The 144179-nt window shown below is 35.0% G+C and overlaps 5 protein-coding genes and 1 long non-coding RNA gene across 6 annotated transcripts; 3 read left to right on the forward strand and 3 right to left on the reverse strand.

The window, feature by feature from the left end:
* The first annotated feature begins 1364 nt into the window (after positions 1–1364).
* LOC146735730 (uncharacterized) lies at positions 1365–2297 on the forward strand. Its single transcript, XM_085506231.1, has 2 exons — positions 1365–1654; positions 1984–2297. The coding sequence occupies exons 1-2, from the start codon at positions 1392–1394 to the stop codon at positions 2033–2035; spliced, it is 315 nt and encodes a 104-aa protein (XP_085362357.1). The 5' UTR covers positions 1365–1391; the 3' UTR covers positions 2036–2297.
* A 1986-nt stretch (positions 2298–4283) lies between these two features.
* Positions 4284–5533, forward strand: LOC146735731 (uncharacterized). Its single transcript, XR_014931192.1, has 2 exons — positions 4284–4890; positions 5220–5533. It is a non-coding gene; the product is annotated as an uncharacterized LOC146735731 (long non-coding RNA).
* Positions 5534–9569: 4036 nt separating this feature from the next.
* On the reverse strand, positions 9570–22348 carry LOC100370921 (large ribosomal subunit protein bL21m-like). Its single transcript, XM_002739899.4, has 7 exons — positions 22215–22348; positions 14957–15029; positions 13974–14062; positions 13130–13290; positions 11482–11534; positions 10834–10937; positions 9570–10148 (listed from the first exon to the last, which is right to left on the reverse strand). The coding sequence occupies exons 1-7, from the start codon at positions 22306–22308 to the stop codon at positions 10075–10077; spliced, it is 648 nt and encodes a 215-aa protein (XP_002739945.1). The 5' UTR covers positions 22309–22348; the 3' UTR covers positions 9570–10074.
* Positions 22349–22357: 9 nt separating this feature from the next.
* LOC144356296 (helicase senataxin-like) lies at positions 22358–84658 on the forward strand. Its single transcript, XM_085506032.1, has 26 exons — positions 22358–22471; positions 26857–27082; positions 28332–28482; positions 30423–30532; positions 34491–34698; positions 35504–35635; positions 36139–36304; positions 37774–39689; positions 41416–43785; positions 44109–44342; positions 44610–44725; positions 46098–46209; positions 49898–50130; positions 50877–51023; positions 53242–53394; positions 53850–53988; positions 54627–54734; positions 55744–55868; positions 56747–57007; positions 73586–73693; positions 74494–74663; positions 76923–77018; positions 77988–78128; positions 78714–78830; positions 79555–79642; positions 80966–84658. Exons 2-26 carry the CDS (start codon positions 26867–26869, stop codon positions 82340–82342), a joined length of 8994 nt encoding a protein of 2997 aa, XP_085362158.1. The 5' UTR covers positions 22358–22471; positions 26857–26866; the 3' UTR covers positions 82343–84658.
* A 9073-nt stretch (positions 84659–93731) lies between these two features.
* Positions 93732–97478, reverse strand: LOC100367452 (ankyrin repeat and SOCS box protein 18-like). Its single transcript, XM_006811941.3, has 2 exons — positions 97229–97478; positions 93732–95428 (listed from the first exon to the last, which is right to left on the reverse strand). Exon 2 carries the CDS (start codon positions 95408–95410, stop codon positions 94079–94081), a length of 1332 nt encoding a protein of 443 aa, XP_006812004.1. The 5' UTR covers positions 95411–95428; positions 97229–97478; the 3' UTR covers positions 93732–94078.
* A 1306-nt stretch (positions 97479–98784) lies between these two features.
* Positions 98785–99540, reverse strand: LOC102805100 (galactosylceramide sulfotransferase-like). The gene has a single exon (XM_006811940.1). It carries the CDS (start codon positions 99538–99540, stop codon positions 98785–98787), a length of 756 nt encoding a protein of 251 aa, XP_006812003.1.
* Positions 99541–144179: the final 44639 nt, after the last annotated feature.

Below are 144179 nucleotides of genomic sequence, written 5' to 3' on the forward strand. Positions count from 1 at the left end.
TGTCATTAGTCAACATACATACCATGGTGGTCATCAGTCAACATGCATACTATGGTGTCATCAGTCAACATGCAAACTATGGTGTCATCAGTCAACATGCAAACTATGGTGTCATCAGTCAACATGCATACTATGATGCCATCAGTCAACATGCATACTATGGCATCATCAGTCAACATGCATACTATGGTGTCATTAGTCAACATACATACCATGGTGGTCATCAGTCAACATGCATACTATGGTGTCATCACTCAACATGCAAACTATGTTGTCATCAGTCAACATGCATACTATGATGTCATCAGTCAACATACATACTATGTCATCAGTCAACATGCATACTACGATGTCATCAGTTAACATGCATACTATGGTGTCATGAGTCAACATACATACTATGTCATCAGTCAACATGCATACTATGGTGTCATGAGTCAACATGCATACTACGATGTCATCAGTTAACATGCATACTATGGTGTCATCAGTCAACATGCATACTATGGTGTCATCAGTCAACATGCATACTACGGTGTCATGAGTCAACATGCATACTATGTCATCAGTCAACATGTATTAATATGGTGTCATCAATCAACATAATACTATGTCATCAGTCAACACGCATACTATGGTGTCATCAGTCAACATGCATACTATGGTGTCATCAGTCAACATGCATACTATGGTGTCATCACTCAACATGCAAACTATGGTGTCATCAGTCAACATGCATACTATGATGTCATCAGTCAACGTGCAAACTACGGTGTCATCAGTCAACATGCATACTATGATGTCATCAGTCAATATGCATAGTATGGTATCATCTATTGGGTCAACATACATACTATGATGTCATCAGTCAACATGCATACTATGGTGTCATCAGTCAACATGCATACTATGGTGTCATCAGTCAACATGCATACTATGATGTCATCAGTCAACATACATACTATGATGTCACCAGTCAACGTGCAAACTACGGTGTCATCAGTCAACATGCATACTATGATGTCATCAGTCAACATGCATACTATGATGCCATCAATCAACATGCATACTATGGTGTCATTAGTCAACATACATACCATGGTGGTCATCAGTCAACATGCATACCATGGTGTCATCAGTCAACATACATACTATGGTGTCATCAGTTAACATACATACTATAGTGTCATCAGTCAACATACATACCATGGTGGTCATCAGTCAACATACATACTATGGTGTCATGAGTCAACATCAACATGCATACTATGGTGTCATCAGTGAACATACATACTATGATGTCATCAGTCAACATACATACTATGTCATGAGTCAACATGCATACTATGATGTCATCAGTCAACCTGCATACTATGGTGTCATGAGTCAACATGCATACTACGATTGAAGAAGCAACGATGTCAAACAGCAGAAATATTACGTCGTGGTTCCGCGTAGAACGCCCTGCTGGGCCCCTGGTTGCGAGCGATAAACCCACCAGCAACACGGTCACCGGTACCCCTGTCGGCAGTGGTACTAAACGTGTCCAAGATGATGTTACAGCGAAAGGTGCAAAAAAAAAAAAGATAGTCTGGATTAGATGCACAATGGACAACAAAATATACGTGGCTGAGAGAAACATCCGATGGCAAAGGTAAAAAAAAGTATTTATTTGTAGCGTTTTACTTAGAAGCGTATTCTGACCTAGTTTAGTAAACTTTTGTATGGCTTCATTTTTTGCCGATCGTCGAAACATTTTTTTGGAAACGACTTTCTTTCTGGAAGTTCAAAAATTGTTGGCTACGATTTATCAAAATAACTAATACTAGTATTGTGTTTTGAAATAGTAGGGTAAATTTTATCGTGGCAATTTTTTTAGTTTGGCGACTTTTCAAAATGGCGGCAATTTGTTTATTTTCGTGTTGATCGTGACAATGTTTTTTAAATACAAGTATTGATTCGCTCCTATTTCTTATCTTTTAGGATTGCTGTGTCACATATGTGGAAAATTCAACTTAAAAACATCCAGAAATAGTTCTTTGGTATGGAATTGTATGCCATGTATAAATATTACGAAATATGCTATAGATAAACACGCACACTCGGAGATGCACAAGAAGGCCATGTCATTAGAAGTGGGAAGCAAAGAAAATCACGGCGTTCTCAAAAGCTGCAGACCACTGGGCTTCCATGAAAGTCCGAAGAATCAACATTACATAGAAATCACACAGCAGCAGATTCATTTAATCTTGTACATAATTTTGTTAAAAAATAAAGACACAATTTCATCCATGCAAGCCTGACATTATTGTTTTCTTTATCTCCAGACATATGCTAATGATTATGTAAATTATATGCAAATTAGCCGCCACTCTGAGACATTTTTCTGGGGAGAACACTGAACATGTATTACTATGGTGTCATCAATCAACATAATACTATGTCATCAGCCAACATACATACTATGGTGTCATCAGTCAACCTACATACCATGGTGGTCATCAGTCAACATACATACTATGTCATCAGTCAACATGCATACTATGGTGTCATCAATCAACATACATACTATGGTGTCATGAGTCAACATACATACCATGGTGGTCATCAGTCAACACGCATACTATGGTGTCATTAGTCAACATACATACTACGATGTCATCAGTCAACATGTATTACTATGGTGTCATCAATCAACATAATACTATGTCATCAGCCAACATACATACTATGGTGTCATCAGTCAACCTACATACCATGGTGGTCATCAGTCAACATGCATACTACGATGTCATCAGTCAACATGTATTACTATGGTGTCATCAATCAACATAATACTATGTCATCAGCCAACATACATACTATGGTGTCATCAGTCAACCTACATACCATGGTGGTCATCAGTCAACATGCATACTACGATGTCATCAGTCAACATGTATTACTATGGTGTCATCAATCAACATAATACTATGTCATCAGTCAACATGCATACTATGGTGTCATCAGTCAACCTACATACCATGGTGGTCACAAGTCAACATGCATACTATGGTGTCATCAGTCAACATCAACATGCATACTATGGTGTCATCAGTCAACATACATACTATGATGTCATCAGTCAACATACATACTATGTCATCAGTCAACATGCATACTATGGTGTCATCAGTTAACATGCATACTATGGTGTCATCAGTCAACATGCATACTATGGTGTCATCAGTCAACATACATACTATGTCATCAGTCAACATGCATACTATGGTGTCATCAGTCAACATGTATTACTATGGTGTCATCAATCAACATAATACTATGTCATCAGCCAACATACATACTATGGTCAACCTACATACCATGGTGGTCATCAGTCAACATACATACTATGGTGTCATCAGTCAACATGTATTACTATGGTGTCATCAGTCAACCTACATACCATGTTGGTCATCAGTCAACATGCATACTATGGTGGTCATCAATCAACATACATACTATGTCATCAGTCAACCTACATAGCATGGTGGTCATCAGTCAACATGCATACTATGGTGTCATCAGTCAACATATATACTATGATGTCATCAGTCAACATGCAAACTACGGTGTCATCAGTCAACATGTATTACTATGGTGTCATCAATCAACATAATACTATGTCATCAGTCAACATGCATACTATGGTGTCATCAGTCAACCTACATACCATGGTGGTCATAAGTCAACATGCATACTATGGTGTCATCAGTCAACATCAACATGCATACTATGGTGTCATCAGTCAACATACATACTATGATGTCATCAGTCAACATACATACTATGTCATCAGTCAACATGCATACTATGGTGTCATCAGTCAACATGTATTACTATGGTGTCATCAATCAACATAATACTATGTCATCAGCCAACATACATACTATGGTGTCATCAGTCAACCTACATACCATGGTGGTCATCAGTCAACATGCATACTACGATGTCATCAGTCAACATGTATTACTATGGTGTCATCAATCAACATAATACTATGTCATCAGTCAACATGCATACTATGGTGTCATCAGTCAACCTACATACCATGGTGGTCACAAGTCAACATGCATACTATGGTGTCATCAGTCAACATCAACATGCATACTATGGTGTCATCAGTCAACATACATACTATGATGTCATCAGTCAACATACATACTATGTCATCAGTCAACATGCATACTATGGTGTCATCAGTCAACATACATACTATGGTGTCATCAGTCAACATGCATACTATGGTGTCACGAGTCAACATGCATACTACGATGTCATCAGTCAACATGCAGTGTTCTCCCCAAAGCGTTTTAGCGTAGCGGGGCCGCTACTCTATTATTTATGTCGCTACTCTGAGAGATTGCCCGCTACTCTGTGGCATTTCCTGTTACTCTTTGTTTTAGCTTGTAAATACACGTGCGAATCTGTTAGTCAGCGTCATCAGCGTCCGTTACTGTGAGCTAAATCAGGTGTGAATGGAAACATGTCAGTGATTACACAAAGACAATGGACTAATACAGCTTCGTACTTCGACAATAAACACTTTCGCCCTATTTAATTGGGGTAATAGCGAGCATTTTCTCAGTAGCATATTCGGCTTGAAGAAGCAACGATGTCAAACAGCAGAAATATTACGTCGTGGTTCCGCGTAGAACGCCCTGCTGGGCCCCTGGTTGCGAGCGATAAACCCACCAGCAACACGGTCACCGGTACCCCTGTCGGCAGTGGTACTAAACGTGTCCAAGATGATGTTACAGCGAAAGGTGCAAAAAAAAAAAAGATAGTCTGGATTAGATGCACAATGGACAACAAAATATACGTGGCTGAGAGAAACATCCGATGGCAAAGGTAAAAAAAAGTATTTATTTGTAGCGTTTTACTTAGAAGCGTATTCTGACCTAGTTTAGTAAACTTTTGTATGGCTTCATTTTTTGCCGATCGTCGAAACATTTTTTTGGAAACGACTTTCTTTCTGGAAGTTCAAAAATTGTTGGCTACGATTTATCAAAATAACTAATACTAGTATTGTGTTTTGAAATAGTAGGGTAAATTTTATCGTGGCAATTTTTTTAGTTTGGCGACTTTTCAAAATGGCGGCAATTTGTTTATTTTCGTGTTGATCGTGACAATGTTTTTTAAATACAAGTATTGATTCGCTCCTATTTCTTATCTTTTAGGATTGCTGTGTCACATATGTGGAAAATTCAACTTAAAAACATCCAGAAATAGTTCTTTGGTATGGAATTGTATGCCATGTATAAATATTACGAAATATGCTATAGATAAACACGCACACTCGGAGATGCACAAGAAGGCCATGTCATTAGAAGTGGGAAGCAAAGAAAATCACGGCGTTCTCAAAAGCTGCAGACCACTGGGCTTCCATGAAAGTCCGAAGAATCAACATTACATAGAAATCACACAGCAGCAGATTCATTTAATCTTGTACATAATTTTGTTAAAAAATAAAGACACAATTTCATCCATGCAAGCCTGACATTATTGTTTTCTTTATCTCCAGACATATGCTAATGATTATGTAAATTATATGCAAATTAGCCGCCACTCTGAGACATTTTTCTGGGGAGAACACTGAACATGTATTACTATGGTGTCATCAATCAACATAATACTATGTCATCAGCCAACATACATACTATGGTGTCATCAGTCAACCTACATACCATGGTGGTCATCAGTCAACATACATACTATGTCATCAGTCAACATGCATACTATGGTGTCATCAATCAACATACATACTATGGTGTCATGAGTCAACATACATACCATGGTGGTCATCAGTCAACACGCATACTATGGTGTCATTAGTCAACATACATACTACGATGTCATCAGTCAACATGTATTACTATGGTGTCATCAATCAACATAATACTATGTCATCAGCCAACATACATACTATGGTGTCATCAGTCAACCTACATACCATGGTGGTCATCAGTCAACATGCATACTACGATGTCATCAGTCAACATGTATTACTATGGTGTCATCAATCAACATAATACTATGTCATCAGCCAACATACATACTATGGTGTCATCAGTCAACCTACATACCATGGTGGTCATCAGTCAACATGCATACTACGATGTCATCAGTCAACATGTATTACTATGGTGTCATCAATCAACATAATACTATGTCATCAGTCAACATGCATACTATGGTGTCATCAGTCAACCTACATACCATGGTGGTCACAAGTCAACATGCATACTATGGTGTCATCAGTCAACATCAACATGCATACTATGGTGTCATCAGTCAACATACATACTATGATGTCATCAGTCAACATACATACTATGTCATCAGTCAACATGCATACTATGGTGTCATCAGTTAACATGCATACTATGGTGTCATCAGTCAACATGCATACTATGGTGTCATCAGTCAACATACATACTATGTCATCAGTCAACATGCATACTACGATGTCATCAGTCAACATGTATTACTATGGTGTCATCAATCAACATAATACTATGTCATCAGCCAACATACATACTATGGTGTCATCAGTCAACCTACATACCATGGTGGTCATCAGTCAACATGCATACTACGATGTCATCAGTCAACATACATACTATGTCATCAGTCAACATGCATACTATGGTGTCATCAATCAACATAATACTATGATGTCATGAGTCAACATACATACCATGGTGGTCATCAGTCAACATGCATACTATGGTGTCATTAGTCAACATACATACCATGGTGGTCATCAGTCAACATGCATACTATGGTGTCATCAGTCAACCTACATACCATGGTGGTCATCAGTCAACATACATACTATGGTGTCATCAGTCAACATGTATTACTATGGTGTCATCAGTCAACCTACATACCATGTTGGTCATCAGTCAACATGCATACTATGGTGGTCATCAATCAACATACATACTATGTCATCAGTCAACCTACATAGCATGGTGGTCATCAGTCAACATGCATACTATGGTGTCATCAGTCAACATATATACTATGATGTCATCAGTCAACATGCAAACTACGGTGTCATCAGTCAACATGCATACTATGTCATCAGTCAACATGCATACTATGGTGTCATCAGTCAACATGCATACTATGATGTCATCAGTCAACGTGCAAACTACGGTGTCATCAGTCAACATGCATACTATGATGTCATCAGTCAATATGCATAGTATGGTATCATCTATTGGGTCAACATGCATACTATGGTGTCATCAGTCAACATACATAATATGATGTCATCAGTCAACATGCATACTATGGTGTCATCAGTCAACATACATACTATGATGTCACCAGTCAACGTGCAAACTACGGTGTCATCAGTCAACATGCATACTATGATGTCATCAGTCAACATACATACTATGATGTCACCAGTCAACGTGCAAACTACGGTGTCATCAGTCAACATGCATACTATGATGTCATCAGTCAATATGCATAGTATGGTATCATCTATTGGGTCAACATGCATAATATGGTGTCATCAGTCAACATACATACTATGATGTCATGAGTCAACATACATACTACGATGTCATCAGTCAACATACATACTATGGTGTTATCAGCCAACATGCTAACTATGGTGGCATAAGTCAACATACATACTATGATATCAGCCAACATACATACTATGTCATCAGTCAACATGCATACTATGGTGTCATCAGCCAACATACATACTATGATGTCATGAGTCAACATACATACTATGGTATCATAAGTCAACATGCATACTATGGTGTCATAAGTCAACATGCATACTATGGTGGCATAAGTCAACATACATACTATGTCATCAGTCAACCTACATACCATGGTGGTCATCAGTCAACATGCATACCATGGTGGTCATCAGTCAACATACATACCATGGTGTCATCAGTCAACATGCATACTATGGTGTCATCAATCAACATACATACTATGTCATCAGTCAACCTACATACCATGGTGGTCATCAGTCAACATGCATACCATGGTGTCATCAGTCAACATGCATACCATGGTGGTCATCAGTCAACATGCATACCATGGTGGTCATCAGTCAACATGCATACTATGATGTCATCAGTCAACATACATACTATGTCATCAGTCAACATGCATACTACGATGTCATCAGTTAACATGCATACTATGGTGTCATGAGTCAACATACATATTATGTCATCAGTCAACATGCATACTATGGTGTCATGAGTCAACATGCATACTACGATGTCATCAGTTAACATGCATACTATGGTGTCATCCGTCAACATGCATACTATGGTGGTCATCAGTCAACATACATACTATGGTGTCATCAGTCAACATGCATACTATGGTGTCATCTGTCAACATGCATACTATGATGTCATCAGTCAACATACATACTATGTCATCAGTCAACATGCATACTACGATGTCATCAGTTAACATGCATACTATGGTGTCATCTGTCAACATGCATACTATGGTGGTCATCAGTCAACATACATACTATGTCATCAGTCAACATGCATACTATGATGTCATCAGTCAACATACATACTATGTCATGAGTCAACATGCATACTACGATGTCATCAGTTAACATGCATACTATGGTGTCATCTGTCAACATGCATACTATGGTGGTCATCAGTCAACATACATACTATGTCATCTGTCAACATGCATACTATGATGTCATCAGTCAACATACATACTATGTCATCAGTCAACATGCATACTACGATGTCATCAGTTAACATGCATACTATGGTGTCATGAGTCAACATACATATGTCATCAGTCAACATGCATACTATGGTGTCATGAGTCAACATGCATACTACGATGTCATCAGTTAACATGCATACTATGGTGTCATCTGTCAACATACATACTATGGTGTCATGAGTCAACATGCATACTACGATGTCATCAGTTAACATGCATACTATGGTGTCATCTGTCAACATGCATACTATGGTGGTCATCAGTCAACATACATACTATGTCATCAGTCAACATGCATACTATGATGTCATCAGTCAACATACATACTATGTCATCAGTCAACATGCATACTACGATGTCATCAGTTAACATGCATACTATGGTGTCATGAGTCAACATACATATGTCATCAGTCAACATGCATACTATGGTGTCATGAGTCAACATGCATACTACGATGTCATCAGTTAACATGCATACTATGGTGTCATCTGTCAACATACATACTATGGTGTCATGAGTCAACATGCATACTACGATGTCATCAGTTAACATGCATACCATGGTGGTCATCAGTCAACATACATACTATGGCATCAGTCAACATGCATACTATGGTGTCATCAGTCAACATGCATACTATGGTGTCATGAGTCAACATGCATACTACGATGTCATCAGCCAACATGCATACTATGGTGTCATGAGTCAACATGCATACTATGGTGGTCATCTGTTGGGTCAACTATTGAGTCTACAACGAAATAAAATTTGAATCAGAGTATATTGTATGCTTTTACTTAAATTAAGCAAGTTGCTGTTACAATGTTTGAGCAGTAGTACAACAATTTGAAATCTGTATGTGCTTTCAACAAGACACAAAATATAAAAACAGTATCCATCATTTACTGAAAGTTCTGGACAAAACTTGCCTACACTGCATCTACACAGGTCTCGGGCTCACCAAATTTCACACCAATTCATGGACTATTTTTTTACCAATTTACAGAAATACAACATGCCTTATAAATACGCAATTTAAGTATGTGCTCAAAAGTAAACAATTATTTACTTTTAAGTTGCCAGGTGCACTGATCAGACCTTGTCAAAATCTTACATTTTAAGCCATTAGAAAGTGTAAAATTGGGTTAAGACCTCTTTTTTTTCCAGACATTTCGAGCATTTTGCAGTAACAACATGTTCAGAAGACATTGTTGAATGGCAGATAAAATAAATTGATAACAGGTTAGCTAATAAAATAAGATGAGATGTTTTTAGCCCCTATAATCTTCTATCTTTTAGTGGTGTGATCTCAATACTGTTGATTCTCAAAACCGAGAGGTTATCTTTATATTCTGAAAAGACAAAAAATATAACAGAGGTTAAGATCATTTGTACAAATATAATTTAGTTGAGTAACATGTCGATGTTGATATGGTCATCAAGAATATGCAGTAATGTCATCAGAGGTCTGCAGTGATGTCATCAGAGGTTTGCAGTGATGTCATCAGGAATATGCAGTGACGTCTTCGGGAATATGTACTGATGTCTACATCTATGCAGCGAACAAGTTAAAATGCTTAAATTAAATTGGGTTATTAAGATTTCAACCAAAACCTAATCAGGTATGTGCATTATCCTAAAGCATATATGTACCAAGTTTCATTAAAATCTGATAATTGGTTCTCGAGATATCAGTGGAACAGACATACTATCTTTCACTATTAACCGCTTCCATTGTGTGCTTCGCAAATAAATAAAATTTGGGGTCCTTGGAATGTCATGGTAAATGACACAAATTTGCTAGTTTGCACTTTGTTCAGTGACATGAAATGAAGTCAGTCATTTATTATTATTGATATGAAAATTAATATTAACATTTCAAAATACTGACATTTAATTTACAGAGTTTTCATTACCATTATATACAATAGAAAGTGTTTTCCCATAATGCATTGCATACATGCAGTAGCATGCTCAGTATTAAACACAAAATTTTAATTTGACTTGAACTGTATTAACTTTTACTGTGATACTTACCAACCCATTTTTTATACCCTTTCCTTCTTTTCATTTTGAAGTATATCTGTTTTGGTGTTGTTGTTTTCTCGATCACAGTTGCCCACACTTCCACCATGTCTCTCCTAGTGACATAGAGTATTATAGATTCAAACATAGTAAACTGATATATTACTACATGTATTATACAATTTATTTTATTAAAATGCTGTGAATATTTTATTCATATCAAAAAGAAGTAGAAAATAGCATTTTTTACCCAAAATGACAAGAGGATTCACTAAGATTAGAGAATTTAAGGTATCATCACAAAGTGAACAAATCTGAGAGAGAGCTACCCAATGTACATTTGGAGTATGAAGCCCATACAACAGTTTTTAAGAAGAAATCAAAAATGTAATGTTGATGCCGACAGACGATTGACAATCAGTAATATGATAAGCTCTGCTTGACTTTTGTTGACAGAAGAGCTAAAAATGCCATCATCCTGAAAAAAATATCCAGCTTAAAACTAGAAGCAAAAAAATAAGTTTTTTTATTCACAATTTCTTGTCCTGGAATTTGTAATAGTTAACCTCTTACATCCATTAATAAGTAAACAGTAAAATGTGTGTTACTATGAAATCTACCATAAAAAGTACATGAAAGTATATGTGATGTTTAACTTACGAAAGAAGAGGCCGTCCAATCAGAGAAAAGTCATTACTTCCAACCATCATAATCTGAAAAAGATTAATCAATTTTATAACAAAATCAACTGGTCTTACGTTTCAACCAAGAAAATTAAATATGAGAACCTGTCAACCAGAAATGAGGATCAGTGTAAAACTATACAATTAAACATCGTAAGAAACAAACATGGACCAGGTATGAAAATACATGACACAGTCCCCATTAATTTTTTGAAAGTTCTCTTTGAGTTCGTCATATTAAAGCAGAGGGGTTGTCGCGAGCGTGTCCATGAAACTTGAGTTCCAAGTGGCGTATACAAAAGATTGTTTATTTACATCAAAACATGCGTTCCGTGTAGTAGTAATATGGCCAAAAATAAAAACAGCCCTTATTCGGTCATCTTTGATCTGATTATGAAACACACTGATATGTATGATGTATGTGCCAAATACGAATGAAAATGGTACATAAATTGTGAAAGTAGTAAGGCCAAAAAGTCAGACGACTGTCAATTGGCTATCCTTGACCAGATTTTGAAACAAATTGTCATGGACATGCATCCTAACATGTATAAAGTACATGTATGTGCCAAATTTGAATGAAAACTGACAGAGCACGTCCAAGATACCGCATAAAAAAACAAAAACAAGATGCCTACAAGTAGACCATCTTTGAGCCAATTGTGAAATAAATCGTCATGGACATGTATCCTAACATGTATAATCTATGTACCAAGTTTGAATGAAAACTGACAAAGCATGTCCAAAATACAACATTTTCAAAAAACAAGATGGCTGCTAGTCAGCCATTTTGAATCGAATCGCTGAACCACTGCATGTGCATATGTCCCACATAAAGTACTAGGAACATGCAAAGAATGAACGGAATCGGTCCAAGGGATTCTGAGATATGACTCTGGACGGACACACGGACGGAGACCGAATTATAAGTCCCCGTTTTCGGACTTCGTCCGAACAGGGACTAAAAACTTGTCACCACTGAGTTGCATTTTCCAGTGTACTGTAAAATGACTAATTTTCACTGGATTTAAATTTCACTGATTTAGCATTTCAGGCACATTCAGTGGGTTTTAAATTCACGGTTTTATCATTTAGATAATGTGTTTTATGCTAAATTTTACATATTCACTGGGTTTTAATTTAGCGCATTTTCCAGTCAGCGAAATAAGCAAAATTAAAACCCAGTGAATAATTAACCCCTTTACAGTATTGTATCAGCAAGTAACTACCTAACACCAAATAAACAGCATGGTAAATACTATGTCAAATCAAAGAATCAAAGTGAACATATACTGGTGCAATTGACTCAAACCAACGTCCCAACGTCTGTGTATAGCACCTAATCACCTAGCTTCACGTCAAGTCTTCCCCTTGGCCAGTGGGTATCCCCCGCAAAAAGTATGCTCAATAACCAAGCCAGACACTGGGACAAAGGCCCTCCAAACTTCTATTGTTTTTCCTGAATCTAATATGGGACTGACATCTTATAGTTCATTATTAATTCTTGGTCAAGTTTGAATCAAGTTTCAAACCAGGAAGTGTTGTTAGTGTCAGAAAGTCAACATGATTCATTTGTAATCACAAACAAACATGTAAATAAATATAATTCATATACTGGTATTTACCTTTTCTAACCTAATCTTTTCACCAATATCGGCTTCTATATGCTCAATTGACAGTATTAAATCTTCTACAGTCACTTTATACTGTTTTCTATTGAAGTAAACAACTGCAAATAACCTTCCAGGGTTGGTCAAAATATCCGTGTTTACTTTTTCGATGACGGCTGAAAACAGATGTGGCAAGAATCAGGGGAGTCTTTCTAAACTTAGATAATTCATAATTAAACTAATTCATATTCAGAATATTAATTGAAAACAAGACTTTACGATTTTATACTGATGCATAAAATTTCAATGTTCGAAAACAGATAAAAACTTTCTGTTATTGCAGCCACAAGAAATGTTAATAATAAAGATACAGCACAGAATTTTTCAACATTCCCGTCCATTTCATTACAGACATTGCAAGAAATTTATTCCTGCAGTCAGCACTAATGCTAATGATGTGTTTAAGGTGGTTGTGCCACATCCATGTATGCGCAAGAATTACGTTGATATATTAAAAATGCTCTCAGAGTGACAAGCATGAATGTGTCCTTTATTCTGGTTATGACGTACACTAAATACTAACTTTGACTTCTGACAGTCTTTTGATGTGTTACAATTATCTCAAGAATTACCTACCAGTAGTTAAAACTTGGTAGTTTCTTTTTTTGTATGCATTGATCTACGCAATAAAGTTGCCATCTTTGCATGAGTGACGTGGCAACCACCACCCTTTAAAAAAGCTAATGTCACAACAAGCATTGAAAAGTTCATAAATAGAATATTTTTTGAATTGAACAATGTATGCTTGGTGTGAGTTTATTTAACCTGGACGCTTAGTCGCACAAGTATGATATCTTACCATTAGTCTTTTCTTGAGGTATTGATAATCTTCTCTCAATATCTTCAACATCTATACTGGGATTCCCAGAATAGCTCCGAGAGGAAAATCTGAAATTATTTAATATGTAAGGCTCTACTATGTTTCCAGCTATACCTTATAATACACCTGAACCCAACGCGCTTTCATATTGGCCACATCCCTTCGTACTATTAGGTTATCATGAGAATACCATACAATAAGTATGCATAAAGGCAGTACAGGATTGCATCATTTTCTGCATCAGTCGTTACATTTGTTATACTTTGTAGTATCTAGTGATAACTCTAATTATGCGTCTTTTTTCTGTTTGTAGAAAAATGTAATACTAGTAAGAGATATAACAGCCAATTAATGTCAACCAAAAATGGTTTGTACTGTTTGAATGTTTTAGCTTGGGTGGTGTGATTTATTTCCACTATGCATTATAGAACTTCCACATCTATTGTAAACAAAAGAAAGTTGGTGATGTAGTTTAACCCAATTATAAACTAATTTAAATGTTCAAACAAATGCAGATGTACGTTTCAGAATAAATGAAGAACCTGCTTTTGATGAAAAAATAAATTCTAGATGTACAAGACTATTTCACTATTATGTACAAGGCAATAATGTTCGCAAAACCGTGGTAAGCCCTAAATACCCAGGCAAGCCACTAGTTTTTTGATGTCCACCAGAAATGTCTGTCACTATGTGCTGTGTCCCTTCCCTTGATACTTAATTATGGAGTGTGGGTCTACAAGGCAGAGTGCTCTATAAAAGTTTCTAAATTACAATAAAAAAATGTATTGTCAATATTATGTACTTATTACATGAATCTGTAAAATACTGTGATCTTTCCAAATGTTATTTTCTCCGTTTATCAAGTGGTTAAACTACTTGGTAATTGGTAAGGAAAACAATGTAGTATTCACCACCATGGATGGGAATATTTTAACTTTCAAGTGAAAACCCATACACTATACCTGTTATGAATTAAACAACTTGTATTGATATATCTTGCTGATCGGACAGACCATGACTGATGTATACTGCAAGCTATAATAGAAAAAATTAAAATACTGGAGTTGATACAAAAACAATTTTTTTTTTCTTTGTGCATTCAGAACACCTAATTCTATAATATATCAGGTTTTTTTTCTAGGAAAAATGAACAAGAGGGAGCACACACAGGCGATCAACCTGAAAACGCCATATCGAAGATTTCTGTGCCGTTTGAAAGGTGTATCTATCGCCATTGAAATATTTTTGGAGTAATTTTAGTGTATTTGGTGTCCAGACACATTTGTCAGCTGGTGTTGCTGGGAAGTTTTCTAGGAGAAAAATATATTTGAGAAAGATTTCATGTTGTACGGCAGCACGGAAGTGCGCAGCTCAAGAAATATATTTATGAAAGGGAAATTTTCACTTTTTTCTTGATTTTTCAAAAATTGATAAAACGGTTACTTTAGACCTTGATACATCATCCCAGGTTTACAAAAGATCGAATTGCGAAATAACATTGCTTAAATTAGTGTTTTAAAAGCAGAAAAGACTACAACTGCCGTTTCATGGATATTTGCATAATGTTTATCTTTGGAAGGGATTAAATGATAACATCTTATCTGTATACTCTGTTGTTGACGATTCTGATATAACGGGTGATAAGCTTCCCGTCGCAAACAGTGCGTGTTTATCTAACGTCCATTATCAGCATTATTTACTACGTTCACGTTACGAAATCTCGCCACGTGCCGAAATTTTTAATCCGTTGTGTTTACAGAGGGATTACAGCAGTTGTGTTCACGTTATTCAGGACCCACTTAGGACCAACTCGGCTCGTGCCGAAATCACGCCTTCAATCGTTGATCTGTTGGCCCAAACATGGAAAATGATACGCATATGATGATAATAATAATTGTTATAGTGAAATTATATTCATTTATTGCAATGGTGTTTATTACTAGTCCTCGTACACATGAACGGCAAAGAAGATTCGAAACACAATTATTATTTTCATGTCAATGTAAAATGTGCAAGAAAATAGCGGTTGCAGCAGCACATAAATATGCGTTGCTGACAACGGTTTGCATTCGTTTCATTCATTACTACAGCATTTGACCATATACTAGTATCTCTGAATTTCCTGTCATCGTCATTTCATGCTAGTATCAATCAACTTATGTTTTTCTTAAATTTACCACTGAGGGCGTGATTTCGGCACGTGCCGAGTTTCGGTCCCAAGCATCTATGCGGACCGAGATCAAGTTCTTTTCGGCACGTGCCGAGATCTCTAACGTGAACGCCACTATTGTCAGTCAAGACTTCGTCAGGGAAACATGGTCATACAGTCTAGGCATACAGTACTCATTTCGCCCAACCTTCCGCTTTTACATTGACCGCTTATCCCTTAATTTCCGACCATTGGAGACCGACCGCATTTTAATTGCGTTTTTTTTTTTCGCCCGCTCGCTCATTGAAACACCGACCACTCGCTCAAACACTGATCACTGGCACATGAGTGGTCAAAATGGTGGTTTTGATAGTAAAGTGTGAACATACAACTAGTATTAACTATTATTAAATTCTGAATGACACTTCAAATCTAATAGTTGTATGACACTTGTATCGTGAAAGCAACTGAACTGGAACCTCTTGTTACGTGTTTTGGGTGCTTGTTCTAGATGTAATATTTTTATTATTTTAATGAGACAGTTACGTGAAAAAAGCGTAGGTAACTCATTTTGACAGAGCAGAGAAACAAGGAAATGTTAATGAAATGGAAATGATTAATTCCAAAAATAACGATACCAAATCCACGTCGGCCGGTCTGGTAAAATTTTTCATTAAATTTTCAAAAATAAGTCCCGATCATTGAATGAGTTCAGTCTAATTTAGTTATAGCCATAAATATTTGGTGGCCAGTCAATGAAAAATTCAAAATTCAGGATTCACACGGAAGTCCTTCAGGGCTGAAAATCATCGACCCTACTCTGGTTTACTTTATTTCCCAACTTGCAGAGAAAACTGATTCGCGTGAACTCTAATGTATCTTAGCCTAGTATTTTCTTTTTGAACTGAGGTCAAATTCCACCCGTTTGTCAAAATATATTGATGTTTTTCAGAGAATAATTTTGAAGCCTCCCACAGCACAAAAACACTATGTGAATCGACGCCGGAAATTGGATGATGGTACGGCAACCCTTCAATTAGCGTCAAATATGCTTTGTTACAACATCATTGATTGGCTGAAAGTCACATGATCGGAGCACGACCTGGGTCACAGAACCATATTTGTCCGTATTAACAACAGGACCTCGCAAAAGAACCACACCCACATTTTCAATCTTTTTTAGCACGGAAGTTGCCAACAAATGTTAAAAAACTTGTGAATTTCACGGATTCAAATAAAATAAAGCAATTAATTGATAAGAATTATTATTAATATTTTCCCCGATGCTCTTCGTCGAATTTTTATTTATTTTTTATTTCAAGGTAAGAAATGGCTAGTTGAAGTTGCATCGTCTTCAATGCAGTTGTTTCACCGCAAACAATTCTAGCTCTGTTGTAATTTTGCGATGTAAAATAAAATATATATCATAGTAATAATAATACTTGTTTAATTATTTGGGGTTTCAGCCCACACATTACGGACATGGTTCCCATGAATGATTAGGGTCAATGTTTGTCTTGTCTCGGCTGATTTTGTTGATCGACGCCCTTTCTAAACTCAGTATGGAGAAACCAACTGGGATCGACATTCCAAACAAATTATTGGGAGACGGCCGACAGACATTCCAAACAATCGAAATTATCAAAGAAAGACGAGATTTTTTTAGATATTTACAGACATACTGTCATGAAAAACATATGTAAAATTAACAAATACGCAAAGAGGTGTAATATTAGGTTTTATTTTAGGCTTAGAAATATTTCCTTTCACTCAGCCCATGTATGGAACTGCCATTTAGCTTCATGGTCCTTCAGCTTGTATTTGCCTCGGGGGGAAAACAACAATAATTATACAAAACACATCGCGAAGACTCAGAAAACCCAGACAACCATGTGGTACTTGTGTTGAAATACATTTTGTATTTCACGTCAGAATATTGTTTAAAATAAAATATTCAGTCCAAGCCAAATTGAGGTCAAAGGGTCAGATTGTGTGCATAAAATTATAGATAGTTAAAACAAAAAGTATTTGAACTTTTGTCAGCTGTTCAACATTCATAAAAACCAGAAAGACAATTATAAGACAATGTGAACCTCGGAAATTTTTCTATTAGTCTGAATTTTAAATGCATGCGCGCGAGCGCGCGGGCGGGCCTGTGGTGATATTTCGGGCTTTGCGTGGTCGAAAATAAAACAAAAATTGTCCGGTCGAATTCAACAAGCGGTCGCAAATGCGAGAGAGAAAGGTGATTGGAAAGCGGAAGCGGGAGGTTGTGCGAAATAAGTACGGTAACTTTGCGCAACTTTCTTTTAAATCGTTTTATTTTTCAAGTCAATATTCTATTTTACTGATACCATTTTTTCTAACGCAATGGCGAAGGAAAGAAAGCGTTGACAGACGAGGCAAAGAAAAATCTGCCACTCAGTGTCGCACTCTGAAACAGCATTTTTTTTTTCAAACATCTGCCATTTTGTTTCACCATGAAAACCGTTTTATTAGATCTCTTATCAGAGACATTTGAAGAATTAGCTTGTTTGTAAACTGTCAGCGTGTACAGTGGGACAGTAATGTTTGTCAGAGGATTATCCCTCGTTGTTCGTTTGCATAACAATGGAAACCCGAACGTTCCTGGAGTACGGTCCCAAATGCCAGCAGTTTTCTTCATTTTTCACGCTAGAGCTTGAAATTATTCATTATCAGACACTCTGTATGAGTTCTATGATATCAGTGGTTAATACGTTTGGTCATTTTTAGTGTATATTTATAATACAGCAAATCTACAGTGTTTTATTAACCAAAACTGTTTTCCACGTTTTTCTCCAGTTGAAGTTTTGACTGAGTACGACTCATTGGGACCGCCGCCAAATCAAGTGCGTTTGGACTAGGACATTCAAACTCGCAGTTATTGTTCAAAAGATAATGATGGTGCGAAATATGTCTGGGTTTTTAAAGAAAATGCTTTGTCACAGAATAATAGTCTGTTAAAGGTGTCAAGTATGAAATAATTTGGGGACAAAAAAACAAACCTGCATAGAAATCGGAATAATAGGTCTTTTGATTACAGGGGACACATTTCAATGGACTTGATTACGGACAATGCATGACGTAAATTTCACCAGGAAATTCCGCAGTGTGCTCTCGCAATCGCAGACTTAGTCATTTTTACAAGGTTCGCCATTTTTGATATCACGTGATCATTATGTAAACAATGACTGTCCAGTTTGTGCGAACTTGTACCTCTATACATGTACTTAGTCTTTTGAAATATATAAGCTAAATCACTGTTCTGAACGAGACAACAGACAGAGAATGTTTTATTCGAAAACGTTACAAAACCCTTCTCGCTACCTTAAAGTCCAATCGGCAATTCAGTAAGAGGGCACCAGCCGAGAGTATCAGGGCGCTGCGCCTCCTGTTCCCCAGTTTAGAAAAAAACCCGAGTACTTTTATATCCCCACTTGTCTAATGGACAGGCAACTTTAATTTTGTAGACAAATGATCTGATAAAATATTAGTCATAAAACAACCACACATGATATGCATGTAATAAAATGAGGCATAATTCCAGAAGACATACCTACACTTTATGCAATTTTTTTAAAATTATGCTAATTTATTCATGACATGGGAAGTTTCTGTGCTTATGAATATTCATTAGTTTTGGGGTCAATACATTCTAAAAGGGGCGATATATTATTTTTGGGGGCAAGAGTTAGAAAGGAGGAATTTGGAGAGCAGTAATAATCCTGGTGTCTGTTGGTGTACATGTGACTTGCAGCTGTTAATCAGGCCCGTACTTCGACGACCGCTGCACTGTGACTGGCTTCCATGTGAGGTAGTATTCTTGTATTCTGTTATTGAGCTGACTTGAGTTCTTGGTGTACTTTAAGCTCTATATGTCTTTAATATCTTTCATATCTTTTGTAGGAGTGTCCAGATTAAACAAGTCGCGTTTAATTAATTTCCACCATTACAAGTTGTTAAATTGAGAGAACAAATGTGTCAACAAATATTTGAGGCTTATTTTGGTGTAAACAAGTCGCGTTTAATTAATTTCCACCATTACAAGTTGTTAAATTGAGAGAACAAATGTGTCAACAAATATTTGAGGCTTATTTTGGTGTAAACAAGTCACGTTTGATTAATTCCAATCATTACAAGTTGTTAAATTGAGAGAACAAAAGTCTCCACAAATATTTAATAATTATTTTGGTGTGAACAACTCTTGTTTAATTATTTTCCACCATTAAAACTTGTTAAATTGAGAGAACAGATGTGTTGACAAATATTTGATACTTATTTAGATATAAAGAACTTGTGTTTGATCAACTTCCACCATTGCAAGGTGTTAAATTAATGAAATAAATATTCTGGTATCTTTGGATATTTGATTTAATTGTGAAACAAAACGTCAACTGCTGAATTTGAACCTTCAATCAACAATTCCACAGACACCGTATAAATTCCACAACACCACAGAAGATATTCATTTGTTGCCTGAATTGTTTTCGTAATAGGGAACGCTAGAGTGAAACTTTAATACCTAACAAAACTTACTTGACTTTGGTCTTCTGTTTATCTCTTGTCACAACCTGGTAACTGTTGAACAAATTGCGCGTCGTTCAGTTTAAGACACAAAGTATTTTATTATTTATTCATTCAGTTTTGTATGGTGGAGTTTCGTGAGGTGTATTATTTTTTCGCGACGTTCTTTGTTTGTTCCACCTTATGTGTAATGTCTTAAGTATCTTTATTGTAATTTGTATATACCAATTCGTATATACCGAGCAAACGACCCCGATTGAAGGCCATGTATTTTGTGACGTCACCAATTTGTGTGTAGGTTCGGCTTCTGGAATTGTGCCTAAAATGATTCTAGTAAGTTAACCATGGCAATTTTACCAAGATTTAGACTAATGTCAGCCATATACACTCTTTATATATACACTTTCGGGCAAGTTTGTTGTTGTACTTTTGTTTAGTTTTTTTTTTTTTATACTAACATATCTTTTTTTTATTCTGAATGTTTCTAACATGGAATGTCAACCATGCTTTATTGTCCTTAGATCTATCTCCATTTTTAGGATACAACTTCAATAAAGGCTATTAATCAATAGAAAGTGGGAGTGCTGATGCCAAATGAAAGAGCAATAAATGCTCTTTATTGATCCATAATAATATTTTTTGGGGGTTGACACTGTTCGATGTAATCTGAAACAGATAATTACCTAGTCATTTATGATGTACATGTAGCTAAAAACTGATACAAGTATACATGTATGGAGGTAGCCAATATACCTCTAGCTGCAGGTTTGAAGCTTTCTTGGCAAGCAAACGGACAAGAGAATTACAGAACTGCAGCCACTGTACCTATTTTAATGAGATAGGTGGATGGAATCCTATGAGAAAACGAAACAATAATAAACTACTATAGCGCGAGATTTCGTGAAACTAGGCCCCAGGGTCTTATTATTTTGACCATCGGGATATTGCCAACACGGCCAACTGCTCTCTTCCGTGAAGTTGACTGATCGTAGCCCTGAGTACAGTCCTGTATTTTTTTAAATTAAAAATCAGTGTATTAGGCTACATTTTGTGTTCATTCTATATTCTGTATTCACCATTGGCTGCAAATTGTCTTTATTGTTTTTGATTTGTTTTATTTTTTTAGAAAAGGTTTTATTCTTTGTTTTCTTTTTTAGATTGTAGTTTTTTTTTAATTTCTTTCTGTAAGACCCTTTTTATCCTTTCCTAAGGATTTTATGCGTCTAATAAAAAATACAAATATAAATATATACACCCGATGTTTGAAAAAAATCGCCCGACTGTTGCCATTCTAGTTTCTAACCACTCTCGCCACTAACAGGCGCGAATGCGAGAGTGATACCGGTAGGTCCCGGTGGGTGTTTAGTGGGACCGGTCCTGTTACAGGTTGCCTCCAACTTGAACTACCCTTTATCACTCAGCCCCCACAGCGCACATGTCCATGCTTTTGAAATAATCTGAACAATTCATTAGTACAATAACATTCGTGAGAATGATTGTAAATATTTAACAAAAAGATAATTTACCTAAACCTGGTAACTTGAAATGAATGTAATTCTGTAAAAACGACGAGTGTGTTCGAAAAAGTCGCAGCAAACTCTTTCCCGTGGAGGCAGCCATGATAGAACTCGCCAAATCTCGCGATACTTCAAAACGAATCAACTGCCTTTTCGTGATGAACACAATGAGACTTTATCGGGGATCTCCCCGGATTTTTATTGGTATTTTCCCGCGGTCGTTGATTTATTCCAGTTGAATTAAGATCCTGTTGGACGTTTGAAAGGTAAGATTCCCACTAATTGTATATTATTTGGTAATGGACAAGCAACTGTAACTTCGAACGATGAAACTTGGAACTCCAATCTGTTCAGAACATGCCTACTAGTGCTACTTATTAGCAAACTATGTTTTGCTGTTGTGATAGCTTGTACTGTGGGTTTTTAATAACACATTCTTCCTATTTGTGGACGATGGTTTGTTTATAATTCATGGAATTTTACGAAACCTTGAATATTGACAGGCTGTTCCATTTATTGCTCTTACACGTGCACTACCTAGAACTGAAAGGAGGTGGGCGTGTGTAACAAACAGTACGGTAAGTACAATAAACTACATTAATTTCCGCTGAAGGAACGATTCAGTGAAAATATAGTCTAGTGAAAATATCTTTTTGCTGTATTTCACATTCAACTTATCAAAAATCAATGAAAATAAATTCTATACAAACAGCCAAAATGTTGATTCAGCGAAAATTAAATTCAGCTAAAATAAAGTATTTAACAATACTTGAAAAATATAAATGGTGGGGAGCGGGTCTGCACAGTGAAATTGAAAATAAATATTGTATAACAAATATAATTACCAAAAAAGAGATTTTTTTAAGAAACACACATTTTATACTATTTATTTCACAAAGGCATGGTTTTTTTTATGGTAATCTATAAAATATTTATAAAACATTTTATTGATGTAAAATGGTATAACAATAACAATATTTTCATTGATATGCTTAATAAATATAAAGAAAAAAAACAATCACAATTACCCCCCCCCCCCAAAAAACAAAAACAAACATGCTACAGGTGAAACATGCATGTACATGTATAACATAAAACACTATAAAACACCCACTTTAAATGCATGTACACACTGTATGTCATTATTAATTAAAATAAAATTGCAATACAATATATAACATAATGCAGGTATTTGAAAACATACTGTTCAGGAACACCAACTGTCCAAAAAAAATACAGTCACAATTTCTGTGAGAGTTCAGACATTTTTCAAGTGTTGATTGAGAGATCATGTTATCTTGAGTTCATCATCGCATGTCGCCTTACATAAATAGATTACATAAATGAGACTGGAGGTGAATTATACTTCTTACTACTGGAAGTTTTGTGCTTGACAACACGAAATGAAATGAAATTGTCATTTTTTTCTTATGTTACTTGTACATGTACCACTTTTTAGTTTTGCTAATAACTGATAGAAAATATTCTTCTGAAAATGCAATAAAATATCCTTTTATCTTATTCCTCAGCTCCTGAGAGTGAGGATAATTGTACATATGTTGGTGATCACCGCTGTGTCTGCAGAAGTACTATGGGAGATTGCATGATGGGAGTGAAAAGTCTTTTGATCAGTAAAATAATTTTAGAAAAGTAAAAACTAGAGTGACTGCGAAATGAAGGTTGGGATTAAATTTAAAATATTGTCAAATCTGGATGAAATAATGAAAGGAAATTAAACGGGTATGAAAGGGCAGTAAATGTGGCAAGAATGCAAGGTCAGAATCCGGGGGGGGGGGGGGGTCAAAATACGTCACAATACATCCATCATCATCCATCGGCTGGACGCGCGGTAAATGTCTTGATTTGTAGTTTGCGTGAATGGCCGGGGAAAAAATTCATGCCAATTCTGTGCTTCAGTAACAGTATTTGCTGCTTTTTTGTGCAATGGAAATTAATTCAAGAAATGCTGCCAAAGGACATTTCATTCTAGTAAACAAAACAACCCTGGGACGTTTATCTTGAGAAATTGAGAAGACGAAAATCTCTTGGGACAGTCGTTGTTGTGAAACAATGGACATACTTCTTCAGGGTATCAAGGGTAGTTTTGATTATTAGAAGAGGGAAACTGCAATCGATGTTGGTTTTAATTGGTGTTACCTGGCGTAGAAGTAATAACATTACGATGTTTTCGAGTTTAATAGTAAATTATTAATATTAAGAAATTAATGGTAAATGGTAGACTCCCTTTTGAATAACATCAACCAGTCTAACCTGGTTGACAACAATGAAATTCTAACAGCAAGACAATTAGGACAAATTAATAACAATATACAAACATCATTTATATCAACTTGAAAAAGTGAATTACGTAACGACAATCAATCAAAACAAAATGAAATATAAATAATTAAGAGCATACAGATAATTAAAAAAAAAACAATTTTGCTTTTGAAACCTACCTTGTTACCCTGCAAAATATTGAGATGCGCGAAAATTTAAATAATTCCGCCTCAGTGACCATAACTTGAAAACTGAGACCTGACAGATACAACGGAATACCCCTTGCTAATAGATTATCTTTTTATTGTATGATAATTTAGTCTTAATATTTGTTTTCTCTGTTACAGTAATGTATGAGCTTAGTTTTTTGTATGTTTTTATTTTATTTTATTTTATTTATTTAATTTGTTTAACCTTTTATTAGTCCCCGTTCGGACGCAGTCCGAAAACGGGGACTTATGTTTTGCCCTGTGTCCGTGCGTCCGTGCGTCCGTGATCACCTGTATCTCGAACATGCATGGACCGATTAAGTTCAAACTTCACTCATACATCACACATTATATGGGACATATGCACATGCATTTTTTCATGATCCGATTAACGATAGCCGAATAGCGGCCATTTTAAGGCCGAAAATGCATCAAAATCGCACATTTTCACCATTCCGGACCCGGATCTCAGTTATGCATGGACGGATTTTGTTCAAATTTGGTACATACATTAAACATAATAGGACCTTGATGCACGTCATTTTTTTTTTTTGGATCGGGTTCGAAATGGCCGACTGGCGGCCATTTTGTTTTAAAGAATTCAGTTCTGGATCCGTATCTGAGACATGCTTGGATTGATCGAGTTCAAACTTCACACACACAAGGTACATCATGTCACAAATATGTATGTGCATTTGTTTCATGATCTCATTAACGATAGCCAAATGGCGGCCACTTTAAGGCCGAAAATGCATTGAAATCGCACATTTTCACCATTCCAGACCCGGATCTCAGTTATGCATGGACGGATTTCATTCAAATTTGGTACATACATTAAACATAATAGGACCTTGATGCACGTCATTTTTTTTTTTCGAATCAAGTTCGAAATAGCCGACTGGCGGCCATTTTGTTTTAAAGAATTCAGTTCTGGATCCGTATCCGAGACATGTCTGGATTGATCAAGTTCAAACTTCACACACACATGGTACATCATGTCACAAATAGATATGTGCATTTGTTTCATGATCTGCTTAACAATAGCAGAATGATGGCCATTTTAAGGCCGAAAATGCATCAAAATCACATATTTTCACAATTCCAGAACCGGATCTCAGTCATGCATGGATGGATTTTGTTCAGATTTAGCACAATGTGTTGTACATATGCAGGTGCATTTTGGTCACGATCTGCTTTGAATGTATATGTCACTCAAATATGAACGGAACGGGGACGTGTCATTGACAATGACTTGTTCTTTCTTAGCCATTTGCCCCACACAATAAGACATGTATGGATATGTGCGAGTATGTTTCATGGGTTAATAGGCCACTTCTTTATATCCCACAATGTCTGGTAACTAACTAACTACTATTTTGCAAAATTTGCGTAGCCTTGCTTCTACTCCCATATTGTCCTTAATAGTGAAGGTTAATGCAGATATATTGTAAATTATACAGAGGTAACACTACAATACATTTCCCTTTACATTCCCTGGTATTACACAACAGCCTTTGTGCTGAGGCAGTTATGGTTCACAACCATCACCAGTTCTCTTGTAAATACTTGATATTATTATGTATACATGTCATCTGTCACTGTAACGCCATAGGTTACAGAGTGCCATAATTTTGTGGTATTGCACTGGGTATTTTCATCCCACCATATTAGGAAATGTGAATTCCAAATATGGAAAGATGACACGTGTGAGCGTCTTTTAATAGTAAAAACAAACATGGCTGCCCCCAGAGTTTGACCGTACCCAACACAAAGAAGTTTGCTAAATTTGTTCTAAACAATTTGGATTGCGGCATTCCCATGATGTATTCCTAGTAGGAAAAGATGTAAAATATTAAGGTTATTACAATGATACTGCAAAGTACATGTATGCACTCAGACAGTACGTGGTCTCAGCTGCGCGTGAGTCGATACGCCTTCTATACTGTCTTTGTTCACACTATCGTCGCAGTATCGTCGTAATCCTCATAGTAATTAATAATTCCATTTTAGTACAAATTCAGCATTTAATAATGAAATATGTTTCTTCTTAATAATTCAATTTCAGCATAAATTGTATTGATCAATTAAATTACAGGTTCATTGAAACTTTTATTGTGATTTTTATTGCTTCCACAATAATACATTTTTGTCTTTCATTATAGTAAAACTGCCATGGATGAGCTGGAGTTTAATATGAGCCAGTTTGGTTCATGTCTGTGGTGTACAGACCCAGATCGGATGAGTTCTTTACTATCTGAATATTGTCAGAGTCCACCTCCAGAATGGGCAGATGGTGTGGAACATGATATGACGTATTGCCTTGACTGTGTAGTAGAATACCATGAGGCTAAACAGGAATTTATTATTGCTAACCCTGAAAAGGCAGAGGTAAATTTATGTCTCCTACTATTGTGGAATACTTTATTTTCGCTTGGAATTAATTTTCGCTATTTTTGCTGAAGGAATGATCCAGTGAAAATAAAATCAAGCGAATATACCTTTTTTCCTATATTTAACATTCAACTCATCGAATTCGGTGAAAATAAATTCCATACAAAACAGTCAAAAAGTCTTTTCAACGAAAATTAATTCCAGCTAGAATAAAGTATTTTACAGTATTAGTACGTCATTTGGTGGTGTATCAATTGAGTCACACTTTTCTAATCAAGCTTGAAATATTTATTTTTGTCTTATTGAATTGGGAGCTTGTTGCATGCATCAGTCTTTTACTGTTTTAAAGGCATTGATTACCCATATCGCACAGCGCTTATTTCTTGTTCGGATGCTAACCATCGAACAGTAACATGTGTAACATCACAGTAGTGTTGAAAATCACATTCTCACTCTTGGAAGTAAGTCTTTATGAAATAGCAAAATTAGTAAATGTAGTAGTGGCAATGCAGAATTATAGTATTTAAAGTGGCATGTCAATATCTATGTACTAAAAATAAACTAGAAATCTGTGACGTCTCTGATTTGGTTTTTGCTCTCAGTTGCTTGCCCTTTCGTGAAGTTTGTCTGTTTGAAGGTGATCTGCTGATCATTAAGCCACTCAATCATGATTGTGTTTGTATCTTGTCTGCTTATGTCTTAATTTTTGTTTTTTGATATTGTTTCTGACAAAATCGCTAGAAATTAGAGTGTAAATATGGAATGTTTTAATAACGGCCGTTGTTGTTTTCGATTTGTCATGGCATGGGAGCTGCTCCAAATTTTATAGAAAATACGCTAGTGATTTTGATTAAAATGACATTGTCCCAGGTAAATGAAATAAATATGTGTTCAATTAACGGGTTACAGATCTTTATTGTGTTATTTACAAGTATTGTGACAGTGGATTAATATTCACCTCTTATTAATATTCACAGACTTGTGTAACTTGTGTTAAACAAATTTGACCCTAACAGATGTTGTAATCTCTTAACTATCCATTGATCCCCCTAACTTATTAGTAGTTAAGCAGTTGGTGTCACCCAATAACTTTATTAGTCATGCAAAAGTTGTGACCCCTTATGTATTAGTACATGTACAAGCAAGTTTATCATGCCTAAAAATTACCTTTATTCATTAGCAACAGAAGAATTTTAATAAAGTTCATTGTATATTTCAGCTATTAAATTATCATGTCCGCTTTCAGAAACTCACAAAGTTAGAACTCTCTAGATTAACCAGAGACTTTAAAACTGCTCTCAATGACTCCAAAGAACTGGATGAATTGGAAGATGTTGTTCGTGTACCAATTATGGAAATATTAAAATATCCATATCTTTTACATGATCATAACATGGGTAAGTAATTATTTTTAATTACTTTTTTATTATTTTATTTATAAAATTTGAGTTGCGTATGCCGCGTGTGTAAAATGCATTATTTGTTTACGCAAAATTTGAGTTGCGTATACCGCGTGTGTAAAATGCATTATTTGTTTACGCAAAATTTGAGTGCCGTATACCGTGTGTGTAAAATGCATTATTTGTTTACGCAAAATTTGAGTGCCGTATACCGTGTGTGTAAAATGCATTATTTTTTTATGCAAAATTTTAGCGGTGTATACCACGTGTGTAAAATGCATTATTTTTTATGCAAAATTCGAGTAATGTATACTGCGTGTGTAAAATGCATTATTTTTTATGCAAAATTTGAGTGCCGTATACCGTGTGTGTAAAATGCATTATTTTTTTATGCAAAATTTTAGCGGTGTATACCACGTGTGTAAAATGCATTATTTTTTATGCATAATTTGAGTGAAGTATACTGTTTGTGTAAAATGCATTATTTTTTATGCAAAATTCGAGTAATGTATACTGCGTGTGTAAAATGCATTATTTTTTATGCAAAATTTGAGTGGCGTATACCGTGTGTGTAAAATGCATTATTTTTTTATGCAAAATTTTAGCGGTGTATACCACGTGTGTAAAATGCATTATTTTTTATGCATAATTTGAGTGAAGTATACTGTGTGTGTAAAATGCATTATTTTTTTATGCAAAATTTTAGCGGTGTATACCACGTGTGTAAAATGCATTATTTTTTATGCATAATTTGATTGTAGTATACTGTTTGTGTAAAATGCATTATTTTTTATGCAAAATTCGAGTAACGTATACTGCGTGTGTAAAATGCATTATTTTTTATGCAAAATTTGAGTGGTGTATACCATGTGTGTAAAATGCATTATTTTTTATGCAATATTTGAGTAACGTACATGTATACCACGTGTGTAAAATGCATTATTTTTTTATGCAAAATTTAAGTGGCGTAAACCGCGTGTGTAAAATGCATTATTTTTTATGCAAAATTCGAGTAACGTATACCACGTGTGTAAAATGCATTATTTTTTATGCAAAATTTGAGTGGTGTATACCATGTGTGTAAAATGCATTATTTTTTATGCAAAATTTGAGTAACGTACATGTATACCACGTGTGTAAAATGCATTATTTTTTTATGCAAAATTTAAGTGGCGTAAACCGCGTGTGTAAAATGCATTATTTTTTATGCAAAATTCGAGTAACGTATACCACGTGTGTAAAATGCATTATTTTTTATGCAAAATTTGAGTGGTGTATACCATGTGTGTAAAATGCATTATTTTTTATGCAAAATTCGAGTAACGTATACTGCGTGTGTAAAATGCATTATTTTTTATGCAAAATTTGAGTAACGTACATGTATACCACGTGTGTAAAATGCATTATTTTTTTATGCAAAATTTAAGTGGCGTAAACCGCGTGTGTAAAATGCATTATTTTTTATGCAAAATTCGAGTAACGTATACCACGTGTGTAAAATGCATTATTTTTTATGCAAAATTTGAGTGGTGTATACCATGTGTGTAAAATGCATTATTTTTTATGCAAAATTTGAGTAACGTACATGTATACCACGTGTGTAAAATGCATTATTTTTTTATGCAAAATTTAAGTGGCGTAAACCGCGTGTGTAAAATGCATTATTTTTTATGCAAAATTCGAGTAACGTATACCACGTGTGTAAAATGCATTATTTTTTATGCAAAATTTGAGTGGTGTATACCACGTGTGTAAAATGCATTATTTTTTATGCAAAATTTGAGTGGTGTATACCACGTGTGTAAAATGCATTATTTGTTTACACAAAATTTGAACATGTGCTGCATGAGAACTGCATTGCTTTAACTAGCAGTGGAATAGACAAAAATATATGGATAATTATGATTAAGTTATTAATGAACTATGATGTTTTACAGACGATCTGTTTTGTGATGCAATCTGTACATTAGAGCGAAATGGAAATGGTCCAGAAATTACTGATATACTACCTGGTGTTTATCTGTTATTAGTTCATCCTAATTATGAGGTTAGTTGATTCCATTTTTACATAGCATTGATTCCAACTGACGTAACTAAGCATTAAATCATTAATTATTCATGACGTTGTTTGATTCCGCCTAACAACAGACATATTCATAACTGTTAACTCGTAAATTAATTTCTCAAGGACTTTGTTTAAACAATAAATGTCTTTTGGACTTTAGAACAAACTATAGAAAAGTCACAGCAAAGTAACTAAGTTGGGGTTGAAAATGTCTTATCATCTGCAATCTGTTGTCATCTGTTGTCAATCAAACTGTTTTATGTGATTACTGTAAAATACTTTATTTTAACTGGAATTAATTTTCCCTGAAAAGACTTTTTGAGTGTTTCGTATGGAATTTATTTTCAGTGATTTTTGACGAGTTGAATGTAAAATATAGAAAAAAGGTACAATGTACATTTGCTGGATTTTATTTTAACTGAATAATTCCTTTAGTGAAAATAGTGGTTGATATGGGTGTTGTACAATGGTTAGGGTGTCCGCTTCACTAACATACACTCGAGCCAAATAAGTAAATTGATCAGATATGGATGGTATTCTTTTCCTCTTTCTGTGTTGTGCTGAACCATTTCTTTAAAACCAATATAGCAACCATTATAACAAAAATATTGTAAAAGTTATTACGTAACCTATTCTTGTTTTCAGTGTTAGCAGTAAACACTATTTTATTTTGCTACAGCAATATAATCTAGACTACATTCCGTCCCAACCACCAAAACATGTTGTATTAGTTTGGAAAACTGGCATCTTATTGAATTTGACAATAACTGTTATATGTGATATTACTGGCCTCTGCTTATATTCACATATTTTCTTTTTCATGCAATGAGATACTCTTATTCTCATATCCATGGCTGCTTGGAGTGTGTGATCACTAATGTGGGATCAAATCAACACCAAACTCTGTATACATGCACATACATGAAACATTTTCCAATTTGATAATATTAGTAAGATGGGCATAGACACCCAGAATACTGGCCAATGGCTGGATCTGTAACATACGAGCTGGAACTACTGTACATAGTTAGCAGACAATGCAACTTTAATACAAATGCACACAAGGGTTGGTGACCTACCTAAAATTCTAATCAGTGATTGGTTAACCTGGTATTTTATTGACATGCACTTGCTCACAGTGTTGTAAACTGAGCAATAACACTTAACACTTGTTCTGTTTTGAACTGGGCAATAATACTTATGATCCAATTGTTCTGTTTTGAACTAGGCAATAAAACTTATGATGCAATTGTTCTGTTTTGAACTGGGCAATAACATGTATGATCCAATTGTTCTGTTTTGAACTGGGCAATAACACTTATGATCCAATTGTTTTGTTTTGAACAGGGCAATAAAACTTATGATCCAATTGTTTTGTTTTGAACAGGGCAATAAAACTGTTGATCCAATTGTTTTGTTTTGAACTGGGCAATAAAACTTATGATCCAATTGTTCTGTTTTCAACTGGGCAATAACGTGTATGATCCAATTGTTCTGTTTTGAACTGGGCAATAACACTTATGATCCAATTGTTCTGTTTTGAACTGGGCAATAAAACTTATGATCCAATTGTTTTGTTTTGAACAGGGCAATAAAACTTATGATCCAATTGTTTTGTTTTGAACTGGGCAATAAAACTTATGATCCAATTGTTTTGTTTTGAACAGGGCAATAAAACTTATGATCCAATTGTTCTGTTTTGAACTGGGCAATAAAACTTATGATCCAATTGTTCTGTTTTGAACTGGGCAATAAAACTTATGATCCAATTGTTCTGTTTTGAACTGGGCAATAACACTTATGATCCAATTGTTCTGTTTTGAACTGGGCAATAAAACTTATGATCCAATTGTTCTGTTTTGAACTGAGCAATAACACTTATGATCCAATTGTTTTGTTTTGAACTGGGCAATAAAACTCATGATCCAATTGTTCTGTTTTGAACTGGGCAATAAAACTTATGATCCAATTGTTCTGTTTTGAACTGAGCAATATCACTTATGATCCAATTGTTTTGTTTTGAACTGGGCAATAAAACTTATGATCCAATTGTTCTGTTTTGAACTGGGCAATAACGTGTATGATCCAATTGTTTTGTTTTGAACTGGGCAATAACACTTATGATCCAATTGTTCTGTTTTGAACTGGGCAATAAAACTTATGATCCAATTGTTCTGTTTTGAACTGAGCAATAACACTTATGATCCAATTGTTTTGTTTTGAACTGGGCAATAAAACTCATGATCCAATTGTTCTGTTTTGAACTAGGCAATAAAACTTATGATCCAATTGTTCTGTTTTGAACTGAGCAATATCACTTATGATCCAATTGTTTTGTTTTGAACTGGACAATAACATGTATGATCCAATTGTTTTGTTTTGAACTGGGCAATAACACTTATGATCCAATTGTTTTGTTTTGAACTGAGCAATAACACTTATGATCCAATTGTTTTGTTTTGAACTGAGCAATAACACTTATGATCCAATTGTTTTGTTTTGAACTGGGCAATAAAACTTATGATCCAATTGTTCTGTTTTGAACTGAGCAATAACACTTATGATCCAATTGTTTTGTTTTGAACTGGGCAATAAAATTCATGATCCAATTGTTCTGTTTTGAACTAGGCAATAAAACTTATGATCCAATTGTTCTGTTTTGAACTGGGCAATAACATGTATGATCCAATTGTTCTGTGTTTTGAACGGAGCAATAACACTTATGATCCAATTGTTATGTTTTGAACTAGGCAATAAAACTTATGATCCAATTGTTCTGTTTTGAACTGGGCAATAACATGTATGATCCAATTGTTTTGCACTGAGTAATAACACTTGTGATCCAATTGTTTTGTTTTGAACTGGAAAATAACATGTATGATCCAATTGTTTTGTTTTGAACTGAGCAATAACACTTATGATCCAATTGTTTTGTTTTGAACTGGGCAATAACACTTATAATCAGATTGTTTTGTTTTGAACTGAGCAATAACACTTATGATCCAATTGTTTTGTTTTGAACTGGGCAATAAAACTCATGATCCAATTGTTCTGTTTTGAACTGAGCAATAACACTTATGATCCAATTGTTTTGTTTTGAACTGGGCAATAAAACTCATGATCCAATTGTTCTGTTTTGAACTGGGCAATAGCACTTATGATCCAATTGTTCTGTTTTGAACTGGGCAATAACATGTATGATGCAATTGTTCTGTTTTGAACTGGGCAATAACACGTATGATGCAATTGTTCTGTTTTGAACTGGGCAATAACATGTATGATCCAATTGTTTTGTTTTGAACTGGGCAATAACATGTATGATGCAATTGTTCTGTTTTGAACTGGGCAATAACACTTATGATCCAATTGTTCTGTTTTGAACTGAGCAATAACACTTATGATCCAATTGTTTTGTTTTGAACTGGGCAATAAAACTCATGATCCAATTGTTCTGTTTTGAACTGAGCAATAACACTTATGATCCAATTGTTTTGTTTTGAACTGGGCAATAACATGTATGATGCAATTGTTCTGTTTTGAACTGAGCAATAACACTTATGATCCAATTGTTTTGTTTTGAACTGGGCAATAAAACTTATGATCCAATTGTTCTGTTTTGAACTGGGCAATAAAACTTATGATCCAATTGTTCTGTTTTGAACTGGGCAATAACACTTATGATGCAATTGTTTTGTTTTGAACTGGGCAATAAAACTCATGATCCAATTGTTCTGTTTTGAACTGGGCAATAAAACTCATGATCCAATTGTTCTGTTTTGAACTGGGCAATAACATGTATGATGCAATTGTTCTGTTTTGAACTGAGTAATAACACTTATGATCCAATTGTTTTGTTTTGAACTGGGCAATAAAACTTATGATCCAATTGTTCTGTTTTGAACTGAGTAATAACACTTATGATCCAATTGTTTTGTTATAGCTTAGAAACTGGGCAATAAAGAAAGCCAGAGATTTACCACCAGTGATGCCAAGTGATTATGAAGATATACAACAAGTTATATCCTGGATGATTAGTGTTATTGACTTTGGTTTATTTGAATATCCAGATATGGGTGACATGGCAGAAAAATACACAATCCTACCATCACACCTTTTTTGTACAAAGTCTGTGACAGATTATTGGATAGGTATATGCATCATTATCTACATTTTCAATAGATGAGTTTGTGTTATAATAGTACAGTTTTCCTGTAAGAATGGGGGCTCATTTCCAGCTTGCGCAATGTTTTTCGCTGGTTTCTCTTGTATCCTGTGTTCTGGTGAGCTATCAAATGTTTACGCGGAAAAATCAATCTCCCCACGCAGACGAAATTGGAACATTTTTACACCAGAGTACACATGTTTTTAAGGTAACGGCATGACCCAGAAGTTGTCTATTATGTGACACTGATTATCTTGCATATGCACAACTTATATAGCCATAAATTATATAGTACAATTCAGGCTGGCTATCAGCTGGCTTCACTTTTTTATGAAAACTTGTAATTTTTAAATCATCAATGTGAGCATCAATGTTCATTTTAGTATTTACCAGTGTTAATAATATGAGATGTATTGAGACACATTACACTGCACAATTTACATATACAGCAGCTTTGAAAACAATCTACCGGGTAATCTAGCTTTAAGCCTGATAAGTGTGAGTTTATAGGGTTGTACTATACTAATTGTTCTTGTTAAAGGGCAGTGGTCGTCACGCCGCATCCTGTTGAATATGCTACTCATAGTGACATACACAATGCATGTAAATTACGCTGCAGGACAACCACTGCCCTTTAATATTAATTGTCATAGCATCTGTTGTCATTTATTTGTCTTCCGGTGCCTCGAGTACCACGGCGATGAGTGAGGGGCCCGACAGTGGAGGTCTCAAATTTTCTTGGTAATAACACTTAATATTTTATCAAGGGCTATATTTGTTTATACTTATAGGCATTAGTGTTCTCCTGTCATCCCTTGATTCTGTAGCAGTTTGTTCCAAATTGATGCGAAAGCCAGGAGGTCATCGAACTTTGGTAGATGCACTAATCATCACCATAGAGGAATGCAAAATGTGTAGGAAAGGTATGTGAAATATTACACTCCTCATCTGCTGGTTTCCACTGAATCTCAAGTGAATCAAACATATTTCTAATCAGTGGACACAATTTGAAAGGTTTGATTGCATAAAAGTAAATGAAGAAGATTATTGCTGTACCCAAGAACCTAAAACGCACGTAATACAGGCTTTGCAAATCAGCATGGACACTAACAAAACAGCCTGAGATGAAACTTCTAAAATACCCATTGGTTAATTCAAAAATTCTAAAATACCCATTGGCCTATTCAATAATTTTTAAATACCCATTGGCAAATTCAAAATTACTAAAATACTCATTGGCTAATTCAAAAATCCTAAAATACCCAATGGCTAATTCAAAACATCAAAAATACCCATTGGCTAATTCAAAACATCTAAAATACCCATTGGCTAATTCACGACGGTACAAACCTTGTAAGACCAGACTATCAGTGGCATAAATTTTCATGTTAGTTTTACCAATCTTCAATTTTGTTTTATCTTTCAGATGCAAATAAATTTTGGCCTGCTTTGCAGTGTTTCATAGTCTTACTAGAGAAACTAGGATTCCGGATGTGGCAGTACTTATCAAAGGATCCAAACTCTGTGCTACAAATAATTACAAATCATCCAGTCTACTTGCAGGAACTCGACTCTTTGGATCATTGTCCTGGGTATGTTCACTTTAAAAATTAGTGGTTGTCATGACTGTGGTTGCTCAATATGGGTTCTGCAATTTATCTGCCTGTGAGTCCAATGCGTTCATTGTATTTGCTCTGTAAAAAATTTATCTCAAAATTTGAATTGCATTTCTTGTAAACATTAAAATATAACTTACTTCGACCATGGACATACCTCTGTCATTTACACAAGGGCATGCATGCATGCCTAATAGAGCAAATAAAGTACAAAATTTACCTTCTGATGCGCACACTCGTGACTACCACTCTGTAATGTTAAGAATACAAACATCTAATCCTCGGGGGCGGACATCCGGGCATTTTCACCGCCTGGCAACCCTCGCGGTGAAAACAAAGGCCCAAAACCCGCAGAAAACGGTACTTTGGGATGATTGTTGAGACTCCCCTGAACAGTGTAACAAGATTAGCCCTACGTGTGTAACATATATAGATTTGGTTGTTCAGGATTACTTCAAAGTTAAGTTTGTGTTTTCTCTAATTTTCACCGGCTCGACCGGTGTTCCACAGCAGCGCGCACAGAGCCCATAGAAATGCATGTACAGTGGTGCGCGTCGTAGCAACGTGGAACGTCTTGTGACGTAGCTCCGCCCCCGAGGATACCTTACAGTGCTATATCCCAAAAATTATCGAACCTTTTTGCATGTCAAGTAATAGACGAATTCCAATGAGTTCTATAAACTCTGTTGTGATTTGGTTGTGATTGAGTTTTTAGTATTAGATATGGTGGCATTGTGTTGGAGAATTGGGATTTTTTCTTTGATGGTGGAAGATAGACTATATTACACCAAAATTTGTTGTGAAGTATTTTTTTGTACGCTCCTAACTCTAACCCCCAATTCAATTGTACATGTATATGCCCCCGAGATAACTATTTGTAACGAGTGCACATTAATATGTTAGATGAACCTTATATATATTTGCTGACTGGCATTGTATTTACCACCAGGCATGAGTTCCATGTGCATGTCAATCAACATTTAGTTATGGCTAATGACATCAAAGAATGTAATAGAAGATTTGAAAAATGTGTCAGATTATCAACCAAAAAATAAAAAAAACAAGATGTATAAATGAAATGAACACCAAACATTCTTTTCAAAGACTCGCTCATAATCATTAGTATTTCTAGAAATGTTAATTTGTCGTGCGATTTTGTGACCATTTTTCAAATCATGTGACTTCAAAATAGATCTTCATCTTTTATCCTTCCAGTTGCATGCATGCCTATATTAATCATTGTAAGTGTATACAGTATCTGGTCTGTGGTGGTACTTGAGCTTATGTGTAACTGCGGCGCCAGATGTGTCAAATATGTTATTTTCTAATGATCCAGCCTACAGTAAATACTATTTTAGGTTGGCGTGTTCTTATAATTGCCTTATATTGCTCATTCTTCTATCATTTTGTTCTCATGGTTGTTTCTTTTCTTTTTTTAACTATAGGAGTTGCCTGTTTGATACATCACTGAACAAAAGAACTTCACCTAGGAATAAATCAAAGAAAAAAAGTGGAACTCGGAAAAATGATTGCCCTTCAATTCAACAGTACTTGCCCTCTTCTGGATGCTGCGTAGAAGAATACAAAGCTCCTTTCTCTTTCTTCCTGCCGTTTGTGAAATCACTGTTGGACTTCGGCAGCCTAGCTACAAAACTTATATCAAGTGCCGTTCAGTTCCTCGCAAAGAAAGCTGAGCATATTTTCTTCAATGTGTTAGATGAAGAAATGGACATGTCACCAACTCCTAACAACAATCCAAGACTACCATCAAAGTGCCCACTGGTTGAGCAATGTATTTCAAGACTTCTGGAACTCTTAGAATTGTTTATTAAGCATAAACAGTTCAGTCTTGCTCTTCCCGATGCTACTCTTTGGATTCAACTTTTTCTTGATTATATCCATTTTGTGCCAAAGAATGTTTCCGATGGTTCAGTGAAGTTGTTAACAAACATTCAACGAAAGTGTGAAGAATTTATTCTTCATCTTTTAAAAGTTGGAGTTCGGTTGAAATATGATGATGATTGTAAAAAACTGTTTTCTATTATTAATAGAAACAAACGTAATCCTAGAAAGTCACAGGAGACGCAGATGTGGGGTCTGACATACACAGATATCAGTAAACTTACCAATAGTATTAGAACTATTATCACTAAACTGGCTGCAAACCCACCTATGAAAGATGATCTTTTTAACTTTACAAAAAAACAACTTCCTGCACCAAGTGAATTACAGGCATCAGAAGATGATGGTGATGACGTCATGTTTGTTTCCATTACCGCGGATACCAAAACAACTCCATGCTCCAAACTTCCTCCAATCTCTGAACCTCGTACAATGACCCCTCCCCCTCCAATACCTAGAACTGAAGAGGAAAAACCAAAGCCTGATGATGCTGCGACACCTATGGACACTCACTCAGATGGTACTGATGATGACTATGCTAAATACAAGTTAAATCATGTTTCTGATGATGAAATACATCAAAAAGTGTTTTTAAAGACAGAAATGATAGAGGATAAAGTAGAGGACAGTAATTGCAGTAATAACCACATGCCTTTCGTTGATGAGCCGCAAATTGTTGATGATTGTTTAATTAAAGAAGACAGTAGAGCTCATCTGGTCACAATGGATAATAGTTTGCATCAAACAGATAACACAAAGTACATGTCGGAGGAATTGAAGCAGTTTGGCAGAATTATAGATAGCGACTGTGATGCAGATGATGAGGATGAAGATGATGTGTCTGTTCAGCCTTGTCAACAAGAGGATGATGGTGCAGCGGATAGTGATGAGACTTTTGTATCAGAAGATGATGAAAATACTGAACCAATACAGAAATTAGAACTTGTGAATACATCAAATTGTGACAGTGGAGAACCTCAGACGGATAATTCAGAAATTGTGTTTCTGGATAATTGTGTATCATCAAATGAGGTTACTGATATCAATTTAAAGTCTGTTCGTCCCTCCTTGTTTGAAAATGTTGGTTTTCCAAAGCATTGTCTTCAACCTGACTGGAGAACTGATTCATTTTTACCATTTGGAAAGACAAACGTTGAAATTTTCAAAAAGGTCAAGATTGAAAATTTTGATGATGAGGATGACGACATTATTTTTATTTCAGATGTTGATCCATCTGAAATGCAACTGAATTCAAACAGTGTTGATGCTGGAAACAGCGTACCAATTCCAATCTCTGATGAAGTGCTGGTAAAGTCTGCTTCAAATTCTAATCGTGTTTCAATGGACACAAACAAAGAAATACAAAGCGTAGATTTCAATGACCTTCAGAGTTTGAAACAACATGGAATACAGTATAAAAAGCCTTTGGTAGTGTTGAAAAAGCTAACCGAAAGTGAAAGTGAGTAATCTTTGTTTTTTGCATAATTTAATAAATTTTGACAGCAAGAAAGAATGGAACAGCAATATTGCATTGTTTTAATGAATATAGCTATATGCATCATGTATATTGCTCACAAAGTAGCCATTGATTTCTGTACCAAGACTTTGAGAAATGCAGCTTAGTGTCTATTACTGCAATATTGCCGTTCCATTCTTTCTTTCCATTTCATTCATTCTTTATCTGGCTGACTTCCTAATTTTGCTACATTTTAGGTAATGTGTGGCAACATACATATACATTGTATGTATCAAAATTCCATCAGTATCTCAAAAGTCATGCTTGATTGAGTTGTATTGTTTATTTATAAATCAAAATTTATAGAAAAGAGGAGGTTTTGGATTAAACCCTTCAAATGATGTATTTATAACATGCATACATTAAAATGACTAACCAATCATGGGGCAGCACGATAATGGAAATGTGTTAAACTACAAATTCATACTAGTTGGTGCAAGGGGACCTAAAGTGGATTCATTACTATGACAACAAGCCATGCATGGCACAGTCCCTGTTAGTTATCAAATCAAAGTTATATACTAGTAGTTTTGTTTATAGTAATATTGTTTGAACGAAATCCATCTATAAACAACAGAGATCTGGTTCTGGAATTCCAGAAATGCTTGATTTTTGATATTTTAGCACAAAAATGGCCACCATTCGGCCATTTTGAATCGTATTGTCAAAGCAATACATCTGTATATCTATGAGATGATGAATATTGAATATGTGACAATTGAACATAATCAGTCAAAGCATGTCAGAGATATGGCTCTAGAACCACATTCATTAAAACAAAATGACCACCAGTCAACCATTTTGAATCTTATCTGAAAAACAAAATGTGCATCAATGTCCAATAATTTCCTATGCATATACCAATTTTGAACAAAATCCAATAGTAAACATTACAAAAATGGCCGCCATTCGACCATCTTAAATCAGATTGTGAAACGATGTTCATATGTATAATACTATGTATGTGTGAAGTTTGACTGTAATCGGTCTTGGCTTGTCTAAGATACAGGTTCTCATGCACATGTACTTGTTTTATAATCCTATTCAAGATGGCGGAAACATGAAACAGCTGTTTCATGGCCAAAAATGCATCAAAATGTTGACCATTCCAGTAACGAGTCTCAGTTGTGTTTGTACAGATTTGGTTTAAACTTGGTACATGTATATGTGCATACATTGGGACCTTGATGCACATTATTTTATTTATCGGATCAGATCAGATCCATATATCCATGCATATTTGTTTCTTTCATGATCCAATTTGAGATGGCTGTATGACAACAATCTTGATGACGATTACAGTTTCGCAGAGCCATATCTCATATGTTTCAGTTGATATTATGAATTATTATGACACTCCCTTTAAAAATTATATAGCTGTTAGCCAGTAAGTTAAGTTACAGCCGAACTGTATTGTATACCTTGACAATGAACTCCAGGCATGTATTGGAGGGACAATCTCTGCTAGTTTGCATATAATAAACAACAGAGAGTAAGACGTTTCTTGTCTTTCGCAGTTGTTTTGTTAAAATGCACTTGGTGAATATTAAGAGTTTCTTATTGATACCCCCCCCCCAAATGATTAATCTGTAAATGTTAATTAGCTAATTTGCATACATATTTGGATAAAAAATTAATATTCTGTCATTCATTGTTTGTTTATTCGCAGTTAAAGAATCGTTTAAAGCTAAGAAAGTTGTTTCAAATGAGTCATCAGATTCGGATTGTGTTCCACTCTGGAGTCTTGCTTCTAAGAACTTGGAATCAATCCCAGAACATTGTGATTCACCAGGAAATAAAGCCATTGCAAGCAACACACATACCAAAGCTTACCAGGCAATCACATCTGACAGTGACACTGATGAGGAAGTGATGGAGCATCACAAATTTACACGAACTCGTAAAAGCAAATTTTCATTGTGGAAGTCTTCAAATCTTGAATCTGAATCTACAAGTGATAATGACACATCTCCTCTGAAACATCAAGGTCTAGTTCAACAACATTTAAATGACAGCTCTTCTTTTCAACGATCACAGGAAAACATTAAACGTCCTGTCAACCGTGTTTCTCCACTGACAAGACCAAACCTCAAAATATCATCCCTTTATGAAGCTGGATTTCAAAGCACCATCCCACCAAATTCCACCTCTGATGAAGACAAAGAACAACAGCAAGTATCAACTTGTAATCATGATAGGAGTGCTAATACAGACAGTGGATTACCTATAACGTCACAGCCAAATCGTGCTAATAATACTAACAATTCTAATGGACTTGAAATCAAAATGGAAGAAACAAATGATAGCAGTATTACCCAAGCATCTGCAAAAGTGAAAACAGAGCCTTCTGATAGCATGTCGATGATCACAGAAAATTGTATGAAATATGAAGAAGACGTAGCTGCAAGGAGTATTAAATTAGAACAGTGTACATGTCCAGCAGATACAGAGGAGGAAGACATTCCATCACCTTTCCCTGTAACTGTTCAAACAAACAGCAATCAAGAATCAACAGAAAAAATTAGTTCTCAAAGAAAAATCAAGATGGAGTGTACTTGTTTGGATACAGAACATAATGTGGAAAGATCAACCATGTATGGAAGGCAAGGTATAGAAGCATGTGATGACTGGCAGAACCTTGGTGAAACTAAAACCCCACAGGTTAAAGAGGAAGGCAGGAAAAGAAAACAACTGATGATGGAAACAGTTTCTCTGCTGAGTGATGCTGAATCTGAGGATGAAGGTGATACTGTTTTTGAGAAAAATAGTTCTCCAAGAAAAATCAAAATGGAGTATAATTCATCGAATGAACATAATTTAGAAAAGTCAACTTTGTACCAAAGACGAGGTAAGGAGGAATGTAAGAACTGGCAGTATCTTGATGAAACTAAAACACTGCAGGTTGAAGATGAAGTCAGTGAAAGAGACACTATTATTGATTTGATGTCACCTGAGAAGCAACTAGACAAAGAAGTAAAGACGCAGAAAGAGGTATCAGGTCACACTAGAAAACAACACCATGAGAAAAGATATGCATCATTTGAAACAAGAATAGATCATAGACCTGTTAAAAGATCAAAAATGTTGCCTTGTCACACACGTAATGATGATGATGATGATGAAACAAAGGCATTATCACTTAATAGCAGAAGTAGAGAAGACTTCATATCAGAAACTGTGAATGACAATTTGATGGTTGTTGACAATGATTGCAATGAAGTTTTAGATGATCCTACTTTAGTAAGTACAGTACCCAAGGATTTTGGATCATCTAAGTATAATAAGGAAGAGAACACCACAGTTAGTGATGATTTTGATGAATTTGTCACTCTGTCTACTGGAATATTTAAAAAGAAAACAGCAAAGCACAGTATGCCATCTATGGGTCATCAGTCTTTTTATTGTTCCAAGAAGTCCCAAAAAACTATCATGCATTCCAAATCTAAATTAATAAAGAAGCATAAATCTTTGGCAATTTCTCCTCTGTGTGCAAATAAAGTTGCCAAGAATATTCTGGAGTTAAAAGCTCAGCTACGAGCACGAGAGAAAGCTATTGATAAATTAAAATCAAATCCGCTGGAATCCACTTTTTCTTTGAAAAATGGACGTTCCACTGAGTCTACAATCGATGAAAATAAATGTTTGGATTTTGATGAGCGTCAAGAGTTACCTGTAGAATCAAGAGATACTGGTGACCATCTTGACCAGCCCGTGAATGCTGCCGACAATCTTCATGTATCTGTGGACCCAAAAGATAAGGAGTATGACTTAGATCAGTATGCTCCACTTGAGGAATTTCAGGAATTTCAAGATGACTTTAGTACTTCTGCTGGTAGTGGAGTTGCTAAAGTATTTGGACAACAAAGATTTGCATCACGTACTGCAGGTTTTGCACAGAGTTTAACAGAGACTGCAACTCGTGCTGCCAAGAAAGTGGTAGCTGATACTAGTTTAAAAAAAGCAAGAGATATGTCTGGATCTGTGGTCCAAAAGACGAGTCTATCTACTGATGGTGCAGTGGCCATTCAAGCACAAATAGGTAGGAATGAACAGATTTAGTAGCTAAATATGATTTTTACCCTCATTGGACATACATGTATTTTGCAATTTGTGTTTTTATTTCCACCCATCCATCCGTCTGTCCATCCAACATCATTTCTCAGATGTGCCTGAACCAGTTGGTGTAAAAACAATGCATATTAATATACATACATGAGCATTTCCAAATGAAGCACAAAACACATTTCAACATGTTATCGACTATTTTATAACATCACATATTGTGGATTACTTGATGCACATCATTTTGATTCAAAATTACGCCAAAAGGATAATGATCTATTGGTGATGGTCACATTTCAGATAATTCTACCACTAGACTAATGCCCTATGTTGCAAGACCCAGTGGAGATGTGACAAACAGAACCAGTACTCAATCATTTGCTTCATCAAATCACTCAAGAAAAGAAGTTGGCAAAGTAAAAGCTCTCTCAAATCAGCTACCAGCCCCAAATATGGATCTAAAGAAAAAAGTGACTCTTGATGATTTTCATCAAATAATTCTGCAGTGGGACACGAATTGGCTAACTCAGAAAGGTGAGTAAATTACCAGGGAGTTTAGTGCACCAACAGTGGTGTTTATTACCAGTGAGTTGGGTGCACCAACAATGGTGTTTATTACCAGTGAGTTGGGGGAACCAACAATGGTGCATATTGCAAGTAAGTTAAGGGGATTAACATGGTGTTTATTACAAGTGAATTAGGTGGGCCAATGTTGGTTCTTTCTTTACAATTTGCATATATGCGCTTCTGAATAGTTATTCCGTTATATTATTGTTTTCATGTTATTTATCTTACACACAGGTTTTCATCCAGACTTTGGTAATTTGAGACCTAGTAAAGTTCCTGAAACATTCAACAGTCCACTACAATTCTATGAAGTATTCTACCCTTTGCATTTATTGGAGACATGGGCTATGGTGAGTTGTAATCTCCCTGGTGTGACCTCTTATTTACGAGAATGACACACGGCGGTACAGTGACCATACAGCTGTAATCAATTCAATTCAACATAAACACCGTGCAACATTTTGTTGACTTACTGAAACAATAATTGGAAGATTATCAGAGGTACATTTGGTATAATATTGTGTCACTAAAGATCTGTCATCAATGGCTGATGTTTGTCAGACCCGGTGATTACGACCGTAACTCTGTCATCGTTGGGTAGCGCATGTTTATCAGACCCTGTGATAAGGAATGTCTATGGGTCATCGATGGGTGACGTATGTTTATCAGACTCGGTGATGACGAATGTCTATCTGTCATTGATGGGTGACGTATGTTTATCAGACTCTGTGATAAGGAATGTCTATCTGTCATCGATGGGTGACGTATGTTTATCAGACTCTGTGATAAGGAATGTCTATGGGTCATCGTTGGGTAACGCATGTTTATCAGACCCTGTGATAAGGAATGTCTATGGGTCATCGTTGGGTAACGCATGTTTATCAGACCCTGTGATAAGGAATGTCTGTCTGTCATCGTTGGGTAACACATGTTTATCAGACCCTGTGATAAGGAATGTCTATCTGTCATCGATGGGTGACGTATGTTTATCAGACTCAGTGATAAGGAATGTCTATCTGTCATCGATGGGTGACGTATGTTTATCAGACTCTGTGATAAGGAATGTCTATCTGTCATCGATGGGTGACGTATGTTTATCAGACTTTGTGATAAGGAATGTCTATGTGTCATCGATGGGTGACGTATGTTTATCAGACCCTGTGATAAGGAATGTCTATCTGTCATCGATGGGTGACGTATGTTTATCAGACCCTGTGATAAGGAATGTCTATCTGTCATCGATGGGTGACGTATGTTTATCAGACCCTGTGAGAAGGAATGTCTATCTGTCATCGATGGGTGACGTATGTTTATCAGACTCTGTGAGAAGGAATGTCTATCTGTCATCGATGGGTGACGCATGTTTATCAGACTCTGTGATAAGGAATGTCTATCTGTCATCGATGGGTGACGTATGTTTATCAGACTCTGTGATAAGGAATGTCTATGGGTCATCGATGGGTGACGTATGTTTATCAGACTCTGTGATAAGGAATGTCTATCTGTCATCGATGGGTGACGTATGTTTATCAGACTCTGTGATAAGGAATGTCTATGTGTCATCGATGGGTGACGTATGTTTATCAGACTCTGTGATAAGGAATGTCTATGGGTCATCGATGGGTGACGTATGTTTATCAGACTCTGTGATAAGGAATGTCTATGTGTCATCGATGGGCGACGTATGTTTATCAGACTCTTGTATACTTGTTTACCATCCAGATAAGTAAAGATTGGCATGAAGCATGTGATAATGGGACTGTAATTGAACTTGATGCTGAGGTTACTGAAAGGGAAACTGTACCTAAGAATATGATGGTGTTAGTGTGTAAAGGTAAGTTGATTGTAAGGTTTAGGTCACCCAAGTGTACCAAGGGATATGATGGTGTTAGTGTGTAAAAGTAAGTTGGTGGTAAGTTTTTAGTTTCTCCAAGTGTACCAAGGGATGTGATGGTGTTAGTGTGTAAAAGTAAGTTGGTGGTAAGGTTATAGTTTCTCCAAGTGTACCAAAGGATGTGATGGTGTTAGTGTGTAAAGGTAAGTTGGTGGTAAGGTTATAGTTTCTCCAAGTGTTCCAAGGGATGTGATGGTGTTAGTGTGTAAAGGTAAGTTGGTGGTAATGTTGGTTTCTCCAAGTGTTCCAATGGATATATGATGGTGTTAGTGTGTAAAGGTAAGTCGGTGGTAAGGTTTTAGTTTCTCCAAGTGTACCATGAGATATGATGGTGTTATTGTGTAAAGGTAAGTTGGTGGTAAGGTTATAGTTTCTCCAAGTGTACCACGGGATGTGATGGTGTTAGTGTGTAAAAGTAAGTTGGTGGTAAGGTTATAGTTTCTCCAAGTGTACCACGGGATGTGATGGTGTTAGTGTGTAAAAGTAAGTTGGTGGTAAGGTTATAGTTTCTCCAAATGTACCAAGGGATGTGATGGTGTTAGTGTGTAAAAGTAAGTTGGTGGTAAGGTTATAGTTTCTCCAAGTGTTCCAATGGATATATGATGGTGTTAGTGTGTAAAGGTAAGTTGGTGGTAAGGTTATAGTTTCTCCAAGTGTACCAAGGGATATGACAGTGTTAGTGTGTAAAGGTAAGTTCGTGGTAATGTTATAGTTTCTCCAAATGTACCAAGAGATATGATGGTGTTAGTGTGTAAAGGTAAGTTGGTGGTAAGGTTATAGTTTCTTCTAGTGTACCAAGAGATATGATGGTGTTAGTGTGTAAAGGTAAGTTGGTGGTAAGGTTATAGTTTATACTTGTTTATACCTGTTTCTCCAAGTGTACCATGGGATATGATGGTGTTAGTGTATAAAGGTAAGTTAGTGGTAAGGTTAAAGTTTCTCCAAGTGTACCAAGGGATGTGATGGTGTTATAGTGTAGAGGTAAGTTGGTGGTAAGGTTAGAGTTTCTCCAAGTGTTCCAAGGGATGTGATGGTGTTAGTGTGTAAAGGTAAGTTGGTGGTAAGTTTTTGGTTTCTCCAAGTGTACCAAGAGATATGATGGTGTTAGTGTGTAAAGGTAAGTTGGTGGTAAGGTTAGAGTTTCTCCAAATGTACCAAGAGATATGATGGTGTTAGTGTGTAAAGGTAAGTTGGCTGTAATGTTATAGTTTCTCCAAGTGTACCAAGAGATATGATGATGTTAGTGTGTTAAGGTAAGTTGGTGGTAAGGTTAGAGTTTCTCCAAGTGTACCAAGGGATATGATGATGTTAGTGTGTTAAGGTAAGTTGGTGGTAAGGTTAGAGTTTCTCCAAGTGTTCCAATGGATATATGATGGTGTTATTGTGTAAAAGTAAGTTGGTGGTAAGGTTAGAGTTTCTCCAAGTGTACCAAGGGATATGATGGTGTTAGTGTGTAAAGGTAAGTTGGTGGTAATGTTATAGTTTCTCCAAATGTACCAAGAGATATGATGGTGTTAGTGTGTAAAGGTAAGTTGGTGGTAAGGTTTTAGTTTCTCCAAGTGTACCATGGGATATGATGGTGTTAGTGTATAAAGGTAAGTTGGTGGTAAGGTTAGAGTTTCTCCAAGTGTACCAAGGGATGTGATGGTGTTATAGTGTAGAGGTAAGTTGGTGGTAAGGTTAGAGTTTCTCCAAGTGTTCCAAGGGATGTGATGGTGTTAGTGTGTAAAGGTAAGTTGGTGGTAAGTTTTTGGTTTCTCCAAGTGTACCAAGAGATATGATGGTGTTAGTGTGTAAAGGTAAGTTGGTGGTAAGGTTAGAGTTTCTCCAAATGTACCAAGAGATATGATGGTGTTAGTGTGTAAAGGTAAGTTGGCTGTAATGTTATAGTTTCTCCAAGTGTACCAAGAGATATGATGGTGTTAGTGTGTAAAGGTAAGTTGGTGGTAAGGTTAGAGTTTCTCCAAGTGTACCAAGGGATGTGATGATGTTAGTGTGTTAAGGTAAGTTGGTGGTAAGGTTAGAGTTTCTCCAAGTGTTCCAATGGATATATGATGGTGTTATTGTGTAAAAGTAAGTTGGTGGTAAGGTTAGAGTTTCTCCAAGTGTACCAAGGGATATGATGGTGTTAGTGTGTAAAGGTAAGTTGGTGGTAATGTTATAGTTTCTCCAAATGTACCAAGAGATATGATGGTGTTAGTGTGTAAAGGTAAGTTGGTGGTAAGGTTTTAGTTTCTCCAAGTGTACCAAGAGATATGATGGTGTTAGTGTGTAAAGGTAAGTTGGTGGTAATGTTAGTTTCTCCAAGTGTTCCAATGGATATATGATGGTGTTAGTGTGTAAAGGTAAGTTGGTGGTAAGGTTTTAGTTTCTCCAAGTGTACCATGAGATATGATGGTGTTATTGTGTAAAGGTAAGTTGGTGGTAAGGTTATAGTTTCTCCAAGTGTACTATGAGATATGATGGTGTTATTGTGTAAAGGTAAGTTGGTGGTAAGGTTATAGTTTCTCCAAGTGTACCAAGGGATGTGATGGTGTTAGTGTGTAAAGGTAAGTTTGTGGTAAGGTTATAGTTTCTCCAAGTGTACCAAGGGATATGACAGTGTTAGTGTGTAAAGGTAAGTTCGTGGTAATGTTATAGTTTCTCCAAATGTACCAAGAGATATGATGGTGTTAGTGTGTAAAGGTAAGTTGGTGGTAAGGTTATAGTTTCTCCAAGTGTACCAATGGATATATGATGGTGTTAGTGTGTAAAGGTAAGTTGGTGGTAAGGTTTTAGTTTCTCCAAGTGTACCATGAGATATGATGGTGTTATTGTGTAAAGGTAAGTTGGTGGTAAGGTTATAGTTTCTCCAAGTGTACCAAGGGATGTGATGGTGTTAGTGTGTAAAGGTAAGTTGGTGGTAATGTTATAGTTTCTCCAAATGTACCAAGAGATATGATGGTGTTAGTGTGTAAAGGTAAGTTGGTGGTAAGGTTAGAGTTTCTCCAAGTGTACCAAGGGATGTGATGGTGTTAGTGTGTTAAGGTAAGTTGGTGGTAAGGTTAGAGTTTCTCCAAATGTTCCAATGGATATATGATGGTGTTAGTGTATAAAAGTAAGTTGGTGGTAAGGTTAGAGTTTCTCCAAGTGTACCAAGGGATGTGATGGTGTTAGTGTGTAAAGGTAAGTTGGTGGTAAGGTTTTAGTTTCTCAAAGTGTACCATGAGATATGATGGTGTTATTGTGTAAAGGTAAGTTGGTGGTAAGGTTTTAGTTTCTCCAAGTGTACCAAGGGATGTGATGGTGTTGGTGTGTAAAGGTAAGTTGGTGGTAATGTTATAGTTTCTCCAAATGTACCAAGGGATGTGATGGTGTTAGTGTGTAAAGGTAAGTTGGTGGTAAGGTTTTAGTTTCTCCAAGTGTACCAAGAGATATGATGGTGTTAGTGTGTAAAGGTAAGTTGGTGGTAAGGTTTTAGTTTCTCCAAGTGTACCATGAGATATGATGGGTGATTACCCATATGTAACCAAGGAATGATATATTATTTAAATTAATTTTGCATATGTTGTGGTCTTTGAGCTCAGTCTTGTATGCAACAAGATATGACTGTTATATGTCTATTTATTATTATTATTTTTTTTCACAGTTGAGTCAACGCATGTACAGTTTAAACTCAGTGAGGGCGACCTACTAGTCTTAGGGATGCCTATGCAAGATGGAAGTGCCACAGATGCCACAGTTCAGATATTCGGTTTGGTAACCTTTGTCACTAAACTCAAGGTCGATGGTCGATTGGAAAATACTAACAACAAACTTAAAGTACACATCAAAGTTGTCTATAGAAGTTTTATGTTAGGCAACAGGATTTTGAAAATCAAGGTAAACTTCAAATAACACCAACATACATTTTGTGCTTTTTAATTTGCTTACATTGAAAGAATATGAGGTTAATACGAGGATACCTCAAAGAATGCACGAAGACAGTACAGCAGGAGTATCGATCGACGCACAGCGGAGGTCAATGTGACGGTGTACTGTCTCGATGCATAATTTGAGGTATTCTCGTAATAACCTTATTATTATACATCTTTTTCTTCCAAGGATGCATCATGGGAATGCCAAAATCCAAAATGTTTAGAACAGAATTACCAAACTTCTTTGTGTGGAGTCCTGTCAAACCCTTGTGGCAGCCATGTTTGTTTTTATTATTAGAGGACGCTCACACGCGTAATAATTTTATATTTGCATTTCCTTATATGGTAGGATGAAAATACCCCGTAAAATACCGCGCTGTAACTTATGCCATTACGGTGACAGATGTACATGTATAATAATAGCATATATACTACATGCGTGTACATTAAATCACTTGCACATAAAAAAAGATGTCTGATCTCAATTAAAATGGCAACCACTCTAACTTGTTTTCAGGTCATTACCTTTGTGACTTTGTCCATGCAATTGTGTCTAAAACAAGCTTTTTCTGTAAGATCTTGTCATCTTTATGTTGTTGTATTTAAGGTGGCGCTGCACCATGATTTATAGGATTTTTAAACAATAAATTAATAATGTTTCAGTACTTTTGGAATTTATTTCATAATCTAATTTATATCTGTTTTTCCTAGGTGCTCACTTCTCTGATTTCAGCACAACGTCAACTTAGTTGTTTTCAGAGTTTAACCAAGTCAATTCTTGCTCGAGATATTCTACGTCCTCGGACCAACACTTTCACTATCAGACATAATAATTCGCATTATACAGACATAGCCAAGGTAAATTATTTAAGGTGGCACATTCGTCATACTGTTCGACATATGTCCAATGAACAATGGAACACATGTAAAATACTTTGTGTTTGTTAGTCCCCGTTCGGACGCAGTCCGAAAACGGGGACTTATGTTTTAACCTCTGTGCGTGCGTGCGTCTGTGCGTGCGTCCGGACCTGTATCTTAGAAATGCCTGGACCAATCACAATCAAACTTCACACATACATGATATTATACATATGCACGTCAATTTGTTTCACGATCTGATTCAAGATGGCCGAATGACGGCCATTTTTGTGCTAAAAAATCCTAAAAATCAACCATTTCTCGGCTGTTTACAGTTGGATTTTGTTCAAACTTGGTATATACATTAGACATTATGGGACCTTGATGCAAATAATTTTGTTTTTGAGATAAGATTCAAAATGGCCGACTGGCGGCCATTTTGTATTAATGAATGTGGTTCTCCTGCCATATCTCTGACTTGCTTTCACTGATTATGTTCAAATTTTAAATATTCATTATACATCATGTCATAGATAGACAGATATACTGGTTTGACGATCCTATTCAAAATGGCCAAATAGTGGCCTTATTTGTGCTAAACAATCATCAAATATCAAACATTTCTGGCATTTATGGATGGATTTCGTTCAAACTTGGTACATATATTAGACATTACAGGTTCCTGATGCACATCATTTATTTCTCAGATCGGATTCAAAATGGCTGTCTGGCGGCCTTTTTGTTTTAATGAATGGGCTTCTAGACCCATATCTCCGACTTGTTTTGACTGATAATATTTTCAAATTTTAAATATTCATTATACATCATGTCATAGATAAACAGATATATTGGTTTGACTATCCTATTCAAAATGGCCGAATGGTGGTCATTTTTGTGCTAAAAAATCATCAAATATCAAGTATTTATGGGTGGATTTCGTTCAAACTTGGTACATACATTAGACATTACGGGTTCCTGATGGTCGTCATTTTATTTTTCAAATTGGATTCAAAATGCCTGACTGGCGGCCATTTTGTTTTAATGATTGGGCTTCTAGAGCCATATCTCTTAAATGCTTTGACTTATTATATTTAAATTTTATATATTCGTTATACGTTATATATATACATGTAATCAAAATGGCTGATTTTGAATGCTGTTCCAGAGCAATATCTCTCAATATGGACATGTACTTGTTTGACGATCAGATACAACTGTCAATCATGTTAATGTTAAAAAATCATATTCATGTCATGGTTACATTCCAGCTATATTACTAAACAAAACTATATGTCTTAAATTTGATAACTAACGGGGACTGTGCCATGCATGGCTTGTTTACACAAACACGCTTTGTGACTTCTGTTGTACTTTAAAATCGCTATTACTAATTAGTAGTATCTATCTATCTATCTTCCAAATGCCTAGTGGCGCATAAGGCTTCCACTGAATTTTCGGCTTTTGGTTTATGTAATAATCACTTTTTTATAGTAATGGGTTAGCAGCCCATAGCCCAACTAATATCAGTTTCTGATCTCTGTGGTTGAAGTTTTATTTTTGAAAAAAAAACCAAAACTTTTAGTTTATGAATAACTTGGTTGGAAATTACAGTATTTTTGAGCTGTTCTTACATATTTTACTATTCATTAACAAAGGTATTACTGACTTAACTACAATAATTCCTAGCTTCAATCTCTATTTAAAACTTTGGCTGTGGGTGCTTACTAAACACAACTAACCTAGGAAATATGTAATATTCAAGGTTTGCTCAAGTCAGTTAGTAAAAGAATACCTGTATTTGATGTATTGGTACTACATGTTTTTTTCTGTCGTATTGAACCCTACTTTGGACGGCCATTTTGGATTGAAAAAATATCAAAATGCATACAATTGAGGTTCACATTTCAAAACTCTAGTTTGGGTGCCACAAGCTTGTTCTTCAGAATTTAAAACAAAGAACTTAGCAAAGATCAGGAAATTCCTGTCCCATAAGTGTTAAAGTTTGACCATTCTTAACGGCTTTTTAAATCTCCATGTATGAAAGAATATAATATAGCCATATACTATCTTGGTTGCGCCTTCTGCTCAAAATCCCCTTCTTTAATATCTTGCAAAGACTGTAAATGTTGCATTGGTACATGTATACATATACATTTATGTGAAAAGCTTACAATAAAATACAGGCAACAATACAATCTTAACTTCTATTATCTTACAGACTAATTACAATGAATCTCAGCTCCAAGCTGTCTATGGTACATCACAAGCAGCACTAGAATCCTATCCATTGCCACGAATATGCATGGTTCAGGGCCCGCCAGGAACTGGCAAATCACACACAATTGTTGGGATTGTTGAGAATATACTAATTGTAAGTACATTGGTGTTTTCATTCATGGTAACTTAGCAACTAGAAAACATCTCACATGGTAGCTTGGCAACTAGGAAACTTTGTTGTTGTTGTTGACTGGGCCAAGTTGACACCAGGATATCACTTAAAATTTGATGGCAGGATATTGCCATCAAAATGCCATTATGATAGGCAGATGATCACATAGCCCTACCACACAGTTGCAAACATGAAATATGCTTTCTGTGGCAAAATGACACTGTATGTCAGTAATCACACTTTTAATTCGCCTGTACAAAAAGACAGATATGACAACAGTGACATTTAATATCGTGAACTGTCAGCTGACATGAACATTTTTATTAAAAAATAAACAAGGGAACTAACTGTATACATAGTAGCTTAGCAACTAAAAAACTTAAGACACTTGACAGCTAACATATTATGTCAATACATGATATATTTATTTTATTTAGGGTCAAAGGAATCTGCCAACATCTCTTGAAAAGAACCGTATACTGCTATGTGCCCCATCGAATGCTGGTGTTGATCAACTCATGAGAAGACTGGTACATCATCTTATCAGCATCAGTCGCAATAAATATAACTCCAATTGTAAGTATAAGTATGATGCATTCCAGATTTTATCACAATCACTGTCCAATACAGAATAGAGTTGTATGAGACACTGAGTATATAATCCCATTTTGTTCAAACTTGGTACATTTATTAGACATTAAAGCATGTCATTTTGTTTTTCAGATTGGATTCATAATGGCTGACTGGCGTCCATTTTGTTTTAATGAATGCACTTTTAGTGCCATATCACTGACATGCTTTGATTGATTATGTTCAAATATATACATTGTACATCAGATATACAGATGTATTGATTTGACGATCCAATTCAAAATGGCAATTTGTGCTAAAATATCATCATAATCAAAGCATCATCTTCTGGGTCCATATCTCTGCCATGTTTATGTTACATTATTATAAACAAAACTATATATCTTAAATTTGATAACTAACATGGACTGTGCCATGCATGACTAGTTTTCTCAAATGGAACTTCATGTAATATAGTTACAGTAATGTATTTCTTGTCAGTCTTACTACTGAAACATTGTAGTGCAACCATAGCAACCAGAATCAAGGGCAGGTTTTACCGCTACTTCCTGATCTATATCGCTCAAAACACATGTTAAATTGTTTCCATTGTGACCAATATCGTTCTTTGTGTTTTTCTATAGTTAACTGTGGAGATTTTAATGTAGTTAGAGTTGGTCGCCATAGCAGCATTCATCCAGATGTTCTTAAATACTCTTTGGATGATGTTGTGAAATCAAGATTGGCAAAAGGTGAGCACAATATTATTTGGTATAATGACCACCTTTACTTGACATAATGACCACCTACACTTGACTTAATGACCACCTTCACTTGACATAATGACCACCTTCACTTGACATAATGACCACCTTCACTTGACATAATGACCACATTCACTTGACATAATGACCACCTTCAATTGACATAATGACCACATTCACTTGACATAATGACCACATTCACTTGACATAATGACCACATTCACTTGACATAATAACCACCTTCACTTGACATAATGGCCACCTTCAATTGACATAATGGCCACCTTCAATTGACATAATGGCCACCTTCAATTGACATAATGGCCACCTTCAATTGACATAATAGCCACCTTTACTTGACATAATGACCACCTACACTTGACATAATGACCACCTACACTTGACATAATGAACACCTTCACTTGACATAATGACCACCTTCTCTTGACATAACTACCTTCACGTTACATAACTACCTTCACTTTACATAATTAGCAGCTTCACTTTACATAATGACCACATTCAATTGACATAATGGCCACCTTCAATTGACATAATAGCCACCTTTACTTGACATAATGACCACCTTTACTTTACATAATGACCACCTACACTTTACATAATGACCACCTTCACTTTACATAATGACCACCTTCACTTTACATAATGACCACCTTCACTTTACATAATGACCACCTTCACTTTACATAATGACCACCTTCACTTGACTTAATAGCTATCCCCACTTTACATAATGACCACCTTCACTTGACATAGTGAATTGACGACCATTTTAACTTGATACACTGTCCAGCTTCATTTGGTATGATGACTTTCTTCACCAGTTTTAGTTGATAATACCTTATATGTATTTTCTGTTGTCACTTGAGGGGTTTAAATTGTGTACTCATTTTGTCTTCTCCTTTCTTTCAAGCTTAACTTTCACATGCTATAAAGACTAACATTGTATGATTTCTGTTTGTGATCTTTGTATTAGAGGTTGCTAGGGTCAGCACTGATGCTGTGTCACTAATTAAAAAGCAATTAGAAGATCTTGATACAATGATTGGAGATGCTGAAAAGATCTGCTGTTCTCTCAAACTGCAAGGAAATATATCTGAAGTGAGTAGTTTTACATCACATGTGAGGTTTTCAAATAAAAACATAGACTTCACATAAATAAAATAATCATGCTGAAAGTCATTCTACTCCATTGGGATTCGCGCTGTTCGACCCACCAACCAATAGGAATCGTGCTCTTCGCAGAGTGACACTGCGATCCTGTCGCGGAGTGCAATAATCGACATTCGGCGAGTCGCACAATCGCGTCGCAGAGTTAGTTTTTAGACCCCAATACATATATGTATAATGGCCATCAAAAGCACTGCAATTAATTTTTGCTATTTTCGCTGAAGGAATGATTCAGTGAAAATAAAATCCAGCAAATATACCTTTTTTCCTATAGTTTACATTCAACTCATCAGAAATCAGTGAAAGTAAATTCCATACAAAACACCCAAAAAGTCTTTTCAGCGAAAATTAATTCCAGCTAAAATAAAGTATTTGACAGTAGTTTCAAATAAACACATTTGACTTACTGGTTATTTAATTTAAACTGACCAGTCACATTGCAACATATCGACGAATTAAGAATCGTGTCTTGTCAAATTTTATCCTCTGGGGCGGAGCTACGTCACAAGTAGTTCCCCGTTGCTAAGCTGCGCACCACTGTACCATGCATTTCTTTGGGCTGTGGAACGCTGGTCGAGGAGGCGGTGAAAATAGCTAAATTCTATAAAGCAACACACACTCAACTCTGAAGTAATCCTGAACATCCAAATTTATATTATGTTACACATGCAGGGGTCCGCCCCCTGAGAATTGCTGATGCTTGTTTAATTTCATGGTGAGATATAGGATCTTACTTGTACTGTGATCAAATAGACTTTACATTTACAATGTTTTGTAATTTATTAATTCATCTTCAAAATGATATTCAGTTGACAGTTGCCGAGGCCGAACGAGATAAACTACAAAACCAAAGAAATGAATTGGAGAAAGCGAATCGTAAACAAGTACACCGAATGAGAAGCTGTTATCGAGAAGAGTCTAAAATACGTTTACATGTATTGAATGAAGCAGATGTAGTTTGTTGTACACTGAATGGTAGTGGTAGTAGTATGCTAGATTCTGCTTTAAAGATGAATACTTCGGCCGGTCAGCTGAGAAAATGTCATTTCAAGTGTGTTATTATTGATGAGGTACGTACACATTTTGTACTTCAAATGTATGTCTTCAGTTTCTCTGTTACTACTGTGATATTATCTTTCTTTCAGAAATCTGGAGTGCCAGTTTTGTGCAATACAACTGGTATTAGTAATGTTGCTTTCAGAAATCTGGAGTGCCAGTTAGCTGCAATACAACTGGTATTAGTAATGTTGCTTTCAGAAATCTGGAGTGCCAGTTAGCTGCAATACAACTGGTATTAGTAATGTTGCTTTCAGAAATCTGGAGTGCCAGCTTGCTGCAATACAACTGGTATTAGTAATGTTGCTTTCAGAAATCTGGAGTGCCAATTTTGTGTAATACAACTGGTATTACTAATGTTGTTTTCAGAAATCTGGAGTGCCAGTTTGCTGCAATACAACTGGTATTAGTAATGTTGCTTTCAGAAATCTGGAGTGCCAGTTTGCTGCAATACAACTGGTATTAGTAATGTTGCTTTCAGAAATCTGGAGTGCCAGTTAGCTGCAATACAACAGGTATTACTAATGTTGCTTTCAGAAATCTGGAGTGCCAGTTTGCTGCAATACAACTGGTATTAGTAATGTTGCTTTCAGAAATCTGGAGTGCCAGTTAGCTGCAATACAACTGGTATTAGTAATGTTGCTTTCAGAAATCTGGAGTGCCAGTTAGCTGCAATACAACAGGTATTACTAATGTTGCTTTCAGAAATCTGGAGTGCCAGTTTGCTGCAATACAACTGGTATTAGTAATGTTGCTTTCAGAAATCTGGAGTGCCAGTTAGCTGCAATACAACTGGTATTAGTAATGTTGCTTTCAGAAATCTGGAGTGCCAGTTAGCTGCAATACAACAGGTATTACTAATGTTGCTTTCAGAAATCTGGAGTGCCAGTTTGCTGCAATACAACTGGTATTAGTAATGTTGCTTTCAGAAATCTGGAGTGCCAGTTAGCTGCAATACAACAGGTATTACTAATGTTGCTTTCAGAAATCTGGAGTGCCAGTTTGCTGCAATACAACTGGTATTAGTAATGTTGCTTTCAGAAATCTGGAGTGCCAGTTAGCTGCAATACAACTGGTATTAGTAATGTTACTTTCAGAAATCTGGAGTGCCAGTTTTGTGCAATACAACTGGTATTAGTAATGTTGCTTTCAGAAATCTGGAGTGCCAGTTTGCTGCAATACAACTGGTATTAGTAATGTTGCTTTCAGAAATCTGGAGTGCCAGTTAGCTGCAATACAACTGGTATTAGTAATGTTGCTTTCAGAAATCTGGAGTGCCAGCTTGCTGCAATACAACTGGTATTAGTAATGTTGCTTTCAGAAATCTGGAGTGCCAATTTTGTGTAATACAACTGGTATTACTAATGTTGTTTTCAGAAATCTGGAGTGCCAGTTTGCTGCAATACAACTGGTATTAGTAATGTTGCTTTCAGAAATCTGGAGTGCCAGTTTGCTGCAATACAACTGGTATTAGTAATGTTGCTTTCAGAAATCTGGAGTGCCAGTTAGCTGCAATACAACAGGTATTACTAATGTTGCTTTCAGAAATCTGGAGTGCCAGTTTGCTGCAATACAACTGGTATTAGTAATGTTGCTTTCAGAAATCTGGAGTGCCAGTTTGCTGCAATATAATTGGTATTAGTAATGTTACTTTCAGAAATCTGGAGTGCCAGTTAGCTGCAATACAACTGGTATTAGTAATGTTGCTTTCAGAAATCTGGAGTGCCAGTTAGCTGCAATACAACTGGTATTAGTAATGTTACTTTCAGAAATCTGGAGTGCAAGTTAGCTGCAATACAACTGGTATTAGTAATGTTGCTTTCAGAAATCTGGAGTGCCAGTTAGCTGCAATACAACTGGTATTAGTAATGTTGCTTTTAGAAATCTGGAGTGCCAGCTTGCTGCAATACAACTGGTATTAGTAATGTTGCTTTCAGAAATCTGGAGTGCCAGCTTGCTGCAATACAACTGGTATTAGTAATGTTGCTTTCAGAAATCTGGAGTGCCAGTTTGCTGCAATACAACTGGTATTAGTAATGTTGCTTTCAGAAATCTGGAGTGCCAGCTTGCTGCAATACAACTGGTATTAGTAATGTTGCTTTCAGAAATCTGGAGTGCCAGCTTGCTGCAATACAACTGGTATTAGTAATGTTGCTTTCAGAAATCTGGAGTGCCAGTTAGCTGCAATACAACTGGTATTAGTAATGTTGCTTTCATAAATCTGGAGTGCCAGTTAGCTGCAATACAACTGGTATTAGTAATGTTGCTTTTAGAAATCTGGAGTGCCAGCTTGCTGCAATACAACTGGTATTAGTAATGTTGCTTTCAGAAATCTGGAGTGCCAGCTTGCTGCAATACAACTGGTATTAGTAATGTTGCTTTCAGAAATCTGGAGTGCCAGCTTGCTGCAATACAACTGGTATTAGTAATGTTGCTTTCAGAAATCTGGAGTGCCAGTTAGCTGCAATACAACTGGTATTAGTAATGCTACTTTCAGAAATCTGGAGTGCCAGCTTGCTGCAATACAACTGGTATTAGTAATGTTGCTTTCAGAAATCTGGAGTGCCAGTTAGCTGCAGGTCTCATGCCACTAATTAACCAATGGCTGCTCGTAGCCCTCAATTTAAATGCCCAGCAAGAACCAATGAAATTTTTTAAATATTATTTTTCTCAGGTGCTCCCTGTTTGAGGGCGTAATCACCTGGGTCAGAGGTGAGACCAACATGTGGTCTTTTGTTTACTACTTAGCGGCTGTGTACCTGTGGGTTTATTCTGTGTGTTAATGGATGTTCTAATCTTGGTGTTTTTCCAGTGATTTCTCTTGGTGCAATCCAAATACAGTAGGTGTGTCTTGTTTACCTGAGATTTGCAAAAGTTTGAGCTGGCCAACATGTTAGTTTTTTTCATATGGTTGATTACTGGCATGTTGATTTCCCATTTTTGAGCCATATTTTCAACTTTCTTCGTCATTTTCATATAGCAATCTCGTCATATGTTAACATTGTCGTCTATGGAAATTCAATTAGTGGTATGAGCCCTGAAGTAACAGTTTGCCTAGGACCACCTGAGGTTGTTGTTTTAACCATAATTATGGCTCTATTCACTGGAATTTAGTCATTTTTGGCAGATCTCATCTTACATAACCAAAGTTTACTTTGACCTAATTATTATAATTTTTGACCTCTCCTGACCTTGCATAGATCTGATAATTATGAGGTTGTGTGTTCAAGCACACATTTCATGAGATCAGCTCCATTGATTTGGCAGGTATAGTGCAAAGTAACTGGGAATCTTTTTTATTTTTATTTTACCACTTTTCTTGCTTTGTATTCAACTATTTAGACACAATGGAGTAATTTTTTATCCAGAAATGTTATATTTTGCTATGCGTTTCACCCATTTCTGTCAATCTCTTATATTTTGGTTGAAGATTTTGAAAATTTGTAATTCGGTATATTTTTTGTCCTAATCTTATTTATTGGCTGTGGTTGGGCTGTGGTCTGTAAATATAAATGTTTTTATTAAACTGGTCCAAAAATTTTATTCATTCATCAATGAATTATTCATGTCACCACTAATTTCAATGGCTCTAGGAATTCTGAGAAAAATGCTTAATCCCATTTTATGGGTTTTTTGTCTTATTTTCACATTATGGCAGACAAACTTAACAATTTGTAGTGCGGTCATTTCTAATGTACCGTATTCAAAGTTTAATGAGGTCAAAATCCCAAATATTTAAATAAATTATCAAAATTGTGTTGTGTATCTTGTCACTGACAAGAGATTTGCATACTGTCAGTATATTAGCCAAGTATTACAACTCTTTCAATTTCACAATTATTGCTCTTTTCTCAGAATTTTTGTGAATAGTTAGCTAATTAATCCCATCTTGAGTTTATTATTGAACAGTGCATGTATCCCCCCCCCCCAATTAATCAGAAATCCTGTTGATTTGAATTTAATTTGATCAGGGATGTGTAATACAAGTATTTTATATTTAGATCCTTTTCTTGTTTGTATATTTTTATTTTTATTTCTTTTTAAATCATAAAATTGTTTCGTTGAACTACTTTTTTTCACATAAGATTTGATTAAGTTTTTTATGTTGAGCAAATTCTATGTGTGGCCATGGTAAATCAAACCACTGTTGTGTTTTGGTATATCCAAGGTTGCCCGTCACAGGTCTCCGGCCTAAATGCAGATACCGTGGAATTGTTTTTTTGTTTTTAATTAATTGGAGAAATAATGAGCTGATGAATTGAGACTTTTGATTCAGTAGAATTTTTTTTTTTTTTTTAAATTATAGTGATAAACTACTTTTAATTGTCATTATTCTATGTATTATTTCTAGAAATTAATTAAAATTACTAATCATGCCAAACGTTGGTCTGTACTTGTTTGTGGTGAATGAGAACATTATATTTTACAGTACTGCATCTAATAATCAGGCTTATATTCATTGCCTACCATCTATTTTGGTGTTATGCTGAGTGTGTATGTTGCCACTTTCTACAACTAATTGTCTGGGTATAGGGCGTCACCAAGTGGTAGATTTTGATAAATAACTCCCAGGGTTTAAATTTTGGGGATTTTTTTTGCATGGGAAATTACTCGTCTAATGATATTCCATCATATATAAGATCAACAAGAACTTTATTAAACCTTCTTATTTCTCTGAAGGTCTCATGCCACTAATTAACCAATGGCTGCTCGTAGCCCTCAATTTAAATGCCCAGCAAGAACCAATGAAATTTTTTAAATATTATTTTTCTCAGGTGCTCCCTGTTTGAGGGCGTAATCACCTGGGTCAGAGGTGAGACCAACATGTGGTCTTTTGTTTACTACTTAGCGGCTGTGTACCTGTGGGTTTATTCTGTGTGTTAATGGATGTTCTAATCTTGGTGTTTTTCCAGTGATTTCTCTTGGTGCAATCCAAATACAGTAGGTGTGTCTTGTTTACCTGAGATTTGCAAGAGTTTGAGCTGGCCAACATGTTAGTTTTTTTCATATGGTTGATTACTGGCATGTTGATTTCCCATTTTTGAGCCATATTTTCAACTTTCTTCGTCATTTTCATATAGCAATCTCGTCATATGTTAACATTGTCGTCTATGGAAATTCAATTAGTGGTATGAGCCCTGAAATACAACTGGTATTAGTAATGTTGCTTTCAGAAATCTGGAGTGCCAGTTAGCTGCAATACAACTGGTATTAGTAATGTTGCTTTCAGAAATCTGGAGTGCCAGTTAGCTGCAATACAACTGGTATTAGTAATGTTGCTTTCAGAAATCTGGAGTGCCAGTTAGCTGCAATACAACTGGTATTAGTAATGTTGCTTTCAGAAATCTGGAGTGCCAGTTAGCTGCAATACAACTGGTATTAGTAATGTTGCTTTCAGAAATCTGGAGTGCCAGCTTGCTGCAATACAACTGGTATTAGTAATGTTGCTTTCAGAAATCTGGAGTGCCAGCTTGCTGCAATACAACTGGTATTAGTAATGTTGCTTTCAGAAATCTGGAGTGCCAGTTTGCTGCAATACAACTGGTATTAGTAATGTTGCTTTCAGAAATCTGGAGTGCCAGCTTGCTGCAATACAACTGGTATTAGTAATGTTGCTTTCAGAAATCTGGAATGCCAGTTAGCTGCAATACAACTGGTATTAGTAATGTTACTTTCAGAAATCTGGAGTGCCAGTTTGCTGCAATACAACTGGTATTAGTAATGTTACTTTCATAAATCTGGAGTGCAAGTTAGCTGCAATACAACTGGTATTAGTAATGTTGCTTTCAGAAATTTGGAGTGCCAGCTTGCTGCAATACAACTGGTATTAGTAATGTTGCTTTCAGAAATCTGGAGTGCCAGTTAGCTGCAATACAACTGGTATTAGTAATGTTGCTTTCAGATATCTGGAGTGCCAGTTAGCTGCAATACAACTGGTATTAGTAATGTTGCTTTCAGAAATCTGGAGTGCCAGTTAGCTGCAATACAACTGGTATTAGTAATGCTACTTTCAGAAATCTGGAGTGCCAGTTAGCTGCAATACAACTGGTATTAGTAATGGTACTTTCAGAAATCTGGAGTGCCAGTTAGCTGCAATACAACTGGTATTAGTAATGTTGCTTTCAGAAATCTGGAGTGCCAGTTAGCTGCAATACAACTGGTATTAGTAATGTTGCTTTCAGAAATCTGGAGTGCCAGTTAGCTGCAATACAACTGGTATTAGTAATGTTGCTTTCAGAAATCTGGAGTGCCAGTTAGCTGCAATACAACTGGTATTAGTAATGTTGCTTTCAGAAATCTGGAGTGCCAGTTAGCTGCAATACAACTGGTATTAGTAATGTTACTTTCAGAAATCTGGAGTGCCAGTTAGCTGCAATACAACTGGTATTAGTAATGTTACTTTCAGAAATCTGGAGTGCCAGTTTGCTGCAATACAACTGGTATTAGTAATGTTGCTTTCATAAATCTGGAGTGCCAGTTAGCTGCAATACAACTGATATTAGTAATGCTGCTTTTAGAAATCTGGAGTGCCAGTTTGCTGCAATACAACTGATATTAGTAATGTTACTTTCATAAATCTGGAGTGCCAGTTTGCTGCAATACAACTGGTATTAGTAATGTTACTTTCAGAAATCTGGAGTGCCAGTTAGCTGCAATACAACTGGTATTAGTAATGTTACTTTCAGAAATCTGGAGTGCCAGTTTGCTGCAATACAACTGGTATTAGTAATGTTGCTTTCATAAATCTGGAGTGCCAGTTAGCTGCAATACAACTGATATTAGTAATGCTGCTTTTAGAAATCTGGAGTGCCAGTTTGCTGCAATACAACTGGTATTAGTAATGTTACTTTCATAAATCTGGAGTGCCAGTTTGCTGCAATACAACTGGTATTAGTAATGTTACTTTCAGAAATCTGGAGTGCCAGTTTGCTGCAATACAACTGGTATTAGTAATGTTGCTTTCAGAAATCTGGAGTGCCAGCTTGCTGCAATACAACTGGTATTAGTAATGTTGCTTTCAGAAATCTGGAGTGCCAGTTTTGTGCAATACAACTGGTATTAGTAATAATGTTGCTTTCAGAAATCTGGAGTGCCAGTTTGCTGCAATACAACTGGTATTAGTAATAATGTTGCTTTCATAAATCTGGAGTGCCAGTTTGCTGCAATACAACTGGTATTAGTAATGTTACTTTCAGAAATCTGGAGTGCCAGTTTGCTGCAATACAACTGGTATTAGTAATGTTGCTTTCAGAAATCTGGAGTGCCAATTTTGTGTAATACAACTGGTATTACTAATGTTGTTTTCAGAAATCTGGAGTGCCAGTTAGCTGCAATACAACAGGTATTACTAATGTTGCTTTCAGAAATCTGGAGTGCCAGTTTGCTGCAATACAACTGGTATTAGTAATGTTGCTTTCAGAAATCTGGAGTGCCAGTTTGCTGCAATATAATTGGTATTAGTAATGTTACTTTCAGAAATCTGGAGTGCCAGTTAGCTGCAATACAACTGGTATTAGTAATGTTGCTTTCAGAAATCTGGAGTGCCAGTTAGCTGCAATACAACTGGTATTAGTAATGTTACTTTCAGAAATCTGGAGTGCAAGTTAGCTGCAATACAACTGGTATTAGTAATGTTGCTTTCAGAAATCTGGAGTGCCAGCTTGCTGCAATACAACTGGTATTAGTAATGTTGCTTTTAGAAATCTGGAGTGCCAGTTTGCTGCAATACAACTGGTATTAGTAATGTTGCTTTCAGAAATCTGGAGTGCCAGCTTGCTGCAATACAACTGGTATTAGTAATGTTGCTTTCAGAAATCTGGAGTGCCAGTTAGCTGCAATACAACTGGTATTAGTAATGTTGCTTTCATAAATCTGGAGTGCCAGCTTGCTGCAATACAACTGGTATTAGTAATGTTACTTTCAGAAATCTGGAGTGCCAGTTAGCTGCAATACAACTGGTATTAGTAATGTTGCTTTTAGAAATCTGGAGTGCCAGCTTGCTGCAATACAACTGGTATTAGTAATGTTGCTTTCAGAAACCTGGAGTGCCAGCTTGCTGCAATACAACTGGTATTAGTAATGTTGCTTTCAGAAATCTGGAGTGCCAGCTTGCTGCAATACAACTGGTATTAGTAATGTTGCTTTCATAAATCTGGAGTGCCAGCTTGCTGCAATACAACTGGTATTAGTAATGTTACTTTCAGAAATCTGGAGTGCCAGTTAGCTGCAATACAACTGGTATTAGTAATGTTGCTTTTAGAAATCTGGAGTGCCAGCTTGCTGCAATACAACTGGTATTAGTAATGTTGCTTTCAGAAATCTGGAGTGCCAGCTTGCTGCAATACAACTGGTATTAGTAATGTTGCTTTCAGAAATCTGGAGTGCCAGTTAGCTGCAATACAACTGGTATTAGTAATGCTACTTTCAGAAATCTGGAGTGCCAGCTTGCTGCAATACAACTGGTATTAGTAATGTTGCTTTCAGAAATCTGGAGTGCCAGTTAGCTGCAGGTCTCATGCCACTAATTAACCAATGGCTGCTCGTAGCCCTCAATTTAAATGCCCAGCAAGAACCAATGAAATTTTTTAAATATTATTTTTCTCAGGTGCTCCCTGTTTGAGGGCGTAATCACCTGGGTCAGAGGTGAGACCAACATGTGGTCTTTTGTTTACTACTTAGCGGCTGTGTACCTGTGGGTTTATTCTGTGTGTTAATGGATGTTCTAATCTTGGTGTTTTTCCAGTGATTTCTCTTGGTGCAATCCAAATACAGTAGGTGTGTCTTGTTTACCTGAGATTTGCAAAAGTTTGAGCTGGCCAACATGTTAGTTTTTTTCATATGGTTGATTACTGGCATGTTGATTTCCCATTTTTGAGCCATATTTTCAACTTTCTTCGTCATTTTCATATAGCAATCTCGTCATATGTTAACATTGTCGTCTATGGAAATTCAATTAGTGGTATGAGCCCTGAAGTAACAGTTTGCCTAGGACCACCTGAGGTTGTTGTTTTAACCATAATTATGGCTCTATTCACTGGAATTTAGTCATTTTTGGCAGATCTCATCTTACATAACCAAAGTTTACTTTGACCTAATTATTATAATTTTTGACCTCTCCTGACCTTGCATAGATCTGATAATTATGAGGTTGTGTGTTCAAGCACACATTTCATGAGATCAGCTCCATTGATTTGGCAGGTATAGTGCAAAGTAACTGGGAATCTTTTTTATTTTTATTTTACCACTTTTCTTGCTTTGTATTCAACTATTTAGACACAATGGAGTAATTTTTTATCCAGAAATGTTATATTTTGCTATGCGTTTCACCCATTTCTGTCAATCTCTTATATCTTGGTTGAAGATTTTGAAAATTTGTAATTCGGTATATTTTTTGTCCTAATCTTATTAATTGGCTGTGGTTGGGCTGTGGTCTGTAAATATAAATGTTTTTATTAAACTGGTCCAAAAATTTTATTCATTCATCAATGAATTATTCATGTCACCACTAATTTCAATGGCTCTAGGAATTCTGAGAAAAATGCTTAATCCCATTTTATGGGTTTTTTGTCTTATTTTCACATTATGGCAGACAAACTTAACAATTTGTAGTGCGGTCATTTCTAATGTACCGTATTCAAAGTTTAATGAGGTCAAAATCCCAAATATTTAAATAAATTATCAAAATTGTGTTGTGTATCTTGTCACTGACAAGAGATTTGCATACTGTCAGTATATTAGCCAAGTATTACAACTCTTTCAATTTCACAATTATTGCTCTTTTCTCAGAATTTTTGTGAATAGTTAGCTAATTAATCCCATCTTGAGTTTATTATTGAACAGTGCATGTATCCCCCCCCCCAATTAATCAGAAATCCTGTTGATTTGAATTTAATTTGATCAGGGATGTGTAATACAAGTATTTTATATTTAGATCCTTTTCTTGTTTGTATATTTTTATTTTTATTAGCTCCGCTGTCGACTTTGTCGAGCGGAGCATATCATATGAGTGATTGTCCGTCGTCGTCCGTCGTCGTCGTCCGTCGTCGTCGTCCGTCGTCCGTCGTCCGTGTCAATGTTTTACTTTTTCGACTTCTTCTTGAAAACTACAAGCCTGAATGCTTTGATACTTGGTGTATATGTACCTTGGGTAGACCTCTCTCAGATTTGTTCATTTCATGATGATATCTTTCTTCAATTCTCTAATTTTGGTGAATATTTTTGTCATTTTTAGTAAAAAGTGATATTTTCGACTTCTTGTTGAAAACCGCAAGTCCAATTGCTTTGATATTACGTATATAGGTACTACATGTTGACCTCTCTCAGATTTGTTCATTTTGTAATGATATCTTTAATTCTCTAATTTTGGTGAATATTTTTGTAATTTTTGGTAAAAAGTGATGTTTTCGACTTCTTGTTGAAAACCGCAAGTCCAATTGCTTTGGTATTACATATATAGGTACTACATGTGGACCTCTCTCAGATTTGTTCATTTTGTAATGATATCTTTAATTCTCTAATTTTGGTGAATATTTTTGTAATTTTTGGTAAAAAGTGATGTTTTCGACTTCTTGTTGAAAACCGCAAGTCCAATTGCTTTGGTATTACATATATAGGTACTACATGTGGACCTCTCTCAGATTTGTTCATTTTGTAATGATATCTTTAATTCTCTAATTTTGGTGAATATTTTTGTAATTTTTGGTAAAAAGTGATGTTTTCGACTTCTTGTTGAAAACCGCAAGTCCAATTGCTTTGGTATTACATATATAGGTACTACATGTGGACCTCTCTCAGATTTGTTCATTTTGTAATGATATCTTTAATTCTCTAATTTCGGTGAATATTTTTGTAATTTTTGGTAAAAAGTGATATTTTCGACTTCTTGTTGAAAACCGCAAGTCCAATTGCTTTGGTATTACATATATAGGTACTACATGTGGACCTCTCTCAGATTTGTTCATTTCATAATGATATCTTTAATTCTCTAATTTTGATGAATATTTTTGTAATTTTTGGTAAAAAGTGATATTTTCGACTTCTTGTTGAAAACCGCAAATCCAATTGCTTTGATATATTATACATATAGGTACTACATGTGGACCTCTCTCAGATTTGTTCATTTTCTAATGATATCTTCTGTTCTTTAATTGCCATGTGCATTGCTAACAGCGGAGCTATCTCAGCCGACAGGCTGCTTGTTTCTTTTTAAATCATAAAATTGTTTCGTTGAACTACTTTTTTTCACATAAGATTTGATTAAGTTTTTTATGTTGAGCAAATTCTATGTGTGGCCATGGTAAATCAAACCACTGTTGTGTTTTGGTATATCCAAGGTTGCCCGTCACAGGTCTCCGGCCTAAATGCAGATACCGTGGAATTGTTTTTTTGTTTTTAATTAATTGGAGAAATAATGAGCTGATGAATTGAGACTTTTGATTCAGTAGAATTTTTTTTTTTTTTTTAAATTATAGTGATAAACTACTTTTAATTGTCATTATTCTATGTATTATTTCTAGAAATTAATTAAAATTACTAATCATGCCAAACGTTGGTCTGTACTTGTTTGTGGTGAATGAGAACATTATATTTTACAGTACTGCATCTAATAATCAGGCTTATATTCATTGCCTACCATCTATTTTGGTGTTATGCTGAGTGTGTATGTTGCCACTTTCTACAACTAATTGTCTGGGTATAGGGCGTCACCAAGTGGTAGATTTTGATAAATAACTCCCAGGGTTTAAATTTTGGGGATTTTTTTTGCATGGGAAATTACTCGTCTAATGATATTCCATCATATATAAGATCAACAAGAACTTTATTAAACCTTCTTATTTCTCTGAAGGTCTCATGCCACTAATTAACCAATGGCTGCTCGTAGCCCTCAATTTAAATGCCCAGCAAGAACCAATGAAATTTTTTAAATATTATTTTTCTCAGGTGCTCCCTGTTTGAGGGCGTAATCACCTGGGTCAGAGGTGAGACCAACATGTGGTCTTTTGTTTACTACTTAGCGGCTGTGTACCTGTGGGTTTATTCTGTGTGTTAATGGATGTTCTAATCTTGGTGTTTTTCCAGTGATTTCTCTTGGTGCAATCCAAATACAGTAGGTGTGTCTTGTTTACCTGAGATTTGCAAGAGTTTGAGCTGGCCAACATGTTAGTTTTTTTCATATGGTTGATTACTGGCATGTTGATTTCCCATTTTTGAGCCATATTTTCAACTTTCTTCGTCATTTTCATATAGCAATCTCGTCATATGTTAACATTGTCGTCTATGGAAATTCAATTAGTGGTATGAGCCCTGAAATACAACTGGTATTAGTAATGTTGCTTTCAGAAATCTGGAGTGCCAGTTAGCTGCAATACAACTGGTATTAGTAATGTTGCTTTCAGAAATCTGGAGTGCCAGTTAGCTGCAATACAACTGGTATTAGTAATGTTGCTTTCAGAAATCTGGAGTGCCAGTTAGCTGCAATACAACTGGTATTAGTAATGTTGCTTTCAGAAATCTGGAGTGCCAGTTAGCTGCAATACAACTGGTATTAGTAATGTTGCTTTCAGAAATCTGGAGTGCCAGCTTGCTGCAATACAACTGGTATTAGTAATGTTGCTTTCAGAAATCTGGAGTGCCAGCTTGCTGCAATACAACTGGTATTAGTAATGTTGCTTTCAGAAATCTGGAGTGCCAGTTTGCTGCAATACAACTGGTATTAGTAATGTTGCTTTCAGAAATCTGGAGTGCCAGTTAGCTGCAATACAACTGGTATTAGTAATGTTACTTTCAGAAATCTGGAGTGCCAGTTTGCTGCAATACAACTGGTATTAGTAATGTTACTTTCATAAATCTGGAGTGCAAGTTAGCTGCAATACAACTGGTATTAGTAATGTTGCTTTCAGAAATCTGGAGTGCCAGCTTGCTGCAATACAACTGGTATTAGTAATGTTGCTTTCAGAAATCTGGAGTGCCAGTTAGCTGCAATACAACTGGTATTAGTAATGTTGCTTTCAGAAATCTGGAGTGCCAGTTAGCTGCAATACAACTGGTATTAGTAATGTTGCTTTCAGAAATCTGGAGTGCCAGTTAGCTGCAATACAACTGGTATTAGTAATGCTACTTTCAGAAATCTGGAGTGCCAGTTAGCTGCAATACAACTGGTATTAGTAATGGTACTTTCAGAAATCTGGAGTGCCAGTTAGCTGCAATACAACTGGTATTAGTAATGTTGCTTTCAGAAATCTGGAGTGCCAGTTAGCTGCAATACAACTGGTATTAGTAATGTTGCTTTCAGAAATCTGGAGTGCCAGTTAGCTGCAATACAACTGGTATTAGTAATGTTGCTTTCAGAAATCTGGAGTGCCAGTTAGCTGCAATACAACTGGTATTAGTAATGTTGCTTTCAGAAATCTGGAGTGCCAGTTAGCTGCAATACAACTGGTATTAGTAATGTTACTTTCAGAAATCTGGAGTGCCAGTTAGCTGCAATACAACTGGTATTAGTAATGTTACTTTCAGAAATCTGGAGTGCCAGTTTGCTGCAATACAACTGGTATTAGTAATGTTGCTTTCATAAATCTGGAGTGCCAGTTAGCTGCAATACAACTGATATTAGTAATGCTGCTTTTAGAAATCTGGAGTGCCAGTTTGCTGCAATACAACTGATATTAGTAATGTTACTTTCATAAATCTGGAGTGCCAGTTAGCTGCAATACAACTGGTATTAGTAATGTTGCTTTCAGAAATCTGGAGTGCCAGTTAGCTGCAATACAACTGGTATTAGTAATGTTGCTTTCAGAAATCTGGAGTGCCAGTTAGCTGCAATACAACTGGTATTAGTAATGCTACTTTCAGAAATCTGGAGTGCCAGTTAGCTGCAATACAACTGGTATTAGTAATGGTACTTTCAGAAATCTGGAGTGCCAGTTAGCTGCAATACAACTGGTATTAGTAATGTTGCTTTCAGAAATCTGGAGTGCCAGTTAGCTGCAATACAACTGGTATTAGTAATGTTGCTTTCAGAAATCTGGAGTGCCAGTTAGCTGCAATACAACTGGTATTAGTAATGTTGCTTTCAGAAATCTGGAGTGCCAGTTAGCTGCAATACAACTGGTATTAGTAATGTTGCTTTCAGAAATCTGGAGTGCCAGTTAGCTGCAATACAACTGGTATTAGTAATGTTACTTTCAGAAATCTGGAGTGCCAGTTAGCTGCAATACAACTGGTATTAGTAATGTTACTTTCAGAAATCTGGAGTGCCAGTTTGCTGCAATACAACTGGTATTAGTAATGTTGCTTTCATAAATCTGGAGTGCCAGTTAGCTGCAATACAACTGATATTAGTAATGCTGCTTTTAGAAATCTGGAGTGCCAGTTTGCTGCAATACAACTGATATTAGTAATGTTACTTTCATAAATCTGGAGTGCCAGTTTGCTGCAATACAACTGGTATTAGTAATGTTACTTTCAGAAATCTGGTGTGCCAGTTTGCTGCAATACAACTGGTATTAGTAATGGTACTTTCAGAAATCTGGAGTGCCAGTTAGCTGCAATACAACTGGTATTAGTAATGTTGCTTTCAGAAATCTGGAGTGCCAGTTAGCTGCAATACAACTGGTATTAGTAATGTTACTTTCAGAAATCTGGAGTGCCAGTTAGCTGCAATACAACTGGTATTAGTAATGTTACTTTCAGAAATCTGGAGTGCCAGTTTGCTGCAATACAACTGGTATTAGTAATGTTGCTTTCATAAATCTGGAGTGCCAGTTAGCTGCAATACAACTGATATTAGTAATGCTGCTTTTAGAAATCTGGAGTGCCAGTTTGCTGCAATACAACTGATATTAGTAATGTTACTTTCATAAATCTGGAGTGCCAGTTAGCTGCAATACAACTGGTATTAGTAATGTTGCTTTCAGAAATCTGGAGTGCCAGTTAGCTGCAATACAACTGGTATTAGTAATGTTGCTTTCAGAAATCTGGAGTGCCAGTTAGCTGCAATACAACTGGTATTAGTAATGCTACTTTCAGAAATCTGGAGTGCCAGTTAGCTGCAATACAACTGGTATTAGTAATGGTACTTTCAGAAATCTGGAGTGCCAGTTAGCTGCAATACAACTGGTATTAGTAATGTTGCTTTCAGAAATCTGGAGTGCCAGTTAGCTGCAATACAACTGGTATTAGTAATGTTGCTTTCAGAAATCTGGAGTGCCAGTTAGCTGCAATACAACTGGTATTAGTAATGTTGCTTTCAGAAATCTGGAGTGCCAGTTAGCTGCAATACAACTGGTATTAGTAATGTTGCTTTCAGAAATCTGGAGTGCCAGTTAGCTGCAATACAACTGGTATTAGTAATGTTACTTTCAGAAATCTGGAGTGCCAGTTAGCTGCAATACAACTGGTATTAGTAATGTTACTTTCAGAAATCTGGAGTGCCAGTTTGCTGCAATACAACTGGTATTAGTAATGTTGCTTTCATAAATCTGGAGTGCCAGTTAGCTGCAATACAACTGATATTAGTAATGCTGCTTTTAGAAATCTGGAGTGCCAGTTTGCTGCAATACAACTGATATTAGTAATGTTACTTTCATAAATCTGGAGTGCCAGTTTGCTGCAATACAACTGGTATTAGTAATGTTACTTTCAGAAATCTGGTGTGCCAGTTTGCTGCAATACAACTGGTATTAGTAATGGTACTTTCAGAAATCTGGAGTGCCAGTTAGCTGCAATACAACTGGTATTAGTAATGTTGCTTTCAGAAATCTGGAGTGCCAATTTTGTGTAATACAACTGGTATTACTAATGTTGTTTTCAGAAATCTGGAGTGCCAGTTAGCTGCAATTGAACTGGTATTTAGTAATGCTACTTTCAGAAATCTGGAGTGCCAGTTAGCTGCAATACAAGTGGTATTAGTAATGTTGCTTTCAGAAATCTGGAGTGCCAGTTAGCTGCAATACAACTGGTATTAGTAATGTTGCTTTCAGAAATCTGGAGTGCCAGTTAGCTGCAATACGACTGGTATTAGTAATGTTGCTTTCAGAAATCTGGAGTGCCAGTTAGCTGCAATACAACTGGTATTAGTAATGTTGCTTTTAGAAATCTGGAGTGCCAGTTAGCTGCAATACAACTGGTATTAGTAATGTTGCTTTCAGAAATCTGGAGTGCCAGTTAGCTGCAATACAACTGGTATTAGTAATGTTGCTTTCAGAAATCTGGAGTGCCAGTTAGCTGCATAACAACTGGTATTAGTAATGTTGCTTTCAGAAATCTGGAGTGCCAGTTTGCTGCAATACAACTGGTATTAGTAATGCTACTTTCAGAAATCTGGAGTGCCAGTTAGCTGCAAGACAACTGGTATTAGTAATGTTACTTTCAGAAATCTGGAGTGCCAGTTAGCTGCAATACAACTGGTATTAGTAATGTTGCTTTCAGAAATCTGGAGTGCCAGTTTGCTGCAATACAACTGGTATTAGTAATGTTACTTTCAGAAATCTGGAGTGCCAGCTTGCTGCAATACAACTGGTATTAGTAATGTTACTTTTAGAAATCTAGATCAATAATTTGATGAACAATATAATGATATTGTATTTTCACAGGCTGGGCAGTGTACAGAGCTTGATACTTTAATACCCTTGCAGTATGGTTCATCTAAACTTATTTTGGTTGGAGATCCATTACAGCTACCGGCTACTGTCATATCCAAGGTAAGTTGGGAAACCTGAAACATTACTATGTGTTATAAATTATTGTTCAGACATGCAGATGGCATTCCAACCTGGCATTGATATCACAGTGTGGGTTTCTAATACACGACATATCATTATTTCATCTATTTAACCTTTTCACCACTAAAATTTCCCTCGCCCAAATTATTTTGCTTTTTTTTTTTATTCTTCAATATTTTCAGAAAGTGAACCCTAATTTCAAAACCAACAACCAAAATTTGATTAATTTTTCAGTTTTTACTCCGAAATTTAGCTATTTTAGTCCCAATCTTCTGAGGAAAATTGCACACTATGAGCAGAACTATTTTGTAAATTTGTGATAACAAGAGGGAACTGGTGGTGAAAATGTAAATTTTCTGCATATAATAAGTAAATATGTTGCCTTTTTCTCAATAGCAGGATTTCATGACAAACAATTTATTAGTCAGAATCTACCTACTTGAAACTAATAAAAGATTTTCGATTTCCTGATCATTGTTATTATTTTCTCTAACATATCACATCAGTATATATCCTTGCTTAAGCTTGCTTATTAATTTGAAGTGACTGTTAATAAAACTGCTGCTCTTACCTGCTATCTAAATGTTATTATAGTATTAAGTAATAATAAATACCACAGCAATTATTTAATTTAAATTCACACAGAATCACTGATGTGATGAACAAATAACTCAAATATTAATAAGTCTTATTTTAATGATCCAGCACACCGATTTGGAGATTTACTTCTAATAGAGCACATGCAGTATATGTAACTATCACTCTTTTTTTGTTGACAGCATGCACAAAATTTAGGATATGGACAGTCATTATTTGAGAGATTTTATAACTATTTCAAATCCAGACCTGATAATCCAATGTTGATGCTGGATAGACAGTATAGGATGCATAAGGAAATATGTCATTTTCCAGCACAACAATTCTATGGTGGAAAGCTATCAACAAGCAGGTATGTTTCAGTCAACAGACAGGTATGTTTCAGTCAACAGGCTGGTTTGTTTCAGTCAATAGACAGGTATGTTTCAGTCAACAGGCAGGTATGTTTCAGTCAACAGGCAGGTATGTTTCAGTCAACAGACAGGTGTGTTTTAGTCAACAGACAGGTATGTTTTATTCAACAGACAGGTATGTTTTAGTCAACAGACAGGTATGTTTTATTCAACAGACAGGTATGTTTTATTCAACAGACAGGTATGTTTTATTCAACAGACAGGTGTGTTTCCGTCAACAGGCAGGTGTGTTTCAGTCAACAGGCAGGTATGTTTCAGTCAACAGACAGGTATGTTTTAGTCAACAGACAGATATGTTTTAGTCAACAGACAGGTATGTTTTATTCAACAGACAGGTATGTTTTATTCAACAGACAGGTATGTTTCAGTCAACATGAGCCATGTTTCAGTCATCTTGTAAACAGCTCTGCCTACTTGATACTAAAATTATATTTTAGAAGGATCAGTAACTTCATAACAAATCACGATTGATAATCTGTAAAATGAAAGTAGAATTCTAATCCTATTTGGTTTCAAGGTGTATAGTGATGTCAGGTGCTCTTAAATGACTGAACACTTACATCCAACACCCAACAGACATTGTGTCTCATCTAATTAATTGTCAACTTTACTTTTAGGATAAAAAAATTAGCTGTACTTGTCAAATGACAATGAGGACTTTACTATATTTGTACACAAGACTGTTATGCATGCCCAAACAACTTACTTACTTATTTTCTAGTAAAACTATGATACTTATGCTTTAGAAGATAAAGTCTATGTGTTCTCTGTGGCTTTGCAAATAGCTTATTACATTCAGCTTGTTATATAATGTAAATTGTATTTGTAATTTTGGCAAGTGATTTCTGAAATAATAGTCAAATGACAGGTGTGTTTCAGTCAACAGACAGGTATGTTTTAGTCAAATGGCAAGTGTGTTTCAGTCAACAGACAGGTATGTTTAATCAAATGGCAGGTATATTTCAGTCAACAGACAGGTATGTTTTAGTCAAATGGCAGGTGTGTTTCAGTCAAATGACAGGTATGTTTTAGTCAAATGGCAGGTGTGTTTTAGTCAAATGGCAGGTGTGTTTCAGTCAAATGGCAGATGTGTTTCAGTCAACAGACAGGTATGTTTCAGTCAAATGGCAGGTATATTTCAGTCAACAGACAGGTATGTTTTAGTCAAATGGCAGGTATGTTTCAGTCAACAGACAGGTATGTTTTAGTCAAATGGCAGATGTGTTTCAGTCAAATGGCAGGTGTGTTTCAGTCAAATGGCAGATGTGTTTCATTCAACAGACAGGTATGTTTCAGTCAAATGGCAGGTATGTTTCAGTCAACAGACAGGTATGTTTCAGTCAACAGACAGGTATGTTTTAGTCAAATGGCAGGTGTGTTTCAGTCAAATGACAGGTATGTTTCAGTCAACAGACAGGTATGTTTTAGTCAACAGGCAGGTATGTTTCAGTCAACAGCCAGGTATGTTTTAGTCAAATGGCAGGTGTGTTTCAGTCAACAGACAGGTATGTTTTAGTCAACAGACAGGTATGTTTTAGTCAACAGACAGGTATGTTTTAGTCAACAGACAGGTATGTTTTAGTCAACAGACAGGTATGTTTCAGTCATCTTGTAAGTAGCTCTGCCTACTTGATACTAAAATTATATTTTAGAAGGATCAGTAACTTCATAACAAATCACGATTGATAATCTGTAAAATGAAAGTAGAATTCTAATCCTATTTGATTTCAAGGTGTATAGTGATGTCAGGTGCTCTTAAATGACTGAACACTTACATCCAACACCCAACAGACATTGTGTCTCATCTAATTAATTGTCAACTTTACTTTTAGGATAAAAAAATTAGCTGTACTTGTCAAATGACAATGAGGACTTTACTATATTTGTACACAAGACTGTTATGCATGCCCAAACAACTTACTTACTTATTTTCTAGTAAAACTATGATACTTATGCTTTAGAAGATAAAGTCTATGTGTTCTCTGTGGCTTTGCAAATAGCTTATTACATTCAGCTTGTTATATAATGTAAATTGTATTTGTAATTTTGGCAAGTGATTTCTGAAATAATAGTCTTTCTCCTGATTAATGTGGTACAACAATGTAGGTTGTTAGTTTTGAAACAAGCCTGTGTCCATGTTGTAATTGAGGAACGCTATCATACATCCATATTTTATGTGAATTCTCATTTTTTTACAGCAATGTTCTAAAAAGAACTGATGAATATAAATTTCCATTTCATCCTTACAAAGTTATAGATGTTGTAAGGGGGCGTGAAGTCTCTCAACGACCAGGGTGAGTTAACAGCTACAGTTTTGAAACTACTGTTGAAGTCTAATAATTTTAATTTGAGTTCAATAGGCCAATTTCTGTCCATCCTGGTACAAAGATATTGGTCTGATTAAATATGGCCGACAGGTGGACATTATTGACAATTTGTTCATAAATATGCAAGTTATCTTATTTTGGACTAGCATGGTGAAAAATATATTCATATTTGTCCCCAAAAAATTATTAGTCAAATCTGCTAAAAAAGATTACATTCTCCGGTCCACTAGTTTTACAAGATATTTACCATCCATCTTATTTATTCTAGGAAGCATCTATTGGCTCATATACAGCACAGTGTTATAAAAATATTACATAAATGTACATAAAGCCTGTTTTTTGCTGCAATTTGAGGATTTTATGGCAGTCTTGAAAAAAAAAATTGTGAAAGTTGCTAACAGTTTGTGTCTAATGAGATTTGTGAAAATTGGTCTTTTGTAAAATTGAAGGAGTTTACAGTATACACTATTATAGACAATACTTTGACGAAAGCTGTACAGATTTTTTGATCAAATAGAAATAATTCCAAGGTTTAAAGTAATTGTTCCAGCATAGCAAAAAACTGCCTTGTATTTCTATGCGTTCATGATGAGATGACAAATGATCACGACAATCAAGAACTTTTGGTGCTTGGCGAAGCACCACAATCATGATAAACATTTTTGGGGGACAGCATCTCTATTTATTTTATAAATAATGTCATGACAAATGTTTTTACATTCAGTAAATTTACTTTTTAATTGTATTTCATCTTCAAAACCAGGGAGGTTGCTGGTCAGTGTCTTCTGTTCCTACATCGAGCAGCCTTGTAATCTTTTGCCATGTTCATCTCTTATTGATGTAAATAATAACCCAATGATCTCACCACAATGCTAACTATGTCAACTGTTATGGTTCTTGGCAGTCGTTCATTGTTTTTGTTTTTATTATTTCCAGACATATTGTCAACTATGAAGAAGCTGATATGATTATGAACATTCTTCGTGTTGTGGATGAAACCCAGCGTGTAATAAATGTGGGAATAATCACTCCGTACAAAGCACAGAAACAACATTTGAGACTCAAGCTAAGAGATAGGTAAATAATCTTTTTAATGTGTATTGAAAAAAACAAGATATATTGCAGCTGTCACAAACAAGATTTGTTTGATAAGTCTCTAAGAAAGGCTACATGAACATTGGACTATAATGAGAGCTAGACTTTCGTATTGTAGCTATTCAATGATCTTAATATTGTTTTGAAAACAATTTGCTACATGTTTTGACTATACAAAGGAAGTTGTAAATAATCCATATGAATCTTATTTGTGATCACTTCAACCATTTGGGAAAGTTGATCAGGTTGTTGGAACATTAATTAGGACTTTCCCAGGGAAGTTGTTCATATTAATCTTGTTTGCTCTCGCTATAATATAAATTAGTTCAAGATGTATATTTGTCAGATTTACAATTGTTTTTTAATACCTGCTATATAATTGACGGGTGCTGCAAACACGTTCATTTGAATACATATTTCAGTTGTCTTGTGACAGCTCTCGATAAGTGTACATTTTTACTGCTTTTGATTGGAAGCACATTTGTGAAATTTCACTGGAAGTAGAAAATAGATGAAAGTTGTCAATAAATTAACATTTGATTCTCCAATCTGTTTTTACTACTCAAGGAATTTTAGAGGTAACTGCCAAATTGAAATCAATACTGTGGATGGATTTCAAGGACGAGAGAAAGATATCATTATTCTGTCATGTGTAAGGGCAAAGAATGCAACAGGATCTATAGGGTAGGTTACTATACTGTGTGAACTTACAATGTTGATGTATGAACCTTCACTGTTGGTGTTGAGGAGTGAACATTCCTTGGTGAAGTTGATGAGTGAACATTCCTGGTGATGATAATGAGTAAACATTCCTGGTGATGTTAATGAGTGAACATTCCCTGGTGATGTTAATGAGTGAACATTCCTGGTAATGTTGATGTGTGAACATTCTCTGGTATTGTTGATGTGTGAACATTCCCTGGTGTTGTTGATAGTGAACATTCCCTGGTATTGTTGATGAGTGAACATTCCCTGATGATGTTGATAGTGAACATTCCCGGAAATGTTGATGAGTGAACATTCCCTGGTGTTGTTGATGAGTGAACATTTCCTGGTAATGTTGATGAGTGAACATTACCTGGTAATGTTGATGTGTGAACATTCCCTGGTAATGTTGATGTGTGAACATTCCCTGGTAATGTTGATGTGTGAACATTCCCTGGTAATGTTGATGTGTGAACATTCCCTGGTAATGTTGATGTGTGAACATTCCCTGGTAATGTTGATGTGTGAACATTCCCTGGTAATGTTGATGTGTGAACATTCCCTGGTAATGTTGATGTGTGAACATTACCTGGTAATGTTGATGTGTGAACATTCCCTGGTAATGTTGATGAGAGATCATTTCTTGATTTAGTTAGAAAATTGAGATTATTATAAGTAAATTTGAATTATGTTTTTGTCTTAGGTTTGTTGCAGATGACCAAAGATTGAATGTATCGTTGACAAGAGCAAAGTTGTCACTGTTTATCCTCGGACACCTGGATTCACTGAAAGTAAGACTTTTTTTTCAAACTTGTATAAACAATTATTATAGTCAGCATGTTGGTTTTATTAAGGTAGAGATGCAGTTTACCTGACAGGTATTTTAATTAGTTAATTAGGAAACCAAGATGACCTCCCTTGTCCACAAAACTATATATTTTCGGAAAGCTTATTGTATGAATTTTAAAATTTTGTTAGTATTTTTTTTTCGTGGACACTGTAGTTTGAAATATGCACAAAAATGTGCTTTTTTGGTCAAAAGTGATTTAAACAAAATTAGCTTCTAAACCATGCTTCTGTTTCCTGTCAAAATTGGTGTATGGGTACATCTGTTTACTATGAAGAAAGTGCCGTCTTGAAAACTGTCTACCAGTTGTCAATTTTGCAGGGCAGCAGCTCAAATTTCACTACTTCAAGTTTATGCATAAATTAACACCCAGGCTAGTTGTCTGTACGATTGTTGTAACACTGTTCAACCAAAAACAATGCCCCGACGGCGTTTTGAAGATAAACACATTGTCAATCATTTGTGAAAATTTCAAAACAAAAGGTCAAAGTGTCCAGGAGCTATTTTTTTTTAAAGTTCTGGGATGTGCACTAAAAAGAAGCCGAGATAATTGCTAATTTGCATAACAATTCACTCAGTAAGAAGTTTGCTAATGCTCATAATTAAAATGACTGTAACAGTTCCAAATTTAAATGTATTATCGTTTTGTTAAAAGTTAAATATAGTGCATAATATGGAAATCCCGTCATTTCTTTTTTTCACCATGTTTCTTTTTTATTATTTATGTACAGCCTTGCTAAATCTTGCTAAGCATTCAAAAGAGAGAATGTTTGCACCTGTTATCTATATTTTAAAATCGTTTTTTGAGTATGTTCTACTATTCACAATTCTACAAAATTTTAACAGTAAAAAGCAAAAAGCAAAAAAAAAAAAAGTTCACTCCCAAGTGCCCACGAACCTGCATCTCTACCTTAAGTATTTTATCAATTTCTCTGACCAATTTTGTTTTGTACATTCATTTTATTTAATTTGTCAACCATTCTCATTCACTTCTCATACAGTGATTTTGTTTAAATTTGATACAATGGCAAAACATAATTTAATATGCGTGCCAGTTTTGTTTACTTCAATGAAATTTTCTTGACATGATTCTGTTTTCTAATTGTGTTCTGAAATGCAAAACAGTGACTTGTTAATCAAGTTCTTAGACTGCACATTACTATGATTTCAATCACCATTTAGTGCACGTTGCTGAGATACCATAGTGATTTTTGATTTTAATTCACAATCATTCACAATGAATTCTTTATATTGGTTAATTTTTCAGACCTGTTCTGGCTGGCTATCTCTCATCAACGATGCTTATAAGCGTGGGGCCATCATAAAAGCTCTTGGACCGAACTATTATGAGATAGCTAAGCGATGTAGACTGGAATCATGGTTGCCAGCAGTGACTGCATCTGCAGCCATTAGTGATGACTGTTCTCACCACAACCATGTAATGAGGAAACGTTCTTCATCAGTGGATAGATCTAATGCCACTTCTGGAAACTCTTTCCATCACAATATTGTGAAAAGCAGTTCAGAAGTGAGGAATAAGAGTTTTAGTCATAAAAGTGACAGCAGATCAAATCATGAATGTAGAGATGTTTGTAACATGAGAGTAGCATCCGAGCAGTCTAATTATCAAGGGAATAAATCCCCTGCTGTTACTGAGAAGAATCTAGCTAATGTTGTTGATAAGCTTAAGAAGAAATACTCCAGCACATCAAAGACAATGTTACTGGCAACTGCAAAAGATGTGACAAAGGGACGTAAATCGTCAACTGCTGGAAGAAATACAAACTCAGGAATGGAGGGTTCCTCTAAAAAGCAGAATTCTAAAGATGAAGTGTCTATAAGATCTGATGATGGCGTTGCCATGCCAAATAATCGCACTGTGAAATCACATGGTGATCAGAATATATTCAATCAAAGGTTAAAGCATCAAAGGCGAGGTTCAGTTTCAACAGATCATGATACTACCAAGCATTCACATCAGAAAGAGAAACTCTCTGAAAATGCTAAAAGTTATAAACATTCCACAATGTCGCATCAGAAGGAATATCCAATTAAATCTACAAGTCGGAGTAGAGAGGACTCAAGACACTGCTTATCTGGGGATAGAGGTTTCAAGGCTAACCACTCTGATAAGAATCCAAAGAAAAGAAGTCGTTCTCCTGATGACAAAAATTCTAGAAGACACATTCATTCGCATGAATTTAAACGCCAAGCTGTTGACTCCCTCTCTGCAGACAGAAGCAAAATAGATTCAAAGCAAAAGCATAAAAGCACAGTTCATCATCATCATCATCGTCGTCCTGGAAACAACAAAGATACCAGCTTTAAGAAAGATGCAAAAGTTATGAGGGTCGGTAAGCAGAATGGTGAACATTTGACTGAAGGTGAAGATTTGTTCTCAGGAGTCAATGTCACAACCAATGTCACACAGTTTGAGAACTGTCTTGAGAGGCAAGAAACAACAAACATACAACATTCTATTCTAAGGCCAGCAAATAGAGTTCGCTACAAAAGTCAAAAGCGTGTTTCATTCAGTGTTGATGTTAAAGACAATTCTGAAGAAAGTAAACAAAAAACTCTAATTTATCAATGTACCAGTTTGCCAAGAGACAAGTTACCAGCTTTTCAGCAAGGCACTCATTAAAATTATTCAATATGTCTGGAACACTGTACATATCAGTTAATGTAAGGGCTAAGGGTGAATTGATATTTATCGGTAAATGCATGTCAGTAACAAAGAAGTTACTGTATGTGTTATTGTTTCAACATCAGTCAGTAATGATTTATCTACACTATACTCACTGACACTATGGCATCCATGGTTGGCATAGTGAATAATCCAGGGATGGCACAGTAGGCATGTGTCATTATATTGACACTATGGCATCCATGGTTGGCATAGTGAATAATCCAGGGATGGCATGGTAGGCATGTGTCATTATACTGACACTATGGCATCCAGGGATGGCACAGTAGGCATGTGTCATTATACTGACACTATGGCATCCAGGGATGGCACAGTAGACATGTGTCATTATACTGGCACTATGGCATCCATGGTTGGCATAGTGAATAATCCAGGGATGGCACAGTAGGCATGTGTCATTATACTGACACTATGGTATCCAGGGATGGCACAGTAGGCATGTGTCATTATACTGACACTACGGCATCCAGAGATGGCACAGTAGACATGTGTCATACTGACACTATGGCATCCAGGGATGGCACACTAGGCATGTGTCATTATACTGACACTATGGCATCCAGGGATGGCACAGTAGGCATATGTCATTATACTGGCACTATGGCATCCATGGTTGGCATAGTGAATAATCCAGGGATGGCACAGTAGGCATGTGTCATACTGACACTATGGCATCCAGGGATGGCACAGTAGGCATGTGTCATTATACTGACACTACGGCATCCAGAGATGGCACAGTAGACATGTGTCATACTGACACTATGGCATCCAGGGATGGCACACTAGGCATGTGTCATTATACTGACACTATGATATCCAGAGATAGCACAGTAGACATGTATCATACTGACACTATGGCATCCATGGTTGGCATAGTGAATAATCCAGGGATGGCACAGTAGGCATGTGTCATTATACTGACACTATGGCATCCAGGGATGGCACAGTAGGCATGTGTCATTATACTGACACTATGATATCCAGGGATGGCACATAGGCATGTGTCATTATACTGACACTATGGCATCCAGGGATGGCACAGTAGGCATGTGTCATTATACAGACACTATGGCATCCAGGGATGGCACAGTAGGCATGTGTCATTATACTGGCACTATGGCATCTAGAGATGGCACAGTAGGCATGTGTCATTATACTGGTACTATGGCATCCATGGTTGGCATAGTGAATAATCCAGGGATGGCACAGTAGGCATGTGTCATTATACTGACACTATGGCATCCAGGGATGGCACATTAGGCATGTGTCATTATACTGACACTACAGCATCCAGAGATGGCACAGTAGACATGTGTCATACTGACACTATGGCATCCAGGGATGGCACAGTAGGCATGTGTCATTATACTGACACTATGGTGTCCTGGGTTGACACAGTGGATTACAAATTAATGTACATTTTCTTTAGTAAACATTATTAATAGTATGCGTATGTAGTGAATGGCTTCATAAGCAGTACTGCTGATGATTGCTGAACATTATTTTGACAACAAAACAACAAATTATAAGTTGATCTTTTTTTAAGAATTGTTAAAATTACCATGTCATGTAATTTATTATAAAAGTATAGTCAGTTAATACCTTCACTGGAACTCAGGACACATGGTCACGGTCCAAAAGCTTTTATCTGCTGACCAATTATTGGTTAAGATCACAACCAAACAAATGAATTACCTACTTACAATTATGTTTGTGGAAATTTTGCTGAATTTAGTTTAAAACTTAATGTGCAAAATGCTTCTGTGTATGGTCTATGACACATTCATCGCCATAGAAACGTGTCATTGAAGGACCATCAACTTAAGGGCATAATGGGGAAAAATGTGCAAATATGAAATGTGTATTTTTTATTTATATTGATATTTTTTACACATTTATTTACAAAAATAATGACAAAAATATGTGCATATATGAAGCAATAGTTATTGTGCCAAATACAACTCTGCAAGAATCAAGTTTACTAAGGTGGTTGTTGTTGTGTAGCAAACATTCAAATTTGATGTAAACAAATATGGAATATGGGATCCATATCGAACCCACTGCAACAACCATTGCTCAGTAACTGAACAATTCATATTAGATGTAATATCAGCATTAATAAATGATTTATTTTTTTTGTTCACTTTATAATGGTGAATGTGAAGGTGCTATAGTGTGCTACTGAGTATTTATTTTCATTGCATTTACAGTATAGCAATACATTAGTGAATAAAATATATTCATGGATGTTTATATCTGTATTTTAGCTTTTGTTCATTAGTGTGTCTGTCAAGCTAACATCATTACTTGTACATGTCTGAACTGATTTTCACCTTACAATACACGGGGGTGTCTATACTTGTTGACCCTAGTGAAATGTTTGTTTTACAATATATGGGGGTGTCTCTGTACTTGTTTACCCTGGTGAAATGCTTGTCTTACAATACATGGAGGGTGTCTCTACTTGTTGACCCTGGTGAAATATTTGTCTTACAATACATGGGGGGTGTCTCTACTTGTTGACCCTGGTGAAATGTTTGTCTTACAATATATGGGGGTGTCTCTGTACTTGTTTACCCTGGTGAAATGCTTGTCTTACAATACATGGAGGGTGTCTCTACTTGTTGACCCTGGTGAAATATTTGTCTTACAATACATGGGGGGTGTCTCTACTTGTTGACCCTGGTGAAATGTTTGTCTTACAATACATGGGGGGTGTCTCTACTTGTTGACCCTGGTGAAATATTTGTCTTACAATACATGGGGGGTGTCTCTGTACTTGTTTACCCTGGTGAAATATTTGTCTTACAATATATGGGGGTGTCTCTACTTGTTGACCCTGGTGAAATGCTTGTCTTACAATACATGGGGGGTGTCTCTACTTGTTGACCCTGGTGAAATATTTGTCTTACAATACATGGGGGGTGTCTCTGTACTTGTTTACCCTGGTGAAATATTTGTCTTACAATATATGGGGGTGTCTCTACTTGTTGACCCTGGTGAAATGCTTGTCTTACAATACATGGGGGGTGTCTCTACTTGTTGACCCTGGTGAAATATTTGTCTTACAATACATGGGGGGTGTCTCTGTACTTGTTTACCCTGGTGAAATATTTGTCTTACAATATATGGGGGTGTCTCTACTTGTTGACCCTGGTGAAATGCTTGTCTTACAATACATGGAGGGTGTCTCTACTTGTTGACCCTGGTGAAATATTTGTCTTACAATACATGGGGGGTGTCTCTGTACTTGTTTACCCTGGTGAAATATTTGTCTTACAATATATGGGGGTGTCTCTACTTGTTGACCCTGGTGAAATGCTTGTCTTACAATACATGGGGGGTGTCTCTACTTGTTGACCCTGGTGAAATATTTGTCTTACAATACATGGGGGGTGTCTCTGTACTTGTTTACCCTGGTGAAATATTTGTCTTACAATATATGGGGGTGTCTCTACTTGTTGACCCTGGTGAAATGCTTGTCTTACAATACACGGGGGGTGTCTCTACTTGTTGACCCTGGTGAAATGCTTGTCTTACAATACATGGGGGTGTCTCTTTACTTGTTGACCCTAGTAAAATATTTGTCTTAGAATATATGGGGGGGGGTCTCTGTACTTGTTGACCCTGGTGAAATGCTTGTCTTACAATACATGGGGGGTGTCTCTACTTGTTGACCCTGGTGAAATGTTTGTCTTACAATACATGGGGGTGTCTCTACTTGTTGACCCTGGTGAAATATTTGTCTTACAATACATGGGGGGTGTCTCTGTACTTGTTTACCCTGGTGAAATGTTTGTCTTACAATATATGGGGGGGTCTCTGTACTTGTTGACCCTGGTGAAATGTTTGTCTTACAATATATGGGGGGGTCTCTGTACTTGTTGACCCTGGTGAAATGTTTGTCTTACAATACATGGGGGTGTCTCTTTACTTGTTGACCCTAGTAAAATATTTGTCTTAGAATATATGGGGGGGGGGTCTCTGTACTTGTTGACCCTGGTGAAATGCTTGTCTTACAATACATGGGGGTGTCTCTTTACTTGTTGACCCTAGTAAAATATTTGTCTTAGAATATATGGGGGGGGGTCTCTGTACTTGTTGACCCTGGTGAAATGCTTGTCTTACAATACATGGGGGGTGTCTCTACTTGTTGACCCTGGTGAAATGTTTGTCTTACAATACATGGGGGTGTCTCTTTACTTGTTGACCCTAGTAAAATATTTGTCTTAGAATATATGGGGGGGGGTCTCTGTACTTGTTGACCCTGGTGAAATGCTTGTCTTACAATACATGGGGGTGTCTCTACTTGTTGACCCTGGTGAAATATTTGTCTTACAATACATGGGGGGTGTCTCTGTACTTGTTTACCCTGGTGAAATGTTTGTCTTACAATATATGGGGGGGTCTCTGTACTTGTTGACCCTGGTGAAATGTTTGTCTTACAATATATGGGGGGGTCTCTGTACTTGTTGACCCTGGTGAAATGTTTGTCTTACAATACATGGGGGTGTCTCTTTACTTGTTGACCCTAGTAAAATATTTGTCTTAGAATATATGGGGGGGGGTCTCTGTACTTGTTGACCCTGGTGAAATGCTTGTCTTACAATACATGGGGGTGTCTCTACTTGTTGACCCTGGTGAAATATTTGTCTTACAATACATGGGGGGTGTCTCTGTACTTGTTTACCCTGGTGAAATGTTTGTCTTACAATATATGGGGGGGTCTCTGTACTTGTTGACCCTGGTGAAATATTTGTCTTACAATATATGGGGGGGTCTCTGTACTTGTTGACCCTGGTGAAATGTTTGTCTTACAATACATGGGGGTGTCTCTTTACTTGTTGACCCTAGTAAAATATTTGTCTTAGAATATATGGGGGGGGTCTCTGTACTTGTTGACCCTGGTGAAATGCTTGTCTTACAATACATGGGGGTGTCTCTACTTGTTGACCCTGGTGAAATATTTGTCTTACAATACATGGGGGGTGTCTCTGTACTTGTTTACCCTGGTGAAATGTTTGTCTTACAATATATGGGGGGCTCTGTACTTAACCCTGGTGAAATGTTTGTCTTACAATACACGGGGGTGTCTTTGTACTTGTTGACCCCAGTGAAATGTTTGTCTTACAATACATGGGGGTGTCTCTTTACTTGTTGACCCTAGTAAAATATTTGTCTTAGAATATATGGGGGGGGGGTCTCTGTACTTGTTGACCCTGGTGAAATGCTTGTCTTACAATACATGGGGGTGTCTCTACTTGTTGACCCTGGTGAAATATTTGTCTTACAATACATGGGGGGTGTCTCTGTACTTGTTTACCCTGGTGAAATGTTTGTCTTACAATATATGGGGGGCTCTGTACTTAACCCTGGTGAAATGTTTGTCTTACAATACACGGGGGTGTCTTTGTACTTGTTGACCCCAGTGAAATGTTTGTCTTACAATATATGGGGGGGTCTCTGTACTTGTTGACCCTAGTGAAATGTTTGTCTTGCAATACATGGAGGGGGTGTCTCTGTACTTGTTGACCCTGGTGAAATGTTTGTCTTACAATACACGGGGGTGTCTTTGTACTTGTTGACCCAGGTGAAATATTTGTCTTACAATATATGGGGGGGTCTCTGTACTTGTTGACCCTAGTGAAATGTTTGTCTTACAATACACGGGGGTGTCTTTGTACTTGTTGACCCCAGTGAAATGTTTGTCTTACAATATATGGGGGGGTCTCTGTACTTGTTGACCCTGGTGAAATGTTTGTCTTACAATACATGGGGGGTGTCTCTGTACTTGTTGACCCAGGTGAAATATTTCTCTGACAATACATGGAGGGGGGTGTCTCTGTACTTGTTGACCCTGGTGAAATGCTTGTCTTACAATACACGGGGGTGTCTTTGTACTTGTTGACCCCAGTGAAATGTTTGTCTTACAATATATGGGGGGTGTCTCTGTACTTGTTGACCCTGGTGAAATGCTTGTCTTACAATATATGGGGGGGTCTCTGTACTTGTTGACCCTAGTGAAATGTTTGTCTTACAATATATGGGGGGAGGTCTCTGTACTTGTTGACCCTAGTGAAATGTTTGTCTTACAATACACGGGGGTGTCTTTGTACTTGTTGACCCCAGTGAAATGTTTGTCGTACAATATATGGGGGGGTCTCTGTACTTGTTGGCCCTGGTGAAATGCTTGTCTTACAATACATGGGGGGGGCTCTGTACTTAACGCTGGTGAAATGCTTGTCTTACAATACATGGGGGGGCTCTCTACTTGTTGACCCTGGTGAAATATTTGTCTTACAATATATGGGGGGGTCTCTGTACTTAACCCTGGTGAAATGTTTGTCTTACAATACACGGGGGTGTCTTTGTACTTGTTGACCCCAGTGAAATGTTTGTCGTACAATATATGGGGGGGGTCTCTGTACTTGTTGGCCCTGGTGAAATGCTTGTCTTACAATACATGGGGGGGGCTCTGTACTTAACCCTGGTGAAATGTTTGTCTTACAATACATGGGGGTGTCTCTTTACTTGTTGACCCTAGTAAAATATTTGTCTTAGAATATATGGGGGGGGGGTCTCTGTACTTGTTGACCCTGGTGAAATGCTTGTCTTACAATACATGGGGGTGTCTCTACTTGTTGACCCTGGTGAAATATTTGTCTTACAATACATGGGGGGTGTCTCTGTACTTGTTTACCCTGGTGAAATGTTTGTCTTACAATATATGGGGGGCTCTGTACTTAACCCTGGTGAAATGTTTGTCTTACAATACACGGGGGTGTCTTTGTACTTGTTGACCCCAGTGAAATGTTTGTCTTACAATATATGGGGGGGTCTCTGTACTTGTTGACCCTAGTGAAATGTTTGTCTTGCAATACATGGAGGGGGTGTCTCTGTACTTGTTGACCCCAGTGAAATGTTTGTCTTACAATATATGGGGGGGTCTCTGTACTTGTTGACCCTAGTGAAATGTTTGTCTTACAATACATGGGGGGTGTCTCTGTACTTGTTGATCCAGGTGAAATATTTCTCTGACAATACATGGAGGGGGGTGTCTCTGTACTTGTTGACCCTGGTGAAATGTTTGTCTTACAATACACGGGGGTGTCTTTGTACTTGTTGACCCCAGTGAAATGTTTGTCTTACAATATATATGGGGGGGTCTCTGTACTTGTTGACCCAGGTGAAATATTTCTCTGAAAATACATGGAGGGGGGTGTCTCTGTACTTGTTGACCCTGGTGAAATGCTTGTCTTACAATACACGGGGGTGTCTATACTTGTTGACCCTGGTGAAATGTTTGTCTTACAATATATGGGGGGGTCTCTGTACTTGTTGACCCTGGTGAAATGTTTGTCTTACAATACACGGGGGTGTCTCTGTACTTGTTGACCCTGGTGAAATGCTTGTCTTACAATACACGGGGGTGTCTTTGTACTTGTTGACTCCAGTGAAATGTTTGTCTTACAATATATGGGGGGGGGGGTCTCTGTACTTGTTGACCCTGGTGAAATGCTTGTCTTACAATACACGGGGGTGTTTTTGTACTTGTTGACCCCAGTGAAATGTTTGTCTTACAATATATGGGGGGGGGTCTCTGTACTTGTTGACCCTGGTGAAATGTTTGTCTTACAATACATGGGGGGTGTCTCTGTACTTGTTGACCCAGGTGAAATATTTCTCTGACAATACATGGAGGGGGGTGTCTCTGTACTTGTTGACCCTGGTGAAATGCTTGTCTTACAATACACGGGGGTGTCTTTGTACTTGTTGACCCCAGTGAAATGTGTGTCTTACAATATATGGGGGGTGTCTCTGTACTTGTTGACCCTGGTGAAATGCTTGTCTTACAATATATGGGGGGTCTCTGTACTTGTTGACCCTAGTGAAATGTTTGTCTTACAATATATGGGGGGGTCTCTGTACTTGTTGACCCTAGTGAAATGTTTGTCTTACAATACACGGGGGTGTCTTTGTACTTGTTGACCCCAGTGAAATGTTTGTCTTACAATATATGGGGGGGTCTCTGTACTTGTTGACCCTAGTGAAATGTTTGTTTTACAATACATGGGGGGTGTCTCTGTACTTGTTGATCCAGGTGAAATATCTCTGACAATACATGGAGGGGGGTGTCTCTGTACTTGTTGACCCTGGTGAAATGTTTGTCTTACAATACACGGGGGTGTCTTTGTACTTGTTGACCCCAGTGAAATGTTTGTCTTACAATATATGGGGGGGTCTCTGTACTTGTTGACCCAGGTGAAATATTTCTCTGAAAATACATGGAGGGGGGTGTCTCTGTACTTGTTGACCCTGGTGAAATGCTTGTCTTACAATACACGGGGGTGTCTATACTTGTTGACCCTGGTGAAATGTTTGTCTTACAATATATGGGGGGGTCTCTGTACTTGTTGACCCTAGTGAAATGTTTGTCTTACAATACACGGGGGTGTCTTTGTACTTGTTGACCCAGGTGAAATATTTCTCTGACAATACATGGAGGGGGGTGTCTCTGTACTTGTTGACCCTAGTGAAATGTTTGTCTTACAATACACGGGGGTGTCTCTGTACTTGTTGACCCTGGTGAAATGCTTGTCTTACAATACACGGGGGTGTCTTTGTACTTGTTGACCCCAGTGAAATGTTTGTCTTACAATATATGGGGGGGGGGGGGTCTCTGTACTTGTTGACCCTAGTGAAATGTTTGTCTTACAATACATGGGGGGGTGTCTGTACTTGTAGACCCGGGTGAAATGTTTGTCTTACAATATACAATATAAACTTCACAAAAACAAAATCTCAGGAAAATTTCACAACATAATTAAATCTATTTATCAGAATGCCACTGGCTGTGTTAAACTAAAAGGTGGTTTGACTGCTAGCTTTCCAGTTCAAAGGGGTATCAGACAGGGAGATGGTTTAAGCCCACTCCTTTTCAATCTTTTCATTAATGATATCAAATGCCAGATAGAATCATCCAATAATGAACCCCCTTTACTTGTAAACAATCATTTGTCATGTTTGATGTATGCGGATGACCTCCTCCTCCTATCACAATCTAAAAATGGTCTGCAAAATGCAATACGCACAGTGGAAACATACTGCAAACAATGGAAACTAGATATCAATGTGTCAAAATCAAAGATTATCATTTTCAACAAGCAAGGTAAAATATTAAGTAAGTTCAGATTTCAAATCAATAGCCAAAAATTGGAAAACGTCTCATCATACTCCTACCTTGGTGTTAAAATCAATGCTACTGGTAAACTGAACAGAGCTCAAGAAGACCTTAGTCACAGAGCAATGAAGGCACTTTTTAAACTAAAACAATTACTCTATGCAGACCCAAATATTCCAATCAAAACACATCTGAAATTGTTTGATGCTATGGTTAAACCAATTTTACTCTACTGTAGCGAAATCTGAGCAAGCGATATTATTAATATGCACTCAACAGACTTGTTTAAACAATCCTTGCCTATGGAAAAATTACATCACAAAATGTGCAAGTACCTACTACAAGTAAACTGTAAAGCCACAAACTTGGCATGTTTACTTGAACTGGGAAGATATCCACTTATCATCTCAAGCATCAAACGTATGATTAACTACTGGCTGAAAATAAAACATATGGATGAAACCACTCTGATCTCTGAGGCCTACAAACTTGGCACCAATTTGGACAAAGAAAACGTCAGTAATTGGACCACAGGCATAAAAAAATTACTGAACCTTTTAGAAATTAGTGATGTTTGCGAAAAAACCAGTATTATCCCATTAGCTACAAAAAAACTAAAAAATATGTTTGAGAAACACTGCACAGAAACAATGCATAATGACAATAAAGGCACTAATCACAAAAATAAACTTCGTACCTACAGACAGCTGAAAACTGATTTTGCACTTGAAAAATACCTTGAAATTATTAAAAACCCCATCCACAGATCATCTATGACTAAACTGAGGATAAGTGCCCACATACTTCAGATTGAAGTTGGGCGATATCACAACATAGATGTCTTAAATAGAACATGCCCTGTCTGTGACTCCAATGAAATTGAAGATGAAGAACACTTCCTCTTCAATTGTAACCAGTACAAATTTGAAAGAGATGCTTTGTTTGAAAACGTAAACTTATCCGGTAATCTGAAAGCACTTCTCAATAACAAAAATTCTGAAACCGTCCAAGCAATTGCCAAGTTTATCAGCGACTGTTTCAATAAAAGAGAGAATTTCATGAAAAGCAATTTACCAGCTGCCTCAAAATAACACCATAAAAATATTTATATAATAATATTTTCACAGTATTACTATTTATTTCTTTTTTATTATTATTATTACTTATGTATTTTATTGTTCCTTATATCCTTATTGTATTCTAATCTAGATCCCAGAAGGGATACAATATCAATAAAGGTTGTTATTATATTATATGAGTGGGGGTCTCTGTACTGTAGTTTTTATTTTTTCATCGTCTTCTTCTTGAAAACTACAATTCTCATTGCTTTGATACTGTATATGTACCTTGGGCAGACCTCTCCTAGATTTGTTTATTTTGTGATATTTTTAATTCTTTAATTTAATTTTGATGAATATTTTTGGTAAAAAGTGATATTTTTGACTTCTTGATTGATTTTATATTATTCATATAGGTACAACAGGTAGACCTCTCTCAGATATATTCATATCGTGATGATATCTTCAATTCTCTAATTTTGATGAATATTTTTGTCATTTTTGGTAAAAAGTGATATTTCGACTCGATATTTTCCAATGATATCTCCAGTTCTTTAATTGAAATGTGCATTGCAGAGCTATCACAGCCAAGAGGCTGCTTGTTGAAATTTGAAATGGCATTATGTCTTGTGTAGATCGATCTAAACTATTATCAACCAGACCTCTTCAGTTTTGGTACATCCTCTATATTTTTCAAGAGTGAAAATGTTGTTTGAAATTGTTATCTTATTGTGATAATAACACAACGAAATTTTATCCTTTTATTTTCAAATCTGGATAGCTTTAAATGCATACAAACAAGAACCAGACAGATAATTGCACAGATTAGACACAGCCAGCCAGAACTTACAGATATATGTCAATGCTGTAAGAACAGTTCAGAATACAATAATTCACATTGCTGATACAGCAGTCTTTCATTTGCAAACGCATAACATTAAAATGATCATTCATTCAAGCATTTTGTACAAAGATGTTATTTTATATTTGTTATCCAACACTTTCAAACACTAGTTTAACAAAGACACTGGAAAACAACTGCAATAGTTGGGTTTTCATCAATTGACATAGTTGACAGCTGCAGATATTTTGTTGGTGTAATAGGGCTTGAATTCATTCTTCAGTTGTCTATATTAGTTTATTTCATAATCAGATCAAAAATGGCCGACTGACAGCCAACTTGTTTTTTGAAAATGTGGTATCATAGACATGCTTTATAGTACATACATTATACACCTCTGTATCATTTTCATTTATATCAAGTATTTGTCATAAAAGTTATAATAATTTGATTAAAGATGGTTGTCGAGCAGCCATTACATCACAGTACATAATCCAACTCAATGTAGTGGGGCAGTCTCTGACCAATTCAATCCAATTCCGTTCCATCTCACCTATATGACCGCCCTGTCCCCTACTACTGAAACACCCATTCTACATAAGATCACATGGATCATCCAACAACAAGTATTTTTTAATATTCTGTGGTATTTCCAGACTCTCCACGACATGACAAAATAATTTCCCGTTGTAACATCTTAATTTATATCGGCATAGATGTTGCAGCGACCGTGGCTTGTTAGCTGCTTGAAAAAATGATTTGTAGAATTCAAAATACAATTCATCTGTCTCATCACCATCATCTCCATGGTGATTATTCGTAGTATTGGAGATATAGGAGATATAATTACAGTTAGAGTACGCATTGACTACCAAACCAATCAACTTGATCCTTTGTGGTGACCTGTCAATGAGCAAAGCAAAATCTTCTTGTGAGAATTTACTAAAACAAGCTCCATGATTAATGAGTTTCCTTACATATTTTGCCGGGTCAACTCGTACTTGATCAAAATTGTTATCAAGTTTATGAAAAGTATCCTGAAATCGCAGTGCTAAATCAAGCACTGTGTAACCATGTAGATCAATAACGTTAAGATCTGGAATGAGATTAATTAATAATTCCACACATGATGTTTTTCCAGATGCAAACGCCATATGCAATGCTGTACTGTTTGTAGAGTTGAATATATTGATGTAACCTCCATGACGTTGAAGAAGCTCTAAAGCTCTTACGTTACCTTGACCAGCTGCAAGAAAAGCTGGTGTTTCATTTCTACGATTACGTGCATTCGTATTTGCATGGTTTTCCAACAAAGTTTGGACGCAATCAAAATGGTTACCAAAGCTGTTAGAAACTGCATAGTGAAGAGGGGTTGCAAGTGTTGCGATATCTGCATTATGAACCGAAGCCCCATGGCTGACAAGCAGCTTCACAAATTCACTATCGCCAGTAAGAGCACAAAGACAAAGAAGAGGCATCCCTGTTGTTGTTCTTTCATCAGGGTTGGCACCGTGTTGCAGAAGTAACTTCAGTGCAGGCAGGTCAGCATTTTTATAAACATAATACAAAAGACAGGTATTATCAGACTGATTGGCTTCAGCACCGTTCTCAAGTAAGATTTTCATACAGTCGTAGCTGGCATTTTCCGCACTGACTTGGAGAGCTGATAATGTGGTGATATTATGGAGAGCCATGTTCGTAGAATCAATGTAATTTCTTGAGAAGTCATCCACAGTGAAATCAACATTAGGCGAGAATCCAGCTAGAAGCACCTGATTAAGAAGTTCTGATCTGTCAGCTTGGATAATCTGATAATAAAGCCTTTGTGTACTCTGCTTTACATCAGAAGGCAGTGATTTCCAAATCTGATGAACTTGTTTGAAATATTGGAAAAAACTGTCAGAGTTGCATACTTCTGAATCCATCTCTATGGCAACAGTATTCTGAAACAAATAGTTAGAATGAATGAATTTTATTTCACCAAAAAAAGAACCACATTAAATATATAAATACAAATGATAAAAGCCGAGTATCATTGAATACTAATAATACATTAATTCTTTGGTGGGGATTCAGATATAATTCAATAAAACTACAGTAGTCCCCTCTCAAATCTTCAAATAAAGAAAAAAATATTACAAATCAAATATTGATGAGAAAGTGCTTTCAATTTGTTTTGAATATGTCTGTTAGTGAGGGTTTTAAATGCACCAGGCAATAAGTTCCTATGTTTTGTTTCACTGTGTTATGGTTGAGTGTACAATTCAGTTTTGGAGTGTAATAATTCAAGCTACAGGCTAAACGTGATAATTATGGGACTATGGATCTAAATATTTATTTAAATTATGTATGAAATAGTTAATATTAAGATCAAAGACAAATGAACAGATTTGTAATTTGAAAAAGTGAAAAAATGTCTAGTATTTTTTTAGTTTTTGGAACAGAGGAGCAGCATGGGAATATGAATCAGAGAAAGTGATGAGGTATACTTTTTTTTCTTTGAGAGATATATTGGTTAAATTAGAGTTGCATATGTATTACACAAGATTTCTAGGTAATATGTGGAAGAATGAAGGAGTTTTATATAAGAATGTGTTTAGATACAAAATGGCATAGTTGTAAAATTAGGTCTATTTTTGGTGCAATAACTTTCCATGTCATATTCTAGCCAATAGAGATACCAAATTAATTATTAACTGAGTGCACGCCCTCTATTGGTGACCAATTAATATTGAGGCTGCAAAGAATTGGTAGAATGCAGTACACAATCACAGTCCACTTGGTATACAACCATACTCCCTCCAGTACACAACAGCAACATTGTGACATCAGTGTAGTGCTGATCAGTAAGTCACATTTCTTCTCGCTTTGACAAAAATGTAAACAAAACACAACATACATGTATGTTGTCTTGAACAGAAATTTTGGAAACTAAATAAAATATACTATCATATTATTATACATCTGTCACCGTAATGCCATAAGTTACAGCGTGTCGTAATGTTGCGGTATTTTACAGGGTATTTTCATCCTACCATATTAGAAAATGCAAATTACAAACATGGCTGCCACCAGGGTTTGACTGGACTCCTCACAAAGAAGTTCGCTAATTCTGTTCTAAACTTTTTTGAATTTTTGATTTTATCATTCCCATGGTGTATCCTTGAGGATACCTAAAAGTATGCACTCAGACAGTACACCTTTGTATTGACCTCCGCTGCACGTCAGTCGATACTTCCGCTGTACTGTCTTCGTTCATCCTTTGAGGTATTCTCGTAATAACCTCATATTATACTATACTATGGCCTATAGTAATGAAGAATTGGTAAAAAAAACATTAACAACTAACAATCAAGACAAAAATTTGTACAATTTGCAAGATATTTTGATGAAATGAGAAGATTTTGGACACCCCCCACCACCACCACCACCACCATCATCCCAAAGGTTGTATTAAATTGATAAACACCCCAAATTAATTTCCCTGAATAATGAAAGCTCTATCACCAAAGGTAATTATGCAAACCCTCGCTCCTGAGTTTGGACTATTACAGTTGTGAAAGTGATTTCGAATCGCCAGTGAGGCCAAATTGCTCAATAAGGGAAGGCCAATTAACCGACGCACTGTGATTGCACTGCGAGTGTGCGTGATAATACTTCAATGTTAAGACTGTGTTAACTAAATATATTGACCTCTACGACACGAATCAATCAAATACTGATCACTGTAAGAAAATATTTACCTTGACGTTTCAAACGCAACTACTTGTACTATCCATACATCGTCATCGTGATATGATATGGGGCAGGAAATATCTTGCCTCGCTTTCGAGTCACAAGAATGCCGACCTTCTTGGGTAATTTATATTGTGATAAAAACCATTTAGCATTATTATGGTCTTCACAACAGAATTAATGTTTGTTTTGTCAAAATGTTTTGCTAAAATGACGAATCAATGTTTAGAACAAACGAGGCACTGTATGGTCCATGTTTGTTCAAGCCGGTCGTCAATGGCGCCCTCAACATAAAATGCTATATTTTACTTCGTTTTTAAAGTGTCATCACAGGCGGCGCGATTTGAGTCCTAATGTGTGTGTACTTGGGGAGGTGGTTTTAACTTAATTTAAGATTGTAACAGTGAAAACACACTTGACAAACATTGGACTACTGTATTCTTCTATATCTAAGCTTCCATATGATATATAAGTTATAGTAGCATGTTTAATAACTTTTAGAGAATGTCTGAATCACAGATAAATGTTTAACTCATTTCACCAATTGTTATATAACGAACATAAAAGAAAGTTGTTTTTTATTATAAAATAATGGTAAATCTTGGTGGATGTTCTTTCAGAGCAAATTGGATGGAAAAGTTTGCTCTTTTTAGTTTCACGGTGAAATGGAATCGAGAATAAACCTAACCGATTATATTTTCCTTTGTCATTAGAAACCCATCTGCGAAGATTGCCACTCGATAGGAGTAATGAAATGTTCATGGCATCCTTTATTTGTAAATTTATATTATTTCTAGTATGCAGAAATGTACATTTAGTGCAAAATATAAATGTATCGATAAAATAAGAAACGTAATTCTCTGCCATACAACGTTACCAACGTCCTGTGATTTGAATGTGAATTGTCGGAATGATAAATAAAAACAGAATAGCGATGCTGACTGTCGGGTAAACCCTTGAAGCGGGGAAGTCATCACCTGCGCATGCGTCAGATGGCCATAGCGTGTCATTGTTGACAAACAAGCGTCTACACGTGAGCCTTTGCGTTTTTAGCATGTGGTGTTATCGTCGCGTGGGACTCAATTCCCGCGCGTGCGCAGGCGACGCCCCCCCCCCGCTTTAAATAAACATTCGTACTGCATATGAACTATTGTATTCACTTATATCTAAGCTTTCAGATGATGTATAAGTAGTTATAGTAGAATGCTTAGTAACTTTTAGAAAATGTCTGGTTTAAAGTTTAACACGTTTTACCCATGCTGCTCAACGAGCGCAATACATTTACATATAATAGACGAACAGCTTGAGTGTCCAAACTAATTACGAAAAATTCGTTGACCATCGTTAAAAGTCAGTCATCTGGAAACGTTTATGTAACAAATAAAATGGATACTATTAGGCCGCATAAATAGGCAACTTTTTTCCGAACACCAATGTAGTTTTTACAATCAGTTTCATTCCTAGTTGATACATTTGGTGTGATGCAACGTTTTGCGATTATATTTAAGTCACTGTTACATGTAATATAAAAATATGTATACAAATAATCCTTTCAATGTGCAAGCTACAATACACTGTTTTTCATATTATATATTTTTGCATACTGCGCTTCTTGTAGTAATTTAGTGTACGTCACTTCCGGCATCACCATTCTTTGACATTGTGAATTATGCTTTGCTGACTCCTTTAGTTTGTATGTTTTAATTCGGACCCCATTCTCTGCCCATACCCCTTCACCATTAACTGTCACCTCCATGATACATAAACTCCAATAATCACGGATTCGTGTTCGTAAAATGTCAACCTCGGCGGCCATTTTGTTTTTACCAAACTGTTCTACTTTGTTCCAAAAAGTTTTATTGAAGTGTTGATAGAGTAAATAGTCCCCTCTGTTCCAATCATGGATAGATTGTGTAATACCAGAAGCTTGTGAAGATTGCATCCGTTGATTCAGCGCAAAATAAACTATATCATCCAAATCCCAGCATAACAGTCGACCAAGTAAAATGAGTGACTCATCAAAATACTCGCATATCATAACCAAAGAATAGGTGTCTTCAATCAGCTTGATTGCTTCACTGATATTCTCGTCATACTCCCAGCTGTCAGCACCGAATCCCATATCAAATAGAAATGGATTTTTTAGTGGAAACAATACCACATTTGCATCGTAATAGTATTCTGGTGATGATATGAAATCTTTCAGTGGATCTCTAGATGTGATTCCTAGATGTCTACCAGCAGCATAATATGAAAATAGGGATTCGAACTGTATGCCGGGATTACGCAATATGGTAATATAAACTGCATCACGTGACATTAATTGACCAATGGCTGCAATAGAACAATATAACTCTCGGCGTCAATAGACTTGTAGACAAGATCACAGTCCCTTTATCATAGTTATAGAGAGACAGAGGGACTATGGCAAGATAGATTACACAATGTACAGTAACGTTACAGATAGACTAGACGAGGTTTGGGACAATAAAATCAATAAGTCAAAATTGTATAGATATAAAAAAGATAGCACAACAGTACATCACTAATCTATATTGGATATTGTGCATCAGTACATCACTAATCTATATTGGATATTGTACATCAGTATATCACTAATCTATATTGGATATTGTACACCAGTATATCACTAATCTATATTGGATATTGTACACCAGTATATCGCTAGTCTATATTGGATATTGTACACCAGTATATCGCTAATCTATATTGGATATTGTACACCAGTATATCACTAATCTATATTGGATATTGTACACCAGTATATCGCTAATCTATATTGGATATTGTACACCAGTATATCACTAGTCTATATTGGATATTGTACACCAGTATATCACTAGTCTATATTGGATATTGTACACCAGTATATCACTAATCTATATTGGATATTGTACACCAGTATATCACTAGTCTATATTGGATATTGTACACCAGTATATCACTAATCTATATTGGATATTGTACACCAGTATATCACTAATCTATATTGGATATTGTACACCAGTATATCACTAATCTATATTGGATATTGTACACCAGTATATCGCTAATCTATATTGGATATTGTACACCAGTATATCACTAATCTATATTGGATATTGTACACCAGTATATCACTAGTCTATATTGGATATTGTACACCAGTATATCACTAATCTATATTGGATATTGTACACCAGTATATCACTAGTCTATATTGGATATTGTACACCAGTATATCACTAGTCTATATTGGATATTGTACACCAGTATATCACTAATCTATATTGGATATTGTACACCAGTATATCACTAGTCTATATTGGATATTGTACACCAGTATATCACTAATCTATATTGGATATTGTACACCAGTATATCACTAATCTATATTGGATATTGCACACCAGTATATCACTAATCTATATTGGATATTGTACACCAGTATGTCACTAATCTATATTGGATATTGCACACCAGTATATAACTAGTCTATATTGGATATTGTACACCAGTATATCACTAATCTATATTGGATATTGTACACCAGTATATCACTAATCTATATTGGACATTGTACACCAGTATATCACTAATCTATATTGGATATTGTACACCAGTATATCACTAATCTATATTGGACATTGTACACCAGTATATCACTAATCTATATTGGATATTGTACACCAGTATATCACTAATCTATATTGGACATTGTACACCAGTACATCACTAATCTATATTGGATATTGTACACCAGTACATCACTAATCTATATTGGATATTGTACACCAGTATATCACTAATCTATATTGGACATTGTACACCAGTATATCACTAATCTATATTGGATACTGTACACCAGTATACCACTAATCTATATTGGATATTGTACATCAGGATATCACTAATCTATATTGGATATTGTACACCAGTATATCACTAGTCTATATTGGATATTGTACATCAGTACATCACTAATCTATATTGGATATTGTACACCGGTATATCACTAATCTATATTGGATATTGTACATCAGTACATCACTAATCTATATTGGATATTGTACACCGGTATATCACTAATCTATATTGGATATTGTACACCGGTATATCACTAATCTATATTGGATATTGTACATTAGTATATCACTAATCTATATTGGATATTGTACACCAGTATATCACTAATCTATATTGGATATTGTACATCAGTATATCACTAATCTATATTGGATATTGTACATCAGTATATCACTAATCTATATTGGATATTGTACATTAGTATATCACTAATCTATATTGGATATTGTACACCAGTATATCACTAATCTATATTGGATATTGTACACCAGTATATCACTAATCTATATTGGATATTGTACATCAGTACATCACTAATCTATATTGGATATTGTACATCGGTATATCACTAATCTATATTGGATATTGTACATTAGTATATCACTAATCTATATTGGATATTGTACACCGGTATATCACTAATCTATATTGGATATTGTACATCAGTATATCGCTAGTCTATATTGGATATTGTACACCAGTATATCGCTAATCTATATTGGATATTGTACACCAGTATATCACTAATCTATATTGGATATTGTACACCAGTATATCGCTAATCTATATTGGATATTGTACACCAGTATATCACTAGTCTATATTGGATATTGTACACCAGTATATCACTAGTCTATATTGGATATTGTACACCAGTATATCACTAATCTATATTGGATATTGTACACCAGTATATCACTAGTCTATATTGGATATTGTACACCAGTATATCACTAATCTATATTGGATATTGTACACCAGTATATCACTAATCTATATTGGATATTGTACACCAGTATATCACTAATCTATATTGGATATTGTACACCAGTATATCGCTAATCTATATTGGATATTGTACACCAGTATATCGCTAATCTATATTGGATATTGTACACCAGTATATCACTAGTCTATATTGGATATTGTACACCAGTATATCACTAATCTATATTGGATATTGTACACCAGTATATCACTAGTCTATATTGGATATTGTACACCAGTATATCACTAGTCTATATTGGATATTGTACACCAGTATATCACTAATCTATATTGGATATTGTACACCAGTATATCACTAGTCTATATTGGATATTGTACACCAGTATATCACTAATCTATATTGGATATTGTACACCAGTATATCACTAATCTATATTGGATATTGCACACCAGTATATCACTAATCTATATTGGATATTGTACACCAGTATATCACTAATCTATATTGGATATTGCACACCAGTATATCACTAGTCTATATTGGATATTGTACACCAGTATATCACTAATCTATATTGGATATTGTACATCAGTATATCACTAATCTATATTGGATATTGTACACCAGTATATCACTAATCTATATTGGACATTGTACACCAGTATATCACTAATCTATATTGGATATTGTACACCAGTATATCACTAATCTATATTGGACATTGTACACCAGTATATCACTAATCTATATTGGATATTGTACACCAGTATATCACTAATCTATATTGGACATTGTACACCAGTACATCACTAATCTATATTGGATATTGTACACCAGTACATCACTAATCTATATTGGATATTGTACACCAGTATATCACTAATCTATATTGGACATTGTACACCAGTATATCACTAATCTATATAGGATATTGTACACCAGTATACCACTAATCTATATTGGATATTGTACATCAGGATATCACTAATCTATATTGGATATTGTACACCAGTATATCACTAGTCTATATTGGATATTGTACATCAGTACATCACTAATCTATATTGGATATTGTACACCGGTATATCACTAATCTATATTGGATATTGTACATCGGTACATCACTAATCTATATTGGATATTGTACACCGGTATATCACTAATCTATATTGGATATTGTACACCGGTATATCACTAATCTATATTGGATATTGTACATTAGTATATCACTAATCTATATTGGATATTGTACACCGGTATATCACTAATCTATATTGGATATTGTACATCAGTATATCACTAATCTATATTGGATATTGTACATCAGTATATCACTAATCTATATTGGATATTGTACATTAGTATATCACTAATCTTTATTGGATATTGTACACCAGTATATCACTAATCTATATTGGATATTGTACACCAGTATATCACTAATCTATATTGGATATTGTACATCAGTACATCACTAATCTATATTGGATATTGTACACCGGTATATCACTAATCTATATTGGATATTGTACATTAGTATATCACTAATCTATATTGGATATTGTACACCGGTATATCACTAATCTATATTGGATATTGTACATCAGTATATCACTAATCTATATTGGATATTGTACATCAGTATATCACTAATCTATATTGGATATTGCACACCAGTATACCACTAGTCTATATTGGATATTGTACACCAGTATATCACTAATCTATATTGGACATTGTACACCAGTATATCACTAATCTATATTGGATATTGTACACCAGTATATCACTAATCTATATTGGATATTGTACACCAGTATATCACTAATCTATATTGGATATTGTACACCAGTATATCACTAATCTATATTGGATATTGTACATCAGTATATCACTAATCTATATTGGATATTGTACACATGTATATCACTAATCTATATTTGACATTGTACACCAGTATATCACTAATCTATATTGGATATTGTACACCAGTATATCACTAATCTATATTGGACATTGTACACCAGTATATCACTAATCTATATTGGATATTGTACACCAGTATATCACTAATCTATATTGGACATTGTACACCAGTACATCACTAATCTATATTGGATATTGTACACCAGTACATCACTAATCTATATTGGATATTGTACACCAGTATATCACTAATCTATATTGGACATTGTACACCAGTATATCACTAATCTATATAGGATATTGTACACCAGTATACCACTAATCTATATTGGATATTGTACATCAGGATATCACTAATCTATATTGGATATTGTACACCAGTATATCACTAGTCTATATTGGATATTGTACATCAGTACATCACTAATCTATATTGGATATTGTACACCGGTATATCACTAATCTATATTGGATATTGTACATCGGTACATCACTAATCTATATTGGATATTGTACACCGCTATATCACTAATCTATATTGGATATTGTACACCGGTATATCACTAATCTATATTGGATATTGTACATTAGTATATCACTAATCTATATTGGATATTGTACACCGGTATATCACTAATCTATATTGGATATTGTACATCAGTATATCACTAATCTATATTGGATATTGTACATCAGTATATCACTAATCTATATTGGATATTGTACATTAGTATATCACTAATCTATATTGGATATTGTACACCAGTATATCACTAATCTATATTGGATATTGTACACCAGTATATCACTAATCTATATTGGATATTGTACATCAGTACATCACTAATCTATATTGGATATTGTACACCGGTATATCACTAATCTATATTGGATATTGTACATTAGTATATCACTAATCTATATTGGATATTGTACACCGGTATATCACTAATCTATATTGGATATTGTACATCAGTATATCACTAATCTATATTGGATATTGTACATCAGTATATCACTAATCTATATTGGATATTGCACACCAGTATACCACTAGTCTATATTGGATATTGTACACCAGTATATCACTAATCTATATTGGACATTGTACACCAGTATATCACTAATCTATATTGGATATTGTACACCAGTATATCACTAATCTATATTGGATATTGTACACCAGTATATCACTAATCTATATTGGACATTGTACACCAGTATATCACTAATCTATATTGGATATTGTACACCAGTATATCACTAATCTATATTGGATATTGCACACCAGTATATCACTAGTCTATATTGGATATTGTACACCAGTATATCACTAATCTATATTGGATATTGTACACCAGTATATCGCTAATCTATATTGGATATTGTACACCAGTATATCACTAGTCTATATTGGATATTGTACACCAGTATATCACTAATCTATATTGGATATTGTACACCAGTATATCACTAGTCTATATTGGATATTGTACACCAGTATATCACTAATCTATATTGGATATTGTACACCAGTATATCACTAATCTATATTGGATATTGTACACCAGTATATCGCTAGTCTATATTGGATATTGTACACCAGTATATCACTAATCTATATTGGATATTGTACACCAGTATATCGCTAAACTATATTGGATATTGTACACCAGTATATCACTAGTCTATATTGGATAGTGTACACCAGTATATCACTAATCTATATTGGATATTGTACACCAGTATATCACTACTCTATATTGGATATTGTACACCAGTATATCACTAATCTATATTGGATATTGTACACCAGTATATCACTAATCTATATTGGGTATTGCACACCAGTATATCACTAATCTATATTGGATATTGTACACCAGTATATCACTAATCTATATTGGATATTGCACACCAGTATATCACTAGTCTATATTGGATATTGTACACCAGTATATCACTAATCTATATTGGATATTGTACATCAGTATATCACTAATCTATATTGGATATTGTACACCAGTATATCACTAATCTATATTGGATATTGTACACCAGTATATCACTAATCTATATTGGATATTGTACATCAGTATATCACTAATCTATAGTGGATATTGCACACCAGTATATCGCTAATCTATATTGGATATTGTACACCAGTATATCACTAATCTATATTGGATATTGTACATCAGTATATCACTAATCTATATTGGATATTGTACACCAGTATATCACTAATCTATATTGGATATTGTACATCAGTACATCACTAATCTATATTGGATATTGTACATCAGTATATCACTAATCTATATTGGATATTGTACACCAGTACAACACTAATCTATATTGGATATTGTACATCAGTATATCACTAATCTATATTGGATATTGTACACCAGTATATCGCTAATCTATATTGGATATTGTACATCAGTATATCACTAATCAATATTGGATATTGTACACCAGTATATCACTAATCTATATTGGATATTGTACATTAGTATATCACTAATCTATATTGGATATTGTACACCAGTATATCGCTAATCTATGTTGGATATTGTACACCAGTATATCACTAATCTATATTGCATATTGTCCATCGGTATATCACTAATCTATATTGGATATTGTACACCAGTATATCACTAATCTATATTGGATATTGTACACCAGTATATCACTAATCTATATTGGATATTGTACACCAGTATATCACTAATCTATATTGGACATTGTACACCAGTATATCACTAATCTATATTGGATATTGTACACCATTATATCGCTAATCTATATTGGTTATTGTACACCAGTATATCACTAATCTATATTGGACATTGTACATCAGTACATCACTAATCTATATTGGATATTGTACACCGGTATATCACTAATCTATATTGGATATTGTACATTAGTATATCACTAATCTATATTGGATATTGTACACCGGTATATCACTAATCTATATTGGATATTGTACATCAGTATATCACTAATCTATATTGGATATTGTACATCAGTATATCACTAATCTATATTGGATATTGCACACCAATATACCACTAGTCTATATTGGATATTGTACACCAGTATATCACTAATCTATATTGGACATTGTACACCAGTATATCACTAATCTATATTGGATATTGTACACCAGTATATCACTAATCTATATTGGATATTGTACACCAGTATATCACTAATCTATATTGGACATTGTACACCAGTATATCACTAATCTATATTGGATATTGTACACCAGTATATCACTAATCTATATTGGATATTGCACACCAGTATATCACTAGTCTATATTGGATATTGTACACCAGTATATCACTAATCTATATTGGATATTGTACACCAGTATATCGCTAATCTATATTGGATATTGTACACCAGTATATCACTAGTCTATATTGGATATTGTACACCAGTATATCACTAGTCTATATTGGATATTGTACACCAGTATATCACTAATCTATATTGGATATTGTACACCAGTATATCACTAGTCTATATTGGATATTGTACACCAGTATATCACTAATCTATATTGGATATTGTACACCAGTATATCACTAGTCTATATTGGATATTGTACACCAGTATATCACTAATCTATATTGGATATTGTACACCAGTATATCGCTAAACTATATTGGATATTGTACACCAGTATATCGCTAAACTATATTGGATATTGTACACCAGTATATCACTAGTCTATATTGGATATTGTACACCAGTATATCACTAATCTATATTGGATATTGTACACCAGTATATCATTAGTCTATATTGGATATTGTACACCAGTATATCACTAATCTATATTGGATATTGTACACCAGTATATCACTAATCTATATTGGATATTGCACACCAGTATATCACTAATCTATATTGGATATTGTACACCAGTATATCACTAATCTATATTGGATATTGCACACCAGTATATCACTAGTCTATATTGGATATTGTACACCAGTATATCACTAATCTATATTGGATATTGTACATCAGTATATCACTAATCTATATTGGATATTGTACACCAGTATATCACTAATCTATATTGGATATTGTACACCAGTATATCACTAATCTATATTGGATATTGTACATCAGTATATCACTAATCTATAGTGGATATTGCACACCAGTATATCGCTAATCTATATTGGATATTGTACACCAGTATATCACTAATCTATATTGGATATTGTACATCAGTATATCACTAATCTATATTGGATATTGTACACCAGTATATCACTAATCTATATTGGATATTGTACATCAGTACATCACTAATCTATATTGGATATTGTACATCAGTATATCACTAATCTATATTGGATATTGTACACCAGTACAACACTAATCTATATTGGATATTGTACATCAGTATATCACTAATCTATATTGGACATTGTACACCAGTATACCACTAATCTATATTGGATATTGTACACCAGTACATCACTAATCTATATTGGATATTGTACACCAGTATATCACTAATCTATATTGGATATTGTACACCAGTATACCACTAATCTATATTGGATATTGTACATCAGGATATCACTAATCTATATTGGATATTGTACACCAGTATATCACTAATCTATATTGGATATTGTACACCAGTATATCACTAATCTATATTGGATATTCTACACCAGTATATCACTAGTCTATATTGGATATTGTACACCAGTATATCACTAATCTATATTGGATATTGTACATCAGGATATCACTAATCTATATTGGATATTGTACACCAGTATATCACTAATCTATATTGGATATTGTACACCAGTATATCACTAATCTATATTGGATATTGTACACCAGTATATCACTAATCTATATTGGATATTGTACACCAGTATATCACTAGTCTATATTGGATATTGTACATCAGTACATCACTAATCTATATTGGATATTGTACACCGGTATATCACTAATCTATATTGGATATTGTACATCAGTACATCACTAATCTATATTGGATATTGTACACCGGTATATCACTAATCTATATTGGATTTTGTACATTAGTATATCACTAATCTATATTGGATATTGTACACCGGTTTATCACTAATCTATATTGGATATTGTACATCAGTATATCACTAATCTATATTGGATATTGTACATCAGTATATCACTAATCTATATTGGATATTGTACATTAGTATATCACTAATCTATATTGGATATTGTACACCAGTATATCACTAATCTATATTGGATATTGTACACCAGTATATCACTAATCTATATTGGATATTGTACATCAGCACATCACTAATCTATATTGGATATTGTACACCGGTATATCACTAATCTATATTGGATATTGTACATTAGTATATCACTAATCTATATTGGATATTGTACACCGGTATATCACTAATCTATATTGGATATTGTACATCAGTATATCACTAATCTATATTAGATATTGCACACCAGTATACCACTAGTCTATATTGGATATTGTACACCAGTATATCACTAATCTATATTGGACATTGTACACCAGTATATCACTAATCTATATTGGATATTGTACACCAGTATATCACTAATCTATATTGGATATTGTACACCAGTATATCACTAATCTATATTGGACATTGTACACCAGTATATCACTAATCTATATTGGATATTGTACACCAGTATATCACTAATCTATATTGGATATTGCACACCAGTATATCACTAGTCTATATTGGATATTGTACACCAGTATATCACTAATCTATATTGGATATTGTACACCAGTATATCGCTAATCTATATTGGATATTGTACACCAGTATATCACTAATCTATATTGGACATTGTACACCAGTACATCACTAATCTATATTGGATATTGTACACCAGTACATCACTAATCTATATTGGATATTGTACACCAGTATATCACTAATCTATATTGGACATTGTACACCAGTATATCACTAATCTATATTGGATATTGTACACCAGTATACCAATAATCTATATTGGATATTGTACACCAGTATATCGCTAATCTATATTGGATATTGTACACCAGTATATCACTAATCTATATTGGATATTGTACACCAATATATCGCTAATCTATATTGGATATTGTACACCAGTATATCACTAGTCTATATTGGATATTGTACACCAGTATATCACTAGTCTATATTGGATATTGTACACCAGTATATCACTAATCTATATTGGATATTGTACACCAGTATATCACTAGTCTATATTGGATATTGTACACCAGTATATCACTAATCTATATTGGATATTGTACACCAGTATATCACTAATCTATATTGGATATTCTACACCAGTATATCACTAATCTATATTGGATATTGTACACCAGTATATCGCTAATCTATATTGGATATTGTACACCAGTATATCGCTAATCTATATTGGATATTGTACACCAGTATATCACTAGTCTATATTGGATATTGTACACCAGTATATCACTAATCTATATTGGATATTGTACACCAGTATATCACTAGTCTATATTGGATATTGTACACCAGTATATCACTAATCTATATTGGATATTGTACACCAGTATATCACTAATCTATATTGGATATTGCACACCAGTATATCACTAATCTATATTGGATATTGTACACCAGTATATCACTAGTCTATATTGGATATTGTACACCAGTATATCACTAATCTATATTGGATATTGTACACCAGTATATCACTAATCTATATTGGATATTGTACACCAGTATATCACTAATCTATATTGGATATTGCACACCAGTATATCACTAATCTATATTGGATATTGTACACCAGTATATCACTAATCTATATTGGATATTGTACACCAGTATATCACTAATCTATATTGGATATTGTACACCAGTATATCACTAGTCTATATTGGATATTGTACACCAGTATATCACTAATCTATATTGGATATTGTACACCAGTATATCACTAATCTATATTGGATATTGTACACCAGTATATCACTAGTCTATATTGGATATTGTACACCAGTATATCACTAATCTATATTGGATATTGTACACCAGTATATCACTAATCTATATTGGATATTGTACACCAGTATATCACTAATCTATATTGGATATTGCACACCAGTATATCACTAATCTATATTGGATATTGTACACCAGTATATCACTAATCTATATTGGATATTGTACACCAGTATATCACTAATCTATATTGGATATTGTACACCAGTATATCACTAATCTATATTGGATATTGTACACCAGTATATCACTAATCTATATTGGATATTGCACACCAGTATATCACTAGTCTATATTGGATATTGTACACCAGTGTATCACTAATCTATATTGGATATTGTACATCAGTATATCACTAATCTATATTGGATATTGTACACCAGTATATCACTAATCTATATTGGATATTGTACACCAGTATATCACTAATCTATATTGGATATTGTACATCAGTATATCACTAATCTATAGTGGATATTGCACACCAGTATATCGCTAATCTATATTGGATATTGTACACCAGTATATCACTAATCTATATTGGATATTGTACATCAGTATATCACTAATCTATATTGGATATTGTACACCAGTATATCACTAATCTATATTGGATATTGTACATCAGTACATCACTAATCTATATTGGATATTGTACATCAGTATATCACTAATCTATATTGGATATTGTACACCAGTACATCACTAATCTATATTGGATATTGTACATCAGTATATCACTAATCTATATTGGATATTGTACACCAGTATATCGCTAATCTATATTGGATATTGTACATCAGTATATCACTAATCAATATTGGATATTGTACACCAGTATATCACTAATCTATATTGGATATTGTACATTAGTATATCACTAATCTATATTGGATATTGTACACCAGTATATCGCTAATCTATGTTGGATATTGTACACCAGTATATCACTAATCTATATTGCATATTGTCCATCGGTATATCACTAATCTATATTGGATATTGTACACCAGTATATCACTAATCTATATTGGATATTGTACACCAGTATATCACTAATCTATATTGGATATTGTACACCAGTATATCACTAATCTATATTGGACATTGTACACCAGTATATCACTAATCTATATTGGATATTGTACACCATTATATCGCTAATCTATATTGGTTATTGTACACCAGTATATCACTAATCTATATTGGACATTGTACATCAGTACATCACTAATCTATATTGGATATTGTACACCGGTATATCACTAATCTATATTGGATATTGTACATTAGTATATCACTAATCTATATTGGATATTGTACACCGGTATATCACTAATCTATATTGGATATTGTACATCAGTATATCACTAATCTATATTAGATATTGCACACCAGTATACCACTAGTCTATATTGGATATTGTACACCAGTATATCACTAATCTATATTGGACATTGTACACCAGTATATCACTAATCTATATTGGATATTGTACACCAGTATATCACTAATCTATATTGGATATTGTACACCAGTATATCACTAATCTATATTGGACATTGTACACCAGTATATCACTAATCTATATTGGATATTGTACACCAGTATATCACTAATCTATATTGGATATTGCACACCAGTATATCACTAGTCTATAGTGGATATTGTACACCAGTATATCACTAATCTATATTGGATATTGTACACCAGTATATCGCTAATCTATATTGGATATTGTACACCAGTATATCACTAATCTATATTGGACATTGTACACCAGTACATCACTAATCTATATTGGATATTGTACACCAGTACATCACTAATCTATATTGGATATTGTACACCAGTATATCACTAATCTATATTGGACATTGTACACCAGTATATCACTAATCTATATTGGATATTGTACACCAGTATACCAATAATCTATATTGGATATTGTACACCAGTATATCGCTAATCTATATTGGATATTGTACACCAGTATATCACTAATCTATATTGGATATTGTACACCAGTATATCGCTAATCTATATTGGATATTGTACACCAGTATATCACTAGTCTATATTGGATATTGTACACCAGTATATCACTAGTCTATATTGGATATTGTACACCAGTATATCACTAATCTATATTGGATATTGTACACCAGTATATCACTAGTCTATATTGGATATTGTACACCAGTATATCACTAATCTATATTGGATATTGTACACCAGTATATCACTAATCTATATTGGATATTGTACACCAGTATATCACTAATCTATATTGGATATTGTACACCAGTATATCGCTAATCTATATTGGATATTGTACACCAGTATATCGCTAATCTATATTGGATATTGTACACCAGTATATCACTAGTCTATATTGGATATTGTACACCAGTATATCACTAATCTATATTGGATATTGTACACCAGTATATCACTAATCTATATTGGATATTGCACACCAGTATATCACTAGTCTATATTGGATATTGTACACCAGTATATCACTAATCTATATTGGATATTGTACACCAGTATATCACTAATCTATATTGGATATTGTACAGAAGTATATCACTAATCTATATTGGATATTGCACACCAGTATATCACTAGTCTATATTGGATATTGTACACCAGTATATCACTAATCTATATTGGATATTGTACACCAGTATATCACTAATCTATATTGGATATTGTACACCAGTATATCACTAATCTATATTGGATATTGTACATCAGTATATCACTAATCTATAGTGGATATTGCACACCAGTATATCGCTAATCTATATTGGATATTGTACACCAGTATATCACTAATCTATATTGGATATTGTACATCAGTATATCACTAATCTATATTGGATATTGTACACCAGTATATCACTAATCTATATTGGATATTGTACATCAGTACATCACTAATCTATATTGGATATTGTACATCAGTATATCACTAATCTATATTGGATATTGTACACCAGTACAACACTAATCTATATTGGATATTGTACATCAGTATATCACTAATCTATATTGGACATTGTACACCAGTATACCACTAATCTATATTGGATATTGTACACCAGTACATCACTAATCTATATTGGATATTGTACACCAGTATATCACTAATCTATATTGGATATTGTACACCAGTATACCACTAATCTATATTGGATATTGTACATCAGGATATCACTAATCTATATTGGATATTGTACACCAGTATATCACTAATCTATATTGGATATTGTACACCAGTATATCACTAATCTATATTGGATATTCTACACCAGTATATCACTAGTCTATATTGGATATTGTACACCAGTATATCACTAATCTATATTGGATATTGTACATCAGGATATCACTAATCTATATTGGATATTGTACACCAGTATATCACTAATCTATATTGGATATTGTACACCAGTATATCACTAATCTATATTGGATATTGTACACCAGTATATCACTAATCTATATTGGATATTGTACACCAGTATATCACTAGTCTATATTGGATATTGTACATCAGTACATCACTAATCTATATTGGATATTGTACACCGGTATATCACTAATCTATATTGGATATTGTACATCAGTACATCACTAATCTATATTGGATATTGTACACCGGTATATCACTAATCTATATTGGATTTTGTACATTAGTATATCACTAATCTATATTGGATATTGTACACCGGTTTATCACTAATCTATATTGGATATTGTACATCAGTATATCACTAATCTATATTGGATATTGTACATCAGTATATCACTAATCTATATTGGATATTGTACATTAGTATATCACTAATCTATATTGGATATTGTACACCAGTATATCACTAATCTATATTGGATATTGTACACCAGTATATCACTAATCTATATTGGATATTGTACATCAGCACATCACTAATCTATATTGGATATTGTACACCGGTATATCACTAATCTATATTGGATATTGTACATTAGTATATCACTAATCTATATTGGATATTGTACACCGGTATATCACTAATCTATATTGGATATTGTACATCAGTATATCACTAATCTATATTAGATATTGCACACCAGTATACCACTAGTCTATATTGGATATTGTACACCAGTATATCACTAATCTATATTGGACATTGTACACCAGTATATCACTAATCTATATTGGATATTGTACACCAGTATATCACTAATCTATATTGGATATTGTACACCAGTATATCACTAATCTATATTGGACATTGTACACCAGTATATCACTAATCTATATTGGATATTGTACACCAGTATATCACTAATCTATATTGGATATTGCACACCAGTATATCACTAGTCTATATTGGATATTGTACACCAGTATATCACTAATCTATATTGGATATTGTACACCAGTATATCGCTAATCTATATTGGATATTGTACACCAGTATATCACTAATCTATATTGGACATTGTACACCAGTACATCACTAATCTATATTGGATATTGTACACCAGTACATCACTAATCTATATTGGATATTGTACACCAGTATATCACTAATCTATATTGGACATTGTACACCAGTATATCACTAATCTATATTGGATATTGTACACCAGTATACCAATAATCTATATTGGATATTGTACACCAGTATATCGCTAATCTATATTGGATATTGTACACCAGTATATCACTAATCTATATTGGATATTGTACACCAATATATCGCTAATCTATATTGGATATTGTACACCAGTATATCACTAGTCTATATTGGATATTGTACACCAGTATATCACTAGTCTATATTGGATATTGTACACCAGTATATCACTAATCTATATTGGATATTGTACACCAGTATATCACTAGTCTATATTGGATATTGTACACCAGTATATCACTAATCTATATTGGATATTGTACACCAGTATATCACTAATCTATATTGGATATTGTACACCAGTATATCACTAATCTATATTGGATATTGTACACCAGTATATCGCTAATCTATATTGGATATTGTACACCAGTATATCGCTAATCTATATTGGATATTGTACACCAGTATATCACTAGTCTATATTGGATATTGTACACCAGTATATCACTAATCTATATTGGATATTGTACACCAGTATATCACTAGTCTATATTGGATATTGTACACCAGTATATCACTAATCTATATTGGATATTGTACACCAGTATATCACTAATCTATATTGGATATTGCACACCAGTATATCACTAATCTATATTGGATATTGTACACCAGTATATCACTAATCTATATTGGATATTGCACACCAGTATATCACTAGTCTATATTGGATATTGTACACCAGTATATCACTAATCTATATTGGATATTGTACATCAGTATATCACTAATCTATATTGGATATTGTACACCAGTATATCACTAATCTATATTGGATATTGTACACCAGTATATCACTAATCTATATTGGATATTGTACATCAGTATATCACTAATCTATAGTGGATATTGCACACCAGTATATCGCTAATCTATATTGGATATTGTACACCAGTATATCACTAATCTATATTGGATATTGTACATCAGTATATCACTAATCTATATTGGATATTGTACACCAGTATATCACTAATCTATATTGGATATTGTACATCAGTACATCACTAATCTATATTGGATATTGTACATCAGTATATCACTAATCTATATTGGATATTGTACACCAGTACATCACTAATCTATATTGGATATTGTACATCAGTATATCACTAATCTATATTGGATATTGTACACCAGTATATCGCTAATCTATATTGGATATTGTACATCAGTATATCACTAATCAATATTGGATATTGTACACCAGTATATCACTAATCTATATTGGATATTGTACATTAGTATATCACTAATCTATATTGGATATTGTACACCAGTATACCAATAATCTATATTGGATATTGTACACCAGTATATCGCTAATCTATATTGGATATTGTACACCAGTATATCACTAATCTATATTGGATATTGTACACCAATATATCGCTAATCTATATTGGATATTGTACACCAGTATATCACTAGTCTATATTGGATATTGTACACCAGTATATCACTAGTCTATATTGGATATTGTACACCAGTATATCACTAATCTATATTGGATATTGTACACCAGTATATCACTAGTCTATATTGGATATTGTACACCAGTATATCACTAATCTATATTGGATATTGTACACCAGTATATCACTAATCTATATTGGATATTGTACACCAGTATATCACTAATCTATATTGGATATTGTACACCAGTATATCGCTAATCTATATTGGATATTGTACACCAGTATATCGCTAATCTATATTGGATATTGTACACCAGTATATCACTAGTCTATATTGGATATTGTACACCAGTATATCACTAATCTATATTGGATATTGTACACCAGTATATCACTAGTCTATATTGGATATTGTACACCAGTATATCACTAATCTATATTGGATATTGTACACCAGTATATCACTAATCTATATTGGATATTGCACACCAGTATATCACTAATCTATATTGGATATTGTACACCAGTATATCACTAATCTATATTGGATATTGCACACCAGTATATCACTAGTCTATATTGGATATTGTACACCAGTATATCACTAATCTATATTGGATATTGTACATCAGTATATCACTAATCTATATTGGATATTGTACACCAGTATATCACTAATCTATATTGGATATTGTACACCAGTATATCACTAATCTATATTGGATATTGTACATCAGTATATCACTAATCTATAGTGGATATTGCACACCAGTGTATCGCTAATCTATATTGGATATTGTACACCAGTATATCACTAATCTATATTGGATATTGTACATCAGTATATCACTAATCTATATTGGATATTGTACACCAGTATATCACTAATCTATATTGGATATTGTACATCAGTACATCACTAATCTATATTGGATATTGTACATCAGTATATCACTAATCTATATTGGATATTGTACACCAGTACATCACTAATCTATATTGGATATTGTACATCAGTATATCACTAATCTATATTGGATATTGTACACCAGTATATCGCTAATCTATATTGGATATTGTACATCAGTATATCACTAATCAATATTGGATATTGTACACCAGTATATCACTAATCTATATTGGATATTGTACATTAGTATATCACTAATCTATATTGGATATTGTACACCAGTATATCGCTAATCTATGTTGGATATTGTACACCAGTATATCACTAATCTATATTGCATATTGTCCATCGGTATATCACTAATCTATATTGGATATTGTACACCAGTATATCACTAATCTATATTGGATATTGTACACCAGTATATCACTAATCTATATTGGATATTGTACACCAGTATATCACTAATCTATATTGGACATTGTACACCAGTATATCACTAATCTATATTGGATATTGTACACCATTATATCGCTAATCTATATTGGTTATTGTACACCAGTATATCACTAATCTATATTGGACATTGTACATCAGTACATCACTAATCTATATTGGATATTGTACACCGGTATATCACTAATCTATATTGGATATTGTACATTAGTATATCACTAATCTATATTGGATATTGTACACCGGTATATCACTAATCTATATTGGATATTGTACATCAGTATATCACTAATCTATATTAGATATTGCACACCAGTATACCACTAGTCTATATTGGATATTGTACACCAGTATATCACTAATCTATATTGGACATTGTACACCAGTATATCACTAATCTATATTGGATATTGTACACCAGTATATCACTAATCTATATTGGATATTGTACACCAGTATATCACTAATCTATATTGGACATTGTACACCAGTATATCACTAATCTATATTGGATATTGTACACCAGTATATCACTAATCTATATTGGATATTGCACACCAGTATATCACTAGTCTATAGTGGATATTGTACACCAGTATATCACTAATCTATATTGGATATTGTACACCAGTATATCGCTAATCTATATTGGATATTGTACACCAGTATATCACTAATCTATATTGGACATTGTACACCAGTACATCACTAATCTATATTGGATATTGTACACCAGTACATCACTAATCTATATTGGATATTGTACACCAGTATATCACTAATCTATATTGGACATTGTACACCAGTATATCACTAATCTATATTGGATATTGTACACCAGTATACCAATAATCTATATTGGATATTGTACACCAGTATATCGCTAATCTATATTGGATATTGTACACCAGTATATCACTAATCTATATTGGATATTGTACACCAGTATATCGCTAATCTATATTGGATATTGTACACCAGTATATCACTAGTCTATATTGGATATTGTACACCAGTATATCACTAGTCTATATTGGATATTGTACACCAGTATATCACTAATCTATATTGGATATTGTACACCAGTATATCACTAGTCTATATTGGATATTGTACACCAGTATATCACTAATCTATATTGGATATTGTACACCAGTATATCACTAATCTATATTGGATATTGTACACCAGTATATCACTAATCTATATTGGATATTGTACACCAGTATATCGCTAATCTATATTGGATATTGTACACCAGTATATCGCTAATCTATATTGGATATTGTACACCAGTATATCACTAGTCTATATTGGATATTGTACACCAGTATATCACTAATCTATATTGGATATTGTACACCAGTATATCACTAGTCTATATTGGATATTGTACACCAGTATATCACTAATCTATATTGGATATTGTACACCAGTATATCACTAATCTATATTGGATATTGCACACCAGTATATCACTAATCTATATTGGATATTGTACACCAGTATATCACTAATCTATATTGGATATTGCACACCAGTATATCACTAGTCTATATTGGATATTGTACACCAGTATATCACTAATCTATATTGGATATTGTACATCAGTATATCACTAATCTATATTGGATATTGTACACCAGTATATCACTAATCTATATTGGATATTGTACACCAGTATATCACTAATCTATATTGGATATTGTACATCAGTATATCACTAATCTATAGTGGATATTGCACACCAGTATATCGCTAATCTATATTGGATATTGTACACCAGTATATCACTAATCTATATTGGATATTGTACATCAGTATATCACTAATCTATATTGGATATTGTACACCAGTATATCACTAATCTATATTGGATATTGTACATCAGTACATCACTAATCTATATTGGATATTGTACATCAGTATATCACTAATCTATATTGGATATTGTACACCAGTACAACACTAATCTATATTGGATATTGTACATCAGTATATCACTAATCTATATTGGATATTGTACACCAGTATATCGCTAATCTATATTGGATATTGTACATCAGTATATCACTAATCAATATTGGATATTGTACACCAGTATATCACTAATCTATATTGGGTATTGTACATTAGTATATCACTAATCTATATTGGATATTGTACACCAGTATATCGCTAATCTATGTTGGATATTGTACACCAGTATATCACTAATCTATATTGCATATTGTCCATCGGTATATCACTAATCTATATTGGATATTGTACACCAGTATATCACTAATCTATATTGGATATTGTACACCAGTATATCACTAATCTATATTGGATATTGTACACCAGTATATCACTAATCTATATTGGACATTGTACACCAGTATATCACTAATCTATATTGGATATTGTACACCATTATATCGCTAATCTATATTGGTTATTGTACACCAGTATATCACTAATCTATATTGGACATTGTACACCAGTACATCACTAATCTATATTGGATATTGTACACCAGTACATCACTAATCTATATTGGATATTGTACACCAGTATATCACTAATCTATATTGGACATTGTACACCAGTATACCACTAATCTATATTGGATATTGTACACCAGTACATCACTAATCTATATTGGATATTGTACATCAGTATATCACTAATCTATATTGGATATTGTACCCCAGTATACCACTAATCTATATTGGATATTGTACATCAGGATATCACTAATCTATATTGGATATTGTACACCAGTATATCACTAATCTATATTGGATATTGTACACCAGTATATCACTAATCTATATTGGATATTCTACACCAGTATATCACTAGTCTATATTGGATATTGTACATCAGTATATCACTAATCTATATTGGATATTGTACATTAGTATATCACTAATCTATATTGGATATTGTACACCAGTATATCACTAATCTATATTGGATATTGTACACCAGTATATCACTAATCTATATTGGATATTGTACATCAGCACATCACTAATCTATATTGGATATTGTACACCGGTATATCACTAATCTATATTGGATATTGTACATTAGTATATCACTAATCTATATTGGATATTGTACACCGGTATATCACTAATCTATATTGGATATTGTACATCAGTATATCACTAATCTATATTAGATATTGCACACCAGTATACCACTAGTCTATATTGGATATTGTACACCAGTATATCACTAATCTATATTGGACATTGTACACCAGTATATCACTAATCTATATTGGATATTGTACACCAGTATATCACTAATCTATATTGGATATTGTACACCAGTATATCACTAATCTATATTGGACATTGTACACCAGTATATCACTAATCTATATTGGATATTGTACACCAGTATATCACTAATCTATATTGGATATTGCACACCAGTATATCACTAGTCTATATTGGATATTGTACACCAGTATATCACTAATCTATATTGGATATTGTACACCAGTATATCGCTAATCTATATTGGATATTGTACACCAGTATATCACTAATCTATATTGGACATTGTACACCAGTACATCACTAATCTATATTGGATATTGTACACCAGTACATCACTAATCTATATTGGATATTGTACACCAGTATATCACTAATCTATATTGGACATTGTACACCAGTATATCACTAATCTATATTGGATATTGTACACCAGTATACCAATAATCTATATTGGATATTGTACACCAGTATATCGCTAATCTATATTGGATATTGTACACCAGTATATCACTAATCTATATTGGATATTGTACACCAGTATATCGCTAATCTATATTGGATATTGTACACCAGTATATCACTAGTCTATATTGGATATTGTACACCAGTATATCACTAGTCTATATTGGATATTGTACACCAGTATATCACTAATCTATATTGGATATTGTACACCAGTATATCACTAGTCTATATTGGATATTGTACACCAGTATATCACTAATCTATATTGGATATTGTACACCAGTATATCACTAATCTATATTGGATATTGTACACCAGTATATCACTAATCTATATTGGATATTGTACACCAGTATATCGCTAATCTATATTGGATATTGTACACCAGTATATCGCTAATCTATATTGGATATTGTACACCAGTATATCACTAGTCTATATTGGATATTGTACACCAGTATATCACTAATCTATATTGGATATTGTACACCAGTATATCACTAGTCTATATTGGATATTGTACACCAGTATATCACTAATCTATATTGGATATTGTACACCAGTATATCACTAATCTATATTGGATATTGCACACCAGTATATCACTAATCTATATTGGATATTGTACACCAGTATATCACTAATCTATATTGGATATTGCACACCAGTATATCACTAGTCTATATTGGATATTGTACACCAGTATATCACTAATCTATATTGGATATTGTACATCAGTATATCACTAATCTATATTGGATATTGTACACCAGTATATCACTAATCTATATTGGATATTGTACACCAGTATATCACTAATCTATATTGGATATTGTACATCAGTATATCACTAATCTATAGTGGATATTGCACACCAGTATATCGCTAATCTATATTGGATATTGTACACCAGTATATCACTAATCTATATTGGATATTGTACATCAGTATATCACTAATCTATATTGGATATTGTACACCAGTATATCACTAATCTATATTGGATATTGTACATCAGTACATCACTAATCTATATTGGATATTGTACATCAGTATATCACTAATCTATATTGGATATTGTACACCAGTACAACACTAATCTATATTGGATATTGTACATCAGTATATCACTAATCTATATTGGATATTGTACACCAGTATATCGCTAATCTATATTGGATATTGTACATCAGTATATCACTAATCAATATTGGATATTGTACACCAGTATATCACTAATCTATATTGGATATTGTACATTAGTATATCACTAATCTATATTGGATATTGTACACCAGTATATCGCTAATCTATGTTGGATATTGTACACCAGTATATCACTAATCTATATTGCATATTGTCCATCGGTATATCACTAATCTATATTGGATATTGTACACCAGTATATCACTAATCTATATTGGATATTGTACACCAGTATATCACTAATCTATATTGGATATTGTACACCAGTATATCACTAATCTATATTGGACATTGTACACCAGTATATCACTAATCTATATTGGATATTGTACACCATTATATCGCTAATCTATATTGGTTATTGTACACCAGTATATCACTAATCTATATTGGACATTGTACACCAGTACATCACTAATCTATATTGGATATTGTACACCAGTACATCACTAATCTATATTGGATATTGTACACCAGTATATCACTAATCTATATTGGACATTGTACACCAGTATACCACTAATCTATATTGGATATTGTACACCAGTACATCACTAATCTATATTGGATATTGTACATCAGTATATCACTAATCTATATTGGATATTGTACACCAGTATACCACTAATCTATATTGGATATTGTACATCAGGATATCACTAATCTATATTGGATATTGTACACCAGTATATCACTAATCTATATTGGATATTGTACACCAGTATATCACTAATCTATATTGGATATTCTACACCAGTATATCACTAGTCTATATTGGATATTGTACACCAGTATATCACTAATCTATATTGGATATTGTACATCAGGATATCACTAATCTATATTGGATATTGTACACCAGTATATCACTAATCTATATTGGATATTGTACACCAGTATATCACTAATCTATATTGGATATTGTACACCAGTATATCACTAATCTATATTGGATATTGTACACCAGTATATCACTAGTCTATATTGGATATTGTACATCAGTACATCACTAATCTATATTGGATATTGTACACCGGTATATCACTAATCTATATTGGATATTGTACATCAGTACATCACTAATCTATATTGGATATTGTACACCGGTATATCACTAATCTATATTGGATTTTGTACATTAGTATATCACTAATCTATATTGGATATTGTACACCGGTTTATCACTAATCTATATTGGATATTGTACATCAGTATATCACTAATCTATATTGGATATTGTACATCAGTATATCACTAATCTATATTGGATATTGTACATTAGTATATCACTAATCTATATTGTATATTGTACACCAGTATATCACTAATCTATATTGGATATTGTACACCAGTATATCACTAATCTATATTGGATATTGTACACCAGTATATCACTAATCTATATTGGATATTGTACATCAGCACATCACTAATCTATATTAGATATTGCACACCAGTATACCACTAGTCTATATTGGATATTGTACACCAGTATATCACTAATCTATATTGGACATTGTACACCAGTATATCACTAATCTATATTGGATATTGTACACCAGTATATCACTAATCTATATTGGATATTGTACACCAGTATATCACTAATCTATATTGGACATTGTACACCAGTATATCACTAATCTATATTGGATATTGTACACCAGTATATCACTAATCTATATTGGATATTGCACACCAGTATATCACTAGTCTATATTGGATATTGTACATCAGTATATCACTAATCTATATTGGATATTGTACACCAGTATATCGCTAATCTATATTGGATATTGTACACCAGTATATCACTAATCTATATTGGACATTGTACACCAGTACATCACTAATCTATATTGGATATTGTACACCAGTACATCACTAATCTATATTGGATATTGTACACCAGTATATCACTAATCTATATTGGACATTGTACACCAGTATATCACTAATCTATATTGGATATTGTACACCAGTATACCAATAATCGATATTGGATATTGTACATCAGGATATCACTAATCTATATTGGATATTGTACACCAGTATATCACTAGTCTATATTGGATATTGTACATCAGTACATCACTAATCTATATTGGATATTGTACACCGGTATATCACTAATCTATATTGGATATTGTACATCAGTACATCACTAATCTATATTGGATATTGTACACCGGTATATCACTAATCTATATTGGATATTGTACACCGGTATATCACTAATCTATATTGGATATTGTACATTAGTATATCACTAATCTATATTGGATATTGTACACCGGTATATCACTAATCTATATTGGATATTGTACATCAGTATATCACTAATCTATATTGGATATTGTACATCAGTATATCACTAATCTATATTGGATATTGTACATTAGTATATCACTAATCTATATTGGATATTGTACACCAGTATATCACTAATCTATATTGGATATTGTACACCAGTATATCACTAATCTATATTGGATACTGTACATCAGTACATCACTAATCTATATTGGATATTGTACACCGGTATATCACTAATCTATATTGGATATTGTACATTAGTATATCACTAATCTATATTGGATATTGTACACCGGTATATCACTAATCTATATTGGATATTGTACATCAGTATATCACTAATCTATATTGGATATTGTACATCAGTATATCACTAATCTATATTGGATATTGCACACCAGTATACCACTAGTCTATATTGGATATTGTACACCAGTATATCACTAATCTATATTGGACATTGTACACCAGTATATCACTAATCTATATTGGATATTGTACACCAGTATATCACTAATCTATATTGGATATTGTACACCAGTATATCACTAATATATATTGGACATTGTACACCAGTATATCACTGATCTATATTGGATATTGTACACCAGTATATCACTAATCTATATTGGATATTGCACACCAGTATATCACTAGTCTATATTGGATATTGTACACCAGTATATCACTAATCTATATTGGATATTGTACACCAGTATATCGCTAATCTATATTGGATATTGTACACCAGTATATCACTAGTCTATATTGGATATTGTACACCAGTATATCACTAATCTATATTGGATATTGTACACCAGTATATCACTAGCCTATATTGGATATTGTACACCAGTATATCACTAATCTATATTGGATATTGTACACCAGTATATCACTAATCTATATTGGATATTGTACACCAGTATATCGCTAGTCTATATTGGATATTGTACACCAGTATATCACTAATCTATATTGGATATTGTACACCAGTATATCGCTAATCTATATTGGATATTGTACACCAGTATATCACTAGTCTATATTGGATATTGTACACCAGTATATCACTAATCTATATTGGATATTGTACACCAGTATATCACTAGTCTATATTGGATATTGTACACCAGTATATCACTAATCTATATTGGATATTGTACACCAGTATATCACTAATCTATATTGGATATTGTACACCAGTATATCACTAATCTATATTGGATATTGTACATCAGTACATCACTAATCTATATTGGATATTGTACACCGGTATATCACTAATCTATATTGGATATTGTACATTAGTATATCACTAATCTATATTGGATATTGTACACCGGTATATCACTAATCTATATTGGATATTGTACATCAGTATATCACTAATCTATATTGGATATTGTACATCAGTATATCACTAATCTATATTGGATATTGCACACCAGTATACCACTAGTCTATATTGGATATTGTACACCAGTATATCACTAATCTATATTGGACATTGTACACCAGTATATCACTAATCTATATTGGATATTGTACACCAGTATATCACTAATCTATATTGGATATTGTACACCAGTATATCACTAATCTATATTGGACATTGTACACCAGTATATCACTAATCTATATTGGATATTGTACACCAGTATATCACTAATCTATATTGGATATTGCACACCAGTATATCACTAGTCTATATTGGATATTGTACACCAGTATATCACTAATCTATATTGGATATTGTACACCAGTATATCGCTAATCTATATTGGATATTGTACACCAGTATATCACTAATCTATATTGGACAGTGTTTATAAATACATATTCCATACCGTACCGTGTAAATCAAATCGTGTATGGTGAGTCAATATATTATATTCTTTCCATGGGACGTCTATAACATATTCTCTTTGGAACAACCTGGGATATCCCAACTGATACATCTTCTTGGGTGGCAATGCGATTGTTAAATTATTTTTCTCTGCAAACCGGAGTAGAATATTCTGTATGGTACTGCTTCCACTTTTATGTGTTTTTAAAAACACGATATTGCATTTCGGTAGACAAAGATGTTGATGTAACGATGTTGTCTGGAACATAATGTAAACATAGTATTTAAGTGTCCATTGCAATCGGTTGTGGTGGTATACAAATATGAGCTGCGGTATTTGATTATTTTACCCATCATGCACCGTTACCCCATCCTAACATTACCCAATCGTCATTGAGAGCCTTTTTTTCTTCTACATTCAAACAAAGTATTGATGGATGTAACACTTGTCCCTATTGGCTGATTTCGGTATGTCGGCAATATCGCATGTCGACATAATAGAAACAATTGTTTTCTTTTGCCTATACACAATCTAGGTTGCAGGTCAATAAACGAATAGCTAGGTTATGTTCTTGATGCTGTCATTTTGTGCAATATTAAGGTTATACACAAAAACTACAATAGTTTTCAATAAAATCAACTTGAACGTTTTATAATTTTGAATTGATGATCGAACACCATTTGACCAATCACAGCGCGTACCGGATAAATAGATCACTGAGACCTTTGATCTAACACAATAATTTCACATAACAACAGTGACCGTAAGAAGTACGGAGAATTGTGGGTAATTCTCTAAGCAGAGAAAACTTCTTCTTTGAATCTGAATGTAGATTACTTTAGGTTTAATGCCTACGACTACAAACCCGTTCTCTTTGTTTTCTGATAAATATTTATAAATTTCGATGTCAATTGAACCCAACCTTTCAGGCAGCGGACACAGCACGCAATGAAGTGACGCCTTCATCGGATCGGTATTGTTTTTGTTTCTACATGTATTTCTAACTTTTGTGAACTGAACTGAGTAAATGGCTTCAGGTCACGTGGGCATCAATAGAAAATTTTAAAATGTTTCAAAGTTATTCATTCCATCGGACAATAAAAAACTATCGTTTCAGTTTGAACTAAAACGTATTATTACATATAAAAAAGAAAAAAGGAACGAGATGTGGTCGTGGTTCTTCAAACTTACCAGTTTTCTCCATTCCATTAATTCATTTTCATATCGACTATAATTAAACCTTCTGTAAAACACAAACACTGTGATAAAAATAGCAAACATTATCATGATATTTCATTATGTATTAACAGACGCACATTCAAACATCTGATGTTAGTATACGTCTTCTTCTGTTTCGCGGCCAATCAGATTCAGGCATGGACGTCTAGCAGCCAATCAGATTAAGGCATTCACGTCCAGCAGTTAATCAGATTCAGGCATTCACGTCTAACAGCCAATCAGATTCAGGCATCCACGTGCTCCATGCTTGTGAAGTGCAATATAACGTGCGAAGGACGATATCCATATTTTGTATATTCTTTCAAGTATATTTACAAAGAGACAAAGATGTACAGTTTGTTGGGGGTGAAATTCTCTATACTATTTAATAGGTAACGGTTGCACATAACATCCACCCGTCCGTGTGTCCGTATGTCGCCCTGTCTGCCTTTCTACTATATTGATTCAGATATACGTACAAACACATATTACAACCAATTTAAATCAAGTTTCATCTTTTATCATTCGATATATTGAATAGTTTATCCCTCGCTCAACATATATCTTAATTATCGCTTACTCTCTTACCCTCGATCATAGAACTGATCAGTGTAGGTTAAGATCGTCTTGTTCACTGACCTTCGAGTATTATACAATATAACTGATATAATACCCACGAAGATTAGAATTTTAATCTGACGTTTTTGGATCTTCATACTGTGAACTTATCATCTAGAAAATTATAAAATATTACAAATACGTCATAAATGAACAATTTGTAGTAATAAATTAAAATGTGACAAGACGATATAAGACAAAAATAATATAACACAAGTTGGGGAGCATGGTGACGTCACACCAGAAAATCAGTTAAAATGAATGAAAATGAACTCATCTCCAACGTACTCCTTCTCTATAGAAACAAATAAAATAATAATGACCCGGTAGTTATGATGGTACAGAGGGTATAATGACCCGGTAAGAGTAATGGTTCGAAAAGTATAAATACCAACAGAATTAATGACCCGTTAGACATAGTGTCCCGGTGTGTAACAGAACGGGAGAAGTAACGTCCCGGAACAAGTAATGACCCAGTAGGAGTATGGTGCATTATGAAATGGTGCGGTAACAACCTCGTAGCAATATTGGTTCGTAAATCATAATGGTCACATATTTATAATATAAACAGACTACTAGAGTTATTATAACACTACTATAATAGTACAGGTATTACAAATGAAGTATTCATCATAGTCACTTGACTTACCATAGTAATACGTTAACACAGTATAACGCATACCTTTTAACATGTCAATCTCGTCTCAATGTGCCATTTACTTCCGGGGTAACTGGTAATAATTCAAGTCCAAAGTTCAATATTGTCAGTTTAGGAACAAAATTAGACATGATTACGACGTGGGTCAATTTATTCACAGCTTAAAACTCTGATATCATGACATTTTCTCCGGGCAATAATTATGATCAGACACAATAAATGTTCACGTCTGAAAAAAAGAATATAAATATTGTTTTAATAATATACACAACTTGGTTTATTCAGTCAGTCTGCGTACTCAGGCATATTGTGTTAAAAGCTGCCACTAGAGGGCGCCACAGTATAGTAGGCGATTACCAGTATGCTTTATTTTCATAATACACAAGATTAGTCACTCATTGAATTAATATCCTCGGGGGCGGACATCCGGGCATTTTCACCGCCTGGCAACCGGAGGCGGTGAAAACAAAGGCCCAAAACTCGCAGAAAACGGTATTTTGGGATGATTGTTGAGACTCCTCTGAACAGTGTAACAAGATTAGCCCTACGTGTGTAACATATATAAATTTGGTTGTTCGGGATTACTTCAAAATTGAGTTTGTGTTGTTTTCTCGAATTTTCACCGGCTCCACCGGCGTTCCACAGCAGCGCGCACAGAGCCCATAGAAATGCATGGTACAGTGGTGCGCGTCTTAGCAACGTGGAACGTATGTGACGTAGCTCCGCCCCCGAGGATACTGCACTATCTTGTTTTTAACCGATGGCATGGTAGTATAGATAGGGCATAAACACCAATCCACTCGATAGTATTGGTATACCTCACTGTTCCCCGTAAACCAAGCATACAGGTAACTGCAATAATTAAGCATGCAACTAAGCTAACCCAAACACAACAATTTTCAAAATACGTCATTGCTCACTGTGTTCGTTAATTGGCTGGCTGGAATTTATAAACATTTATGAAAAATAAATAGAATGCTTTTTTTTATTCACTGTGTTTTGAATTCGCTCGTTTCGCCAGTCAGCAAAATCTGCTAAATTATATTCACATGAAAATTTTACAATAGAACTCATTGTTTTTCAAGCAAATTCGAGAACTTAAAACCCAGTGAATATGCTTAAAATAATGAGATTAAAAGGCGGTGAAAACAAATGGTTTACAGAATATCAATATACAACACACACACACACACACACACACACACACACACACGGTATGCAGCAATAACAATGAGCAACCCGCAGAACATGTACAGCGAATGACGTAACAAGGTCATTGCACGCCTTGGACAGACGTAAGTATGTCAAGCCAACCGCATTACTAAGCCATGTCCCAGTTCTAGCGCAACGTGTCAAGGTTTTTTTTTCTTTTTTTTACCAGAATAATATGTTTTGACAGGGCGATGGTTAGTCGGTTATGTGATGCAGAACCAAGTCATCATATGCCGTCTATTCGCTTCATCTTTTAAACAAACAACTTGTTTCAACATATGTGCCTGTTGAAGGAGACCGTGAGTAACCATTGCGAAGGGATGAAACGTGGCAATGTGCCAATTTTAAACTCATGAATGGCAGTTACTATGTTTCGGGTTGAATGTGCTACGAAGTCGATGTGACCGTAAGCGGGACACAACGTTAGCAAACTCTCAAAATAACCAAGAACCACAGAATACTAGTGACTCAGCAAACCATAATACATGTGATAGTGTACGCCCACGCCATTCACAGATCTCACACTACGAATTAGTTAGTCAAGAGATGACGACAAACAGAAGGTACGACCTACACCTTAGACGTCGAAAATGTTTCTCTGATTCGCTGAACCAATAAAACATATAACAAAAAAGTTTTCAGAAGGCTATCCAGTGTCTTTAGAAAACGACCAACACATGACGCAAAATTTAAATATTTATCAGTGACAAAACTCATTCATACAGCCTTGAGATACTCCAATAGAAAACTCTATTCTATAGACAGCGTATTGGGTTGCACATCCATATAAATGTCCATTCCATTCCCATTGCATTGACATTCCGGAATGCTACTATAGAATACTGTATACTAAGGATTGTAAATGGGTGGTACACATTCATGTAAATGTCCATTCCATTCCCATTCCCATTGCCTTGACATTCCGGAGTGCTACTATAGAATACTGTATACTATGGATTGTGAATGGGTGGTACACATTCATGTAAATGTCCATTCCATTCCCATAGCCTTGACATTCCGGAATGCTACTATAGAATACTGTATACTAAGGATTGTAAATGGGTGGTACACATTCATGTAAATGTCCATTCCATTCCCATTGCATTGACATTCCGGAATGCTACTATAGAATACTGTATACTATGGATTGTGAATGGGTGGTACACATTCATGTAAATGTCCATTCCATTCCCATAGCCTTGACATTCCGGAATGCTACTATAGATTACTGTATACTAAGGATTGTGAATGGGTGGTACACATTCATGTAAATGTCCATTCCATTCCCATTGCATTGACATTCCTGAATGCTACTATAGAATACTGTATACTAAGGATTGTAAATGGGTGGTACACATTCATGTAAATGTCCATTCCATTCCCATTGCATTGACATTCCTGAATGCTACTATAGAATACTGTATACTAAGGATTGTATATGGGTGGTACACATTCATGTAAATGTCCATTCCATTCCCATTGCATTGACATTCCGGAATGCTACTATAGAATACTGTATACTAAGGATTGTATATGGGTGGTACACATTCATGTAAATGTCCATTCCATTCTCATTGCATTGACATTCCGGAATGCTACTATAGAATACTGTATACTATGGATTGTGAATGGGTGGTACACATTCATGTAAATGTCCATTCCATTCCCATAGCCTTGACATTCCGGAATGCTACTATAGATTACTGTATACTAAGGATTGTGAATGGGTGGTACACATTCATGTAAATGTCCATTCCATTCCCATTGCATTGACATTCCGGAATGCTACTATAGAATACTGTATACTATGGATTGTGAATGGGTGATACACATTCATGTAAATGTCCATTCCATTCCCATAGCCTTGACATTCCGGAATGCTACTATAGATTACTGTATACTAAGGATTGTGAATGGGTGGAACACATTCATGTAAATGTCCATTCCATTCCCATTGCCTTGACATTCCGGAGTGCTACTATAGAATACTGTATACTATGGATTGTGAATGGGTGGTACACATTCATGTAAATGTCCATTCCATTCCCATAGCCTTGACATTCCGGAATGCTACTATAGAATACTGTATACTAAGAATTGTATATGGGTGGTACACATTCATGTGAATGTCCATTCCATTCTCATTGCATTGACATTCCGGAATGCTACTATAGAATACTGTATACTAAGGATTGTATATGGGTGGTACACATTCATGTAAATGTCCATTCTATTCCCATTGCCTTGATATTTCGGAATGCTACTATAGAATACTGTATACTAAGGATTGTAAATGTGTATGGTCCACATTCATGTGAATGTCCATTCCATTCTCATTGCATTGACATTCCGGAATGCTACTATAGAATACTGTATACTAAGGATTGTATATGGGTGGTACACATTCATGTAAATGTCCATTCTATTCCCATTGCCTTGATATTTCGGAATGCTACTATAGAATACTGTATACTAAGGATTGTAAATGTGTATGGTCCACATTCATGTAAATGTCCATTCCATTCCCATTGCATTGACATTCCGGAATGCTACTATAGAATACTGTATACTAAGGATTGTAAATGGGTGGTACACATTCATGTAAATGTCCACTTCATTCCTATTGCCTTGACATTCCGGAATGCTACTATAGAATACTGTATACTAAGGATTGTAAATGGGTGGTACACATTCATGTAAATGTCCACTTCATTCCTATTGCCTTGACATCCCGGAATGCTACTATAGAATACTGTATACTAAGGATTGTAAATGGGTGGTACACATTCATGTAAATGTCCATTCCATTCCCATTGCCTTGACATCCCGGAATGCTACTATAGAATACTGTATACTAAGGATTGTAAATGGGTGGTACACATTCATGTAAATGTCCACTTCATTCCCATTGCCTTGACATTCCAGAATGCTACTATAGAATACATTATACTAAGGATTGTAAATGGGTGGTACAAATTCATGTAAATGTCCATTCCATTCCCATTGCCTTGACATCCCGGAATGCTACTATAGAATACTGTATACTAAGGATTGTAAATGGGTGGTACACATTCATGTAAATGTCCACTTCATTCCCATTGCCTTGACATTCCAGAATGCTACTATAGAATACATTATACTAAGGATTGTAAATGGGTGGTACAAATTCATGTAAATGTCCATTCCATTCCCATTGCATTGACATTCCGGAATGCTACTATAGAATACAATATAGTAAGGACCGTGTATGGTGGTCCACATTTATGTAAATGTCCACTTCATTCCCATAGCCTTGACATTCCGGAATGCTATTATAGAATACTGTATACTAAGGATTGTGAATGGATGGTACACATTCATGTAAATGTCCATTCCATTCCCATTACATTGGCATTCCGGAAGGTAACTTGGGGTGCTACTATATTCCAAAACACTTTTTTCACACAAACTCTTTTTATGGAAAAGTTTAAAATATTCGACTAACCGTATAAGTCTGGTCGGTCCTTATAAAGGTAACCAGTTATGTCAATAAGGTTGGTGTCAACAATTCCCAGGGGTCAGATTAATCAAAGATTGGGGCCATTCAGGCTAGGTCGGTGAAAAAGGGCGCGAAATTATCGCGTGTTTGGCAACCTGCCCAAAGGGTCACGCCCATTGATGCGGTGAACTCCGCTCGTCACGACAATATGCTCTAGACAAGGGGAAAGCCTCGTCGTATTGCTTTGAATTCGCGGAATTTTCGTGATTTCAGGAACACAATGACGAACGAGAGTAGAACGTAAAAGTATTCAAAGTGTTTAATAAGGTAATGAAATATGGACCTATAAGTGGGCCTACTTACAAGAACACTTCTTTGAACCACGCTCATCCCAAGGTTAATTTTGCCTCGTGGGTTATAAGTTCACACTTGTTGAACACGTGCTCGTATAAAATATCCAAGTTCATGATCGTTTATCTAAAGTCAGATGTTTGTACCAATCATAAACATGTTGTTAAATATGGCTGTCGCGTACTTACTGACATCAAAGTGAACACAGCGTCAGTTTAGTCGGTACCTCATGAGGGGTCGTGACAGAGCGCGTTCACAGCGTCAGTTTAGTCGGTACCTCATGAGGGGTCGTGACAGAACGCGTTCAAATTTCGTGTAAACAAACAATTTATTATACACGTGTTGTATGCGTCGCGTGGGTCCCATATCGAACGCGTCGTGACGGTCACCCCTTAACCTTCTCTTTTGTGTGGTTGTGTAAGGAGAAGATACAATTCACAACTGTTAGATTGATGCTACCGAGCCACACCAGGTGTAGAGATCATCTTGGTCCCGCTTGTACGCCTCAAGGCGGTATGGACGATAAGTTTTGCAATCTTTGATGAAGATGCTATAGAAATAAAACAGCCAATTGGCGGTCGTTGACATAAACATAGCTTATCTGCATGTATGTCGCTAAAATATCTTTGTTGCTATAAATGGAATATTTAAATTGACAGGAAATGAAGCTACTTAATTTCGCGCCACTTCTGTCTGTATAGGCTTATCATCCTGGCAAAGTGCCAAGTAGCGATGGCGCGTTTTACGAAATATATGTTGTAGTGTTATAAAAAACAGAAGTGTCCATTGGGTCGATAACTTGTCTATTTCATCGGATGATAACAAATAAATAGAACGTCTATTTGGTCGATATAACTGACCTACTTTATTGGATGGTAGTAACTTACCCATTTCTTTGAGTGATATAAAAAGGACGTCCGTTTGATCATGGAAGGTAGTATATTCTGGTATGCTATATAATATTAATAATAATAATAATAATAATAATAATAATAATAATAATAATAATAATAATAATAATATATTGTATAATAATATATATTATAGAATGATCTATTTCATTGGATGATATGGAAAGCGCGCCCGTTTGGTTGATAACTGACCCATTTCATTGGATAGTATAAAAATGGGGTCCGATTGGTCGAATACTGGCCTATTTCATTGGATAGTATAAAAATGGGGTCCGATTGGTCGATTACTGGCCTATTTCATTGGATGGTATAAAAATTGGGTCCGATTAGTCGATTACTGGCCTATTTCATTGGATGGTATAAAAATGGGGTCCAATTGGTCGATAACTGACCCATTTCATTGGATGGTATAAAAATGGGGTCCGATTGGTCGAATACTGGCCTATTTCATTGGATGGTATAAAAATTGGGTCCGATTGGTCGATTACTGGCCTATTTCATTGGATGGTATAAAAATGGGGTCCAATTGGTCGATAACTGACCCATTTCATTGGATGGCATAAAAATGGGGTGCGATTGGTCGATTGCTGCCTCATTGGATGGTATAAAAATGGGATCCGGTTGGTCGATAACTGGCCTATTTCGCTGGATGATACAAAAAGCGCGCCCGTTTCAAGTTGGTCGATATGTGTATTTTTAGGTCATGTAAAAAGGGTGTCTGTTCGGCCAATATTTGGCTTATTTCATTGGATGAGACAAGAAAGAGCGTTCCTTAACTTGTGTGGCTGTCTATCGCACACATTCGATCAGGTCCAAAAAAACTGTGAGCACTGTGATTGTGTAATGGTAACACAAAAGACTATGACTGTAATACGTCGTTTATTTCGGAAGACAAGTCTGGCATCAAAGTACAGTTAGAACAATCCACACTAAACATGCACTAAAACACCCTTTATATAGGGTTAATAGGATTACACCGCGGATTTTTAAATTGGAGGAAAAACGCTATGATTGGTGTGCCATGTGAGAAGGTCACTATAGAATAAACATTTCGGCTTAATCCGCTACAAAGTTGCGACTTCTCTTGCGTTCGCTGTGATAAAGGCATGTTTGTGAACATTACGTAAATGGCTTACAATAAATTGATTTGTGCTTCTTTGTCATAGGAATACATGTATTGTGAGGTGAAATGAAGCATGAAACGGCTTCTAACAGACATAACTCAGAGAATAATGCTTGGAATCGAATGAAACGAAAACGAACAAATACAGAAAATGGTTGTCTATCGATACAAAGTAAATACGAATGAAAAATAATAACTATAATTAAACAACAACAAATATAATTGAATCGAGAAACACACACGTGGATAAGCATCCACGATAACTTGTCTATTTCATATACTATTATAAAAGGAGCGTTCGTTTGGTCGATATCAAATATATATTTGGTATATATTTCATGATATAAAACAAGTATATATATATATAAATAAATAAATAAATAAATAAATAAATAAATAAATAAATAAATAAATAAATAAATAAATAAATAAATAAATAAATAAATAAATAAATAAATAAATAAATAAATAAATAAATAAATAAATAAATAAATAAATAAATACAGGAATGGGAATTATGTAGGTCGGTAGTGGTTCACCCGTAAGCTTCGATCTTAGACAACATATCTAAAATGTTTGAATTGTCCTCCGTTAGCGATGTAATGTATGGAAAACCACATTAATTCAAGACGAGATAAGCACGTTCATAATACCATATTTTCAAGGAAACTTGTATCTGTGCAATATAATTACGAGTTTATGATTATTTATATTTGAGTCACTAAGCACGAAGTTATGACCGCCATCTTGGAGTTCACTGGAATAGCTATTCCTTGTAAACTACCAATCGATTGTCAAGATGGTTAGATATTTTGACATTTTTTCTAAATGCCATGTGCAACAGTGCTTCAAATGCAGAGGATGATTGAATGAATGTAATTGATCGGGATCACCCATAGCAACCATGAGAGCGTCCTAATAAACAACGATAAATTAGTTGGTTTCTTGTTAAGGATATTTAATGCAGTTTCATGGACGATTTTGGATTTTTTTTTATTGTTTGCAAATGGGTTTTTATTGCTATATAATGTTATATGTTGTATTTGAGCCACGGACTATTTTTGTTTACATAAACATGATGTAACCTTACGCGGAATAGGGAGTTAATACTTAAAAGGCGGAAAGAACAAACACAATACCACGTGACCATCTGACTATAAAGTTGGATCTTCTACGCGCACACTTTGTTCTTCTGTGTGTACAATTACGTCATAAGTGTCTACAATTACGTCATCTGTGCACCTGCATATGACATTTGCAAATAATATTAAAGAAATAATCTAAGAAAGTTTTTACCGCCTATTTTACAGTCAGCATTACTTTAAATTAATTTACATGTTGTAGTATTATGTTTTGAAAGTCGAATATCACAAAAAACTTCTATTACTGCGTTTTTTCCCTGCAACTCTTGACTGCGGACCTTATTTCGAAAATTCTGGGAATGAAAATGTGTTGCATGCTTGTGTTACGCGGCGTGTACGTTTCTCTTGAATAATTTACTTTACAGATTTCTGAAGCAATATTTTTATGAATATTGTTGCCATTTCAACATTGTCGGCTCATTCTAGATCCGGCTCATAAGTTACATGCCACGCCCTTTCATTATATTGGTATAACTGCCGATGTGATAATATTATCAAATTAAATAAAATCATACTTTTCATAAAACTATTTCACGTATGCGGATAAATACATAATTTGGGGCGAGTTGCCGCTAGGAATGTGAGATTGACTGCTCACTGCAGACCAAATCTATTTTTGTTAAATATATTTAATTAATGTGAATTTAATTAATTATTTCTTCGAAAACAAACTTCGAATAGGATACTGCCCTCAGACGACAAGACACTAAAACATGCTGACCCAAAGTAACCCTGACCATTAAGTTTAAAACCTAACATTTGTGTTTGTTTTAACTTCCAGGTCCACTTCAGTCTCAGTCTTAATCGCCGGAAGACATGACTAGGTTGCTGCACGACCGAGGATCGATTATCTCCGATATGTCGGTCTTATTGAAACGATTTCGTGATAAATTCAATGGTTTCTGGGGAAAATAAAATTTCACTCTGATTGTTTTAGTGTTTCAGGATGGGTATGTAAAAGGGTCGGATGAGGCAGATTCAGTAATGGATATCCTATTTTGGGGTTTGTTGGAGGATTTTGTAACTATAAGAATTTTACCAGATTTTCAGTTCGTATAATAAACAAATGTATATAAAAATTCTGTTGTGGTATTATAGAAAAGCAGCAACAGTGTGAAATGCATATCATACCATCCTTCTGCACACAGGCCGCGGTAGCGATAGGGCTTTATATTGCAGCATGTTTTTGCGGGGAATACTACAAAGATGCCACACGTAACTCACATACATCGATAACCGATCAAAACACATCAACAACACGTTGATAACAGTTTATCTAAAGTATTGTGTTGGTTCAAATAATTTGGTCTTTGACCCCTACGTACACCTATGTGGGTCAATAAACATGATATTCAACAGAAATTGTATTAAATTGTAATTGGAGTGTCGTTTTGACATCAGAGGCTGATAACAAAACGACATATATATTTGAACTATATTTCGAACACATCTCGGCACATACTCTACCAATTGAAGCCAAGATACATAGAAGATACACCCCCCTAGAGGCAAGTTTATTCATTGTAATACCGAAACTATTAGTGATCAAGTTCATGTAATACTAGAATGAAACCAACAAGACGTACCAGACGCACGTTTTCAGTTCTCTGAAATTAACTCTATGATAAAAGCATTCTGGGATTACAAAAACAAGGCAAATTTGAAAAAAAAAATAGTTCAAAAATAAGCTTCATTAAGATTAGCCTTGCTAAATTTGTGAATGAAATATTTATGTTTTACATAACTTCTGTGTTATCTGTTACGGTGTAAACTGTAGTCTTTTTATGCTGTTTGTGTAATTGACCTTAGTCTTTTCCTTTCACAATATTTGAACTAACTTTGATTTATAGCCTGATAAAGTTTGTAACTTGGGGTTTATTTTCACCCATAGAAACTAGTGCCAAGATACGTGGATAGCAAATTCTATTCTATTCTATTCTATTCTATTCTATTCTATTCTATTCTATTCTATTCTATTCTATTCTATTCTTACCAGGAGGTGAGGTTGAATCGTTTGTCTTAAGGGTTTACAATTAGGAATTTGGGGGAAGATGGTAGACTTGAAAACACATATAAAAATACTGAAATACATTAAATGACAGAAGAAAACGTTTACGGCAACATCACCCCGAAAAAAATCCAGCTCAAAACAAAGTAAACGGGAATTGCGCATTTTTTTTACCATCTCCCCGTTCTCAGAGTTTGTGCCGGTCAAGCCATGTTACCTTCACTGTGGGAGAATGTGTCGGGTGGTCAAGCGAAGATACAATACGAAATGGATAGATATATGACAGTGTTAAAACATCCCCGGGAACCAGCCCGGTTACTTGAACGTCTTCGTCTGGTTGCCACGGATACCTTACTCGAATTTGGCCTTGGCCTCACCAGAATTGACCCCAAACAAAGAATAGACTCTCTGCTAATGGGCTTCGTAGTAATGCGTGGCTTTATAAGTCAGGGGCGAACCAAGCAAAACTTAGAAGGGAAATCTAAAGCTGGGTTTCGGCGGAAAACTTTTCAAACTCAAACGGTAGCACGAACCATAAAAGTTGACCAACCTTTGTTAATTATTACACATAAATAGCATGGGTTACTCGCTAAGAGGTTAGAAATAAGTGTTGTCATGGATACGTATTGGTTGACTCCTTTCTGGCAAGGTGACCTTGTAACTGGCGGCTATTTACTGCCAAGAAATCCCATAAACTGTCCCTAAACGTAGTGTGGTTGAATAAAACGGTCTGCTTACTTTAATAAAGTCATTCTTCTTTTCATTTATATGTTGGATATTAGACGCCCAGTATTTAAAACAGACATAATGTTTCATTAGTTTTCTTACGGTTTTCATGGCATTGATGTACGTCCCCTTTATGAAGCTGGTGGCGTAATAAAATCTGGCGGCCAGTCTGAGTTAATATAATCATGAAATGACCGTTTTCTCGTTGTTAGACACATACAAAAATTACCTTAAAGTAACACCACGAACTTATGTTACTCGCCTGAGTTTAGTGTGTGACTACAAATTATAGTGTTCGTCAATAAGCGCGCGTTCGGCGCATCTCAACGACCATCTCCTTTAAAAAAAAAACAGAATTAAAAAAAGAGAGAGAATTCCGGTATGTCTCGTGCCCTTTCAGTCATTTTGTAATTATGATGGCATAAAACTCACACATTTCTGTGTAACCACGGGATTTTATCTGGAGACTTCGTGATATCACACCGATCTTTTTGGCTCTGTCTTATTGTAATTGAATATTTCTTATCAAAATACCACATGGCGCCATGCAACAGATATCCTAAGATATGTGTCCACTCATGGGATTATTATGAGCATATCAACTCATAATGCATTGATTATTACTCATTATCGTGGGGCCATCCATGTTAACATTATTGTTTTGCATTAAAATAGCGTTCAATAAGGTCGATTTATAGAAAATCACATTGTATATCGAATATGTCTTTTGAAGACGGTGTATTTTTGTTGCTTACCAGTATCACCGTCTCTCATTGTGCCAGTATGCATGCATGAATGTCGGAAACATAAAAACATAAACTTTCTAGATGATATACCATAATGCAGTCCCGTCAATTCAAACTTGTGCCAAATATGTGCGTGTTAAATTAATTCAACCAGTTGTCTGGTAAACCTGAGAGAGTGACCATATTTTTATTTGGCGGGAAATGCAAATTCGTTTTCGTCCACTAGTTTTTAGATCAGGATTATCTTCATCCAATTATGTTTTTATCCTCTTATCATATTAAGTTTATTTTAATCATGTAGATTTAAAAAAAACTAACCATCTCTCCTCCCTCCAAAGCTTTTATTGGTGAACCTCTAAGATGGTCGCATTGAAATACATGTACACAACACATGAGTATACAACTCAAATTTCTGGTCTCGCGCTATAATCATACATACACCAAGTATTTTATTCTCGTTGGCCTCAGATTTGTGGGACTAACGTACATGGTGTGTCGGCTAGTTGGCTAACATATGGCCAACCAGTTTCGATAACGGTTAATTAAGCGTGGCTTTTGTTTTTATTGCTATTGAACTTTTGTACGTATTCGGCTCGTTTGTGCTGTTTATCACATCTGTAGGGCAAAATGGCGTTTTGAAAAGATAGTATAACTCCAGTTTATCTCATTTAATGAAGAATCATATCTGTTTTGAACTTCATCGCCGGTATAAAGATTATATACAATGTGAGGCAGCGTGGGAAAAGGGCGACCTTGGCCCTGACTTCCCGGTAGCACTGTTTTTCAGTATGACCTTTGTATTCTGCGTCCTACTTTTATTGTTTGTTTGTACGGAGACATTGAGCTGCACTTTCAGACTCATGCATATTCGAATTGTAATGTGTTGCCATGGTGCGCATGATCAAACTTTCGTACCGCAAGCTGGGCTTTTTCCCTGATTTACGTGCATAATTCTGACAATATTTTGTTTGTTCGTTTCCGGTGGGGGTAGGGGTGGGGATGTTACTAAAATAGTTGAAGTAGACGGGTAATCGCCGCTGTTTCGATCCTCCGCGGTCGAGCCGATCTTTTTAATCCCTATTTTTAAGATTTGGGTAATTTTTTGACGAAAATGCAAATTATTGGGCTACAAAGCGCTCTCAATGTCTTTGGGGACAGTCATCAACTAGTCAGCTGCAGAGCACCCCGCAAAGAATCTACACAAATACCTGGGGTTCGTTGCTTCTAAGCCCATGCCATGCACAAATTTCACTTTTTTTTCTCAGGTGAACGAAGTAGCTCAAAAAATTATGCTAATTACTATTCATGAATATGCATAATACCAATATGCCCGAAGACGTGTATCTAGTACTCCCAGATGTAGAGCACCTTCTCCGTAGTTTGATACAGTAAACATATAAACATATGTTAAAAATAAGAATTGTCGCGATAATCAGTTTGCCCCAATCCGCGATTAGCTGTGGTATGTTGCATTTTGTGTTTCTAGCGTGGATCTAACAAAGGCGAGACTGAAAGATTCCTGGCCCCAGGATGGCGGACAATTGGTTTGAAACTAGCAATAATATTGCCAATACTGTTACTTTGTAACGGTATTGTTGATACAAATGTGTTAAAATTAGCACTGGCATCTCATATCGCTTACAATTCCATACTACCGCGGTCACGTGACCTATTCATCTTAATATACTATACAGTACACTGGACGTACACATTAATTTGAATTCATTGTAGTATATTTATAGTATATTATTTAAATATCAACAATGTTGACATTATTCGCGTTCGAGAATAAGATGTCAAATGTTGACATCATATTAGGAGAGAAATCTACTCACAATGTTTGATTGCGTTATAATAAATCGCATAACAATGTTCATTGATTTATTATGTACAATCAGGGAGTTGCATGGTAACATGAAACATAATTTGTGTTGTGTGTTAGAGTAACTTATTTTGAGAAAATCTATATTGTAGAACAGTTCTATAGAACACAATGTTAAAACAATACTTTGTTGTCACCTTAAGTTTCAAACCCACATTGTTGAAGTAATTTAGGATAACACCAGTCTACATAATATGGCGTAATATCTCCACCATATGAATCAAAACTAAATAAAAATATGAACAATAAATAGAAATAAAACAAAAAAATAAACATTTCCAATGGCGAATATACAAACAAAAAGAAAGAAAGAAAGAAAGAAAGAAAGAAAGAAAGAAAGAAAGAAAGAAAGAAAGAAAGAAAGAAAGAAAGAAAGAAAGAAAGAAAGAAAGACACGTAAATTATTTGAGGCTGCTACCATTCATTTAAAGAATGGTGA

The sequence above is a fragment of the Saccoglossus kowalevskii genome, chromosome 12 (genome assembly GCF_978046115.1).
Source record: "Saccoglossus kowalevskii chromosome 12, keSacKowa6.1, whole genome shotgun sequence".
In the NCBI taxonomy this organism is placed as follows: Eukaryota; Metazoa; Hemichordata; class Enteropneusta; family Harrimaniidae; genus Saccoglossus; species Saccoglossus kowalevskii.

What these genes read in the sequence shown, in the direction of transcription:
- LOC146735730 (XM_085506231.1), top strand. Translation starts at nt 1,392, where the DNA reads ATGCATACTACGATTGAAGAAGCAACGATGTCAAACAGCAGAAATATT. An exon ending in AGAAACATCCGATGGCAAAG is followed by an intron (nt 1,655 to 1,983) that starts GTAAAAAAAAGT and finishes CTTATCTTTTAG; the next exon opens with GATTGCTGTGTCACATATGT.
- LOC100367452 (XM_006811941.3), bottom strand. Translation starts at nt 95,410, where the DNA reads ATGGATTCAGAAGTATGCAACTCTGACAGTTTTTTCCAATATTTCAAA.
- LOC144356296 (XM_085506032.1), top strand. Translation starts at nt 26,867, where the DNA reads ATGGATGAGCTGGAGTTTAATATGAGCCAGTTTGGTTCATGTCTGTGG. An exon ending in TAGTTCATCCTAATTATGAG is followed by an intron (nt 30,533 to 34,490) that starts GTTAGTTGATTC and finishes GTTTTGTTATAG; the next exon opens with CTTAGAAACTGGGCAATAAA. An exon ending in TCTTTGGATCATTGTCCTGG is followed by an intron (nt 36,305 to 37,773) that starts GTATGTTCACTT and finishes TTTTAACTATAG; the next exon opens with GAGTTGCCTGTTTGATACAT.
- LOC100370921 (XM_002739899.4), bottom strand. Translation starts at nt 22,308, where the DNA reads ATGGCTGCCTCCACGGGAAAGAGTTTGCTGCGACTTTTTCGAACACAC. An exon ending in ACCTCAAGAAAAGACTAATG is followed by an intron (nt 13,291 to 13,973) that starts GTAAGATATCAT and finishes ATCTGTTTTCAG; the next exon opens with CCGTCATCGAAAAAGTAAAC. An exon ending in AGGGTATAAAAAATGGGTTG is followed by an intron (nt 10,149 to 10,833) that starts GTAAGTATCACA and finishes TTGTCTTTTCAG; the next exon opens with AATATAAAGATAACCTCTCG.
- LOC102805100 (XM_006811940.1), bottom strand. Translation starts at nt 99,540, where the DNA reads ATGTCACGTGATGCAGTTTATATTACCATATTGCGTAATCCCGGCATA.